This window comes from Anguilla anguilla, chromosome 16 (genome assembly GCF_013347855.1).
Source record: "Anguilla anguilla isolate fAngAng1 chromosome 16, fAngAng1.pri, whole genome shotgun sequence".
NCBI lineage: Eukaryota > Metazoa > Chordata > Actinopteri > Anguilliformes > Anguillidae > Anguilla > Anguilla anguilla.
In genome coordinates, this window is record NC_049216.1 from 30,090,145 (window position 1) to 30,212,040 (window position 121,896).

General features: G+C 43.1%; 3 protein-coding genes across 4 annotated transcripts; all 3 read left to right on the forward strand.

Annotated features, from left to right (window-relative positions):
- Window positions 1-1,951: 1,951 nt before the first annotated feature.
- Window positions 1,952-4,475, forward strand: cebpg (CCAAT enhancer binding protein gamma). Its single transcript, XM_035396408.1, has one exon. It carries the CDS (start codon window positions 2,109-2,111, stop codon window positions 2,586-2,588), a length of 480 nt encoding a protein of 159 aa, XP_035252299.1. The 5' UTR covers window positions 1,952-2,108; the 3' UTR covers window positions 2,589-4,475.
- A 38,628-nt stretch (window positions 4,476-43,103) lies between these two features.
- fhod1 (formin homology 2 domain containing 1) lies at window positions 43,104-92,368 on the forward strand. The gene is made up of 26 exons (XM_035395433.1): window positions 43,104-43,665; window positions 46,021-46,127; window positions 49,506-49,570; window positions 64,832-64,899; window positions 65,928-66,033; window positions 66,675-66,769; window positions 67,552-67,663; window positions 67,806-67,900; window positions 68,385-68,528; window positions 69,262-69,626; window positions 74,160-74,270; window positions 75,754-75,864; window positions 76,551-76,574; window positions 77,136-77,186; window positions 79,031-79,212; window positions 81,497-81,628; window positions 83,229-84,184; window positions 84,426-84,581; window positions 84,801-84,983; window positions 85,507-85,626; window positions 86,053-86,214; window positions 86,932-87,122; window positions 87,652-87,844; window positions 88,589-88,772; window positions 89,176-89,352; window positions 90,756-92,368. Exons 1-26 carry the CDS (start codon window positions 43,501-43,503, stop codon window positions 90,833-90,835), a joined length of 4,335 nt encoding a protein of 1,444 aa, XP_035251324.1. The 5' UTR covers window positions 43,104-43,500; the 3' UTR covers window positions 90,836-92,368.
- A 790-nt stretch (window positions 92,369-93,158) lies between these two features.
- Window positions 93,159-121,654, forward strand: slc9a5 (solute carrier family 9 member A5). 2 transcript variants are annotated; one of them, XM_035396285.1, is made up of 16 exons: window positions 93,159-93,655; window positions 100,791-101,093; window positions 101,713-101,876; window positions 104,608-104,686; window positions 105,015-105,192; window positions 107,873-108,093; window positions 108,455-108,657; window positions 110,306-110,395; window positions 112,680-112,750; window positions 112,998-113,124; window positions 115,315-115,406; window positions 116,146-116,272; window positions 116,729-116,887; window positions 118,192-118,264; window positions 118,462-118,593; window positions 118,832-121,654. In XM_035396285.1, the coding sequence occupies exons 1-16, from the start codon at window positions 93,325-93,327 to the stop codon at window positions 119,368-119,370; spliced, it is 2,889 nt and encodes a 962-aa protein (XP_035252176.1). In that variant the 5' UTR covers window positions 93,159-93,324; the 3' UTR covers window positions 119,371-121,654. The 2 variants fall into 2 exon arrangements, with proteins under 2 accessions (XP_035252176.1, XP_035252177.1); XM_035396286.1 differs by having other exon boundaries at window positions 93,374-93,655; window positions 100,808-101,093.
- The last annotated feature ends 242 nt before the right edge of the window (window positions 121,655-121,896 follow it).

Sequence of the window (121,896 nt, forward strand, 5' to 3'; positions counted from 1 at the left end):
CTGTTACTTGTGTGGTTGGCTAGTCTGTTAAGACCCGAACGTTAGCAAGCCACTAGTGCGAGTATTGCTCATTTATGCGTGGCTACGGAATTTCCCCATTCCCAGGACATTAGAACTTGCATGGCTCAGAACAGCAAGAAAAATACGCGATGATGCAACCACAGGCAACACTAGCTGCTGCTTGTCTCCTGTCTAACTGATCTTGCCTGGGTGGCTGCCTGGCTTGCTAGCACAGAATTCAAACGCGACGATGGTTATAACGTTACATTTCAAATCTGTAGCTTTAGACAGCTACCTTGTATAGCTGTATATTTCACAAAATTAGCTGAAGGTATTGCCACTATATAACAGGCTAGAAATTTGTGAAAGTGCACAGCAGATTAGCTGACTAAAGAGCAAAATTTGTTGTTTATTGGCATTGACTGTGATGTTTAAATTAGGAGTATTCCAGACTAACAGTCAGTTTATTTACTGCAAGTTAAACGACTACGAAACAATATATAAGTATTATTTAAATATTTACCGTAACGTGATAACTACAAATTACGATGAATTAAATATCCCTACCTCGCTTTCAAAATGAAAATTGAGTCTTTATTTTCCGACAATTGTATGATCTGTTGGCTGGAGTAAAATCATGATTACGGACTACCAGATTTAAACGCGTCAAAGCAAATCTACGCAGGACAAGCGAATAAATTGGTTACCTGTTCTGAAAAAAGTATTTTCACTCGAATCTATTGTTTTCCTCGAATCTATTCCCCTAACTCTTAAAATCATTTTAAGAAAAATGAAATCAGTATCCCATCAGTAACACTACTGACATCGCAACTATCTTTATGGCAACTGTCAGTGAATAAAATGTCAACTAATAATGGAAATGTTATGCCATTACCATCTCTGTTCTACATACAGATTCCTTTATATTTTGGCTAATTCCATGCACATGCAAACTAGTTGGTAAACCATGCACAGGCTGCAAACATAGCACACACATCTCCGCCACAGAAATCCACTGCCAAATCATTGCCTTGTCTGAAAAATAATCTTCATATTTTGGTGTTACCCGGCAGAATTTAAGATAGAAAATCTGGCGTCCTGTGAGGACGAGCTGGATAATGTGAGTTTACATTAACATTCCATTAAGTAGTAGCCTGTTGTTTTTGTGCCTGTAATAAAATGAAGCGAATATCTACTCTGGTCCACATAGGCAGTACAAAGAGCTGTTCTTAACAATTGTGTTCAGTTGGTTGTAGCTCATCCTCTGCTGTTGACAGTGAGCTGAACATTTGTGCACATGCCTGTGAGCTGGACTAAAATTAAGATTTTGAAGGCTTGGCCAAGCACATTAAAATCTTGCTCTGAAAAGTTGAAGAACAGTGCCTTGTTGCTTGGGGAACATGATCACAACTGTTGTAAATCCACAGGAAAAATCATCTTAAATGCATACGTTGTTGCTGCAATTAAGATTACACGCAAACTGCACAAGCCTTTGGAGTGATGAAAGTAGTTTGCCCATCTTCATTTTGCCAAGTGACCGGGTGGCCTTTTGGCAATGTGGTAATGTCACAATGTTTAGTGGGAGACCAGGGTATGGCTTCTATGTTCAAAGTAAGCTGATCAGCTCTTCAGAAGTGTCCACTTGTCCCTCTGTTAGCTAGGCCCTATAGACAATAAAATCCATTGTAGGAAATAGGTAAGGGTGTGAGTACTTTCTGAGAGTATGAGTGAATGAACCGCTTGATTTGATTGGATTAGAACTTTAAGGGCCAGCTCCACAGACACAGGTTAAGCCACCATTCAAAATCAAATTTAGTCTAGGACTAGGCTTAATCTGTGTTTGTTAAACTGGCCCTAACCTTTTCACAGGTGTGCACAGGTGTTCATTTGCATGTACAGTGTTTCACATGTTTACAGTGGCGCGGCTGTGACAATCTGTATCTTATCCCCCTTCTTCCCCACTGTCCTGCAGGGACCGTCTGAATAAAAAGTTGCGCACGACCCAGATCCCCACCTCCAGCCCATCGTCATCGTCGTCTCCTCTAAAATATATTCTAACTGCGAGATACCAGTAGAAGGCAGTGGAAAGTGGCAGGCACACGGTCCAAATGAGCAAGCCGTCGCAGCAGAGACCCAGCACAGATCAGAACGGCGTCAGCGTGATCCAGACCCAGGCCCACAGCAGCGGCTTGCAGCAGGTGCCCCAGCTGGTGCCCGTCAGCCCCGGTGGAGGAGGCAAGGCCATACCCCCCAGCAAGATGAAGAAGACCCTGGCGGACAAGGACACGGAGGAGTACCGGCAGCGGCGCGAGCGCAACAACCTGGCGGTGAAGAAGAGCCGCATGCGCAGCAAGCAGAAGGCCCAGGACACCCAGCAGCGGGTCAACGAGCTGAAGGAGGAGAACGAGCGCCTGGAGGCCAAGATCAAGCTGCTCAGCAAGGAGCTGAGCGTCCTGAAGGACCTGTTCCTGGAGCACGCCCACAACCTGGCCGACAACGTGCAGCCGCAGGGCGCCGACGGCTCCGCCCCCGGCCACAACAACAACAACAACAGCAACAACAACAACAACAACAGCAAGCACCCGTGAGGGTCTTGCTCGAGGGCGGGGCGGGGGGGGGGGAGTTTGGGGTACCTCCCGATTTTCGCTTGGGGTTCGGTCATTTGTTCGCTATCCGGAGTTTTCTGGAGCAGAACCGCTTTACAGGCTCTATCTAATACATTTACTCATGGTCATATGGACGGGTAGTTTTGTTCTCATGAGATCTGACGAGGCTTTTTCAGGTTGGGTATTACACTCTTACACTTTCATTTAGGAGTTGCATAAGAGATCCTTTAAATATCACGATCTACATTTTGTTAGTAGTACCATAGTTTTTTTTGTCACCGTAGGATTAGATAGGTGTACAATTATCAGCTGTAATTTATTTCCTTCAAAAAGCCATTGTTGTTTTATATGAGACATACTTCACATTTAACTAAATTACACGTGTGATAGTTACAAGCTGACATTGGCTTAAAGTCCCTGTGTAGTTATTTTTTTCTCTCCCACATAAGTGACATTGAATTGTACCCCACTGCAATATATTGACAATACAGGGGCTTAGCCCGTCCAGATTCTGGGGGCGAAGTAATCTGAACAATCTAAGGACTGTATAAACATTGAATTAGGCTGCATATTCTCATGCTTATAAAATATAATTATGCTCCTTAAATGGCGTGAGTAAAGTACATTTTGTAAATCTGCATGTGTCCAAATGAAATGTTTGCTGAACGTATGTTTTGAGCTCTTTAGGAATTTTGGAACAGGATTCATGAATAGGTTCACAGAGAAGTTCTGAGAGCGAGTCTTTGGACACGTACCAGTCTGTGTGCGCGCAAAACACAGATTGAGGGCTTTATAGAGATTTAATCGTGATCTACAAAACTTAAATCATATTTCTTTTTTGTAAGCCACCATTAAATCTCCATGAGATGTTAAATCTGTAAATATTATGCACAAACTGAAGCTTGCCTGTTTGTTTGAGAGCCAGAGGAGCACACACCCAAGGCTATTGCGCTGGACTGAGCTCCAGACCCCTTCTTTGCCATTACTTGCAGCTGTTGAATCACAGTTGAGCCTTTAAACCACACTAATTCAGAAGGAAAGTGAAATATGGCTCTATTTTCCTGTCTGGGCAGTGGAGGAGTAATTGACTTGGGTAAATTAGTCGGGCAGAGTTGGACATGCCCGGCCCAATTTCGGAAGATGCCATCAGGTGCTTCAGCAAGTGCAGACATTGTCCATGTACGGCTTCCAGACTGGTTGATCACACGGCTTTGTGGATTGCTCCTAGTTATTTTAGAATTTACCTTCATTATCAGTTGCAGTTCCATACTGAATAAAATTCACTCTTGTTGAAAACTGATTTATGGTAGAGAGAGGCTAAATATAATAGCTCTTTAATCTTGTTAAATACACTTGAGTACCTCAGGATGAATAATAGATCCTCGCCAAACAGGGCTTTTTCAGAACCCATTGAACATGTCTAGTGTGTACCGTTTCGCAAATTCTTTTCTATTTTTCGTTTTTTTTCTATGACATGAATTGAAAACGGCATGATGATAAACCAAGTTGCATGTTAAAAACTGTCCAACTACATTATTTGCACTTAATGACAAAGTGGAAAATGTTCCAGTTGATTAGACGTTCAGTTAAATATGCCTTGCAGTCTTTGTGTGCTGTTGAACTGAGAACAACTAAAGGCATTAATACACATGTATCGGATGAATACAAAATTCAAATTGGTGTAAGACGTTTTATATAGGAAACGACCTGCAGTCAATATTATCATTTGAGGATTTGATTGACATTTTGCTAAAGTACGAATGTTGCTGGGCAGCATTTGTCTGTAAGTTTTGACTTGCTTTTTTACTAGAAAATAAATGGTAAGGTGCATTGTAATTTAAACTCAAATAAAAAGTTTTTTGCTCAATATTTTGATGTTCTTTTTTGTTATACCAGTTATGACCTATGGATTTTTAGACTGTCCTTTGAATAATGACTTTTTTTATTTTTGCCATTTGCTAGACGCTTGTGCGTTTATGCCATAATACTGTAGTTGGGTGAAAATAAGGAAACAATATACTTGTTTAATACAGTCAAAGTTCAGAACAATCACAACTGCAGCGAGGTTGTATTTGGTCCTCAGACCTTCACAAGCCAACAATAAGGAAGGCACTCTGGTTGTAAGCCTCATCTTAGTTTGCAAAATTGAAAAGGACATAGTTTGCACACAATGGATTTATATTTTTTGAAGCAGGGTCCTTGTGCAAAGATGATTCCGATTAGACGTTCATACTGTCACAAGGTTAGCCAAATCCATGATCTAATTTCTTTTCTGTTTGCTCTCAGGACTGTGTAAATTAAACCAGCTCATATTAGACCTGGGCAAACAGTGCGAGGGGGAACAGGGAGCACCTATTTAGAGACGGCAAAGGGCAGTAAAATCCGGCTCTAGCCAGGAAAAGCAATGTTCCACGTTCACCCTTTAACTCCGCCCCCCCACCTCCTTCAATCCTCAACCATTCCCTGTAACTCCCCCCCCCCCCCCCCCAATCCTCAACTATTCCCTGTAACTCCCTCCCCCCCATTCAAACCTCAACCATTCCCTGTAACTCCCCCCCCCCCCCCCCCCCCCCCATTCAAACCTCAACCATTCCCTGTAACTCCCTCCCCCCCATTCAAACCTCAAACATTCCCTGCAACTCTCCACCTTAAATATGACCAGGCTAACAAAAAAGATATATCATTGTATATCCATAAAATACATTTATATACACACATTGTCTTATTTACAGCATAAGGAGATCTTGGTAATATCATTCACATGACTGTCATGACTGCGGAGTGGAGTGGAGTGGGGGTGGGGGGCCAGTGCTTACAGATAAAAAGATGTATTATTTGTTTCACCAATCAGTCGTGCCAAATAATGGTACAAATTAAGAACTGGAAATGACAAAGCAATGTGTGTCCAAAAGCAGAACAGCTGGAACTCATTGGTATAGGCCATGATTTGGTTGTATAATAGCGTTTGATATTTCTTGCAGTCAATGCTACAGAGAAGATGGATAAATCATTTATTTATGGGGCCCTGGTGAATATCGAGCCTCTCTGATGCCTGAGTTTGAAAGCCTCCAGAACGCTTGCATCCTGTCCTCGGGGACCAACGGACTTGACCCCCTTGGATTGGCAGCTCCAGGAACTAGGTGAAGCTGCGGGTAAACGAGTTGGCTTCGAAAACACACCGCCGTCGCCGTAGCTACGCGCCGAAAGCTGCAGCGTACGTCACACTGATAAGGAGTAGAAACGGAGAGAGAGAGAGGTCAGAGACGTCTTCAGATAGGGAAAGCGGGTAACTGACGGTCGAGGCGCTCCTCTGCAACGTTCCGGGGGCTTCCGCAGGTGCGCTTTCCCTGTGCGGGGCGGGCGGGGCGGGCGGACTGACGCGTGCGGGCGGGGCGGGCGGACTGACGCGTGCGCGCGCGGTGACGTCCGCCAGGCGTCTCCTGCTGTAAAAACTCCACGGTTTCCCAGCACAGCGGACGGTGCTGGAACACGGTGCACTCACCACTCAAGCCACTCCCTCCTCCTCGTTCTCACAACGTGAGGGTGTAGCAGCAGCAGCAGCGAAGCTCTCGTTTTTACAAAGTGTAGAATTAAGGGTACGTGTTGATGGGGGTACGCTGCATGTACAATGAAGTACTTACAACCAAGCAAGGTCACCGAGACAATATGAAGTAAAAACTGCTTTAACCGAACAAAATACAAGAATTCGCCATAAACACACCCAGTGGTGTGAATGAATAGATTCCTCAAGGATTTGGGCCACAGGAAGTAGACAGACAATCACTTGCACCTATGCCAGTAAAAGTATCAATTTACCACCTATGTCTATGTAAAACTATTAGTACACCACCTGTGTCTATGTAAAACTATTAGTACACCACCTATGTCTATGTAACAGTACCAGTCTACCACCTATGTCTATGTAAGAGTATCAGTCTACCACCTATGTCTGTAGAAGTACTGTATCAGATACAATGTGTCCAGCAACAGTGCTCCCCAGGCCTAAGTACTCCACCCAAGAACAGCCCTACTGCTGACGTGACTCGCAGCAGCCTCTCAAGCACGGGGGGGGGGGGGGGGGAGGGGGGGGCTGGGGGGGGTTTGGGTGGACCAGGCAGAGCAGCTAAGGGGGGGAAGCACGCCGCTCAGCCCTGACAGGCGCTGAGAACCCGGGTGCCATCCGAAGCTGCCGGGAGACCACAGAACCTGATCGCTGTTCAAACAGTGGCCAGCCAAGGCAAACAGCGCAGTACTACGGCAAACACACCACCTCCACCTTCTCACAAATCAGCCTCAGGAGGAAAAAAAAAAGAGCTGCTTATGTAACAGCCCTCTCAGACCTGAGACAACGGGACATGCGTTACTGTAACGGAGTGCACGTTTCGACACTGTACAAGTGATCAGAAGTGGAATAAATCTTTTCCAGTGCTTTTAAGTATCCCCGCATGTCTGTTCCTTTATACTTCTTCGTCTCAGTGTCCTCCAGACAGAACTTAGAAACTACAAATAAAAAGACACTGCATGTCCATTACAGGGATACTTCTTCAACAAGAACTGCAGAGTGAAAGAAAAACCGTTGAAAGTCACCACCTTCAATGAACCGAAGGAGGATAGTTAATTAGTAACAACATGCCTCTTGAATCCTCTTGGGAAGAGCCGGTAGCACATATTTATTATAAGTCACCAGGGCACTGATCCAATGAACTTATGGTCCTGTCGTTAAGCAGCAGAGCTTTGGGGCTTCAGTAAATCCATCTGTAAAATCTGGGTAACTTCCTGATTACCGTTATTAATAATAGCTCTTAGTATATTGGGGCTTGATTTACTAAGAACTTCAGTGCATGCAAAACCCTTTAGCACACACAGAACCAATAACATGACCAACGACTGGTCATGGTATTTGTTTTTCACCAATCATTGGCTGCGTTATGAGCTAAAAGTTTTTTTTCATTTGCCAAAAATCTCAGTAAATCAGGCACTTCATGTAGCAACCTTTTAACATGGATCTAAAAATAAAATCTGTTACATCATGCTTTTTTCGAAAGGAATTCTTTGACATTCCATGAATGAAAGCCTCCCTTGCTCGCATGAAGGAAAATGTTTGTTCTAGGCCTATCTGTGCTTTTACATGTTGATAAATGTCATCTTATCCAAGTTCTCTGGTACTGGTGATAAGTGAGAGTTATAGCATACAGTCAGTTCAAACTGGGTAGATAGAGCCATGCCCTTGTGCTCTGAACTCTAAACTCTAACCTGCATTATAACACCTGTGGAAGGTGAACAAACTTTACTGTACACGCTTTTATATTATACTGGTACAGATGAATAACCAATACACAAATTGAAACAATGTATGCACGCAATAGTAACAACAGTAGTTAATTTTTAAAAAAGGAACATGCGTTTCCAGCAAATATAACTGTTCACAATGAGACTTTCAGACTTTAGCACGTATGGTGAAAGAGCAAAATGTCAGATTTTCTTGGAAATAATCCAAAAATATGGGGTTCAAGTACAGAACTTTTAATAAAAAAATTCCAAGAATGCAGACACTGTTTACACAAAGAATGCTCTATGTCTAATTATTCTCCTTATTACAACGTCCCGGAGTGCAGCACATGTGATATGTCTGTCACCCCTATGTCTGTGTCTATGTACCCAGACGTAAACAGGATATCAGGAACAGTTATGGGTGCACTTTTACACCACTTGGCATTACTGTGAGCAGGTTGAAATATTTAGATGTCAGAGATTCTACACACTGGGCGTGCGGTGTTCCCAAACAGGCAGTCTCAGTTGAAAATTGTACTTTCATATAAAATAGGTGTTTAACAAAACCACCCAGGTGGGCTTAAATATTCGGGAAGGTATATGCATGTTTTGTATGTTTGTACCAGCTTTTTGAGGGGTACACGCAGCACCTCTTTTCCCAAATCAGATCTTTCAAATGTAATTTCGGGGCCTTCTGGACAGGTGAGTTCTTAAATACCGCCGCTCATCTGTTACCGTTATGGCCCCGCCCTAGCTACACAGGATTGGCAGGTGCACAGATGAATCACAGGGACAAATATATGTGCATATGCCACAGCACTTACTGCAGAACGGGCACAGAGTACGCGCAGTGACATCATGATGTACGTGTCCCGCCGCAGTTGATATTGTTCTCTTTTATCAGTAGCCATTGAGCACTGGACTTTGATCGCGGCGGGTACTCCTTTGTGAACTCGACGCGGAAGAATTTGAACACGGTTTTAATATTTTATTTACTTTCGTGTCACACTGTTCTAAGCGGCCTGTTAAAAGACGCGCACGCACGCGGTGCTCGCTCGCTCGCTCTTGGACTGCGTGTACTGTCAACAATCGACCGAACGCAGATTCATATAAAAGAGATGAAGTCAACCGCGGGGCCACGTGACATTCCTGTAAACTACGCCGTGCGCTGACGTCTGAAAACCCATCTGCGGTGCCTGTCGGAGGGAGCGCGAGAACGCTCCGGCCAAAGACCGTCTGGAATGCACGAAGCAGGAAAAAAAATAAAAAGTTGATTTGATAAAACATCTGATTCATTTCTTATTCTCGGAAACGGTATAATCCATCACTTCGAGATATCAACCCTGTAGGTAACCACATTAAAAACAGCCCTGGCTCAATGATTGTTTGTTGACGCACAGCCACATGACGTCTTTCCCAGAAAGGAAATTGTACCGCAATTTTAAATTTAATTTTTTTGAATTTGGTGAACGCTAGAACGTTTGCCACCCTGGCCAACTGGGCTGGCATAAATAAAGTGACATAAAGCGGGTCCAGGGAGGTCTGTAGAGGAACCGTCACCCTACAATGGTCCCTGTCCTCCATCGCCTGGGACAGTCAGTGCGTCCTCTCCATGTGTGCGCGCCCAAATTTAAACTGACGCCTCATGCGGGATCAAAAGGACCCCCCCCCCCCCACCACCCTTATTCAGATACCCGTTTGGCATGATCTTTCCCTATTGAAGAATGCACTTGTGCTTTTTATATGGCCCTATTTTATTATCTGGGCTCTCCCACTGACCAAGATTCTTGTTCCACTCGCACAACCATGATCACATCTAAGGCCACCAGCACAAGTAAACATGTAAATACTTCCAGGGCAATCTGAAGTCAACAGAAGACAAATTTACAGCTAGCTGCTAAATAATAAATTCCTCTGTATAGCTTGCTTTTGTGTTGCCCTAATTAGTGCAGTAAAAAATTCCGTTGTTGCACGTTTCTGTACCAGATGGGCAACACTGAAAAATAAAACATTTTATAAAAAACTTTATAAAAACATAAAAATAATGACGAATCCTTTCTGAAAGAGGCTTTTTGAGTGGTTCCAAGATACGTTCGTTTCGAGCAAACCTCCTTGAAGAATTTGGCACGCAACTCGTAACTGAGGAACATCTGGAAAACATGTCGTGTTTAAAAAAAAAAAAAATTTTATCGTGCGCCTTTTAAAACCGAAGGCCCCTAATGGTTTTTATAATTTAGCATAAAGTTAGGGATATTGGTTTCTGTAATCTCCCATTCATGTGGCCCCGCTCATAAAACACAGTTTGAGGCTGTCAGCGGTGACTGAGTATCCGAAACTCACCAGCCAAGAACATTGAGTTTCATTAAGCAGTTCAGATAAGGCAACACACACACACACACACACACACACACACACAGAGGTATCCTTTTGGAAGTCAGGATCACTGAGCCGAGAAAAAAACCTTCCTTTCCAAAACATGCTGTCATTGTTTTTATGTTTTCCAAAGGAAGCAGTTAATCTGCCAGCCTCGCTCCGGGTTTATACTTAGGTAAAGATGATATTGGGGGTCTTGGGGCCTGGGGAGGGGGGTGGGGGGCGCGGGTGTAAAAAGCAATGTGCAAACTCATAGGCAGAGTACAGATGTTTTGCTGGACGATGTCCTCGTTGTGTTGTGTGATCAGCCATAAAATCTGTAATCCTTGGCTTTGTGTCACTGGGGGACTCTGGAGAAAATTGATGACCGTTAGGAAGTGTAAACAGCTACAGTTAATCCCGAGCTGAGTGCAGCCTGATTAGTCATATGAATATTACACCAGTCGCCTTCCTTCGGCCTGCGTCTCCCTGACGACGTTATCGACATCATTCGCTTGGGTCACAGGGTGCTAACTGTTTCGTGCTATGCAACAATCCCCCCCCCCACACGGCTCAACGCAAAAAACGAAAAAAAAAAAAACTAAACAAAACATCCTCTTTCTGGGCCAAGAGAAAAAAAATCCTCCCCCAGAAACGGGGCCACAGACGCACTCCTAAGTTTGCCTTCCCTTCGTAGGACGTTCAAACCTCTCTTCCCTCTGCCTGCCAACAATTTGAAATTTGTGCTAACGCAGCAAAGGCTATCGCGAACTGCAGATAAACGGACAAATTAGGCGAAGGGAGTAACCGAAGCCCTTGCTCGGGGAGAGCGGGATAAATCTCGTAAAAAGGCCTGCGGCTGCGGCTGGACTCTCTCACACGCCGTCGCCGCCGCGCGAAAGCTCGCAAGCCGCGGACTGAGAGACTGGAAGAGGAAAACCTGTCCAACAGGGAGCACTACAGGAGAGACATCCCACATCTGTTCCACCGCTGCTTCAAGTACATGCAATCATTCCCTCCGATTCATAACGTAGCCCTGCTTTACTTACCACTAGCTTAGAATGGGAACTGTGTCCCCGTAAAAACAGTGGGATGCCATGCAGGACAACTGTGTTTTGAACACCAAGACTCGACTGTTCATGTATCGCACTGAGCTAACTGTATCACAAGCCAATGCAATTAAGAACTGAAATCTGGAGGGGCAATATAATTATCCAGAGCAAAGCAACAAAATGAACATATGTTTTTTCTCACATGTAAACGTATCGTGTGGGTGTCCGAAAGCCATTTCGCATTAATCACTAACTTAGCACTGCAATGCCAGTTCCAAAAACTCTTCCATTTTAAGCATTGTGGCATGTGAACAATCATTAATCAATCCACAGACGCGGCCTGGAAACAATTTATTTAGAACACAGCGTACCTGCCAGGAGAGAGACACACTCGAACTGTGAATGAGCAAGTAAGAAGTGTATCTCTGGACGGAAAACATAAAAATGAAGTACTGGAAGATTTGGCCTCCACTGTCCCTTGCTTACTGAATTACAGGAAGTCAGTTCCTATTGGACGTGAATAAAAACCTCTTTCTGTGTGAACTGGCTGTCGGACGCTTTCCTGTTCCACATGAGCCAGAGCTCTCAAACATGCATTTCCTAAATGAGAAAGGAAACAGAAAAATGGGAACGAATGCACAATGCTGTCAGCAAGTGGGAGAATCCCACAGGAGCCTAATAGTGCTTTTACATTTGCCACTCAAATTCAAACCTGTCACCTACTTGTGGTATCACTAGATTTCAAAGTGGAGGGGGACTGCATGCCCTTGAAACATGTGATATATCTGTTATACTACAGTTATTACCGTTCCCAAAGTGCAACCATGACGCTCCATCTCATAAGTCCTGTAACGGTGTAAGAGTACAAAAAGAGGAACTAGTCCCAACCATACACTGAACACATTTCTTTTAATGTATGAGGGCCAGTGACATGTCCTTCTAATTATGTTCGCTTTCAGGCACTGATCTGTCCTCGCTGCTCTGTTCTACATACGCCAGCTATGAGGGAGGGGGGAGGGCCAACTCACGCAACGAAACGACAGTTGGCTACATGTCACTTTGACATTTAAAAGAAAAAATAACGAGAATACAGAAGTATAGTACGTTGCCTATAGAAATAAGTAGCTATATACCGACAGGGTGAAATCTATTTGGTCGGGCGACCCAAATAAATTTACTATATGGGGAAACACTGCATTTTTAAAGCTGTGCATTTTGCTGAGTTGAGTTACAGTCTCCTCAATGTAATTAGTAATTGCAAATACAAGCATTTCATTGCAAAGCTTTATGAGCAGCAAAGAGAAGCTCATCCTCATAAACCCACTGAAATGGTTGTCAGTGGAAACCAATGTGGTCAGGTAGGCCAATGTGAATCAGTTGGAAATAGGTCACGCAGGCAGAGCCAACACCTATTTGAAGGCGGCCAGCTACTGATGTGGAAACGGGCCTAAAAGCCTCCATGCTGGTGCCATCAGATATTTGCGGAGCTTACGTGTAAGGGCAGATGTGTGATCGCCCAGGCAACGCTGCGCTCGTTCTCCAGTCAGAAAATCAACTGACACCTGAGGTTTAAAAAAAGAAAAAAGAAAAAAAGGAAAAAGATCTTTCGCTTAATTAGCCAAAGCAAGCAACGTCTGGCCTGCTGTCGCAGTGGCCAATGCTCTTAATGGGAGGTTTCTTCCAGTGGGAGGGAAAGGGGATTTACCAAGAAATATCACATTTTTTTATATTTTCACATTTTATATTGTCTCAGCAATAAAAAGGACCGGTAACTTTTAACAATTTATTTCATAATGTTAAAATGATCTGCATTTTTTTTTTTTTTTAAACATGATAATGTTTTGCCTTTTCCATTTAATAAACTCTTTAAAAAGTTACATTTTGAAGAGTCCATGACAATGTAATGCCTTACCCTTCCACTTACAACAAATCTCCTACTGGTCATGGCCCATGTCTTAAAGCGGTTAACGGACATGCGGGGCCCACAGCCCTGGCCTCTATGTGCTGCTCAGCTGTTCAGTGAGGCCTGTTTCTGGCTGCAGTCATTGGACAGGAGCTCGACCAATCACAGAGACAGATGATCCCGCCATTCCGCTTGGAATGTGGAATGGCACCATCTCAAACATCTCATTTGGATTCACACACAGTCGATAAACCACAAACGCTTTGGAGACGATTCAAACTCCCATCGTTTTGGAGATGCACGATCTGTTTTCATACATCAATACACCAGCATATGTCAACAGTCATATTTGTAGGCATGACATTCTGTGCTGGGCTAGACTGGCCAGGCCTGAGACTGATGAAGTACAAAACATTTCTGAACACGTAAATTTATACCTACATCAATCTGAAATCTTAATGGGGTCATATTTAAGGATGAACTCCATGTTTATCGGAAATATTGATTTAAAAAATTCAGAATAAGACGATTTAAATGCATTAAATAGCTTTTAAACTGGTGTTAAGACAAATTATGCTACTGACAAATTGTTACACCTCTTTCTGTGCTTGATGGATAGCTTTATTATAAATGCCATAATTAATCAAAAATAAATTTACATATCAGATCATAGATTTCTTTAATATTTCCCAAGGTAAGAATGGTAGAAGTAACAAGTACTAAATTTGCATAGCTTAACGTTGGTCTTTAGTTTGGAATATCTTGAATTTTACAATGACTGAAAACAGCTCCATTGCTTAGTGACTGTTTAATAGGTCATGCAGTAAAAATTTACAGGATGCATATTAAATGACTCTTAAATCCCTTGATACTTATGTAGATATATTTATTACCATTACTTCAAAAATTTTAGAGAAACTGTGTGCAATACCAAAATAGACCTATTTTACAAACAGCTGCAAGACAACATAGTGATTTTTTTTTCTTATCGTACTGAAAACACACAAAAGGCTCCTAAGCTTTCAGAAGGGGCTGTCGAAGGCAGTGTCCAGCTGGATGTCATCTGACACTGTCCGTGAAGAAATACTGAAACAGGGGTCACATCGTTCAGGTCAGGGCCTACTATTCTTTTCCAGTTAAAAAGTCCAAAAAGCCATTCGAGCTGCCAAGCAGCAAGGACTCGTGTGGTAAGAGGCCTGGATCTCCACAGATCTGGGGACCAATTTATTAAACGCTGAGCTGGGGGGGCGGGAATCGAGAGAGCACGCATCCTTGGACTCTGGACCCGCAGGTCCGTGCCCAGCGAAATGTGCTGATGGGCTGCCTTCTCAGCTCCCAGCCCGCCGCCAAACCAACACCAGAGGCCTGCCAGCCAATGAGCGAGCACTGCTTCAGCCAATCAACTCGGCTTGCAGGAGGCCAGCATAGTAACTGCGGTATCTTTGATCTCATTGGCTGAGGAGGAGGAGACTTTGAAGCTGGAGAGACATGCTAATCCAGAAGCAGACACGCGCTGACGCGGCTAGCCGCACTAAAAAGTTAATGACAGCGGTTCTTCGTGAGAGGTGCCAAGGTAATCACCTGAATATAAAGGAAGCCCCGACCGTTTTATTCTTCTCTAAAAGGCCCAGAGCCACAGGTATCAATTCTTCTGCGTTATCGTCACGGCACTGGCAGCATTATTTTAATGAATGCGCAGTTTAAACACACAGAGTCCATAAGGGGGGGGGGGGGGGGTGAATGATAAGGTGCATTGGTCTATAACGGGCTATCAGAAAATGATTACACTGAGCACACAGGCTTTGGACAACCCCGTAAGCAGAAGACCAGCACAATGAGCACTGCCATTGTGCTCTTTATTTCTAACGTTACTGAGACATACAGCTGTGCAGATACCGATCACCTTCCTATTTAATGTCCCACAGACACGGCACAATGGCCTTTTAATCTGAACGTGCAGTGTCATTATTGCATTAGTTCTGTCCCCATGACGAGGCTACGATTGATTTCATAATTCATGCATTAAAATTAAGGGGAAGTGTGCCATTCAACTAAAATAGACCTTCACAGTTTGTATCATCTTTGGTCATACATTTTTTTAAAAGATGCGACACAAGGTACATGCACATCATTAATCTGACCTTATTCGAAAAACTCCAGTGACCATACAGCCCTTGTAAACTCCTTATTCCGGAAAAGCAAAACTCTGCTAAAGCCCTTATTCCAAATAGGCGAATCCAAATAATATTTATAAGATATGCCTACAATAATCTGAAATAACCACATTTGCATGCACGTCATATTCCAAATTACAATCCCTAATCTGGTCAGGGACAAAGGATATGATGGTACCTGCATAGTACTATTTCCTTCCTTAGTCAGGTCAGGATTTGGTTCCTTTCTCATCACAAAAACAACCTAGCAACAATGAACTGGAAAGAATGTCCCGGTATGATCAAAACAGAAGAATTGAGAATTCTTCAGACATAAACTTCAGAGGTCTTCCTTATCCTACCAGGCCCTTTCTGAATACTGAGCTCAACAGTGCTCTCTTTCTTCTTAATGATTTTTCAAACACATTGATTTTGGTGAGCTTAAGGTTTGGTCAATGTCTCAGTTTTTTTCTTCATATTTCTCAGCCTCATAATGGCTTGCTTGACTTTCATTGGCACGACGCCGGTCCTTCTGCTGACGAATGCCAATAACAGACTACAAAGGCAATCAAAAGCCTGGAATCAAGACTGGATACTGAAAGCTTGCTTATACTTGCAAAAAAGAATCAACTGAACACATCGGACCAATCAGAAACACCTGTGAAGACATTTGTCCCAAACATTACGGTGCCCTGAAATGGGGGGGCTTTGTATAAAAAGTGCAGTTATTTCTACATGTTGAAACCAAAATCTATTAAAATACCCTTTAATAAAAGCTGAGAATCTGCACTCTAACCACATGTGCATTGTTTAATTGCAAACCTAAAACTGTGGAGTACAGAGCTAAATCAAGAAGAACTACAGACGTAGTCAGCATTAAACACTTCAGTATACACAAGTAGCAGAGGCATTTACTTAAAAACATACTTGTCAGGGGTGGATTGAAAATCTACAGGATGGTAGATCTCTGGGAACAGGTTTGGTTACCACTGGTCTTAGGGTACCTACATTACTCTTTTCGGCTGCTATAGGAGTCCGTCAGTTGTAAGAGAAGCCTTTAATGTGCACAACATTAAATAACTCCAACCTGATTTATTTCTGTAATTTGTATGATATTTGGGGTTTAATAAATGTTACAAGAAGTGAATACATGACATCACAACTCTCCAATCATCAATCATATCATTTTTTTCTCCACTCATCTTATAAAGTGATTGATGTTTATTAACAACGCTCTCAGACACAGTTCAGTTCTGAACCAGAACTTAAAAGGGTGCAGAATGTGCTGGCTCGCAAGGCCAGCAAGAGGCAGATCTAAAAACATATTTAAACTCCAGAGTAAAAAAAAAAAAAAAAAAAAAAAAAAGAAGAGAAAAACCAACTTCTCTCTTTTCTTCTTAATTCACATGTTCTTTCTGGATCACTAAATTCACGCAGGCAAGAGGGCCAAGAGGCACTTCACTCCCCTGGGTTCAGAGATAGCGAGCGGGAAAGCGCGATGCTAGCGGCCTCGCTACACCGCTTAATTACAGAGTGGTTTTAGTAGATTTGATAGCGCCGATCTTAAAAATAAATTTAAATAAAAAGTTATGTGCCCCCGGATTTTTCGGAAGTTCCCCGCTGCCTATGTGCTCTCCCTCTTCTAAAAACGGTTCTTACACTAAAATGTTCTCACACTAAAACTTCTACTAAATAAACGTGCTCAGTCAAGCGTATTAACTGATAATAGGGTGCTGAATCCCACAAACTATAAACGATAGAGAGAAACGGACAGCACTCACTAGAAGATTATAAACCACTGTTTTATTGCATCAACGTATGAAGGCACAACATGCACACTGAGCCCTCCTCGGTGTGTTGAATGTGCCAATTTATTTCGTTTTTGGCGCGTTCAACACAACGAGGAAGCCTCCGTGTGCATGTTGTGCCTTCATACATTCATGCAATAAAACAATAGTTTATGATATTGTAGTACTTGCTGTTCCTTTCTCTTTCACTTACGCTAAAACGCTGCAATGTTTTTCTCACGCTAAAAGCCCGCCAAGGATACATCACGTTGGATCCACATTTCAAACGAAGGCCACTGTTACGATTTTTCGCGCCACAAAACTTTACAACGTCTACGCGCTTTACTGCGACGTTTCGACACAAATGCTGCCAGTTTGCCTCTTCTTCCTGTGAGATCCACGTGTGACCGTGCTTCGTCAACATTCGCTCCAGGAGCAGATGAAGTCCAGGGCTTGTTTGGGCTAGTGGTCTCCTGTTTGTCTATTTTTTTTTTGTTTTTTTGTTTTCTTTTTTTAATACTCAAGGTCAGTCGGTTTTCAGCTCCGCACCACGTGCACGTGTTGAACCCGTTCCACGACCATCAAGCCGCGGAGAAAACAATGGGTCTTAGGTCATGTTGGCCGTGGCGGCCCAGCTTTAACTAGCGGGGATAATATTGACTGGGCATTTCCCTGTCGAGGGGCAACAGGTTCATCGGCTCTCTTCACCTCTGCGAATCGTATAAACACGCGGTTGAAGGGCACGCGAGAAGGCGCTCCTGGTTCCCGAGTCCTGTTTGCCGATGCACGGTGGACAGACCCACTGGAACCGCGATTCCCCGCGGTGTTTGGGAGCGCTGATGTAGGTTAAAGGTAGATTCCGCTACGGCGTATTGACTGTTCAGTAGTTTGAATTCTGACTGCGTCAGATGTTTGGAGGACACTTGGAATCTTCTATGTGGACATTTCGGGGGAAAAAAACCTCTGTGATCACATATGCAAAACCATAAATGATTTCAAACGTTTTTTTTTTTTTTTATATTAGAATTTTTTTACATTTGGGGAAAAGAAAATGTTTTAAGTACTGCCATTTTGAATGTTGGCCAATCACCCATTCTGGCAGGAACAATATGGTGAGCATGTTTGCTATCAAGATTTCATGACAAGCAATTATTGTTGAAACATGATTTTATCCCAACGGGAAACGGTCAAGAATAAATGATCCCACCAAGAAAAACAGGCGAGGAATGCCTGAACAGAACAGGATAAACTGGTTTGACATTCTACGAAAACGTAGATGAGTAAGAGTATCACAATACTCCCTCGAATGTTACCGGTTATATCAGTACGGCAGTCTTAGCCAGGAACGCTGGAAAAACTGGGTGATGCATTTGTATGAGGCTGCAATGCGCTGCCTTTCTATCATAACCTTTGCCATACAAATATGGAAAATGAGTATCTATGATTTCTGGATCTCGCTGTGGCCGTGCTGTACGTGCACTGGTGTCGCTCAGGGGCACAGGGAACGAGTGCAGAACTCAATCGACACGCTGCTGTTTGGTAATAATCACTGTTTGTGAATTTCACCTTGTACAGAGGACACCACTCCATGCTGCCATCGCTCATCTGCAACACATAAGGCCTGAAACAGTGCTGATATTTCATACATGATATTAAGCATCTATAACGCAAATATAGCTTTGCCTGCGTGACTGGTTCATCTTTTAGCCTAATTCAGCTTTCAAGAAACCCTGTGGCCTTGGCATCAACTGGAACACGTGAAACGCGTACTTTTCTGAAAAGACATAAAAGCCGTTTCACTCACACACACACACACACACACACACACACATACACACACACGCATGAAAGTGTACATCTATACTCTCTCTGTCTCGCTCTCTCACTCACATACACACTCACACACACACACACACACACACACACACACGCATGAAAGTGTACATCTATACTCTCTCTGTCTCGCTATCTCACTCACATACACACTCGCACACACAATCACTCACATACACACTCACACACACACACACACACACACAGATTCTCTCTCACAAACATTAACGCACACTCAGCCTCAGATCCACATACAATCTCTCACACATACGTATATACATGTAAGAGAGATACACTCACACACACACACACAGCACATACTTACACAACACGCCCCAGGTGAAACATTAACCCCCTTAAGTAGTGTGACGCCGGGCCAGAGACAGAGGTGTTAAAAATAGCTGACAATGATCAACGGGACGGGGCGATGGGCCTCTCAGATTGAGGCTCCTTCGACTCAGACTTTGCCCCTCTGCACACCTGACCAAGGAGCCCTTACCCCCTCCCCCCCCCCCCTCAAACATTCCGAGCAGCACACCGCCACCACCACTAGCCCCTCCCCCTAGAGCCCATACTGCCTGTTCCAGAGGCCCAGTCCCGCTCCCACACTTTCTACTATTGACACTGTACGGCGTTAGCTGCTGCACCACTGAATGCTGCTAATCCACAATGGTACAGAGGGGCTATTAGGACTTGCCCACTGCACTCACCGTCACGGGCAGCGCAGACCGTTCTGCTCACTATACACTCTGAAGGCAGGGGGATCTCTAAAAGAGTGAAGCTGAATCCTTAGCGTTCCAGATAACTCAGCTCTCCATATGGTACCCAAACATCCTGAGTGCTGTCACTGCCTTGGTTTTCTTTGGCAAGAGCCCAAATTAGCTCAATGTACGTATCATATAGCCTAATACACATTACATCACAGGCATATAGCAGACGCTCTTATCCAGAGCGACTTACACAACTTATACACAGCATTTACATTGCATCCATTTATATATGGATATATGTTGAAGCAGTGCTGGATAAGTGCCTTGCTCTGGTTAAGTACGTGACCTTTAGGTTACAGGACCAGTTCCTTACCCATTATACTACACTGCCGCTTGCACTTGTCAACAAATATGAACAGTCCGCTCGCATTTTACCACTAGTCCTATTAGTGGGGGTTTTTTTTTCTTCTCTTCTACGCAAGAGAATTTCAATCTAATGAGCAACTGAAAATGAGGCAAAAGTTCGGATTTAGGGAGGACAAATAAACTTAAGTTATAGACAGCTCAGGAATAATGTGCAAAGGGCAGACAGTGAGGCTTTGAATAGAAAGTTTTGCAATTTCCCCTTTTCTTTTTATCAGGAAAAATGGTGTTTTTGGAGTCATGCAGTGCCACCTGCTCCCACACACACAGCACAACCAGTGGAGGCATGTCCACTGCTCCAACACACTCATCCGGGAGCAAGAGACTATTTCACACCATCCTGACCATACTGAAACACAGGCAGACTGTGAGGAACCAACGTATTGTTGGGTATAATGAAATAATATATCAATTCCCCAAGGAACCCTGTCTGACTTAAACCCATTCTACCCCTGGTGACACAAGGCCACTTTTGGCCCCAAATTGTGGGCTCCTGGTAAAGTATATTTAATATTAAATCTGATGACTTAATATTAAATATATGTGACTACAGGGTGCAGCTTGGACTAGAAACCACATGAGCGCCTTTACTGACTGAGTCACCCGTGAGTTCAACATACAGTGCTTCAGATAATATTTAGGCACAAGATATGGGGTGCAAGATGACCTTCAGATATATTTCAAGAATAGAAATGGTCCATCATATAGAATGTAAATGGTACAGTATAAAGAATGGGAATGGTACAGCATAGAGAATGGGAACTGTACTTCCCTCTAGGGTTTTCAACACACTTGTTCCTGGTTATGGTTATACACTTTGTTGTACGTCGCTCTGGATAAGAGCGTCTGCCAAATGCCTGTAATGTAATGTAATGTACAGCATAAAGAATGGGAATGGTACAGCATAGAGAATGGGAATGGTACAGCATAGAGAATGGGAATGGGACAGCATAGAGAATGGGAATGCTACACCATAGAGAATGAGAATGGTACAGAATAGAGAATGGAAACGGTAAAGCACAGAGAATGGCAATGGTCCAGCATAATGGCACAAGCCAGACTTCAGATATTGGGTGCCAGGGCCTCCTGCAGGACCAGTAACTGAGATCACACTTTCTCTTTCCCTCTCTCTATCTCACTCTCCCTCTCCCTCTCTCTCCCTCTCTCTCTCTCTCTCTCTCTGTCTGCCTCCCTGAAGCATCCTGATCTAAGATAGCCCTGTGTGATGGAGGCGTGACCGTGTGGTTTGTTCCCCTCACGTGACCTCCTCGCCCCGTTCTGCGTCCCCCAGCAGCAGCAGGCCGGTCTGATCACGGACGAGGGGGAGTCAACCCAAACGGCAGAGGCGGCGATGGCCACTCTCTTAACGACGGCGGGTAAACAGAGACGACGCGTACGGCGTCCCGCGGAGGTATGTCTGAGTCCCATGCCAGCCCACCCGGCAGGGTCACGCGCGCACAGACTCTTGCAGAGGCAGTAAAAAGGGGGGGGGGGGGGGGGGGGGGGGAGAGTGTCAGACAGTCTGGCCAAACGCGGCCCCCCGACCCCCCCCCACCCCCCGGGAGACGGGCCGGCGGAACTGGCGGAGAGTTCGCGCAGCGGCGCAGCACGAGGCCGACCCGCAGCCTGCACGCTTCACGATTGCTCAACGCGTCCGCAACCCGGCGCCCCCGGCCCCGCCGCTCTCTGTTGCAACCGGCCCCGGTTTGGGCCGCGGAGGATATTTAGTCTACTGGGGTGTAATGAATGCAACGAGTCCGGCAGGCTTGCCAGCACGCTGGACGGTGTTCCAGAGTCGGATCACGGGCTGCCATACATACGGCAAACTGGACATACAGCCCATACACATGCGCGAAGACACACACACACACACACACACACACACACACACACACACACACACGCTACTAGAAGATGAGAGGTGACTCACCTATGCCATCATTTTTTGCTTGGAATGCCCCCAAAAGGCCAAAAAAGCTTAGCACATGGCATATAGCGAACATTTTAAATAATAACGAGCTGCAATTATATTCTCTCTGGGTGAATATAATTTCATTGATAAGTGACCGAATTGCTTAAACTGGCCGTTCACTTTCGTTTAATCTGATCTGGTTTGATCAGAAGCCCTGGCCGTGTGCGACCGATGGAGGCGTCTCTGTGAGGAAACCTCCTCAATGGCGAGGACCAGTTGCTCAACCGCGTCCCTCTGTGGCTCTCCTGGAGCTCAGCAGACACGGGGGCCTTCAAACGCGAGTCGGAGTGGCGCTCACACACAAACACACACACACACACACACACACACACACAGACACAGACACAGACACAGACACAGACACACACACACACACACACACACACACACACACAAAGACAGACACAGACACACGCACACACACAGACACAGACACACACACACACACAGACACACACACACACACACAGAGACACAGACACACACACACACACAGACACACACACAGACAGACACAGACACAGACACAAACACACACACACACACACACAGTCAGACACACGCACACACACAGACACAGACACAGACACACACACACACACACACACACACACACAGACAGACACCGACACAGACACAGACACAGACACACACCACTTGTCCTCACTCTCTCCTCTTCTTCTGCCCTCACGCTTTCATCAGAGCCACTGAAACTCGGACACCAAACAAAAAAGCTGCTAATGGGGCATTTTTTCACCGTTTGCGTGCGGTCAACACTGGCTCACATTAAGAGCCGAACCGTTTTTGACACAAACGGTACTTTGAATTTACACACTTGCACGATGTAAAACATGTATGAAGGGAATTTCGTCTTACTATTGTTGCTATAGGCCTACTTACTGACGTTTCACACGCAAACCAATAGAAACTAAGGAGTTCTCACACTGTGTCAAGCATCTAAACATGTCTCTGAAAATACGCTTCCAATAAATTAACATTCAGCTCTCGGTCATTCTTGCTTGAATGTGAATAAAAAATTTTAACCAAGGGTAGAATTTTAAATGTACAGCCAATTGTTCTAAAAAAAGCAACAGATTAGCCAATAGCACTCTACAATGGAAGAAAATGGCGCCCTCTGCGAGGCAGCTGCATCAAATGGAAGTCGCGGTGAACGCACTTCAGATCCCAGGCCACGCAGGAACCTTAGAAGGTGATTCTTGGACAGGAACATGTTGTGAAACGGTGGTTGTAGATCGGGGCGGGGGGGAAAAAAAAGGAATGCGCACAGTAGTGAAGAAACAGATGGAACCCAGGAGTACAATTTGATTCCCACAGAAAGTCAAGAGAATCACAGGCATAAAAAGCCGTGGATGAAAAATCGTAGCGTGATTAAAGCAGCAGGAGTCCCTACCCAGGGTGCAGTGCGGAGGCCAGGGGGGACGTGGATGCGCGCAGCCCATTCCGTTTCCGAGACTTTCGGAGCGGGCCTTTGAAGAGAGGGGCCAGCTTTGTTCTTTTCTGGCCCCCTGCTCAACATACGAGCCCTCCACACTGGTCCCAACGCAACGCCAAAAATCGCAGCCTTTGAGCTCTTCAGCTAGCAAGCAGCTACACGTTTCTGCAGAGCAGAAACAGGAGACACAATGTGTGCTTCCCAAACACAACACTGCGTAGGCCTCCCACAAGCACCAGTAACTGACCTGCTAAGGCCGTTTGACGGGGATTACAACTGAGGTTCTGGCAAAGGAACCACACCCCAACCTTCCAAACTGACGGACTGAAGTCCAGATACGCTACTATACATGTCTTTATCGTATCTCTCTTTCGTGCCTTCTCCACTATCATCGACTGCCATCAACTGTGTGCCAAGAAACGTCCTGGTCAATAAAAATATTCACGACCACTCAAACTGCAGCAGCAGACCTTTCTAGTTTCTCACCAAGTTTGCTCCGGTCTGCTGTAGCGCTCCACTGCAACATAAATGCTAAAATGCACGACTTTCACATATTTACCCTGTGAATACACCAACGATAAGCCCACTGTGACTTGACAGCAGTATGTGATTAGCTGAGTTTTTTTTTTTTTGTTATTTTTCCAGCTGAGTGTCCAATACTTAAAGGCCTGGATTTAGGAGGCCATCTCAGAAGCATGGGAATACACCATTCGTGCAGGTCTGAGCACAATTTGTGCTGGATTACAGAACACGAGAGAGAGAGAGACTGAGGGGATGTTCAGGCAGAAATAGGCTGCCGGGCAGATGAGATTCTTTAAGATAATTCCAACAAGATGCCTGAACACATGTTACGAGATGGGCCTTGCAGCTTCAAATTGAACACAGCACCACCCGGGCACTGCACCAAATCCATGCAGTTTCAGCAAAATGAAGCTCTGTCAGTACGCTACAGTACGAGGGGCCAAAGTCCTCAGCAACGCACCACAGATGATCCACTGACCCCTGACCCCCAGAGCACTACAGTTCAGTTCACGAGGCCTCTGGCAAGAAACACGCAATGTGAAAATTATTTCAAACTGAAAACCAGTTCGCAAGAAAACAATATGAACATCACAGTTGATATTAACATCATGTAATGACAATAATAATTTTATCTATTCTCTGATTCCACATCTCATATCTCTTATATGTTTCAATATTTTTATGTGTATTTTGTGTTTTAGAAAATACAGTGATCTGGAAAACACACATTGCATTTAATCTTTGAAAACTATATGTATTAGTAATTTGTCACTGGAGAAAACCATACCAATTCAACTGGCCAATTTATAGGTTAAACAAAGCAAGAGTCGATTTCCAGGGTCCGTGTTATGTTGATTATACCCAAAAGATGCATGTAAAGCACTCCTTCCTAATGATACGGACAGCTAAAGCAGTAGTCCTTGGTTCAGCAATGCGTCCACAGCCTGGTATCAAATCCTGAACGTGCCAATGCAAAGTCCGGTGGGGGCAATGTGCGATTGGCCCTGGCACAGCTGGGGGGGGGGGGGGGGGAGGGGGGGAGGTTTTCAGAAGGCAGATTAGGTTACTGCTAATTATGTGACTGTGACCGACTCAATTGCATTCTGGCATTTTTACAAAAGCTCTTATCCAACTCACACAGATGACATTTTTTTTACATGCAAACAATTTATACAGCTGGATATTTACACAAACAATTCAAGTTAAGTAACTTGGCTCAAGGGCACAACGCCAGCACCCCAGCTGGGAATCAAACTAACAACTTCTGAGCTGCGAGTCCAGTTCCCTTAGCACTACACTACACTGCACTGCTGCTTAACTCCTACAATCCAGTGGGAGGCTGAATTTATTCATCTGGTATGAAAATGCAACCATCTGGCGCATCGACTGCACAGCTCAGCGGGTAAAATGCACAGTGAGAAGATGTCGCAGCTGATTGTGCGCATTTTTAAAGTTTTCATTATTCTAGATTGACAGAGGAAATGGGGAATAGAAGTAGTTTAAAAAAAAAAGGGGGGGTGGGTGGGCGGCTGAGTGACTCATCCGAATAAGGCACTGTTCTTTGGCACATGGAGCACCACCACAGTCGAATACAGACTGTACCAGTTCTGAGTGTGGCTGGTAGGACTACAGGTCAATATGCGTTTGGCAGCTGCTTTGGGTCGCTCAGGGTCGGGAGTTTTCAGCCGTTGGCAAAGAGACCATTTTGTTGCTCTCTAGCGACCCCTGCTGGTCAGCCGGGCACCTGCAGACCGCTAGACGAAACTACATGCTAGACGAAGCTTGGCTGCGGGCTGCAGTGTGAAAAGAAGCAGCAGTGGTGACACCGCGTTTCAGAGCAGAACCATGGATGTGTACGCCCTCCCGAATTGGCAATGGGGATAACGGCGCGAATGTTGTATGGCGTAAATATTCAATTAGTACGCTGAAGGTTTTAAATTAGGGTGGGAATTGCACATGCCAAATTTTTTTTTTATTTGAAAAAGGGAAAGAAAGACAGATATTAAGCAACAGACTAAAGGGAAACAGCCAGGTAGGGAGGAGCCCACAAGTCCCTGTGGCCACAGGGGGAACTTTGCCCTGCAAGCTCTAATCACTGCCTGAGCAGAGCTCCCTCTCCAGCTCCCTACCCACTCTGTGATATGGCACTGTGGACTCAGTCTAGCACACAGCCTCACTGGCTCAATCCGTATCCCTACTGAATCTGCACCACCATCTGCAAATGTGCCCCTCACACGGCTTTCTGAAAACGGTCTGCAGCCCCCAACATACGGTCTATCATGCCTCACTTTTGGAAATTCACCGATTCACCAGTGCTCATCATTGCAAACAAAACACGAAGTCCTCCCCCATTAGTGACATGACAGGTTCCAAAGCACAATAGGTTTTAGGAATCAATTTCTAAGGTTAAAGTTAAGAAAATGCCCGGTACTAAATATTTTAAAGCTGTAAAAGGAGTAAAGAAAACAAATTTTTGCTTAATGACTAAGGAGCCCAAATATTTCGAATAATAAGGCACTAATCCACTTCTACACAGGCTGGAATACCAGCCTCTTTCCTCAATAATGTTGCAATAGACAATATCTTGATACTACGACAAAAATGGACAAATTGTAAAGTTTCCATGAGGCCACATATTCTCCAAACAATACTTTTAATTTGCTTTAATAATGTCAATCATAATTATTTTTTTTGTCTTGTGCTGAAATAACCATGTGCATAGAGTCAGAAAATAACTGCATGTTTCTTCACCCAACAAGAAAAAAAGAGTTCAGAATTTACTGCTGCTCAGCTTTCTGCGACAGCAGTGCGCGTTCAAGCCAATCTATCCCTCCCCATACAAAGACCCGTACTGCGCCTTGCCATTAAAGTTCCGCTATCATCATCATCAGTGTTTTAGTGCCGAACGGTAAACCCCGAGCTCCTGGGAGCCCCCCCCGGGGTCGTGTTTCGGAAGAGCGGGACCCGCCGCGAGGGCCCGCGGAGAAGAGACGGCGGCACTCCAGAACACCGCGGCTGGCGGCCGGTGACACGCGCGGCCCAGAATTTACCGCCGTTGGCAGGTCCGGCTCGGCGCAGATGCCTTATCGGGTTGCCAGAGTGATGAACGGGGTGAATTTAGGACAAGTGAGTTTTGCACAGAGCCAGCCCCCAGTGCAACCTGAAAGCAATCAGATTATCTCAGCCGTAAAAAAAAAAAAAAAAAACGCACAGAAGAGCTGTTCCCTCACAAGGAGAGGACGACCGAGCCAAGGTGTCAGCCCTGGGTAGAGACCTGCTCTGTCATTACAGACCAGGGCAAAGGCTACAGCGGTGTTGAATCGAATGCTAAGGATCACCGTCTCTGTGGTCAGGAACCCTGATGTGAGACATAAACGACGGAGAAACCATTTCCAGATAAAAGCTTTTTTTTTTATTTAATTTTTTTATTTTTTATTCCAGCGGTGGAATAAAATCACACTTCCCTGAAAAGGGGAGTAGATATAGATTTAGTAATTGATATCAGTCCTAAACGCTCGGTCTCCTAGTCTTATCCACAGACTGTAGACCACTACGGAAGTGAGCCAAATTGCTCCTACACTGTCACACCTACCAATCTGAAAACTGACACACTTAAATTTCACCTGCTGATTGTGTGTCACAGCCTATACCATTACAAATCAAATAAAAAGAACAAACATTTCAGCACAAATTATTTACATTTGAAAGCAGGAGTCTGTCAGTATATAGGCAGCAGAGCTGGAGTCAAGACCAGACCCCTCTTGACCATGATCCAGACCAATACCCAATATACCCCTCCCCCCCAAGGTTTTGCTGTGTTTCCCACAGGATTTTTGGGAAACTGTGGTGGAGGGACCCCAAAACCTGTCGACGGGTCGGGTGCCCCAGGGAGAAAAGTTTGTAAATTTTATCATTTAAATGCATCAATCTGGTGGATTGTAGAGGAAAATTAAGAGGCTAGAATGTTGTACTTTTGTAAACAACCCAATGCAGTTGTATCTACTTGTAATATGCTTGAGCCTACACTTGAGCTATCAAAGAAATTGTAAAGTAAAAGCTGTCACGTGTTGTACTGGTGTATTTAAAGTGTTTGTAATCGCACTATAATGTGGCAATGTACGCTACATCAGAGATCACATTCAACTAAAATATCGATGGTGAATTAGAGTTAACATATCAAGGAATACATCTGTAAAACAAAGCAAGAAAAGACTTCAACTTGAAATAGCTGAAACATTTAACCAACAGTTTTCAAGATAAGATCATCAAAAAATGAATTATTCCAACAACATGAACATCTGGTGTCAACATTCATTTTAAAACAGTACTTGAACGCGCTACCACAGCTAATTAATGGGGATATAAAATATAAAGACATCAACCAATATAATAAAATATAAAGAGAACAAACAATCGATCGACCTCATTTGCAACCGTAGAAAATGAAAACTGGCCTGGCCTAGATAGTGTAGGCTAATTCTAAAAGTGGGCTTCCAAGATTGTAACGTTAGATTGCCAACTAGTTTACATTGTGCTAATCTGAAACAACGTTTTGAAGCCCTCTAAAGAGGTTGAATTTGTGTGTGGAAAAAACTAGAGTCATAAACTGGGTAGCTATGCTTTATGATGATTGTATAACAAAAGCCCCAAGTAGCTTCTGCTGTGCCGAGCAGAGTAACGTTGTTGCCATAATCAGACATCCTCTTTTGAAAACAGATCACAGTAGTCAAGTTGAATGTTAGTGAGGAAATGTGACTGATCACATTTCTGTTGTAGTCAGGCTAATAGCTAAACTTAACTGGTTAATGAGCCCAATAACCGAGAAATATCCTTTTCAAGTAACGTTGTAAGTTCGTCAACATACCTTGTGAAAAAATTGCGTTTTTTTACCTTGACATTCGCAGAGAGATGGCTTACAAATTTTGCACGTTACCCTTCATTTCTTGTGTCCACAGTCCTCTTCAAGTTTTCGAATACGAATTTCACAGTAGCTCCAAATGTTCAATAACGAACTGAGAACAAAATCCAAATTAGGTTAAACGTAATGCTGACAGCAAGCAGCTAGCCAGACAGTAATAATATGCCGAGCAATTTTCCAGGTGGCTTGTATCAGAATCGATCTAGCAAGCCAGTTTAAAGACTTTTAATAGGATATTATGCAGTAGCCTATTTATTGCCGAGCACATAAACCACCAGAAAGAATGATTATAGAAAGAGATACAATTTGTTAATATAATAAAACACGTTTCCATTTCCCGCCTCTTTAGCTTGCTTGGGCGTTAACTTGGTTAAATTTGATGTTAGCAAACTAATGTGCTAGCTATGATATTCTAGGTATCACTATTACACAGATACTCATGGGTGATTCGTAATTGTATTCCGATACATTTTGGTTTTGTACACAGATATTAATTGAATTAGGCCTACTTGCAGTTTTGGGGGCATTAGGTGAAGTCACCGTTTCTTCTTCAAACGCCAGTTTACTAAGAAGCCACGTGGTAGAGAACGGCATACGCAATAAAAGAATTGCAGCGGAAACGTTTTAGCACAGACGAGTGATGAAGTGGAGTGTGCATGCTGGAAAAATAAAACTTCGTCATGTCCGAGACCTTGCATGGTCTTGCCCCAACTCAAGACCCAGAAGTAGACTTACGATACAGACCAAAATTCATAGCCTACTAATGCAAAGATTCAGACCAAGATCAAGAGATCAAGTCTCCATCTCTAATAGGCAGGCACTCTGTCAAACAAAATGTCCTGTTGTTGCATCATTGAAATGCTCATCTGTATAAAAAGGAGCAGCATGTTGGCGTTAGAAAGGAAGGAAGGAGCTAGTCATCCGTAAGATTTGGTGTTTAAAGGGCAACTTCTGCGCATGTTACTGTCACTGCCACACCATATATGACATGTTCCCAGTATTTATCTGCAGGACCCTTGTAGGAGCCATAGCCTAACTATGGTGGCCCTGAAGGGCGATCTTTGTTTTCTGGGAAAACTGCCTGTGCCCTGCAAACTGTGCTTGGGTTCTGTGAACACAGGCTGCACAGCTGTTCACAGCGAACATGTTGTGTCACACAGCACACAAGCAGTGTTCAAGTTAATATAACATATCTGCATATACAATGCATATACAATACAACATGCAAAGAGGAATGAGTGAAATACATATCGCTCTTTCCACAGGAAAGTAAGCTGAACTATTTAGGATGAATCATCAGCATTTTTGTGCCATCTGGAAGAAACTTGGAGATTGAAAAAAAAAACAACAAAACAAAAAAAAAACAGATGTTACACATTGTACTTCACTCACATTTTAAGCATGTTGACTAACAAGTTAAGCATGAATATATAATACTGAAAATGGGTAAAAGACCATGTGTTTTGTACTTCAAACTTCAGTTCCTCATTCCTGACTGACAACCCACTGCTGAGTCAATAATTTTAATGATGTCCATCATTAATGGACTTTCAGAACAAGCATCTGTGGCAAAACGTCCCCGTGGGCATTGAAACATCATATAAATAGATACAGCAATACCACATATGATGCATTTTCAACAATATTTAAATGAAGACACAACATTTGGAAGACGTGATATTCAATTTACATATGGATATATGAGGAGCATTTATCAGTTTAAAGTGGGATCATGATGAAACGCTTTGGGCAGTTTGGCCTATATTGCAGCAGACAGTTGTGGCATGGAAATGCAACCTTTGGTCCACTTAATTGTCGATTGGGGATGAAGGGAAGGTGATTGCTTGTGCTGGAAGGGGATCTCTGGTGAGAAGCAAATGCAGATAAATGATTTACTGTCTGCGGAGGGGGATCCTAAAGGACGGTGAATGATTGCAGGTTTTCGAAGGGGATCTGTAGAAGGACACTGATGGAAGGTTACTGTGTACAGAAGGTTGGATTACCTCTTGGGAAGGGAACTTAAAACAGAGGTAAATTATTTCATTGAAGTGGAGAAGGACCTGCGAGTTTAAAGGAGGATCTTGGAGAATGGCTGGAGATTACTATACGAGGAAAGAAGGAATGATGATGATTCTCGTTGACAGATCAGAGCAGTATTTACATAAAACTAATATTTTAATCCCCTGATAATATGTCTTATATTATTCAACCGGACATTCATTCTCATTTATTCAATTCAATTAGATTTTTTTGTCTAGTATTTCCTTACACAGACACTGTCACAATGATGCTTCATTAGATACAGGAAATATGAAAGATTTGGCCTGAATCCCCAAATAATCCAGCAGGTGACATAAAAAAATCCCCCAAAAAAACCCACTCAAATATGTTTATTCTACATGTTGATGGAAACAGAACCAAAGAAACATTTTTTTGGATCTTCTTTATGTACGTATATAATGAGAATCTGGTGGTAGAAGCAAACAGTGTGTGTACAGTAGTGATTCACTGTGGCAGGACAGTTTAGGGGATGAAAGGTGACAGTGACTGGGCATAGCTCACACTTAGCAAAAGGCGACAGCTGCCCATACGTGTGCAAGGCAAAAAGGAGACAAAGGAGAGAAACTTTTCTTTAAATCCATTCAAATGGACAGGCAAACACTGTAAATTGCGCTGTTTTGGCATCACTTGGGGCTGTTAAAAATGATCTTCAGGTCTCCAACTTTTACAGCGTTAGACGAGATCTTATCAGGCGCTTCTCTCCTTCATTGCTTCTGGGAGTGGTTCCTGAGTGGGGGCAGAGCACTCTGGGAAAAAGGCCGTTGCATCCAGTCCACCAAGCCTGGTCATGCTGCCGTAAGAAAACCTGTTTGTATCTACAGTAATTCCCTGGGTTCACTATGTGCTGTCTGTAACACTGCTATTATTATATCTTGCCAAACATTTCTGCACAACAGGTTTTTGCCATTGTAATCAGGCAATGGAAATGGACTCTACTAGACCTTTTCCAGAGTGTTAGAGAAAGGAGAAAAGTCTGAAAGTGTAGGAAAGGAAATAGAGACTGCATGTTCCTGTTTCTAACTTCTACAAGTGCAGCCACTCAGTGAAACTTTAAATTTGGGTTCTGCTCAAATGTAAGGAAGCTTCAAGTTGTGGAGAGAGTTCCCCAGGAAGCCGCCTGCTGATGTTTTGATATCTGCATATCAGCTTTTGCAGTAGCAACGTATGGGGGGAAGTCAGGAAGATTCCAAGGGTTCTAACTGATAGGGGGCCCCAAAAAGATTGTGCTGTAATTCTTCAGAGGTGGGGGTGGTGGGGCCCAATGTGAGATCTTTCCATGGGGCCCCAAAATCCCTGGCGGCACCCCAGAGCGTTGGTGTACCCACTGACCCGACTCATCAGAACACTGGAAACATTTCTATGGCAAGCTAACCTGAGCTAATGATATATTAGATAATCCCAAAAACAGTCAGGTTCTTGCATCTATTCTGTTTGAAAATAATAAGAAAATGTCTTGTTCGCTGTGAACTGTCATTGAGCTAGCACAGACTTGTTCATATAATTCGTGTGAGAACACCACCCCCCCCCCCCCCCCCCCTTTTTTTTTTTTTTTTTTGCAGAATACACAAAGCATACTTTAGTCCAGCTGAATTTGCTGGCATTATAAATGATGTTTACCATTAATTTCAGGTTGGGGTGCCTCATCCAGGCAATCCATTCTTTCTTTGCAATCATTTATTCCATCTCCCTTGTTTCCATTTTCTCTGAAAAGTGCCAAAAAGGAGTCTTTCATTTCAGCTTTCTTTTTTGATGTGTGTAGTCCGGCCTGTTTTCAAATTCAGAGACCTTCTATCAACCAATACAAAGCTTATTACAGTCTTTTACATGTTTACAGGTTTACAACTGGAAATCACTCTCTATTTTGTATTTCTGTGGAATGTATTAAATATTTATTAAATAAATATTTCATACAGGCCCGAGTTATAGATCAGTTGGGAGATGCTGTCCAAATGTTCCCAAGACGAGGCATAAATTCTCAAATTTGGCGCCACTTTGTAAGGATGAACCTGCCTAAGAGACCTGGAACCGCGCGGAATCGGTGAATCAGCAGTCACAATTCAAGCAGCATCGGTCGGCAGTGTTTCAGGAGAAATATCTGGCTGTGAAAATGGTTTACACAAGTTCAGTCCGGAGATCTGTCCACAATGCCACCATGACTGTACAGTGCTGCTGGCGGCTGCAGTGCACTGTGGTTCCCCCCCCACGAGAGATTGAAAAAAGCCGAGGTACAGTCCAACACCGCACTCCGAATCCCCACGCCGCCGGGATAGCTTGCTTCATTCTCAATTAGGCCCCAGACAGCCAACTCCCCCAAAACAAATTTCCCTGATTCCCTGTTATCACTTCGGAACTAAATATAGACATTGCGAAATCGGTCTCGATATTTTTTTTATGATACCTTTAATTTGGCCAAGGACATACGCGATTCTTCAGCGTCCGTGGCTCATTGTCGCTGATAAGATTCAAGCCGCGATCGTGAAAAGCTGGTCACGAATTTCATTTGGTGCGGAGCGGCTTGGTTAAGAGTGGGGGTGGTTCAAAGAGTTCATGTCATACTCAAACAGTCTTTCAGTGCTGATCTGGGCTGACGTCACCACCCCAAGGGACTCGGCAAACAAAGATTGGGCAAAGTCCGTCCCCTGTGGAGCAGGTGCTCCATGCTAATACTGATACTTCGTCACTCGCAGGGATCGCACTGCTAAACATAGCTTTCTAACCACTGGGCTCGCACACAGATGGCCAAGCTGATAGCGTCTGTTGATTTAATACACACATTACAAGGCATTATAGGCAAATGTAGGGGAAAGTTCGGTCCTTGTTACCAGGGAGGGGGCTCCAGTGTCAATGTGCAATACATTCTGATGGATTGGGTCCAGGCAGTGTTCCCTTGGCCCTCTCACTGTGCTCACAGTTGACCACAGATGTCCCCTTTTGGGTCATGATCCCCCCCCCCCCCCCCCCCAGACTCAGACTTTGGTATCGCAATGTTCATGAATATTTTTTGGGAAATTTCTGCAAATGTAATGTGTAGGTAGGGACACTGCTGCTATGTGCAAGCATAACTCAATTTGGTTTTTTTTAATTGACATAAAATTATATTTAAAAAATATTTGGCAAACCAAGATGGCCTTTCCATTTAATATCAGGTAGGGATAGGGGTAGGAACCAACAACCTTTAAGTCCTACTTGGTTTAAAGTTTCTCTTTTTGATTACTTTCTGGGGGACTATTGATTTCACCTGTCCCTTGAGCCCACATAAACATGTCTTTATGTGTTTAATTTTTACGTTTGCCAGCACAACATTATAGTTTTGTCGCATGGGGTTTGGAAATTTTATTAGCTGTTGACTTACCAGATGTATAGTACATTGAGCAGGATGACATGAGGGTTCTTGTGTGACACCGACTGAATGGGATATAGCAATAACAGAAATTATGGAGGCCATCACCAGCCATTCTGCTCATAATGAATAATAACTTAACAAGAAGCTACTCGATCCAGCAGTCTCGCCTAGGGCCTCTTCAGATGCCGAATTTCATCTCATCATTGCATCACAGCATCCAAATAACAGCAAATAAAAAGTTGTAGCCTTTAACAAGACCTGGAGAAGTATCCGAAAGGAGTTAGATTGGGCAGACGTCCAGCCTGTAATCAGAGGTCTTCAGAGACGTGTCAACCCGTGTGCGAACTTATCTTATCTGCACTCTGGCAGCGGCGTCTGCACCTCCATTGATAAGGTGCAATCAGAGGAGGAGCCATCATAACTCTACATCAGATCTTCTGAGTGCAAAGACCTCTGTGGGGCCGTCTGTCATATCAGTGAGGACCACAGGTCAAGCAGTCAGCTACGCAGTCCACACCAGGACAGGATACAGCTGTAACGCAAAGACATGGAAACAATGCTTTTTGCTGAAAGAAGGGGGGGGGGGGGGGGGGGGGGGGGGGGGGGGGAGGAATACGAATTTGATATTATCTACATGAACTACCAAATAACTGGGAAAAGTAGGGTTCAAGTCTGTGTTGGATTCTGGGCTGTGAGCTGGCTTTGTTTGTATCCATATGCAACAAAGGCTGTGGGCCTCAGCCCCAGAAGAGCCAAGACTCTGCTTTCCGTCAAACTCTATAAAAAAATATTTATAAAACGCTGCTCTGGGCTCCAAGATGTCCATAATCAAAACGTAAAGAAAGGACAGTGAGAGAGAAGCGTGTCAGATAGCTTCAAATTTCCCGTTGTCCAGTCTCATTTCAACCTTCTTTCGAGATCTGTAACAACTTTCTTGTAACAAAGCCAATGTTCTCCCATGTTTTTTTTAATTCATTTTTTTATTTGCATGCATAACAGTGCTCAGTATGCAAGTACTCACATATGCTTTCTTTTTTGATGGAACTGCATTCCTTACAGACAGCTTCCAGTTCTTAATCTTACTGGACATTATTAACATTAGAACACTTGGATAAAGCCCTTGCTTATAATTTACTGACTTCAGGGTGTGTAACATGCTCAAGCAGTAGTTTCATCAATGCCACAGCCACGTTCAAACGCACTAAAAATAAACGTTTAGCTATTAAAAAGAACATAGGCATCACCGACACATAACATTCAAATCAGTAACACAATGGGATCATAAGGAAATGTTCCAGCATAAATGCACACAAGCTTACAGTTACAGTAGCGTTTACTGGGAAAGGGCAAGTGCTGTGGTGAGTGTGAGTAAACTGGGCGGCAAGTCACTTCCAGTTTCTCTGGTATGCGCACTAGGGCGAAGGCTCTCCGTCGTTGTCATCCTGTTTTTTTTTTTTTTTTTTTTTCTTTTTGGTACGTCTGACTCACAGTCATATGGCTCTTCCCCTCCTCTTGAGTCTTCTTGTGATCATTCTTGTGACCCTTTTAACCATTCTTAGTAATTTGTACAATTTTATCCCTTGGGTTTTTATTAATAACTCTGACGGAGAAGTAGGTTCACGAGGATATCGGTCCGAGTCCGACTTGCAGGATCCGCAATGAAATCGAGAGCAGCAGGTAAATTTCTGAGGCCCTTGATTTTGAGCGCAGACCTTTGTGATACTGCACGATGTACAAAGGTCACCTTTCTTTACTGAGGAAACACCTGGCATTCTGTGAGCTGATGAGGAGGTCCGGTTCAGCCAAAGTCACAGGCTGTCGTGGTACTTTAGGGTAAATTTGGACTACCTAGGCAGTGTGGTGTTCATCTTGTGGTTAGTGGCTCATTCTGTAGAACACCCAAAGTTCCAGGTAGTCATTCAGGTAGAACCCAAAGTGTGTGGTGAAACCCAGCAGGAGATTTTGTGGTCGTGATATACTTTTTTTTTTTTAAACAATTTTGTTCACAGCACAACCCAGAATCAATCAGGAATTTCCAGTGAGAAATATGTCATCGCAACAGCAGTGGGTTTGAGTGCAGTAACGGATGTACTTAGTTGTCTTCCATTTTCCACACTAATTTAGAGAACTGCTCATTTGTCACACCATGTACGTATGTAACAGGCCTTCAAGTGTAAGCCTTCAAAATTGCCTTGAAACCTCTTGATTTGCTGTAAAAATAATACAAATACATGAATAAAATCAGTGCATACAAATTTAAAACGTATAGATTAGATACACAAAACGAAAAATAAGAAAGAAGGTCTTGAGCACTTTGTGCAGTGCATTGTGTGACATAGAAAAACTGCTAAACAATATCTGTATTTATATAGCTTTGCAGACATGGGTTAAAATAAAATCAACAGTGACAGCAGTATACATCTGTAGCATGCACAGGAAAATGAAGAGCTTCCCCTGATATGACCCTGGAGATTGGACTCAAACTTTGAGTAAGGATGTTACACAAAGGTGCAACTGTTTCACTTGCCTGAAAGTATATAGGAACGTGTTATCAAACCCAGAGATCACCCCTTTCACACGATGCTGTTAGTGAGCCTAAAGATATGTTATATTTATCTGAAGTGTTACGAAGCCCAAAAGAAAGGTGGAAAACTGTACTCAAGAGTTCTTCTTTTTCTCAAGTAGCCCCATGTCTTCTCCCTTCACAAAATTACTTCCAGTTAAAACCCAGATGACATCCATATGAGGTTGTTTAAAATGTAATTACCCATTCAGGACTTTGTTCTGTTAAGCTTTTCTTGTTTTTGCATTTGTAACAAAACTACATAAACATGTTCATCTTGTGCCAAAGAGAGCCATATCTGTCAGTATCTACAACATTTTTTATTTTGATTACCTCCTGGTCAGTTGATGTGACTCCCCATTTTAGCTTTATTCAGAGACAATAAAATAACAAAATCCAAACCGATTGAAAATAGCAGCCTTGGTCCAACTGTAATGTAAGACCTAAAATAATACCCTCACTGTAGTCAGTGATCGATTGTTTGTTCCAAAATACTGAGCAGATGTGGGATGTTTTTTATGAAATCACAAGTAGTTTTACTTAAGCAGAAACAGCTAAATGCAGTAAATCACAGCTGGACCGTGGTTTGCCTGATTGACCGAGGTTAAAAGCTAAATTAAAAAATTAGACATGATTCTTGGGAGCAAATTTGTACATATCTGTAATCACAATAGGGAAAGAAGAAGAGATAAATTCCAGTTTGTTGAAATGTCTCTCTCTCTCTGGTTTCAAGTGTGACAGTTCTTTGCTTTGAAAATGTTTATTCCAATGCAACAGTGCCCCCCTGTGGACTGTGGCTGTGGACATCTCTGAAGCTGCAGAAAAATGCAACTGTATTGACATTTAACATTTTACATTTACATTTAGGCATTTCGCATATTCTCTTATCCATAGTGATTTATTTTAGTGCACACATACAGGTTTAGGCAAAGAAGAGCGAAGGCAAAGATCCTGTTCAGGTTACAATCCATAGTAGGCGTTAATGCATGGCTTGCTTGGAAAGTACCCAAACCATAAACCAGCTACACAAGTTAAGTGCCATAGTAATTGCCAGATGGAGACTGAGAATGTAATGCTTCAAGGAGCAAATTTGTGTCCACTTCACACAACACTCATTATAAGACAAAATTAACAGAAGTATGAGTAGTGTGGAATTTCGAAAAGCCTCATTTTCACATCTTAATTAAAGTGATTGTAAAGTGGCTGCAAATAGTTAAAATAACCATAGATTACGTGTATCCACTACACACCCACCAAACATCTATTCAAAGTAACGCCAATAGCTGTAATAACACTCGTTTCGAATCAGGCATAAAATCCGTCCTGAAAAAACCCCGCCACCCCAATGAACTCCTCCCGAACGGTCCCACCCACAAGCAAACAAACAATCATGGCTGATGAAACACACATCAGACATACGCAAAACAGTATCTCAGATGCTCAACAGCACCAAACGCAATTTGTATTCCGATTTAAGTGTAAATTTCGTCTTTTAACCCAGATTCTGTGATTCTGTCCGCGATTTCTGCGGCCCCTACATACAGCCTACTGTAGACTTCCTCATAAAGGAAAACAATTAGCAATAGTCTTCACTCAACTTCTCAATATTGGAGAATATTTTACATGAACCTATATAAGGTGAATGTTCCACACTACTCACGTGAAGATGGCTCCCTCTTGTGGTTAACATTAGTACATAGCCTATTTTATTTAGTATATAGGCTTAGGTTACGAAAGACATTTGATAAGAACATTACAGTATGTATTTTCTTTGCTGCTAAGTTGATTAAAAGACACTTATCCTTGAGAGATATATGGCTGTATATAGTATAATTAATAAGTTCATTGTTAAATTTAATAAAATAATTACCGTTGTTTAATGCGTATTAATGTAGACAGAGCAATCAGAAGATCGTTCTTACAATCTCCCGTCCAGTGTTAAACTTTATGAATGCTCGTAACAATATGCTATTTCAGATATATTGTATATACAGATATGATGTAGATATACGAGAAAATAAACAAACAATGCATGTTTTTGTTCGTGCTGTCACTGATGCGTAAAACATACCACAGTAACCCCACACAATGTAGTCTGAAGCCATTTACTGATTTACCCTCGCAGTCACTTTAAAGGCAACACAGCAAGTGAAATATTATTGCCCAGGCAGTTTTGCAAAATGTGAACCATTACCATCATAGTTGTGCATATGCATAACAGCATAGAGTTATCTTGTTTAAATTTGATTGTGTCCAGAAGCTTAATACAGTATATAAAGTTGACAAAGTTGACTTGAGTTAACTTTAACTCTGTGTTACAGGTTCCATGAAGGATGTGTTTTAGATCTGACATAGACTTCACTCCATTTTGAAAAGGTGGACTGGGATGACCTAAATAGCGGGCTTGTCTCTCAGATATACACATTTTCGACAAGATATATGATCACTTTGATATGTGATACTTATATATACATGTATATAATATTTATATGTAAATGCAAAAAGAAATCCATCACCATCAAATAAAAAGCATTTTAAAATGCAACCACTGAACGCTTTTCATATCCAAATGTATAAACGGACAACATTTCCAATATGTATGGATAAAGGTTTGAGTGGATTCTTTCACTGACCTTACACATTTTACTTGGATTGAAGCATTGCTGCACAATGGGAAGTTTGTACTTGGACAATCAAGAGTGTGAAAACACAATTTCTCCTGACTTCAAGAAAGCCAGTGTGGCACTAGCTCATAGATCTCAGTGTCCGCTGGATTTCACAGTGTTTTTGGCACCAGTGGTCCATTTCAGTCACCGATTGGCTACAGAATACACACACCTCGTTCGCAAGGCCTTAACTGGCAGTTGATCGAAAGGAAACCATAAAAACCTCGCCGACACTGCGGCCCCGCTTGGGATTTAGTTTGGTACCCCTGCTCTAGCTGTTATCACTGTCCGTCCTTAACAGTTGTGTGAAGAACCCTGTTGTCTCTCTTGCAGCACAACCACAAATTGGTCAAATTCAACATCCACTGGATGCAGGAATATAGGAACACTCGCTGAATGTAGGTCAGATAAGAATGAAATCTGTGCAGAAGCTGAAAATACTGTAACAAACTGAAATCTTTGTGCCCGAACGGCATTAATGTGCAGCACTGTGACGTTGCTGGCCAGTTTAATTTTATCTGATGACATTATTGACTACCATCATTTAGTTTCAATTACCAGGTGCCCACACTTTCAACAGTTACCAGGTGCCCATTGATTTCAACTGTTAAAGGATAAAATTATGGGGGGGGGGGGGGGGGGGGGGGGGGGGGGGGGGGGAAACATGAGCACATGTTTTCAATAATCTTAATTTATGGGGAGTCTGAGGAAAGACTGCTGCTATGAATTATTTAAAAATAGCTTATTTGAGGAACTGTATGCACTCCCAGTTACCCAGCTAGGTGTGCTCCAGTCAAACTGGACTCTTATTCGTTGCATTTAAATCCACTAGGGGGGGCTGTATCCCAATTGTCCCATTGAATGGTTTCACTCTTACTCACTAGGGGGCATTAAAGCTTGTGAATGATCAGTTGACCAACTTCATATTGCACAGTGAATGATAGAAATTATAATGGAAGAGTTTGTTTCAAATGGTTTGTCTCTGATCAGGTACAGCAATGACCTCTTCCAGCTTAATGAGCTGAAATGGCCAATAGAATGTTGGGTAATACTTTAAATATGATGTGGTTATTAAAGCTTACAAAAACATGAATAAGTACACTCTATTTCCTTAAAAGTATATTTAGAATTGATATGAGATTAAGAAGAAAGCCAGGATGTTCAAATTGTGGAAAGTTCTACATCAAATATATTTGCAATGAATCAGCGAATATTGTAGCCTTGTGTGTTTTCTCCATCCAACCTTGTCATTAGGAAACTTAGCTAAGGCTCATGGAATGCAGGAGACTGAACTAGGGGCTTATACACAGAATGTACTGTTACATTTAAAAAGTTTTGTCAATTGAACAGGAAATCAACAAAATTTTGCTACATTCAACATTTCCCAGGAGATGTTTTGTGAACATGTCATGGAGGTGGAAACAGTGGCTCTGTTTGGTCAGTGGTAGGAAAACTACAGTGGTAGGTCAGTGGTCGTGTCAGATTCATATTAAAACAAAAGGAAATATGCAACTAACCACAGTATGAAGGCCACAAACAATCAACATATCATTTCACCTTACTTGCAATGGTCTGCATCCAATTGTCCATTTCAGTCCTGATCATACGAGGCTGCCTGGCAGCTCATCCTGCTAAGGTACTGGCTCCAGTTCATAGACGTATCCCACAGTCTGGTATGAAAACCTTACCACACCTGTACTTAAGTCTGGCAACCCCATAGTCCAGAACATTTTGGCTGTAATCTTGCCCAGGGGGAGAAGAAGTTGCATCAGGCACCAGCTGCCCATCTAGTCAATCAAGTGTCACCAGTTCACCTATGCAGGTGCACACACTCCTCTGACAGCACAATTTAGCTGCTAGCCTGAATTTAACTGGCAGTTGGAAGCACATGCTTTGTATTGTCAGCATCGCAAGCTGAATACTGTTAAATGGAAAGGATTCATAAAGACTTCTGCCATTTGTTTTTGACTGCTTAAGCCAAGGTGTTATAAACAGAGTGACAACACAAGCATCCGTGCTGTGTCCAGTTTTGCATGCAGAAATGGACACAGCACTGAGAATGCTGGTCCAACTTTTATTGGAACTCTACGAGGTTATAACACTCCGAAAAAAAAGGTTCTTTAGATTGTCTCCATCATAGAACCCATAAAAAGTGCGAAAGCTGCCAGAAGGTGTGAACCATCTTGCCCAACAAAGAAACCTTGAACTAGATAGGGTTCCTCTATGAAGACACAAATGAGTTTTTTGGAACCCCTTCTTCTTAGAGCTTATAACTCTCTCAATGAGCCGCAACGAAATGAATGAACCGCAACAAAAATGAATCACAGCGTCCCTTTGGACATGACTTATTTGGAATTGGAATGACATGGAAATTTCACAACCCTGTGTATTATTTAAATCCATACGTCATCCAAAAATAGCCAAGCCAGGTCCAGATGTTGTGTAGAGGTTTTGAGAAGAACAGCATTGATATTACCAAGGTCCTAGTAGCCTTCCATACATTTACATGTTTAAAAAATTTGGTAGGCATCACTGACCTCTCTTCTCCATATGATCAAGATCATCTAATTGGGTCCAAAAGATAAATTCACACTTTCTAGCCTGCGCAAAGTGAACACTAAAGTCACATCAGTTTTGTGTGTTTTATTTATATATTATTTTTGAACATATTCCAATTCTGTTAAGTTTTAGTTTAGTTTTGAATCCTCTGTCTGGGTTTTGTTTTCTCTCTTTTAGATCCTTTTTTCTTTATATGGTTTCGTTTAGGTTTCACATGGAGAATGTATGTTTCAGTTAAAAGGCTGTGAGAATTAAACACCCTTGCCTTAACAGAGAGTGGACCCATCAACCGCAAATAGGCTTACTGGACAATTGGATGTTATAGCATATATTCACAGTGTGTTAATTTGCTCAAATTAATAACTTGTATAATAATTTCTGGATGTAAAAAAAATAGCCTTTAAATAGACAGTAGTTTGAGGCTATTATAATATTCAGACACCAGAGGGCGCTGAGAGAGAAGCAAATGTTTAAGGACCCGGGTTTTAAAAAAACTGGACTCCTGTGTTCTTATGAGCCTCAAAACATCACAAGATGATCTATTTTTCTTTCGTTTTCATTTTTTCATTTAATTCTTAGTTGTTGTGTTTAAGTTAAAGTGATTATCACTTTCACAGGGTTAGACTGATTAAGGCCATTTATGAGAAGTATCCTAAATCAGTGACGTATAGCTCAGAAACTGACGTCCTTCTGTTCGAATAACTATGGTATATGTTCGTTTCCAACACGTAATGACCCAAATGTGTAGTGTACTGTCATATCGACATCACCACTGGATTTCTGAAACAATTCGAGTTGCGGCAATATTATTGGCCCAGTCCCCAGACACAACGAAAATAGCTTGAATTGGCGGTGACCGTTTTGCAAACCAATGTTTTAGCAGCCAACCTTCAATGACTTAATTCTGTTTCACGCAGTCGTCGTTGACAGTTCATCTAGCGAGGACAGGGCGCAGTGTTGCAACGGCGGATCATTTTACCCTGAAGAAATTAATTTCCCGCTATGCTTTCAGCATTCTGTTCCTGAATAGAGTTTGTCACTACTTTAACAGCTGACTGTATAGGACACTTTCAGTTCATGCCTGCATACTGCCAACTCTATTTAAATTCGCATGAGTCATTCGCTTCAGTTTCAGAAGTTCCAACAGGTCTACGGGCTGTTTCCTGATCACGTCACAGATCCCGGAGGGTTAAAGCTCTGAATCGTGTCGCTTTGACTCCAGTTTAGGTATACCTCTACGGAAAGGAAGTGGCACGGTCTTCGTCGCTTATTTTAATGGCTGTTCGATACACAATATATTTTTTGTTATATAGGCTAAATTGAAAAGAGTTAACTGAACTGTAGAGAATAACCATGGCGACAGTAACATGCAGAGTCCAGTATCTGGAAGATTCGGACCCTTTCGTATGCACAAACTTTCCCGAACCAAGAAGACCGCCACCGTACGATTTCCACGAGAATATTGCGTTAAGTGAGCAGATTGCTGGCGTTCATAATTTGTTGGTAGCTCCTTTGAAGGTAAGCTTTGAAAGCTTTTTAGTTGTTGCGTTTTCCAAATAAAACCAATAGAAGAAACAACGCAACACGGTTGCTTTCCAGTGTTCTGTCTAGTTTTTCAAGTGATCAGCTGAAGTGGCGCAAATGTGATCAAGGCGTTAAAACTACTATAAACTGTGTTTAAGATATAATTGTAGATGTTCATAAAACAACCAATTTGTGCAGGGGCATTGAATGAGAAGTAGGAACAACCTATACCGAATTGTTTTTGGAATTACCCCTCGTGTCAGTTAATACAGTCTAAATGACAGTATTGTCCAAACAAAGTAGGCAACGGGATCATGTTAATCGTTTTCTACAAAACGGACAGGTTCTTGCCAGAATCATTGAATAGTCATGTAATAATTGTAACTCTATCTTATTTAAAAGCGTCTGTAAAAAAATGCTTAATTTAAAGTGCACTGTGGAGGATGAAGTGTCTATTTCTTCAGTCAGTCGCACTCGATGGTGAGCGGCGGATGTGCACAACTAGCGCTTTAAAATAGAATTACATGAATGGGATAATACTTTACCAAATCTCCAATGATTTCGCTGTTGTGCGTTCCCTGTAGCGTGATATTTTCCATCCCAATAATGAAAAAAAAAAAAAAAAAAAATCAATTATTTGCGCTTGAGCCATTTTATTATTGTCAGATTAAATTATGGGCACCAGCTAGTGCTGGATGCACTGATCTTGACCTCTCTTAAAAGTGCTGCTATATGTACGGTACTTTACAAGTGTTAAACGCACGTATGTTAATTATTAAGGTCAGAGATGCCTTTCTTACCACCGGCTAATTCATCTGCGTTTAAATGTTGTAGATATGTTGAAGATAAACTAACCCCTCAAAACAATTATCATACACAAGTGACCGTGGAGACCGCATTTGCCCCTTTGTGTAAACAGAGAAATTGCTCAGAAGCCTTGGGAAATAATTTAGCAGCATTGTAGCCTTATGGTAGCTGGGATTGCTGAAAGCCAACGGCCTTACAGAATATTGTGCTTGTCTCCGTTTTCAGATTTATAAAAATAGAATTTGTTTGTTTTTATTTGGCCATAAATTCCCTCAGTTTATGGATGATAGTCCCTTGGTCCAGAAATAATATACTACAAAAAGGCCGGTGGGGCCCAATTCTCAGGGAGGGGAAATTGAGCTAATGCAACACTGTATTACTTAGGTCTGGTATTCATTCAGGGGGCGACCTGGCTACTGAATGGTGCTGTATACACCATTCTGGTGCCTTAATGGGAACAGTCCAGCTTGAAACGTGTCATTTCTGGCCTAATTGTGTTCATAACTTGAGGAAAGGGTGGGATCTGTAAACAGAAGATAAGAGTTGGGAATGCTCCTCAGTCATCTTGTTATTGGGGGATGGGAGGATCATGGCAGCATTTAGACCAATGTACTGCAATTATTATTTCCCACATGATGAAGTGAGAATGCTTATGCCTATGATTCATAACGATAGTTAACAATGGACCTGAGCTACATATTTCTACATGTTATGAATTTAATCATAGTGACATTCTTATGTATTGGCATTAGCCCTGCATGTCTATCAGACTTGGTGAACATTGAGGTTATGACATTTACGGTATAGGTTCAAGTTATAGCATTTATTTATATGGTTTTATGTTAGATTTTAATAGTTTTATGTTCCCCTTAAGATTTAAGGCAAGTTATGAATGGCGTCTGTATGTATTGGGAAGTTGTACTTTCATTCTTGGTTAGCATAGTTAACTAGCAGTAGTGCTGGTGTGTCTTTGCTTACTGGTCTGGGAATGTTGTTTACCAGGCCTAGCATTGTTGCTCATAGCAATCTGATGAACACACTTCTACGTCTCCAAATGTTTTGCCTATATTGTATGTTTCTCTGGATAGCTAAATAAATGTAATGGGATGTAATTTAAATGTTTGTTTTCTCCCCTGATTGATGGGCTACAATTGGAATGTCTATGTGATCTTCGTGTTGCAGAATTCCCTGATGTATTTGTTGGTTGATTCTGAGTAACGGAATTTTGATAACAGAATTTTGATGGAAAAAGTATGCGGGGCCACAGCGAAGCTCACATTCTGACCTCTGACTCCTCAACAGATATCATTAAAAGTTAAAACAATGTGATTCCCTAGACATTGAGTCCACATTAAATGTTAAAATATGTGACCAGTTTGCATCCAGCAGTTTTCTATGTGACCTTGCCAAGTACAGCAGATGTAAAAGTTGATTGGCGGTATATTTACATCAGTTGGGTAGTAGTTCCGTAGTTGGAATGACTTGGTGATTCAGGGGTGTTCACTGCTGACCTTGCCCCTGTTTTTTTTTTACTTTAATCAGTTGGAAGAGTGTGCCCTTCAGCTGGCGCCCAATGGAAATTACCTGGACCTGGAGTTATCCCTGGTGGAGCAGAGGGACGACTTGGAGCAGTTTTATGAGGATATTGGGTGAGTTGTCCTCCGTCTCGGCTGAATCTGCCCTCAGTCCGCTCGCTTGCATTTCACCACCCCCCCCCCCCACCCCCACCCCCCCCGGACTTTCTGAATCACCGGAAGTTTTGTCGCAACCACACACCACCAGCACCAGCAATTCGGTGCAAAAAAAAAACAAAGCAAAACAAAACAAAAAAAGGTTTTGTGAAACTGGACAGTGCGGGACAAAAGCTGCAGTTGCCAGCGGAAAATGATCAGAAGGGCAGACATATTGTCGGTCCAGCGTGACGGGCGTGGATTTTAGGTGGCATTGGTTTGTTTGTGACCCTGCGCTTTCATGCTGGTGGGGGTGGCATTTCCCTGGCAGGATGGAAAAAGTGGGAACGTGAATGGGTTGTGAATGGGATGTGAATCGGAATTTAATGGGATTTTAATGGGATGTGAATGGGATTTGAAAGCTGGGATGGGGAGACTGAAGGAGTCCTCAGAGAGGGATGGCTCGGATGAAACTGCTATAGACTCTTCCAACGTAGTGGATGGAAGGCTTTTTAAAAAAAAAAAAAATTTAATTGAACCTTCATAAATGAGGTATATTTCCATATGACGTCGTATACATACATGCTGTAATTTTCTCACGTGAAAGCCAATAGATGTTTAAATTTGAAGTTTTCATTTTTTTGGATTTACATTAATTAAAAAAAAAAAAAAAATTAATTAATGTAGTGTTATGCAGGCTGTCCATGCAGGAGAGAGGGAGGCTTTCTCTCAGACTCTCCCGGCTCTGACAGCGACTGTTCTATTTCTTTTTTTCAAACGGGGGAAAAAAAAGTCTTTCAAAAGTTTCATATGAACAACAGCCGAGATGCACAGTGGCGGTTGCTAATGCAGAGCCTATTGTTGACGACAATGGCTTCCTTTTGAGGTTACTGGATGGAATTAGCCTCTACAGGATACAAGAAAATGCTTTGTGTGAGCAGGAAATGGCCATTACTACACGCTCAGATGCCTGGTTGTTTGAAATATGGGCCTACTTTTAGCCGGCTTGTTTTCATAGTGTATATATGGCAGATTTCACGTTTCACAGTTCCTGTCAGTGCGAATGGGAGAAATGCAGTGGTGCATTGGCTGTGCTCGGTATGACCTTTTAGTGACCGAGAGTACTGAATGCAGAAAAGCTTCTCCCAATCAGTGTCACTCTGGATTGTGAGGGTTGATCACCTGTGGTCATGGCCTGTATCTGTTACACTAAATCATTCACAACGTTCGCTTAGTGACAGGAGCTTCAGCGCTATCTTACTAATGCCCGACTTCAATCATCCTAGCATTGGTGGAAGTCTAAAAGGGAACAAGTCTACGTCTAGGGTGGCAGTGTAGCATAATGGGTAAGGAGTTGGTCTTGTAACCTAAAGGTAGCAGGTTTGATTCCCCGGTAGGAACAACACTGCTGTAGTACCCTTGAGCAAGATACTTAACCTGCATTGCTTCAGTATATCTCCAGCTGTGTTATTGGATACGATGTAAATGCTATGTAAAAGTTCTGTAAGTCATTCTGGATAATATGTCTGTAATGTAATGTAGCAATAAGTGAACACAACTCAGAAACACTCTAGCAATGAGGTAAATACTGTAGATGATGTGTGGCTTTTTTGTTGAATAATTGAGTCTTTGTTGAGAGCCTTTTTTTTTGTTGTTAACACAAAATGTGTTTCATATGCTCTGCTTAGTTTATATTCAATGCATATGTATTGTTCCTGTGAAAACAGACAGGGATTGTTTAATGAAATGTGGAATCGTTGCTGTGGGACTTCATTAATATGCGGGACAATGAAAATGCTTGTAAATAAAGAATGTGATCTGAATATAATTTGCACGTTATCTGAACCACCAGGACTTTGGGCTGTTGCTTTTGTGACTAAGGACCAAGTTGTGTGCAGACTCATGGAAAATGTTAACCCGAAGGGTTCACTGTGTAAAATGTGTGCTAACAGTCCCCTTTTGTTTGAAATCTATATTTATATCCTGAAAAAGAATTGAACAAAGCAGTCCATCAGAATGCATTAACAAATGTCCATATGTAAAATATATGGAGGTTACCAGGTTTGCCTTCATGGGGTTGCCAAGCTTTCACGCTTTTGCCGGCAGTTATATTAGTCAGCGATAATGTGTTATTTTAGGTGGAAAAATGGGAGTGGCTAATCAAATTTCAGAGGTGCCCCCCCCCATCGGACAGGCCCCTGGTAACATGGTTGGATGGTCTGATTATATGTAATAATAATAATATTAATGATAATGATAATAACAATAATAATAATTTTATAATGCAGAAATTTTATCCTTAGATTATTTAATGTTATAACATCATTTGACACTCCTACTGGTTCTTGTGTTAAGGTACGTCTCAAGACAACCATTGTAATTTTATGATTGCTCAATTAATGCATCAGCCGGAGATGCAGCAGTGAGCACGCACAATGGGCTTGGTGTGTAAGTGAATGGCCCACGTGTGATGACTGCTGGAACTGAGGCAGTGGTGGTGGAGGGCGGAGCGGTTGGTCGGGAGAACACGTCATTTGAAATGCCGCTGGTGGAAAATGCGGAGATGCTGAATTTCTTTACGCGCCTCAGAACAACGTGAGCTGGAGAAGTGCTCTGTGTGCAACCGTCTGCACATCTAGTGCATACTTTCCACATCCCTGCTGTCTCCGTGCCCCATAAATTTCCATCGCATAATCCCCCTGGCTAAGACGATTTGTCAGAACACTTACCTCTCCTTTTTTTTTTTGGGAGTGGGTACAGACGGTATGATTGTACAGTATGTATGGATTTCCAGTGAGAGAGGAGGATCAAATTTTATTTCTGCTGATGTAAAAGATCTCTGAGTGTTCCGTGCGTTCTGATTGGCTGTTGGTTGAATCTGCAGCCAATGGAGGCTAGGGTGCTTGGGTAACTGGGCTGATGGGAAACATTCAAAACTCAGTTTTGATGCCTGTGGTAAAGCCATGCTTAAGCTGCAAAGTCATCTCCGCTGACAGTTCAAAACTGAGAAACGCATCTATTATTCAGCTTTTATATGGAATTTAATATGGTATTTAATTACAGGGGAAAAAATCATTGTACAGTGCTTAAAATAATATGTGAAGTCAATGACATCACTAGACAGATTTATGTATTCTCAATAATGACAAAATAAAATAAAATTTTCTCATACAGTAAATCACCTTTCCTGGAGGTGCGTTTTAAGTGTAATATCTCGCACGCAAAATCCTAGACCACCAGATACGAGCAGGTTTTCATGTGTGGTCAAGAAACAAATGGTGTCCTAGCTAGTACACCAGCTGGCTAATGAATCTGTACCATTCCTTCATGAAAGACTTCTGCTTCTGTTTTTCACAGCAAGGGGAAGAAGCCCATCCTGATCCTGAGAACCCAGCTGTCTGTTCGTGTTCATTCCATTCTAGGTAATATCCCTTTTCAAATTGGACTTCCATGTCACTAGTGCGTGTTTTGTATGCGTTTTGTATCTTTCATTGATACGACCCAACCAGCCTCATTTTCATTCTCATGAGCTGTTGAAACTGATGACATATAAGAATTACAGTGTCAAAATTGTTCCTTTACAGGCTTACACCACAAGCATTACTTTTCCAAGTGCTCTGTAAAAAAAAAAAAAAAAAAAACCACAAGCTGTTACTTTTGAGTGTTTTTTAATGCTTTAATGATTTTGTTCCTTTAGCTTTTTCTCCAAGTTTGAAACATGGGAATTGGGTCCTTCCACACGTGTAATCCGTCAGTATTTCCACCAATGGCATCAGCGGCAGCAGTTAATGTTTGCTTAAATTGAGCTCTGAACTAGAATCATTCATTGGAACTTATTGAGAACCTGCACTGGGCCATGTTTTTTTCTTTAGATTTTAATAATGAAATAAGTTACACACAGGTTTTAAAAAAAAATGTGTGACATATTGTCTCAGTGTCAAATAAAGCAAAGCTGAAATTCAAGTTTTAATCAAAAAATGCAGCAAACGATTTTCTGCTTTTATTGTTTTTCAGCTTTGAATGAATTAAAAAAAAAAAAAATTTTTTCTAGGAAATTGTTTATGTTACACACTTACAGAAAGCTCTAGATAGGTCTTCCAGCATGTAAAGAAGCTGACTTAATGATGTGCAATACAAAATACAAGCATACCTTCTGCCAAAGTTATTGGGGGGGAAAAAAGTCAGCCATTAATTTTCTGCAATGAATTAGAGCTTGAAGTTCGCGTGTTGGTTTCTCTCAAGTTTGAGCACGTCCCGTACGCACTTGGAACTTGCCTTAACGCTGGAAAAGAAAAATCATGAAATGACATGTCTTTTCAGGGACTGGACTAGAATGCAGATAATAGGTTATTATTCAAGTTATACTATGAATGGCGTCACTGAAATGAACAGATGGGCTTTACGTAATTCGAGTTGCCGCGTAACATTCCTTAGAAAGTGACTTCGTTGGGCTTGAGTGTGGGCAAGGTGTGGTTTCCTTGGGTGTGTTCCCATGCGGACCTACAATTCAATTGCAATGGGCGGTTTCCTCCCCTCTGCCAATCCTCTTGCATTGTGGGGAGAATGCGGCCATGGGCCTACGTTCTCTTTACCGTATATGTACACCTGTGGCTCCCTTGAGCGAGCCGTATCTTTTTCCTTTGTGCAAAGAGATTTTTTTTTTTTGTTCTCGAAGGGTGGGGTTGAAGCGGACGGCACAACATTTTCTAAAGTATTCAAGTTATTTGCTTTCGCTGAGTTATGTTGGCACCTTATCAGAAAGCCTGAGCGTAGACGTGCCGTGCCTCCCCAACCCCCCCGCCCCCACCTTGGGGGCATCACATGCACGTCCTTAAAAATTGAATGACGGATTATTTGCGAATGTGTGAGACTTCACACCTCGGTGCTCAGATTCCACAGGAATATGTGGATTTTTAAAATGTATTATTGAGACGTGGCTGAAACGCTGTGCCCTGAACTCCAATCGGGTACATCTGCATGCGGAGCTCATGGGTGTGTGCTGGCGTGTGCGATAATGACAGTGGGCGGGTCGGCAGGATCGACTGGTTTCGTTTTTTTTTTTTTTTGAACTATTATCAGGACACGGTGGCGGTGCGCCATTGGGTCCTGGGTGTTGTTCTCGAAAAGCCTCCCCTCGGTGCTGTGTGGAAATGTTAAAAGCCGAATTAAGCGGTTTGATTTCCCTGAGGTGTATTTTCTGATGCTTTAACACTCCGATGTGATGCACGCAATCCGCGATCGCTTCTAGGTAAAGTACTGCTCATTTCTGAGAGGGGGGGCCCGGGTGTCCTGCAACTCGTCTCATAAACACGTCAAATATTCTCGTCATTTTAGAAACATCACTTGCACCAATTCTCTTCTTTTGGGTCTCTCTTTGTTACAATTGACAGAAGTACCGTACCTATTTGTGTACTTGACAGGTTGCAGTAAATGAGCGTTTTCCACTGTGAGCCTTTAACCGCTATCTCTGAATATTGAACATTACGCAAAGTGATGTGCGTCCACGCTTGAAGTGCTGTGAAGATTGTGGAAGTGTGCATTGAATCACATTCCAAGCTGTTTATTTTTTTGTTGACGTATTTATATGTTTGTTTTTTTATTTGCCTGGGAATTCCCACACATTCCCATTTCCTCTGCCTGCTACGCTCACTCTGCTTGAGTTGTTTTCCCCGTTCACTGTTTTCCCAGTGTGATGGCAGTTATAAGCTTCCCCTTTAGAGCAGTGCAACAATGAAATATTCTCTGTTTTTAAATCATTTTCCATATGGCCCAGGCATTGATGCGTACAGTTTAATTTAAAGACAAGTGCCATAGAATGGCAGCTTAACTGTTTGTTTAGAGGACAGTGTCAATTTCTTGGCTGAGTTCTTCTCATGGGAGAAAAAAAGATTTGGATTTTGAATCAATGGTGGCACGGTGATGCAGTGGGTAGCCCTGTCACAGCAAGAAGGTCCTGGGTTCGAATCCGGTTTCCCCCCCATAGTCCAATGGCTTGGTGACCAGGGTGTATTCCTGTCTCTTGCCCAATGCATGCTGGGATAAACTCCAGCCCCCCTGCGTCCCTGACCAGGAATTAGGGGGTTGGTTAATGGATAGATGGATGGATTTTGAATCAAGTAGTTATACTGGAATGGAATAAGGGTAATTAATTTTTTGCTCAGGCAAAATATGGTGACTTCTTCAATAAGGGATTATGCCCAAATTACAGCTTGAACAGAGGTTATGTACCACAATACTGTCCCAAGTACTGTGTGTGTGTGCCTGTGTGGGTGTGTGCGTGCACGTGTGTTTGTGTGTGTGCGCGCGCCTGTGTGTGAGCACGTGTGTATGTGTGCGCGCCTGTGTGTGAGCACGTGTGTGTGTGTGTGTGTGTGTGTGTGCTTGTGCGGTGTAACCACAGTAACAGAGCTGTGGAAACCGGTCTTGGAGACATTGGCAGGGCAGGGTGAGGGAGCTGGCCTCACCGCAGGGGGTGGCTGAAATGAGCGCAGCCTCTGGGGAGGCTTCGCATCACTTCCGTGAGTCACAGCGGGCAGCACCGTCTGTACCATGAATGAAAAATTACACTATGCTAATGGTATTCTATCGTAATCGAACATGAAACGCCCCAGCCTGTTTGTAGCATTGATTTATTTTGCAAACTGCGTCCTGTGCACGGAACGGAAGTGCTTTCATTTGATGTTAAGCGTGGGACAGTTGCACGGTTTTTGGTTAGCGGGAACGTGCTGAAAGATGGGGGGGGGAGCACGGCAGTGCACTTAAGTGCCCCCTTCCCCTGGATCTGAGTCATTCTCAGTTGCTCACTTGAATGTGATTTGTTTTCCCGTTCTGGCTGACGCAGCATCCTGTTGTTCTTTCCCCCTCTTGCACATATTGTTTGTCTGGGCCAATCGTGAAGCCGTTCCGTTTTCGGATGACATCACGCGTTCAGCTCGGAGCTGCGGGGGGAGTGCAGGCCTGTACAGCGCCGGGTAAAGCGGGGCTACGTCCCAAAATGGCTGTGCACGGTCATGTCTGTTTTTTTTGTTTTTTTTCTCCTATGGAATGGAAGGCCCGCGTTAATGTCCCAGGGCTTGCTGGGGCGTTGGCTGGAGGCGGTGGCTGAGCGACGCGCGAGTGACGGCCCCGCTCCCTGGGCTGTGTGGCCACACGTCGCGTTTCCCTTTTACTCACAGGGAAGGGGGGCAGCTTCTCAGGAAGTCAGTCCGCTTTACCGTGCGGGGCTCTCTCTCTCTCTCTCTCTCTCTCTCTCTCTCTCTCTCTCTCTCTCTCTCTCTCCCTCTCTCCCTCTCTCCCTCTCTCTCTCTCTGTCTCTCTCTCGTGTCGCTACTTGAACTTGTGCGTGGTGTCCGTGTGACGGTCACGTTTACTGGATCCGGTGTTGGGTTCTAGGGCACGGTGTGGGTGGGTGCGGGCGTTTTGGGATGACGTCCTCGGCATTGTGTAACCTACTGTAGGCTTTGTGGACAATGCTTTTCAGCACAATGCTTTTCAGCAGCGTTGTGAGCATTGGCCCATTTACTGCTGTTGTGAAGAGCAGGGGTATGGTTTTTATAAATGAGAAACGGAACAGAAGCAAATCAGGGGTCAGTTTTACTGTTATCACAGAATTTGTTTTGTCATACAACCTTGACAAAAGTCCAGTACTGGTATGTATAATATTATATATGACCAGCAAGGACGAATGGGTTTATAATTTTTTTTAAAAGAAAGAAAATATATATTTTTCTGTCACATTTTGCAGACTTGTATTTGTTATAAAAATAAAAATAATAAAAATTCTTAAACGCGCGTTAGATGTCATCAGCTGATGTTATATTAGGGAAGCTTGTTTCGCTACGTTCATGAACACAGCTTGACCTCCATTGGTCGATTTACTTAAAAACCGGTTGTGAAAAATACATTGGGAAATGCATTTAAACACCGTAATGGGAAAGGACCGTCCCCTGTATCGAGATCTTGTCGGGGAAATTACCAGACCCATAAACGATGGCTTTGTTTTCACCAATGTTAGTTCAAGGAGCCAAAACGCTTAAAACTGTTTGATGAGGCTCTGTCCAACATCACGTCTTTACTGCTAAACAAACTGAAGTGGATCACTTTCACTTTCCCTCCCCAAGGTCCATATAAACATCAGGGCCAAAGTAAAGAAAGCGCACGTGTGTAATGGCTAAGCTTGAGAATGAAAAAGTACACAGCGCCTCCCCTGTAGGTGACCTTCTGACTTCCTAACCTTCACACTACAGGCAGTGAACAATTACTGAACGCTGCCTGTAGTTTACGGTAAGTGTTTGTAGTGTATGAGTACTGCGCACTACCTGTAGTGTCCAGTATGTGCCTTTAGTGTATGAGTACTGCTTCATTTGTATAGAGTAGCATTAATCTGTTTTCTTCAAGTATAAATGAAAGAAAAAAAAAAAAAAACTTTCAATATTAGTGTGTCTTTACCTGCTACTGAAACAGTGTAAAATCAAATGAAGATTAGCAATGAACTTGATTTAAACTCAGACCAGAATTTGCACTGTTTTGCTACTGGTGTATGAGCGTACACCCAAGCTGGCACTGTTTCTGGTGGGAGCAAAGACCCACGCTGGCACAGCTGGCTATGGCCTGCGTTTGCCGGTACGAAACCCCTTTAAGTTCCTGCAGCCTTGCCCTGCAGGGTCCCAGTGCCAGTCTGTTCACATAAGAGTTGGCGGTCTGCTGGGAATGCTGTGGCACGCAGGAATTCTGAAGCCTTATTCGAGGGTATTTTTATATCTGCACTTTGAGCTGGTAGATTCTTCTGATAGGCCCTGCTTGCCAGCTGCAAAGGAACCTTTGACTTGTTTTATTCATTTTAATCCCATTTTGTTTTTGTTTTTTTTTCTTTCCAAAAAGGTTGATGAGCTGGTTTCAGACCAGCACAGACAAAGTTCCTTTTTGTTCTGACCATGTCGGCAATAGAAAGCCCGCAACTTTTTGTGCGGCTGATTTTAAAGTCTGGAGCCCCTGGAGGTTCATGGTGCACCCTGCAGCTGAATTACCTCCAGGTTACCAAGCTGCCCAATATTTTTGGACTTCGCCCTTCGCCTCTGAGATGACACAGGCGTTCTCCCCCTGCTCTGTCCGTCCCTGAGTTTGTCCCATGTGTGACAATCACTTCACTGAGACTAACTAACTAAAGCCCTTTCGCTCACAGGGTAAAAATTTCGCGTTCTGCTGCTATATGTAGAGCTGGCTCACTTGGACATGTACTGCAGGCGTTGAGGTTGAACTTTCTGCACTGTTGGGAGTCTCCGGGCCTCGTAAACAGCCCAGAGAAAGCACCGGCAGTGTTGTGTTACATTTTATTCTGTGTAGTCATTGGGCTCAGGATATCTCTCGTCATTATAACTCGCTGATCTGAGTGTGCGCACACTTAATTATCCCTGGGTTATGACTTAGAACCTTTGCAATGTGGCCTTGGTGGTTTGACTCGGGTCAATGCTAGAATGTGATATCTTTTAAAATAGCTGAGGAGTTAACATCTTTGGGATGTGTTACGGGTGAAGTAGAACAAATGACCCCACACACATGAAGCCTCCTAAAACACACACACACACACACACACACACACAATTGATAAATATGAATATCTATATATACCGTGAGCTCCATAATGCTTGGGACAAAGACATGTATATATATTTTTTTCTTGCTTTGGCACTGTACTCCACAATTTCAGATGTGCAATCAGACAATTCACATGTGGTTATAGTGCACATTCTCAGCTTTTATTCAAGGGTATTTTTATACACGTTGGTTCACCATGTAGAAATTACAGAACTTTTTATACATATCCCCCCTATTTCAGGGCGCCATAATGTTTGGGACATAGCAATGTTATGTAAATGAGAGTAGTCATGTTAGTACTTTGTTGTATATTCTTTGCATGCAATGACTGCTTGAAGTCTGTGACCTGTAGACATCACCAGGTGCTGAGCATCTTCTCTGCCAGACCTATAGTGCAGCCATCTTCAGCTCCTGCTTCTTTCTGGGCCTAGTTGCTTTAAGTTTTCTCTTCAGCATATGAAATGCATGTTCAATTGGATTCAGATCGGTTAAATGACTTAGCCAGTCAATAATTTAGTTACCGCTATTCGACCCTCCGGTCTTCATCGGGTCAGGTATACACGGGTTTCCCTTCTTTTTTACAATATTCCAAATTGTGCCAGAAAATGGACCTCATTCTGTTACGGAACCACCAGACCCCTTGACCGTGACATAGACCCCCCCCCCCCCCCCGTTTATTAGCTGGATTATTTATTATACCTTCCCCCTGTAGGAACCTGTGAGCCTCAATGGCTTTATAACATGTGCTTATGATCACATTAGCAATAATATTGACTTAACTGCTTATCATGAATTAAAAGGTCGGCAATGGTGACAGAAATTTTCTCTGCTTTCGAGTTCTTGGCAGTGCGAGGAAATATAGCTATAAAACGAACTAGGCCTGCAGTTTAACAAAGAGAGGGACAGGTCTTGATGTTTGGTGAACATTAATAATTTGAATAAGACACATGTAGCATATTGTTGTTAAAATCCCTGTCTTTTAATGAAATTATTTGCTAAAATGCTTAAATAGGTTGAATAAAAATGAAATGTCAGCACTTTGCAAAGATAAAGTTTCTCAGTACATTGATGAATGTTTCAGGTAAAGGGTACAAAACTTTTTTTTTTGCTAAATTTGATTTTATTAGCCACAAAAGGCCATGGCCAAAGATGTATTGTTATTATTTATTTGTCATTTTAAGGTTATTATCCACGAAAGGCCAAGACTGATAAGGCATCTGTAATAACCACTTCAGAACTGTTTAGACCTGGGGAAAGTGCTACCAGATGACATCCAGCAATGAGGTTTTAACTGTGGTCATGAAATCGGCCACCCCACACACAGCCTATGGGAACACTATTATCCTGTGTTTCAGTGTTTTGTTTAGACATTTAGTGTCCGAATAAACTCCTTGAAATGGAAAGTTTCATTTCTGAGGAACTGTTTACATACAGCACAGCTGAGACAGGGTGGAACATGTACAGTATGTTAAAATGAGTGGGTCAAATCTAGTCAATAACAGGATATCATAACTGTGGTGTATAATAAAAATAACAATGGACTAACAAGATATTTATTTTATTAACATATTCAATATTCAAAGATTTTGTTAAAACAATAAAATATAGCCTTACAGTATAATAAAAATGAGTCAAATTTGATTGAAAAAATAGACAAAGCATTTAATAAGTTTCAGATACAAATACATTCATCTCAGTTGACATCAACACAATAATAGAAAGTCCTTAACATCAGTACGTTTTTCAGAAGTGGTTTACTTTGTATGTGTGGAGGGGTGGGGGTGGGGTGGTGGGCAGGTTTGAGGTGTTTTGGTAATATATTCTAGTCATTTGGGGCTGTGAAGCTGAAAGTATTCATTGCTTAGTGTATGTTTGGAGTTTTAAAATTCCCATTCTCTGTTGCTCAGAGCCAATAATACCCACATTTCTTTTCCATTTTCTTTGTTTTATGAAAACCAGTCCTGAAAGGTTTTGGACACATTGCACTACAAATGATTGATGAAAAATTGGATAAAACACCTCATTTAACTTTCCTCTCAGGGTGAAATCCTAAAATGCGATCTGATAGGCTGTGGTTTTCTTGCCTCGCGTTTGTCCTGTTAGGTTATAGCAACTAAATTATAACCATGGTCTTATGTTTCTTGCGTGATATGTTTAGCCGTTCTTAAAACCTCACGTGTTGACCAGCTTATTTTTCCAATCATAAAAGCTAGTTATGTTGCAGGTGCCGTGCATGGATTAAGCTGCGCGGAGTTTTTCGATGCCGAATACATGTATCCAGCAGTATGTATGCCCTCCGCCCTTCAACTAAATTTAGATAAACGGACATTCAAATTGTTTGTGAGGTATAGGATCACGTTATCTGTCCGTCAAAAGGTCATTGCTCAAATTGACCGCTCTTTGACCACTTCATATGTGTTATTTGTAATTTATTTGCAGTTTGCCAATTGGACTTTGTTATCTGTAGAGTGTACATAATCATGTCTGTTAAACTGTGATGGGATGACAATCATTTAACCAAGCTTTTTGCAGCATGTCCATTTTTTGTCTTCAGACCCTTTGATTGCCCTGAATAGCACTGGACATGTTTTTTTTTTAATGATTTGTTTCAGTTTGTTGACCAAAGCACACATTGTGATCACTGGGGAGTTTATTTATAAGTTGGATCATTACTGCAGGGCGATATCCGTGTAGTCTGTTTTGGGGGCTGGACCTCATTAGTCAAACCTTTGCTCAAGCTTTTGCAATGTTTTCTCCTCCGTCACCTTTCCAAGGGCACGGGCGAACCTGGCAAAGCAGGCCTGTTAAGCTCCATTACGTGGCAACGGCATGTTTTACCATTTCATTTTACAACATTTATTTGTTGTGCTTTGTTTCCCGCCTCCTCTGAAGCACTGCATTATGGGAAACTGGGGCCCAGCTAAGGGAAGGCATGGTCCAGGCCTGGCAGACTAAGTATAGTGCAGTGCTTGTTGTAAGCCCTGACAGCTGGACTGTGCTGTGCTTTTCCAGAATCGGGGGGAATAATTTAGATTGCACAGGGCTTGGCAGCTCACGCATGAATTTGTTCTTTAATGATCTACATCTCTTTTGTTGCAGAAGACCTTATATGGGCCTGGAGATGTATATTAAGCATATTGTGTGAACCAAACCCTCCCTTACAGACCTAAAGCAGTATAGATGTGACTTCTGGCCAGATCTCTGGTCCTGTCTTTGTTTTCTGAATCTTCTGTGCATTTTTTTCCCAGTATACCACATTACTGTAGTTTGTTGTATAGTTCCGAAATGGCAGGGTTCATGTGTAAAAGTCAATAATAGATGCAGCAATTGCCAGCAAATGAAATAACAGATATGCTTTCTTACATTATGAATGGCATAGGCAACTAGATGACTGTAGTAGATCCACATGCCAGTGGCAGGAAAAGATAGGGTTTGCAGAGTTTTACAAGTAAGTGCATTTAGGTTGCGCTACAAACGCGATGTTTATAGTGGGTGGGGAGGTACATTGACATAACAAAATAGGCTAACAAAGACATTGCATCAGTGTCTGTACCCCCCATTAGAAGTGGGTAGCACACACGGTGACCTGTACCAAATGCTATTGGTGGGTATGCTATTGTTTTCTCTGCTTCAAATGCAATATCCTGCTCCAGTCTGTATTTTTGATCTCACTTAACTGCCACGGGCTCCCTAGCCTTTTCGATTTTTGAGATGCAAGCCAACTGAGGCAATGAACGGGGCTTGTTTATCTCGGCGAAATTGCATGTTCTGACTAGTTAAACGTCCCTGCCTAATTACGGAGGAGAATGTTTCTGGTTCTTGGGAGGGAAATTATACGGAATCGCAGAGTAATCTGCCGTTTATATAAAGGACTGAAGTTCGAACGGTTCGGTGTCACCAGTAGGAGGTCTCTTGTGTTCTGTGTCACGGAGAGAGAGCAGAGCGTTGGTTTCTGCAGAAGCAGCGATCCTCGGCGCAGTTGAAGCCTTTGATGTTAAGGTCCACCGGATAGGAGCTTGATACCCCACCTGCTCACGCAAAGGCTTTGAAGTGAAGGGTTTATAATCTGCATCTTGTAGGTTGATCCAGGCCCTAATTCTGTGTTCATCGGCGCTGCCTGATAAGACCTGGCAAGTCCAGCCTGCATTTCTGCAGGGATGGGGCAGAGCTGTGTGCAGTGTGCAGGATTTTCCAACTCGCATGAGTTGAGTATCTTGGGGAATTTTTTTTTTATTTGGTGAGATGGTGCTTGATTTAAAAAATCCTGAAAGGCTGATGGAACAGAAAAATGAAGTGGACTATCCCAAGTGGTTGGGAGAGTGCAAACTGTGATTTTCATTATGCATTCTAAGGAGTAAAGTCAGTTTGTTTGTCAAGACTTTTTTTTTTTAAGGTCTTCCTCAGTTTTTCCTCCCAGTTATGAATTGGGGCCCCCCAGTGTGCGCGTAAGCACATGCATGCTGCTGGCTATTCCTTGTTTTATTATTGCAGCCCACCAGCTGAGTTGTGCTGTTATTGCACTGGGGGCCTGTGCTGCTCGTGTAGGTGGAGCACTGGCAGTCCAAAGGTGCTGATTGATTGAGGAGCCCCTGTTGCTCTGTGAGACGGTGAATACCCCATTGACCACTGTCCCTTGTACTGCATGGTCCTCCTCGATTGGTGGTAGTTGGGGGTCGACCTTTAAGTGTTTAATCTCTCAGATGTACACACAATCTCATTTTAAACTATTTTTGATCATCTGAGTGTAAATCCGAAAAGCCTACAGTTCAGCCTGGGATTTGTTTATTGTTTGTCTGTTTGTCTGACATTTTTTGGACGTCCTGTTTTTCTTCTGTTATGAATCATAACTGCTACTCTTCCTTTCTCTCTTTGAACTATTTTCTCCTCTTTCTTTTTTTCTCCTCTCCTTCCCTGCATTCCCCCGTGCTTTTCCTTCCTCCCCAATAATCTCTGCCTGTTCTCGGCTGTTTCCCAGAACCCGTGAGCTTTTGGACTGACTCACTTGCCTCGCTCCAACATCCTGTGCCAAGACATGTCTTACCTAATCACGACCAGTTGTGTACTACTAACTGTACCTTTTTAATTCTTTTAATCTTTATTCTTCCCACCAAAGGAATAGCCATTATGCTTATATCTTTATTTTATTTTTTTCTCAGGAAAAACCATGTTTAAACACCCAATTATTTTTTCATCCCTTTTTTTCATTTGACAGTTGTGTGTAACTGGGAGCGCCCGCCTCACGGAGTCAGGGTAACGGATTTGTACCTTTGAGTCGTAGTTCACTAAAATGTTTCAGATGTCGTTAATTTACGGTGGCATGATCCGAGTCGAACGGCCTCAACTTGTGTTCTTTCTGGTCTTAGACACGGCACGAAACGGGCCGCAGACCCATAACCTCAGGTGGAATGTGGGATAGAGGCATCTTCACTAAATCCACTTAAACGTAATGTCTCACGCAACGGTTAGAGAGTCGTTTAATCATCCCACTTCAGAAAGTCTTCATCTTTTGTTAATAAATCCAAACAAGCGTTGTGTTTATGGTACTCGCAGAGCTCAGCTCGCTGTTTAAATACCCAGAAAAGTAATGCTTTTCAAGTCAAAGTTTGAATACAAACAGTAAAGCAGAACAGTTGAGTAGCCCATAACTTTTTTTTAAAATGAGAAACTTGGAAGACTTTAGTAGGGGAAAGAACACACACACACACAAACAAATACAAAGCAGGAGAAACAGGGTCCAAACAGCCAGACCCAAAAAAAGCTGACAAAAAACCAACTGTTCAAACTTAAACAAATCTCCCTAGGCAACCATCAACCTCTCTATAGCTAAAATGTTTATAAATAATGACCTCTTCTTTAAAAACGATTCTTTGGTATAAGAAGTTGAACAAGACGCTGTATACAATTGTAAAATTTGTAAACTGGTCATCTAAATTCCTAACGGATGAAGAAATATTTTCCAAAATGTCCCAATCTAACTTTTTTAACTTTGAAAACATTGTGCCCTGTCCCATACAACAGTTACACTGAGAGGGGTGAGTTTTCATGTACGGATATAAGAAAAAGCAAAAATTTAAACAAGACCCTGAGTGGTGATCTAAAGAGTAACTTGCCAGCCGTTCTCATTCATGGCTAGTGTGTTTTGTTTTCAAGCTTTTCAAGATTGGGGGGGTTGGGGGGGGAGTTATTGTATGATGTCAGAACCTTCAGTATGAGCCACTGGAAGTTGTTGCTTCTAGTTTCCATGAAGGAATGTGTAGGAACAATGTGCAGAATCATGAAACCTGTGAGTGGGACCTCAGTTCTCGTCTATTACAGGCTGCATTTTGATTGGATATGTGAGACTGGATGGGCCAGCAGCTAGTTATATTGATCATGCCATTTTTAGTAAGCCAAGATGCGTTGAATTATGTGTTCAGTGAATGACTTTTGAATAAGTGGGTAACCAACTACTTGCTAACATATTTTTAAATGGTCAAAACTAAACCGTGAACTAAGGATTATCTACATTTCTGGCTCATTTTTAGTCTGACCTATTTTACTCCGACACGTTAGTCCTGTCTCTCCAAACTTCTGTCCACCTTTATTCTTGGAATCCTTTGGTTTTCATATCCACACATTTGAACATTTGTCTCTCATTTTTGGAGTTAGTGCTTATGGGTAAAGACCCCCCCCCCCCCTTGAATTTCCTTATTTGCTGTCATTTTTAACGCAATTCTTTTTCCTTCGGCTGTTAGGGTGATGTGATGTGGCCTCGGTTGTGGGATTTCACACGTCGCGAATGTCTGGATGAAGTCAGTGTTTTGAATCAGATTGTGAAAATCGATGCCAGTTTCTGTTTGTTGTCCTCCCTCTCCATCATATCTGAGATATGTGTTGTCATAGATACCAGCAGAGCACATTTTTAATGCTGTTCATATCTGCTCCTGGTCTCCTGCCCCCTGTGTTGTTGGCATTTTTTTTTCTTCCTCCTTCCTGCATGGAACTTTGTTTACTGATTAATTTCACATGGTGTCATGGTGATATCTTATACTGGACATGACAAAACTCATACTTGTACCCGCTAAGAAAATAAAGAGGTCAAAGGACTAGGACTGCTCTGGATTCTGTCCCATGTTTTGGCCATATATTTATAAACGGAGGCTTGGGAACAGCTTTCAGTCAGACAGTGTGTTATGCACTGTACAATTATGGGAGGAATATAGCCATGATACTTCTGCATTCTGGTCACTCAAATATGAAAGCCATCGTTTCGCTTTATGTGTCGTGCTGAATATCAGCAGTCAGCATATCCCTTATAATGTAGAAGCCACTCTTTCGTCTGTCCTGCTGTCCTTCTGCGTTTGAGGCGTTTATAGTTAGAACTGTCCCAGCTGTTAACCCCTGATAAATAAATAAAAAAGACACTGCTTCTCTGCACATGTGTGTGTGTGTACGTTCAGTTATACACTCTGAAACGGGTGTAGTGCGGGCCGGCACATTGTGTCCGTTATCAGCGTGAGGCAGCCTCTTCAGTCTGGAGCCATTGTCAGCACAGAACAGTGTATCGCTGTGAATCCCCACCGCGACTTCCTGCTCAGAGTGACGCGTCGTTACTCCAGAAATATGGACGCAGGCCGGTATGTGCAGGGGGTGTTCCTACCCCCCCCCCCCCCCCCCACACACACACACCCCCCCCCCTCTTTTTTTTTTAGTATCCAGCCGGGTCCTTGCGGCTGGTTGTTCTGTTGTTCCGAATATGACGTTTTTTTTTAGCGACTTAGTTAGCACGGTCAGCTGGGCACATGACTTCAGCAGGGACGGGCCTCCAGCTGTAAACGCAGTAAGAATACAGGCTATATTAATTTTTTAAGTTTTTTTTTTTTTTTTTGACCAGAACAACGCAGGCTCGTATCTTGCTTGGAACACTGCCGTGGCGTCCTTGTAAAGGCTGCACTATACAGAGCTGAATGAGAGTTTGGTCATTTGTCAATCCTCAGATTTAACTTACTTGCACAGTGTTATACGCCACATTGGAATTTCAGTGGCTCTTTATGCTGCCATTTCTGGCTTTTTCCAACCTTTGTTTGTAGTCGTGCGCCAGCTGGGTCTGATCAGGATGAAGCTAGTTTCACGTGATTGGGCATTTTCTGCCTCGATATAACGACAGGAAGAAAAACTGTTTACATGGAAGTCCATTGCAGGCAGTGGCGCTCGTATGTTTTGATAGAGGAATTTACTTTTGGGGAGAAAACATGCCATTTGGGACAGTGATATTTTTGGCTTTTTTTTTCTTGTTTGGAGGAAGCACCCCCTTGTGGTCCCTGTGTCGAACAGCTAAAAATGGAAATGCACAAAGTAACCGGAGACCTGGAAATAGAGCGGGTTGGACGCTGTGTTCCATGCATGCGTGGACAGTCGCGAAAAGATGCTGACGTTGTCCTTCTGAGCGAGGAATCTTACTCCTCCCACACGAGTGCCAAACCTCTCCCAGTGCGGTCTCTCCGTTTCCTGCCCTGTTAATTTGATGGGCTGGGATTCCCTGTCTGGTTATAGCTCTGAGTTATGACCCGTGACTCACTATTTTACGCCACAGAAACTGCAGAGTATGGCGAGACGTTGAGTTCAGGTGGAACTCATAGGAAGTATTTACATTTGCTGCAAAACAGAACGGAGTTTTTGTTTAGAGCCCGTAGCCCTTCTGTTTAATTAATCTTCCCTACCAGATGTGCTTTATCTTCGTGATTATCTTTTGGGTGTTCCTTTTCAGCATACCTCCGAAGGGAATGCTCTGGAAATCTGCAGCAGCGCTCTGTGAATAAAAGAGAGGCTTTGAATGCTGCTAGAATTGAGGGAAAATACCATAATCGCTTCAGTATTTAACGTGCCAAACATTATTGAGATACTGTACGTCTGCACCTTCTCCTGTGTATGCTATCAGCATTGCCGTTTTGCATTTGTGTTTTGGTAGGTAAAGGCCTTGTCAGAAATGAGTGTATTTGCATTTTTGTAGTTATGTTAATAGATTCGGATGTGCGTCTTGCTTGCGCTGTATTGCTGTTTTGTGTGTATGCGTGCAGTACAGTTAATGCAGTCCTTTGATCCTGTTTCAGAAAAGCTGTACAACTCCCAAGGACCAGAACTCAGAAGATCCCTGTTTTCTTTGAAGCAGCTTTTTCAGGTACAACAAAAAAGTTCTGGCTTAAACATTCATTTTTAAATTGAGATACAGAAAACTGTAGAGGAAATAATTCTGTCCTTTGACCTTTTGGCCCTGAAACTTGGTTTCCCGAATATGAAATGAAGGAAATGCATACCACGCATTCCACACATAGAAATCGAGCATTGGACAGGCACACAGTTATAATGGTTTGAAAGATAAAGAGGATATGAAGATTACTGTTACGAAACTGAGGCCATTACCCTGTCTGTGTACTGTGCTTGTTCTGCAGTGTGATTACATGCATCCTCTTGAGCTGCGTTCAGCTCAGGGGGTCAATGGTCACAGTCCTCGTCTTGCTGCTTTCAATAAAATCCCCCATCTCATAAAGTGCAGCGCTGCGTGCTCTTAAATCCTGGCTTGTTGTTTGTATGTCAGATGTTGTCACTGCCTTGCTGGGGGGGGGTAAGTGGATGAACAAGAAAGGGAACACTATTTGATGTGCATGACAGCAGCCGGGTCTGTTCTTAATTTGCTGCACAAATGTTCCAGGAGATGATTTACGCTGTTTGGACTGTTTTCCTGTGTCACTCTGGCTTACACAGATGCTCTGTCTCTCTTTCTCTTATTTATTTCTCTCTCTCTCTCTCTCTCTCTCTCTCTCTCTCTCTCACACACACACACACACACACACACACACACACACACACACTGAGAGCCACTTTTACGACTTAAGTTTTCTTTGCTTCAAAACTATTGCAACATGATGAAAGAGAATTACACGATATGGCAGTGATCTGCCCGTTAGTGATTTAAACTCTTTAGTACGTTTAGCTTTAGACTACGAGCTCTTGAACCAGTTTGTATTGCTGTCTTTGTGTGTCCATGTGTGCGTGTGCACGTGCGTGTGTGGGTGTGTGTGTGAGAGAGAGAGAGAGAGAGCGAGCGAGAGTGTGTGTCTGTGTGTGAGGTCACTTTATGGCTGTTATCTGTAGTTTCAGTGTTAAAGCGAATTGATAGGTTTTTATTGTGTTTACGGATTCCTGCAGGATGACAAAGACCTGGTGCCGGAGTTTGTAAATTCCGAAGGGCTCACCTGCTTCATCAAAGTGGGCTCGGAAGCCGACCACAACTACCAGAATTACATCCTGAGAGGTACAGCTCCAGTGGGGTCCTCCAGCCCGGGACTGAGGTCGTGTGTAGGAAGCGATCGATGGTTGGGGAACAGGATATATTTTTGGATTCTGTTGTTATCCATGGCAAAGCAGAAGGCACTGGTAGGCCGGGGTTGTGAACGTGCTTTTATTTATTTTATTTTTTTTGAGCCGTCCTCTGGAAAATTGTCAGTGGCTTACTTTAACACATCATTTTTTATGTATGTAATACGGCAGTGTGAAATTCATGCTTTTTTTTTTTTTTTTAGTTTGGGAAAATGTATTTGAAAATTAACCGTAAATGGTTTAGTTGGACATGACTAGCGTGCGTAAAATGCATCGCCCGAATGAGGAATATTTATGAGTGCCCCTCCTAAACACCTTGCCTGGGCATAATTGTTTTTTGTTTTTTTTGTGTGCGTAACTGGTGCTGCCTTTTTAAACTCTGGGTCGAAACTCTGCGGAAGGTGTGGCTGGTTCCGCAGCGACCCTGAGCTGCAGAGCGTGACTCACGAAAAGGCCGCTGACTCCACTAGAATTTCCCCAAAAAAAATTCTATGAAATCGAAACGGTGGCGGTCATGCGGTCAGTGCCTGCCCTTTTATGGTTTTTAAACGCCACGCCCTGTTTTGCGTCCGCCAGCTCTCAGCCAGATCATGCTGTTTGTGGACGGGATGAACGGGGTGATCAACCACAATGAGACTGTGCAGTGGCTCTACACGCTGAGCGGCAGCTTGGTGAGTCTGTCGAGAAATCCACCACAACCAGCCCCCCCCCCCCCCCAACCCGACGCCATTACGGCTCCCCCTGCTTCCAAATCACGCCACTCTGAAACGGGGAACAGAAACGCGCAGGTGCGAAATATGGCACCGATATGAAACGGAATGAATGAGAGCGCTGAAGAGCTGAAAGAAATGAGAAGCCCCTGGAGAAGCACTTTGGTTGGATGAGAGATTAAATATGGGCTTCGGAGGAATTCACTGAAACGTGAAGTGTAAAAACAAGAAAAGAAAAAAAGGAAAAAAAAGAAAAAAGCAGTTGCATTTTTCCAGTCTTAATAAACCAGTTGTTTCAGTTCCTTTTTCTGGGAAATATGTCATTCACTCATTTTACTACGAAGTGACATTGACCTTAATATAACTTTAAAAATATTTGAATGATTACACGTGTACATAATATTGTCGAGGTAAATAGTAATTTCTTTGAGTGTTATAAATATACTTAACATGGATTTTTTATGGCAGTGTGTCTGTTATGTGCTCAGAAAAGTGACCACACATTGTTAATCCGGGTAGTTGGCAGAAATAAGAACATGCAATGTTGCCAACTGCATTTATACACTCACGGATAACTCTCTTGCTAGTTTTGTGGTACCATTTTTTGTTACTTTTTGTGCAGTAGTGCTTAAACGCTTCACCTGCTCAATTTAATGAGGTGTTGCAGCACCATCTTGTGGAGAAGAGCTGTAACTGCGTTCTTAAACCCTCTTGTTCGCTCTGTGCCCCTGGCGATTTTAAAGTCGCGGCTTGTGGTGAAGACGGCGCTCAAGCTGCTGATCGTGTTCGTGGAGTACACGGAGACCAACGGCCTGCTGCTCATCCAGGCCATCAATGCCGTCGACGGCCGGAGGGGTGAGCGTCTGATATTAGAAACGCGCCCACCCAAAAAGCCAACATCAGCTGTACTGGTTCCTGTGATCTGGAATACGTTTGTGTGAGTGTCCGTGTATGTGCTCCCCCCCCCCCCCCCCCCCCCCCCACCCCAACCCCCCAGGGGTGAAGCCTTGGGCCTACCTGACGGACATCTTGGAGGAGAAGAATGGGTCAGACAGTGAGCTGCTGGTGTATACCATGATGCTCATCAACAAGGTACGCCACTGTATGGTACCTTCTACCTACCCAGTGACCTAACACACACTTATTTAAGTAAAAACATACAACTAGAATGGGGACAAACCCTCCCCCTCCCCACACTGATGTTAGATCGCTTTCTGCCCTGTATGTTTTCTCTGACTGTTTAAGTAGTTTGAGTAGTCAATGTGTGGAATAGCTTACCAGGTCATGTAGTAGAGGAAGACACTCTGGGGATTTTCAAGACTAGGCTTGATACGGTATTAGATACTACCTAGTATGTAGGTAATCAGGTACAATTTAGTCAGGAAAATGGCAAGCATTTTTGGGCTGAAGGGCCTGTTCTTGTCATGTTGTTTTATGTGTGTGTGTGTGTGTGCGCACGTGCGTGCCTGTGTGTGCGCGTATGCATATGTGTGTGTGTGTGCGTGCCTGTATGTGCACGTGTGCATGTGCGTGTGCGTGAGAAATTTGTAACCCCCTTGCCTGTTCTTGGACTCAGACTCTGGCAGCGCTTCCAGACCAAGATTCCTTCTATGACGCCACTGACTGTCTGGAGCAGCAGGGCATGGAGGGCATCATGCAGAAGCACATGAGCAACAAAGGGACTGAACCAGACCTGAAGCATCAGTTCACCATATATGAGGTAGGCGCTGTCCAAAGTCAAAAGCGTGAAATGAGAAGAAGCAGGTTTGTGGCATAAATTACCATGGTCGAAAGTCTGTACCACTTTTCTTTTCTTTGTGCTAGGTAGCATGATCTGGTTCGTGTCATCTGTTTTTCTTCGAAAAGAAAGAAAAATAATTCATAAATAGAAATGTGAAATAAATAGATAAATATTTCGGTGCTGTATCGCAGACCTGTTTATAAGGTAGTAAAAGGAAGCCCTTAGACCTTGGTTACTGCTGGTTTTTCCACCCTCTCTTTATCTGGGAATCATGTGAAAACAGTCTGTTCAATCATTAGCACAAATCGTTCAGTAAAGTACCTGGCAGAAAAGAAAACCAGGGCCGAATTTAGATTTGAGGTCCAGATTTGTGTATGCATGCCTCAGGCTACGGTTTATTGCATACAAGGAATTGTTCTGTAGTAGCATTTCTGTGTTTGAAATAAGAATACAAATATACAACAATGTAGCTAGATTTGCATCTCTCTACATCTCAATCTGTCAGTCACAGAAGGGGTAAATGAATACAAAGCATGTGTCTTTCACCCAAAATTTTATAAATATGTGGACGGTATATTTATTTTTGTCTTTCTTTCTTAATTGATTGACTTTAGGGCCGTTTCCACAGATTTGCCCCACAGTTTTGTTTTAGAAGATAAAATGCCATTAGCCGATTCAGCCGTGAACGCTTGCCCGTCTCCCTTATGTCCAGAATGCTCTGAAGTACGAGGATGGAGAACTGGATGTGGCGTCGCCCTACATCCGGAGAGAGCGCAGGAAGGTCGCGTCAGTCCAGGAGGAGGTGAGGAAGAGCAGGAGGTCGTCCGGGCAAAGCCTCCCCGACGTGTCGCTGCCGGCCAGCTCCCCCTCGTCGGAGAGCCCCACTTTGGGAAAGAGGAGCCCCGGACTGGCCCGGACCTCCTCCCCTCAGGTGTTCGAGCCCCCGTCCCCGGATCCGGCCACGCCCACTTCCAGCTACTCCGACTCTGGGTCTCAGAGAGCCTCCCCCGTCCTGTCGCCGGTGCCCGGCAACGGCGCCACGGCAACCGACCAGGAGCAGAACCTCTCCTCGAGCACGTGAGTGACTGTGCTCGCGTTCTCTGCCTCACGGGACAAACTGCTGCTCCCTTGAGTGTGTGTGTGCTTGTGTGCGTGTTCGCATGCGCGTTCATGTGCGTGCGTGCGTGTGTGTGCACGTGCATGTGCATGTGTGTGCGTGTGTGTTCGCACGTGCGTTCGTGTGTGTGTGTGTGTGCGCACACGCTGCCCACGCATGACTACCACTGTGCCCACAAGCTTAAGCTCACTGCCTTAGGGTCTGATCAACTCAGGGGAGGAGATGCACTGAAATGTGAGAATCAGTTTTAGCTGAATCTGTATGCGGAGAAAGGCCAGCAGGGAAGCTGATAGAGAAAGAGAGGGAAGTGAAGTGTATTTCATGGGATAGCATTTTGTCCTCCTTTCTAGGAGACTCTGGATTTAAATAGTGTCTTTCAAGGTTGTGCGTGATATTGTAATTTATCATTGTACCCAACCGGGCAAAAGAAGTTCCCATGCGGAAAAGATAAAGTATTTTCAAAGTCACAGATGGGGCAAAATGAACAGTTAACAAATTAAAGAAAAAGACAGACACCTTACAGGCACCTCCTCTTCATTTTGTAGCTTTAGTGTATGTCCTGCATATTTTCATCACTGTGGCCAGTAAACGGAAAGGCCAGACATAAAAGTTTGGGATATTTGAAATAGCGTTATGTTAACTGTGTATTAGGATAGTTGGAGGGTTTATGTTTTGTGTATGGAATTGCGGCTTATTATATCATATATTTTTACTTTTGGATTACTATATTGGGTAGCCACCAGAGGTTGAACATAAACATACTTGTGTTTTAAAATGGTTGCACTTTTTCCTCAGGATTCCAGTGTGTCAGAAACCAAATAAAGCTTATTTATATAGTCTCTCTGCCTCTTCAACTGCCACACAATTTTAATGTGGTAGGGGAAGCTGACAGATGTTGGGCTGAAGTTATTTAGTTCTTGTTTACACAGCGGGCCCTCCAAAACATAATTGTGAGCGCAACGTTTCTGCATGACTGGTAAAGCTATTGGGGTTAGCCGTTTCTGCTATTAACCCGGTGGCCATACGTACTGAAAGAACCCAGTAATGTTTTCAGTGTCTGTAAATACAAAACTCCTATCTCTGCTGAAGTCTTTATACTGGAAATTACTGGAAGCATTTTTTTTTCTTTTTCTTTTTTTTTTTTTTTCCTTCTTCGTATCAGCACGGTCAACTGTCCAACAACGATGCCATTTTATTCATTGGCTCTACTGCTAGAACAGCCTCTACTTTTGGTTATTTAAAAAGCGAGACTTGAAACGGTCTGACCAGTGTAATGTTCTGTGAAAACCGTGATCTGGGGGACGAACACCGCGCCTAATAATCCTGAAATTATTCGATCGTTCAGTACGTTGCACTGTGCATTAAAGGAAATTTAGTCAAGTCATCACCGTATGGAGGATGACGTTCGTGGATGACGCTCATCTCATTGACGGTTTTAATAAAGGACTATCATCTGTAAAAAAATCGTCTGACCCTCACAATGGCACGGTTACTTCATTACTTCCTGCTTTGTCATGCAATTTTGGAAAATACTAGTTCATGACTCATTGATATTTGGAACAACACATATATGCATCATCTTGTTTTTAACTTTTTCTTATTGTCTGGTAATATCGGGAGTTGGTTGAGCCGTCCTATCTTTGTTTAGTCATTTACACGTGGGGTATAAATCACTTTTTTTTTTGAGTCATTTCCAGATCACTTGGAGTGCTTGGAGTTTTTGTCTGAGTCACCGTGTTATCATTGTGGTCATGTCAACAGCTGATCTTAATGTGAGAATTTTATTTCATTAAAGTGAAAAATTCTTATAATGTCATTTCAAAACATCTCAAGACTGAACACGGATAATAAGAAATGTACATAACTGATAAAAGTGTTACAGTTTGTATTCTTTTTAATAAATCGCCATGGCATGTCAGCATGGGGTTGAGATGAAAGGACAGGTGGCAGATATTCATGCGTCTTATTTATTCATGAAGCAGATGCTTCCTGAGATTCTCAGCCTTAGTTGTAAATGTTTTTCCGTCCGACAGAGAGACTGTGTTTTCAGAAATTTGAATAATGTTGCGATGACCTCGCCCACAGTGTTATATGAATGTTATGCGGTAGTTGGGTGTGCTCCAGCAACAATTCTCTAGCTCTTGAAGGACCAGTTTTGGGACTTTACAGATTACCTCCTTTGTCTCTCTGCAGTGTACAAGGGCTTCTGTGAGCTTTTGAGCAGAGGCTGTAACTCAAACTACTAGAGAGGAACAGCTTGTATATGCTTCCTGGTCAGTAGATACTCGGCACACCCAAGTTAGCTGGCTGTATGGGTTAAACATAGATGGGGGAAAGGTGCTTATACGTATGTCTTGTTTTTGGAATCATATCCATTGTGTCTTTAGGCACCATTGAGATGTCATGAATAATGTGCAGTGTGGAAAGTCCTGAGGTTGCTGTCTATTGATGACAGTACAGGAAATGATTGTATTCCTTTTATAGACAAAATGCACATAAGGAGCTGAGCGGTTATTCATTCCCAGGGTTTTTAATATGTAATTTCCCAAAAAAATGATATTGCAGTACCTGTGTGATGTCGTAATTTAAGTAAGCAATGCTTGTAAGCGTTATTAGAATGTGTATTTTCCACGTCTCCCCGTGTGTTCCATGTGGTCTCTGTGAGTCATGAGTTTTCCGACATTGTCCCGGAGGAGGCCGTGAGACATTCCCGGCCTGGAGGAGGGATTCGGGAGCGTAAATCTCTCGGAGAACAGAAACGCCACAGTGTTCTTTTAGCGCTCTACAGGCCGGGCGAAGGGCTAGCCATCTAAGGAAAAACGTGCCATTTGTAGGATCCGAGTAGCTATCTTTCATGTAAGTTGTAAGTCGTAACTTGAGTTCTATTTTGTAATTCATGTTGTAAGTGTCTCGGTGGGAAATTAATTTAGTTTTGTTCTTGTCATTGTGTTAATTGGGTTTCAATGGACGTAAACTTATGAATTCCATTGCTGTGGATTTTGTTTGTGAAGATGGTTGTGTTTGAAATATCCAAGTGCGTCTCTAGTCATGTCAGGAGGTTTTATGTTTGCATAATTTACTGGGAAACGTACTGATCTCAGATACCAATTTTTTTTAAGTTCATTTTTTTGAATAGAAACTAAAGTGTATATGGGCTGTTGGAAGAAGTATCGCACCATTGCATTTAACTGAAGTGAAGCAGGTATACTCGGTGAGTACAGGATGAAGAGGATGAGGAAGACGAGGCTTAGCTCCTGAATTGAAGGAGAGAGCGGAGCAGAGCAGGAGTCTACAGGCAGGACATAATGTTTACACCAGAAACCATATGCAGTGAATGAGGTGAACAGGTAAAGGAGATGAAGGAAAAGGTAAAGAAAAGGGGGGTGAGGTGGCGTGGGGGGGGGGGGGGGGGTTGGTGCTGGGTCTAGGGGAACCAAACTGAAGGTCAGGGTCTCATCTCCATCCGGGTGATTCAGTGAGAGAGAACAGCGCTGATCTTGGATGAAGGTCCAGAGTTGGAATGGTGCTCTGAGTCATGTGCATGCCTGAGGTCTACGCTGTGATTTAGTTTGGAATGCGCATGTTATGCCGCGGGTGACTTAGTCCGATGTTGGATGTTGTAGATCGTCAGGTATGTGACGTCCACTGGCATTCCATTCTGAAAATACTGCAATTGCCACATGCCTTTCTAAGTATAGCCCTGTAAAATAATAACAAAAAAAATGCATGTTATTCATTTGACAAACCCAACATATAAGTGGGAAGCAAATATTGTGCTTGGAACCTGTTTCTCTTGAGTAGATCAGCAAGAATCCTGTCCCTGAATTGTGTCAGAAACGGAAGAGTTTGTGCTTGTGCCTATTTGTTTCTGAGCAGTTACTAGTTTAGTTGACTGTCAGCTACTGCAAAAGAAAGCCTGGCATTTGACCAGTTATTGGAAAAAATGGTGTATAATCCACTTTGTGAATTATTTATCTTATATGCTTTTGCGTTGACATCATGAGTCACTTTGTTAAATTTGTCTTATTTCTGTTGCTAAGCCTAATGTTTATTTTATATTTGTCTTCAGCTGTAGAGAGTAGACTTCCACTTATCTGCTGTGTCGGCAATGCTCAATTCAGCTGCTTTGGCTTGATGAAGTTTTATGGAAATTATGTTTTCGCGCTTTTGAAAGTTATCTTTATACGGAACAACTACATATTTATACTCGAGTGGGGAAACGAATTCCACACATTTCAAGACAAAAATCTGTTCTGCTGTATTTTAAACTAAGGTTTGTGGTCATTGTCTGCACAGCTTTGTCACGGGTGATCTGTTTTCTCTTTCTTTTCTTCTCCCTCTTCTTCTTTAAGCATGCCCATCTCTGGACTGCAGTGAAATCACTTTTAGAATGCTTGCATTGCATTGTGGGTCCTGTTCTTAACCTAACCTTCTCTCCTCACGTAACCATTCATCAAACACTTTTTCTCTCACTGTCCTGGTCCTTCCATTAGGGGGCGCTCTTTCATCAGTCATTATATGTCTCCTTCGGGAATTTCTAGAAGGTCAAGGTTGTTTAAGAAGGCGGGGTCAATAGCCGAAGATCCTTCGCCAACCTCCAGCAGGTCTGTAAATCATTCTATTGCTTTTTGTTCATACTGCACCTTTAACCCTTTTGCAGTCTAATCTCAATACATCATTTTTAATTCTTGCTCAAGTTCCTTCTTCAATTCATAAAACATTTTAAAATATTACAGGTGTGTGGTGATCAAGTTTTGTAAATTATCTGAATAATAATCTGGCGATATTAGATTATGGCCTGTCATACAATAATAGTTCATGGTCACACAAAACACTTTAGACCCTTGTACCTTGTTGGGACATGAATGTTTTAGTTGTTTCTAGGAGGGCAGATTAGCATTTCCTTCCCTGATGTGGCTTTTAAGAGCTCTCTCCCTTTCACAGTTGAAAGGCTTTCGTGAAAAAAGAAAAAAAAACAGTCCATCAGTTCTTACCCTGATATTGTCATCTTGGCAGAATGTCTCTACTTTAGCACAAAGTGCCAACTTTAAACATCTCTGTGATTTTTGCTGAGCTTGGAGTACCTCCAGATCTCACCCTGTTAAATCATTAAATCAAAAGCCTATTGATACAGAAATGTGAACATTTCATGATTCTAAGAAGACATTCAAATTCTTCTTTATTGAACAAAATGGATCAAAGGAAGCTGTTAAGTCTCCTGGCAAACAAAATAAGAAAAAAACAAAAAAACAAACAGTTGAACAAATTTAAGCAGCATTTGCCAACTGAAATCAAAATGGTATGAATTTAAAAAAGTAGTAGTACTGTCTTAAAGTGTTAATAAACACTTTGAACCAGATGGAATTGGTGCCTATTTAAAAAAAAAAATAAAATAAAATAAATGAGGTATTAGCCTGCATTTTTACTGACTATAATTTTTATAGCTGTTTCAGTCACTCATTTCAATCCAGTCACACAGCTGATTTTATCTTGTATTATAAATACAAATGGATATAAATTAGCTTGCCTCTCTAGTCCCTCTGGGCTGGTTGTATATCTAATATTCCTAATATTCCAGTGGTAGATGCCTGTTTGTATCATCATAGAGACATTTCATCACAGTGATATTATTTCTGTCGTAGCCTGAGCGTATGTAGCCCTTTTTCTTAATGTTGAAGTGCAGCAAAGCTGTAAGATTATCCTTGGAATAAGCAGTCCAGTACAAAACATTCCAGCTGTCTAGTACAATGTCAGTCACACGCACATGCACTCACACGGACGCACAGTCATGAGCACGCGCACACACACACGGACACACACAAACGCGGACACACCCGGGCACACATGCAGAAACACAAGCTCGCAGTGACACACTCGGCTAAGGGCCCATTGTATGCAGGAGGGCCATTTGATTGACAGGGCTGACAGGAAACACTGTTGTCTGGAGACACGGAGCTGCAGCCGCTGCCCCGTCTCTGCCTTGGCTGTGTCTCACTCTCTCTCTCTCTCTTTCTGTTTGTGTGTGTGTGCGCGCATCTGTGTGTGTGTGTGTGTGTGTGTGTGTGTGTTTTCGCCTCTTGTTCACAGCTCGTCTCCCACAGACTTCGCTCCCCCAGAGAACCAGTCCCGACCGCTCTCCCAGCAGCAGCAGGAGCAGCAGCAGGAGCAGGAGAAGTCTGAGGAGAAGAGTGTCTTCAAGTGAGTACCCTCTACCAGGGGGCTTGTGGGGCTAGTTTGGGCTACTGTGAAGAGTACTGATTGGGCGTGTAGCAATTAACTACGAAAATAAGGAGGTTAGACCAGCGTGACCACGTTTTGGTCCCCCAAATGGCTGGAGAGCGATTACATTTTAAGCTGTTGAGTTTACCTGGAGGGCAGTGGTCCGTTCTCCTGAAGCAGACTGGCAGTCAGCACCTAATCCTGATTGTGAGTTAACGCAGCGCTGATAACATTACTTGTCATCTTGTTCTGTCCGTTGGGCGGGACTGCAAAGCTTGGAGCACTTCAAAAGTCACCATGTCTTGAAAACTGCTCATCATTTCCTGTAGACTACCCTAATCAATAGATAAAATTACTTCTTTCTATTTCTTTAAAAAAAAATTCGTTTTACCTAATGTTAACTGAGCTTTTAAATATTACTTTAAATTTACATTTTAGCTCCTCTCTTTTATATATTGGTCTATTCTGTTTTTTTTTCTTCTGCTGCCTGTTAACAGCTTGTTACCTTTAAAAAAACAAGCTGGATTTCAGCCTTTCTGTTTCACTGATAGCTGTTTCCTTCTCTCTTCTGTTCCCTCATAACGTTTGGCTGGAATCCTAATCTCTTTCCTTGCTGTTCTGCCTTCCAACATTCCTGTCTGCTTCAAAACTCTTGCCTTTTACAGACTGCACCAAACCGACGCCGTTTGGTAAGTAACAACAGCCAAGAAATGTGGCTTTTGGAGGTGCTACAGTGTTAAATCATCATGAAAGCTAGTCATTTTGGGTGTGAGTGAAAGACGAGCGATTCAAACACCAAACCACTCGCACGGTAATCACTGTGATAACAAGGAATAGATCACTTCAACCTGTTCAGCTGCGCACAGCTCACAGGGGTGATTGCAATTAATCAGCTCTGTTCGATTTAGTTTAGTCTGGAATCAGTAGAAAATCTGAAAATGTGGAACCTAAACTCCACAGTTAATTAAGTGCAGTTTTCTCTCTCTGATCTCAATCTTTTCTGTACACTGCTGTTCACATACACTGTGCTCTTACCCGCCCTACCTTCTATTCCATTGCTTATTTCTCTTTCCTATCTGACATAAGAAGAGTGTTGGGAAGTTTGCTTTCATTCATGTACAAAAACAGGTGGTTGCCCACAGCTGGTTTTAACCGCTCGCCTTTAGGGCTGATGGTACACAATGGATGTTTAGCACTGGCATCCCGTGAAAATGATTTCCTCTGTGTAAAAACAAATTGTCTGTCTGCAGCCCAGAGATGTGTAATGTAAATATGGACAAGCCGGTTCTGAGGAAGTTTGAGTAAGTATGGAGCAGCGGCTCGTACACGGGTGCGAATTCCCTGCATGGCGTCGAGGAAACTGGGGCTATCGTTGCTTCTGGGGCTGGGAGCCTTGTGCCTTGTGGTGTCTGACTGGTGGATGGACTTAATTTGAGATTTGCACGTTGTCGTTACCCGAGTGGGATCGGATGCACATGCGCAACACCCCGTGTCTGTTTGATCTGTCCTTGAGAAGTAACGAGCCAATGCATGGGTTGCGTTTCAAAGAACCCACTGTACATTGTGAGTTCCAGACCCTGAGACTGAAGTGAATTTGGAAATGAAATGTATTTTTTTCTTCTTTTTTTTTTTTTTTTTGCATAGCATTGAACGTTTATGGAGAAAGAATACATGTTAAGGATAAACTGAGGGAAGGAAACTCTACAGCAAATACTAGGTGTACATATATCTTAGACTAAAATGACATTCATAACTTTAATTTTATCTGCAGTACCCTTGTATTTATTTCATTTATAAAATGGCACGGTTTGTACTTGGCGTGCCAGACTGCATGTACTACTAGATTTATTCAATCAAGGATAACCGTTAGGATCATCATGTTTATCAGGCTACATTATAATGGAGGTTTTTTTTAAGGAGAATAGGATAAATTATATTTTATTATTTTACATTTATCCAATATATCTTTGTAACACTAGTTTTGAACAGTGCAGCCTGACCTTCAAGCTGCCGTCAGTCTAGCATACATAATCTACTTGGTATCACTCATTAAAGAAATCATTAAACTGTTAAAAAAAAGTGCATGGCAGGAAATATAATCAGTAATTATTTAGAATGTACCTTAAAAAAATCCCCAAAAAATCAAAAACCTTTTAATAGAGTTATCCATATTTTTGCAGTGCTCGGAATGAGGCAGCAAAGAAGATGCATGTGTATTCTAACCTGTTACTGTCAAACGTGCTCTTTTTGAGAACAACCATCACTGTTAAAAAGTGTGTGTGTGTGTGTTATTTATTAATCGCCATTTCAACAGATGCAGACCAGTTCATACTCCCATCATCACACTGCAATGTTTTATGTCTGGCTTTTTTGAGATGCTGGGGCTTTTCTTTTGTCCAATCACAATTGTTTCCAACGATGAAATTAAATCGGCTGGTTTTGGGTGAGTGCTATGGAGATGGGCTTGGCTTCTTTGCTGGTGAGAGCTCGACGTGGGGAAAACTTGCTTTTGTGGTGGGGCTGCGATGTGTGTTATGCTGTGGGGCAGTGGGTGATTGTGAACGTGAGCTTCATGGCTGTATACTGTGTTACCACAAATGTACACTACCCTCAAATGGATGGTCTACACTTAAAGAGGGTTTTCTGAGGTAAAGTCTGTGGTGATTATTCACAGGAATATGGTAATGAATAATGGTCTGTTTAATGGGAAAGGCATCATCTTTGAGTGTATTTCCCTTAGGATTGTAAGTATGCAATCAATCACTGTCATGAAAACAAAAATCAGCTTCACTGTCACATACAGCAAATGAATGCTTTGAAGAGTGGGTTTTTTGGAATATTTTTTCAAAATTCTAAGTCAGTGTTCTAGAACGTCATTGTTCTCAGTAACCAGTAGCGGTCGTTCCGTCAGCATTAGAATGTTCACTGAAGAACATTCTAATCACGTATTTGTGATCTTGTGATCTTGACCTTTTAGAGGGTTAAATTCTGCAAGCGGGGGCTTTGACGATTCCTTCTTGGGGCTGTCGGGCTTGGGTTAAGGTTTTCGACGGCGTTTTTGTCGTCGCGCTGAAGGTGGGGGTGTGTGTGGCGTAGCGTCCGCTCGCGTCTCACCCCGCGCCTGTGCCACCTTCCCTTCCCGCAGAGGCACCTTCCTGCGCAACCTGGCCGCCACCCAGTGGGAGAACAGGAAGAGGCGGTCCTACCACAGAGCCCAGTCCGAGGACCGACCGGCCGAGGAGGAGGGTGTCCCCTCAGAACCTAAAGCGCGCTCCCCCACGGAGACTGGTGCTGGCGACGACCCTGAGGAGCAGCCCGCCCCCCGGTGTGAGTTAGACTCTCCCGTACAGTACATTTACACTGACCCTGCCGTACATTTACACTGACCCTGCTGTACAGTTACACTGACACTGCTGTACATTTACACTGACCCTGCTGTACATTTACACTGACCCTGCCGTACATTTACACTGACCCTGCCGTACAGTTACACTGACCCTGCCGTACAGTTACACTGACCCTGCCGTACAGTTACACTGACCCTGCCGTACATTTACACTGACCCTGCCGTACAGTTACACTGACCCTGCCGTACAGTTACACTGACCCTGCCGTACAGTTACACTGACCCTGCTGTACATTTACACTGACCCTGCTGTACATTTACACTGACCCTGCCGTACATTTACACTGACCCTGCCGTACATTTACACTGACTCTGCTGTACATTTACACTGACCCTGCTAAACATTTACACTGACCCTGCCGTGCATTTACACTGACCCTGCCCTACAGTTACACTGACACTGCTCTACATTTACACTGACACTGCTCTACATTTACACTGACCCTGCTGTACATTTACACTGACCCTGCTGTACAGTACATTTACATACTGACCCTGCTCTACATTTACACTGACCCTGCCGTACATTTACACTGACTCTGCTGTACATTTACACTGACCCTGCCCTACAGTTAAACTGACACTGCTGTACATTTACACTGACCCTGCCGTACAGTTACACTGACACTGCTGTACAGTTACACTGACCCTGCTGTACATTTACACTGACCCTGCCGTACATTTACACTGACCCTGCTGTACATTTATACTGACCCTGCTCTACATTTACACTGACCCTGCCGTACATTTACACTGACTCTGCTGTACATTTACACTGACCCTGCCCTACAGTTAAACTGACACTGCTGTACATTTACACTGACCCTGCCGTACAGTTACACTGACACTGCTGTACAGTTACACTGACACTGCTGTACATTTACACTGACCCTGCCGTACATTTACACTGACCCTGCCGTACATTTACACTGACCCTGCCCTACAGTTACACTGACACTGCTGTACATTTACACTGACCCTGCCGTACATTTACACTGACCCTGCCGTACATATACACTGACTCTGCTAAACATTTACACTGACCCTGCCGTTCATTTACACTGACCCTGCCGTACATTTACACTGACTCTGCTGTACATTTACACTGACCCTGCCCTACAGTTACACTGACACTGCTGTACATTTACACTGACCCTGCCGTACAGTACATTTACATACTGACCCTGCTGTACTGAGTACTGAAAAGCACTGTTATCCATCATGGCAAACCAGCCAAACTGGCAGGTTAGTTGGTAAATTCTGTGATTTATTCCCGTTTGACCTCTTTTAAAAAACAGCCACTCCCTCAAATCTCACCCACGGTACAACCAAAGTCCTCAGCATAATTTGCAGCTACAGCATGCTGTAATAAAGCGATGGAGTGATTTTTTTGTTTCACAATTACAGTACGTCTCTTCTTACTGACAAACTTACTGTTTTGTATCTACAGAATGGTATGTTGCCCACTTCCTGTCCGATTTTGTGTATAGCATTGAGGAAGTGGCACAGAGACAGTCGGGTTGTGATTTAGATTGAAGATTAGATTTCCCATGATGCTTCCTGGCCTCCTTGTGGCTCAGGAAGCTGGGCTGTGATCTGCAGAGAATACATTTCAGTTGCAGCCACAGAGATGTAAACGAATGATAAAGGCTGGAAACTGTGGCACAAAGGCCCATGAAAAAAGTCTTTTTGGCAAAGGAGGGGAGAGTAGGGACAAGAACATTTGCATAGTTATGAAAGAATGTTTTTTTTTTTTGGAGGGGGCGGCGGTGCGTGGTGGTGGGGCAGAACTCTTGCCCATATTCAGTTCAGGTCCATTTAGAATGATTGCCGGTTATTTAAAAAACCAACAAATCACGTTGCTTGACTCGAGAGCCTTGTGGAAATTGCATTATCAGTGCAGTGGTTGATGTTGCATTAACTCAAAAAGTGCCAAATATTCTTCCATATAATGTCTCTCTCTCTCTCTCTCTCTCTCTCTCTCTCTGTCTCTAAAACACACAATCTGACAAAGTAGTTACGGTTTTATTAGTTTTCTGAATGTTTGATTATTGCTGGTTTAAATACGAGTTAGCCTGCAGCTAGCTGCGTCTGACGCAGTTTCTCGCCGACGGCAGCAGCGCTGTGTGGCCCAGCGCTGGGCGAGCTCCGTGGGGCTGTGGACGTGATCGCCATTCTCTGTGTTTTTCGGTGTTTCTGTCGCAGGGAGCCGGTTGTCTGGGAAACGGGAGCCCCTCGTTCAGGAAGCAAACCGCGAAGACCCCAGCCCCTCCCCCAGCCCCTCCCCCAGCACCCTGGAGCCGACGGAAGACGGACAGGCGGCTCAAAATGAAGCAGGCAAGAGACTGGACCCCGACTATTTTCTTCTCTTTCTCCTTCTCCATCTCTCGTTCTCTCTCCTTTTTCAGTTTTCCCTGGATCAGGACTATACAAATGTGTTGTCATTACAGATCCTTGGTTGAATAATGCCTGACGTTGAATTGAGGTGCTACGCCGGGTGCTTTTAAGTGAAACTCAAGACATTTAGCTGAGGTCAAATGCAAACTATTTGACATTATAAATTGGTATATGCTAGGAATGTAAAATTCAAGCTATAAATATGAGAAATTATTTCATGGTCACATTTCAACACTGACCATGCAACAGAGCAGCAGAATATACTAACATTTGTCATGACAGCAAATAATGACAGAATGAATAGAAGTGAATAATAAATAATAATAAAAAGGCCGATCTGCATGCATCACATACTGGTTTTATTGAATGGGGAAAAATCGAATGGAAGGAAAATTTAAATCAAAACTCCGCCGCCACCGTTTTCATCCTGTAGTTATGATCCGCGGGATAAGATCTCGCTCCGGTGGCCGACCGCCAAATGACTCCGCCCTAAACGAGGCCGTTTGCCCAGGGGGGGGACTGCAGATTTGTTTAAATTGAGCAAATAACTGACGTGTTTAGAGAAGGAGATGTGGGTGCTTTCCTTCTCCTGTTTTGATCTGCCCAACAATTAAGTCAGTCTGCAGCGGTTGGTTCGCTCCTGTAGGCAGCCGCTCCGCGCTGCTCGCTAGGCTTTCAGGATGGTTCTTTGCGGAAACACAGAGGTTTGCTCCAATGCTGCGCATTTCAAAGGTAACGTCCGTTCGTTCGCTCTGATAGTTATTATTATTTTCGTTCTGTGTGCGTATGCCTGCTTTTCGATTGCCAGCCTGGTTTCAGACTTATGGCGTCGTTTCCTTGGTTTTATGGGAACTTGTTGTTTTAATGTAGATACCGAGAGAGCATATTTTTGAATGCTACTCACTGTGAATGTGGATGTGTTTTTGGAAATCTTTGCATGCTCAGACTCGATACGTTATGCATGTCACAGAGGCACTAAAGAAAATACTGTATTACAGAGCAGACTGAAATGTTTTATTTGGAGTGGAAATATTTTATTTATGTATTCAAGTGATGCTGCGTCAGAGTTGGTGGAATGTAGACATCAGGTGGTGGCAGAATGTGTTTCACCAGGAGACACCCATCATAAGTTAAAATGGGTTTTATTTTGAAAGATTTCATGCTCAGCTCAATAGTATGTGAACTTGGGTGCCGGTCTTGCATTAAATATGCAAAAATGAGATATGGACCGCTCTTTCATAAAATATTTTTATATTGTATATCTTTTATCTGGACCAACGTTTTGGGCAAAATGCCCTTTTTCAATGTGTCAAAAGTAGCACATACTACTATTTTTACACGCTGAAGAAGGGCATTTGGCCTGAAACGTTTGTGCAAGTAAAAGATATGTAATAATATATAATGGAAGTACGGTCCTTATTTCATTTTTCCAAGTCTATATATAGTCATTGCATATTGAGTCTGGCCAGGTAGACCCCGGGGGTCCACGCACACACACCTGTTGAAATCCCAGGTGTTTCAGGGTCCTCTCCTTCGGCAGGTGGAGGACTGCAGAGGCGTGGCAGCGCGACGGAGCAGCACAGGACTCTGTCCAACGACAGGAAGTTCATGATGGACATGCTGTACTCCAAGAACTCGCCGGAGGTCCTTCAGGGCCCGGGGCCGGAGGAGGGCCCGGGGGACGACGGGGCGGAGAGCCCGGGGGACGCCGCGCCCTGGGAGGGGCCGGGCGTGGCGGACCGCCTCTCCAGCCTGCGGGCGCGGCCGGCGGCGCCGCCCGGCGAGGACGGGGCCCTGCGGGCGGAGCTGGAGGGCCTGGGGGGCACGGCGCAGGCAGCCCGCCAGCGGCTGGCCGAGGAGCAGCAGGTTAGCAGGCTGCGCCCGCAGTACAGCATCGACGCGGAGACCCACTCCCGCAGCCTGGAGAAGACCATGATGACGCCGCTGTCCAAGGTCAGCAGCCAGACCTCCTGGGACCGGCTGCCGCCCAGCTCCAGCTCCCTCAAGATCAAGGACCTGGACTTCTCCGACCTGCTGGAGGAAGAGGACATCGACGTCCTGGACATGGACTCCTTTGGCTCGGGCATGCACAACGGGGGCGCTATATCCCCTCCTCCGCCCATAGCAGGCCTTGGAGCCTCTCCCCCACCCCCTCCTCCTCTTCCTCCTCCTCCTCCAGGAGGTCCTGGACTGGGTCCTCCTGCTCCTCCTCCTCCTCCTCCCCCTCCCCTACCATGTGGAGTTCCTCCACCCCCTCCACCTCCACCAGGAATGGGAATCCCTCCACCCCCACCCTCCCAGTCCCCTGATCCAGCTTTCACCAAAAAGAGGAAGACGGTCAAACTGTTCTGGAAGGAGCTCAAGCAGCCTGACAGCCCCAGGAAATGCAAGTTTGGCCGCGGCACGGTTTGGGCAACTCTGGACAAAGTAACCGTGGACACAGCCAAACTGGAGCACCTGTTTGAGTCAAAGGCCAAAGAGCTTCCTGCTGCCAAGGTAACTCATTTTTGTCTACCAAAAATGTCCATAACCAATTCATTATATGAGTGAGGTTCTTTCTGTGGTTTGTTCCAGAGCATTACATTGTGCCGAAACAATGTTTCTGGACAGCATGGTAACTGTAAAGCTGAAAATTAGAATTACCTAGCCTATGTTTTGGGGAGAACTGGAGCTGGAGAAGTATGTCTGTATTTGTTTATGTCAGCAGTGTTGAGTGGTGCTGTACTGTCCCCTACAGAAAGGACCAGAAGTGAAGAAGTCTGAGATTCATGTCCTGGATTCCAAGAGGAGCAATGCGATTAACATCGGGATGACTGTGCTACCTGCGGTCCACGTCATTAAAGCTGCCATCCTCAATTTCGATGAATTTGCCATTAGCAAAGAAGGCATTGAGGTAGGAATAATGCTCTCAGGTTATAGGGAGCAAGACTCCCAGTCTCTTTGTACAAGCTGTATTGCATTATCTATCGTGGAAAATAAACATGTCACAGCAAAAGGTTACTAAAAAAAATCCTCCCTCCATTTTTCTGTGAATAAATTGGCCGAGTGTACGTGATGTCACAGGACAGTCGACACAGTGACAGCATTGTGTACCCGTCTCCCTCTGGGACAGAAAATCCTGACCATGACGCCCACTGAGGAGGAGAAGCAGAAGATCCAGGAGGCGCAGTTGGCCAATCCGGACGTGCCCCTGGGGACGGCAGAGCAGTTCCTCCTGACCCTGGCCTCCATTAGCGGCCTGACCGCCAGGCTGCAGCTCTGGGCCTTCAAACTCAACTACGAAACCACGGAGAAGGTCAGCGACTCACAATCAGACCGAACCATCAGGCAGTGCAGCAAAGGGGAGATTTGCCGTTTCCTGGAAAATATTATTGTGAATACCACCATTAGTGCTTGAATACACAATTTATCACCCACTATGCCATGTTTGATGAACTAGGCTTGCTCCATTTTAAGTGATATTTGTAATTGATTTTCTCTGTCTGGATGCAACAAAAATAAATCATGAAATTCTTTATTTAATTGAGTATTTCTGAACATCTAATTGTGTACTGCTGAGAATATTTATAAACATAATTTAATATACATTTCTACATAATAATAATTATTTGTATTATTTATTTATTCGGATAGGACTGATAAAGTAATAGGGGAATGTACCAAAGTAACCAAATCTGACTTCTATATTTGAGGATAGTTGCAATGTCAAACTGCTCCAGTAGAGGCAACCTTGAGCGACGCAGCCAACGACGGTTCAGCATGTGAGCTACTCATTGACCCCCAATATCTCTGTGTTTGCTCTTGTCTTTATTTTTTAGGAGATTGCTGAGCCTCTGTTTGATTTGAAGCTGGGAATGGAACAACTTGCCAAGAACAAGACGTTCAGGCGCGTCCTCGCAACTCTCTTGGCCATCGGAAACTTCTTGAACGGCACCAATGTGAGCAGCTCTCCTGGTGTATTATTATTATTGGCATGTTCATTCTGTTCAGCATTCTGGTACAAAGTTAAGTCTTTATGTCATTCTCTATCAAATAACAGAACAGTTCTTCTTAGAAAGCATCCACGGAACGTCAATAAATTTAGATTTTTAACCGAATTTAGTGGCAAAAAATTGGCCCTGCATTTTCATCCAAAAACACGCTATGCGTAGTAAACTGTCAGTAGCATGCTACAGTTGAATGACTATATCGACTCTGACCAAAAAAAAATGCACTAACATCATCGAAAGCTACTGACCTATTTGTTCTCGTGCTGGTGAGTCATGAAATATTGGAAAATATTGGCGTTCTGTATATTCTGTTTAGGTTGAACGAGTCCAGTGTTTGAATCATGGTGACACTTTCACCGATTGTCTATCCGACAGGCGAAGGGCTTTGAGCTGAGTTACCTGGAGAAGGTGATTGAGGTGAAGGACACAGTGCACAGGCAGTCTCTTCTGCATCACGCCTGCAACTTCGTGGTGGATAAGTACCCGGACACGTCCGACATCTACTCTGAGATCCCGGCCATCACCCGCTCCGCTAAGGTGAGCCCTTGTGTCGTGAGTTATCCCTGAGTTAATGGATGCCATCGTTGATATGATTCTGCACTTGATATCGTTCGTAAAGTTATTTATTTCTCTAAGTATGGGACGTAAATTAGAACATGAGACAAGGACATGTTTATAAATGTACTTGCTCCCAGCCAATCACATTCTCCCTGAGAAATTGACTTCCTCGTTGCAGACACGAATATTGGGGCTGGTGAATATTGAAAAGAACTACCAGGCCTTGATATGTGATGCAATGAATAAATATTATAAGTGCATATGATGTTTACAGTACATAGTATGTAATTAAAATCAGCACAGGATACTGTATCAGTTAGTTGCTTTCTGTTTTGGTTCCAACAGTCATCTATAACTGATATAGGGTACTGGTCTATGTTTCTAAAACATACGTTAAAAAAGGATTGGAAAAGTCAAATGCTGTTCCAGTTGTGTTTGGCTCCCAATTACCCAAGCTATGGCACAGCAGTATTCTCTGTACACCAAACAATTGACACCCACACCAGTGTTTTTTATTACTGGAAACCATAATTCCCATGAATAAATAAAATACATTATAATATAACAGATGTTTATTTTATATTTGTGTTAATGTGAGACTTGTGTGAATCCTGTACTTAATCTCTAATTCTGCCTGGGAATTCTTCATAACAGTTCATTTATTTAAAAAGTCCTCGCTGTGTTTTTTCGCTTCAGGTGGAGTTTGAACAGCTGTCAGACAACCTGGTGCAGCTGGAGAGGAGGTGCAAAGCATCGTGGGATAGCCTGAAGGTGATGGCCAAACATGAGACGAAGGTGCTTCTGAAGAACAAGATGACGGAGTTTCTGAAGGACTGCACGGAGAGGATCATCATTCTCAAAGTGGTGCACAGGCGCATTATCAACAGGTGACCTCTTGCGCTGACCTCTCTCCCCTCCTCGTGAAATGTCTTCCGCTGTTGAGTCTCCTTATCTCTTCGCTTCCTGCGTTTCCTGCGTTTACCTCGGCAGTCTCAGTTGTCAGTTTGTAATTAGAGGTAATGGCCAGTCGAGTTCTTTGAAGGGAGGAGTGTTTCAAAGGGATAATTCACTTTCCGGAGTTGTTTTTCAAATAGTGCTTTGGTGTATTTAGTGTATGTGTTTGACTGACCAAGACCAAGTTTTTATGTGCAATGTGAAGATGCTTTCTGACAACCCTGTTGGCTTTCCATGGGGATGGCATCTTGAATTACATCAATTCAGGAAGCTGTGTGTATCAGCCTGAGAATCTGTGAAGAAAATGCATGAACATAAAGAACTGCATATACAAGTAATACGACTGCCATCACCGTGACCTGAATCACCGTTCCTTATAGTGACTCTTGGGCTATGTTCAGGTGGAGTGCTGTGACCTCACAGGAACGTTTGTTTTTTTTTTTTTGTTTTTTTTTTTGACAGGTTCCACTCCTTCCTGCTGTTCCTCGGCCAGCCCTCCTACTCCGTGCGGGACACGAAGATCACCCAGTTTTGCAAGATCATCAGCGAGTTCGCTCTGGAGTACCGCACCGCGAGGGAGAGGGTCCTGACGCAGAAGCGCAAACGGGCGGCGCACCGCGAGCGGACCAAGACGCGCGGGAAGCTGATCACTGAGGTGAGAGCGAGAGAGAGAGAGCTAACCAGCGGCTCTGTGTATGTGTGTGCGTGCGTGTGCATCAGTGTGTGTGTGTGTGTCTGTGTGTGTGTCTGTGTGTCTGTGTGTGTGTGTGCGCGTGTCTGTGTCTGTGTGTGTGTGTGTGCGCATGTCTGTGTCTGTGTCTGTGTCTGTGTGTGTGTGTGTGTGTGTGTGTGTGTGTGTGTGTGTGTGTGTGTGTGTGTGTGTGTGTGTGTGTGTGTGTGTGTGTGTGTGTGTGTCTGTGTCTGTGTCTGTGTCTGTGTCTGTGTCTGTGTCTGTGTCTGTGTCTGTGTCTGTGTCTGTGTCTGTGTCTGTGTCTGTGTGTGTGTGTGTGTGTGTGTGTGCCGGGTGCTGTACTGAACCACCACTCACTACAGGGCCGTGTCCCCTCTAAATGAGCCTTTTTACTTTGAGGAACATGTACTGTGTACTTACATTACATTACAGTACATTTATTTAGTAGACGCTTTTATTCAAAGTGACGTACAAAAGTGCATATCATCATCATTGAACAACTACAAAACACAGTCGATAAGGTACAATACTTATTTCGTACAGCTATTTATAGCCAAGAAGTACTATTACATTGCAGTCATAAATCCACGGTTTATAAAGAACAGTGAATTTCGCCCCTTTCTGAAGATCTCATGAAGGCTATATATGGGTAGATATCAGTCTGTGTGGAAGCTGAGTTCCCCCCCCCTTTTTTTGTCGATTTCTCAGACGGAGAAGTTCTCTGGTGCCGTGCCACCGCAGCCCCAGGAGAGCACGTCGCCCGTCTCCACGGTAACGGAGCCCGAACCCTCCCAGGAGGAGCACGAGAACATGAAGAACATGCTGACCGCCAACACGGACGGCAGCGGCAGCGGCGGTGGCGGCGGTATCCGGCGCTGCCGGGCTGTCAGAAGTAAGGGTCCCGCTGGCCAAAACCCGGGCCGCTTCCCGGCTCGCCCCTCAGGCAGCGTGCGTTTGGCTCCTCGCTCTTTCTGACAGTCGCCAGATCGTTCTGACCCGCGGAGAAATGTGGCTCGGCTGCGGACCCCCTGCTGCCGACGCAGTGTTCTGGAGCTGCTGTCGACAGTGTTGTTTTATATTTTTTTTAAAACTATCTGGATTAATTGAGGGGAAGGTTTTACTGCATTTAGCGTAAGAGCTGTACTTTGCTTGGTGAAACTGTTTTTTGTGTGATGCTGTTTGAGGTCAGTTGTTCTGTTTGTTTTGTTTTTTTTTTGGTTTTTTGGGGCAGTGCTGTGTTCAGACAGCATGTACGTGATTTCTTTTTTAATATGCCGCTCTTCATATTTTGCCAGGTTTAGGCCAAGTCAGCCCATCCAGTATGACGCTAGCCAAGGAGGAGAGCCAAAACTCACAGGACGACGCCACGGATGAAATCTTAGCCCACTTGGTGAAGTGTGTCGCGCAGAACCCCACCGAGAGACAGTCCAGTCCAAAAACACGCAAACGCTCGCGCCTGAATAGGAAGTCCTGTAAGTACTGTGACAAAAAGGTCTGCACACTACCGCCCCCCTCTGCCCAAAGTTCACCACCACCCTTCCAGACATTTTCACCTAAGAATTCATCTCCATTGACTTGATTGGATTTGATTCCAATGGAATACCAGACACATACTGTATCTATTAATGTATTTCTGTTTGATCAGATAAGCCAGTTTTAAAATGGAAGTGGTTCTACATGAAGCAGGCATAGGCCTTTGCATTGAATGACCTGTTGGCTAGGAACACTGGCAGCTGGGGACTTAAGATTTATGCTTCCGTCATCATGTTTCTAGCACTGGCTTGGTCAATCTTTATTGTTATCATGCAGTTATTCATATATTTCTTCTTGGATATGGTCTGTTTCAACCATTATCGGATCACACATTCTGCTGAAGTTACAAACATTAGAACATGCTGAAGATAAGCTTTTTACAAAAAAAAAAAAAAAACAACAACTGAAAACTTCGAAAGCAAGTCCAGTAACAATTTCCCAACATTATTCTTCTTTCAGCTACGCACAGTGCTTTAGATTACATTATCGCAACCAGGCAGCATATCTCCCCGCAGTTTCTCCCGTTATTGTCGGTAATAGTGGGGGTGGTTTCCTTCCTGTCTACCGGGAGCAGTAGATCTGGATCGGACGGGAGAAAGGTGTTGGTGGTGAATGCCAGCCGGCTATGCGGCTCTTCACCAGACATTAATAACCCAGCTCTGTGCACTGACTGCCGTTTCCTTTTCGAATGCCACCCAGACAATAACATTTTCTTTGTGAATTTCGGGTTCCTGACCATCAGATAGCTCAAAGTAATTTCTTACACTGGGCTTCGGTGGGGAAACTGCCATACGTGTTTGCTCAAGTCTCCCAACCCCAGGCATCACTTTATCCCTGTGTCATAAGGCTTAGTGACTTTTATATCAGTGACGCTGGCCGTCTCTCTGGTCTGTTGAAGTAGTTGGTGATTGTCCCCCACAGTGTCCTTTTCTCTCTCTCGCTCTCTGTCTCTCTCTCTCTTTGTCTTTCACTTGCTCTCTCAAACATGCGCACGCATGCATGCATACACACAGACAACACAGACTTTTGATTTTAGTGAGCTTTAGACTACAAGCTCATGAACCTGTGCTTGCATTGTTGTGATTTTTGTTGTTGTAGTTTATGTATATGTGGTGGTGTGTGTGTTACATTTCAGTGCGGATTGTGGTTATGTAGGTTATGTATATGTGGTGATGTGTGTGTGTGTGTGTGTGTGTGTGTGTGTTATGTTCCAGTGCAGATTGTGGTTATGTAGGTTATGTATATCTGGTGATGTGTGTGTGTGTTATGTTCCAGTACAGATTGTGGCGATGTAGGTCATGTATATGTGGTGATGTGTGTGTGTGTGTGTGTTATGTTCCAGTGCGGAGGACCCTGAAGAGTGGGCTGAGCTCGGACATGGTGCAGGCCCTGGGACTGAGCAAAGACAGTGAGCAGCTGTGAGCAGAGGCCCATTTGCACTGAGAATAGAGGAGTGATCAGCTGGGGAGAGTCCTCTGGAAAACGGCACCACAGGAACACAGGGAGGAGGAGGAGGAGGGTAATTGTGTGACAATTTTGCTTAGGGAATGGGTACTGAGAAACGCTTCAAGAAGGGCCGAAAATAACTCTCCAGGTGGACAGCGGACGAACCACAAGTGCTTCAGTCTGACAAAAGGTGCTGGAAGGCAACTGTAAGCAAAAGTGAGCTTCCTCTGGCCCAAGATGGGGACAGAAGAAGCTGAATATCTGAAAGTATGTTTTGAGTGGCGCAAGCTAGACACATATTTTCAGTTCCAAAGTGTATAGATGAGTTGATGTTACATACTTTTAAGCTATGATGTTGAAAGTTTTAAGTGGGAAAATGTTGTACAGATGTAAGTATTTTTGATTATATTGACTTGATAATATTATGTTTTAAGCATTCTGGGTTAACTTATGTTGACAATTCTTGAAACAGACTGTAGAGAGGAGTCCCCACCACAGTCCATGTTGGATTTTGTTCGAATCGGCACTGGATTAACTGTTGCTGCATTACGAATTTGGTTGTTACTTTTGGGGTTTTGTTCCTCACCGGAGTTTTATATGGCTTCAATCATCCTCAAAACATTTAAACTGTTTAGCTGCAATGTCAGTTAGCGGCACTGTGTAAGCACATTTAAGAACAAACTGAAAAAGGGGTATGTCAGAACCTTAACTCACAGTGTTCGGCCATTTTACGTTGTCCCATTAAGTTTTGAAGCAAAATTCAAACGAAACTAATCCGATCGAGGTCACCGTGACCTCCATCACGCAGTTTATTTCTAAGAAACCTAACTCTGACGGTGCCTTATTTTATTTTATTTCACCTTTATTTCACCAGGCAAGAATTAAGAACAAATTCTTATTTACAATGGCGGCCTGGCAAGCGACAAAAGCCACTTAAGGGAAGGGGAGGTGGGCTCACAGTATGTGCCATGTGGACTGTTTAAATTTAAACCTGAAAACACAACAATTAGTCCCTAAAATGACAATGTTGAATTTGTGTATTGTGAAGGAAATTATACATCTGTGGTGTGGATGTTGCTTTTTTGCACTGGGGGGAGTGTTAGGTGTGGTAATATTTGTTTATTGATAATTACTTGTATGTCACATCAAATGTACTCCCTTCTTTAAATTAGTATTCTTTATGTGCGAGATCACTAAAGGTTTGTTTTGCTCTGAATATTGTGTTTACATGATGAATGTATCAGTGTAGATATGTTCCATTGTTAGAAACTCCTCTCTACCACGGTCTTATGAGGCACATTAACAGAAGTACTATTTGTCTGCTGAATGCTATTTTACCTTGCTGTATTTGTTTTAATCCATGAGATGCTGAAGTTTTGCTGTTCATGTGGAAACTAATGTAAAATGTATACATGCAAGACCCATATGCCTTCAATGACTGATGTATCAGTAAGTAATAAAAAAAATGCAATGTCTTTCAAAATAAACATTTTCACAGATTTGAATAAGCTTTGTGAGAGTTCATGATTTTTATTTTGAATCTAATCCATTGATACTAAACTGAGGGAAGTAAGGCGACTGAACTTGACTATACATTCAAACTTATTTTTTCGGTCATTTATTTTTAATGGTACTGCAGTAATGATCCTGATGGTTTGTTTACAAAAGTCAGAATAATTCTGTTGTGATATTGTGATACGAATAGCCTACATTTATATTTCCGTTTTGTCCACAAGGTGGTGTGCGCGTATATTTAGTTCATGGTACACCAGTACAGAGGGAACGTGTTCGGCTAGTTAGTTACAGCACGAACCTGCAAATGTCCAGTCTTCGATTCAAGTCTTACATAGTAAACGGTACTCGAGTCCAGATCTTATGTAGCCTGTAGTTCCATGTGACTGTCCCGTCATCTGGTGGTTGAAGAGCATCTCAGATATCATCAGGGTTGTAAAAATCCAGAATTACGAGTGAATCCCACTGTGTTAGATGTCTAATAACCCCTATAAACGTATATGTTTGTCATTTCTATTTCTATCCAGTTAACCTGAAAGAATGAGTGTTGAATACAAGCCGGTTTCCCACAAAGACAAGTTTAACCTAATCCGTGAACACACCAAACCATTTTTACTTGGTTAGCTGGTTTACAGTACCTCACCAAAAATAACACGTATTTATAGGAAACTATCCCTTTAAATCAGTGAAGTAAGTAAAGCGTGTTTTAAATCCAAGCCTCAATCTATGCGAGGGCTGATGTCACGGAAATGTAGTAGCTCTTTAATAAAAAATCTTTGTTCTCCCTTGGGAGCCGTCACGTGTTGAGATACGCCACAGCGATACCTCCGCTCTCGTCCAGGCAGAGGTGTTTGTACTACGCGCCGGTGACTGGTCACCCGCTGTCCTTACGCTCCTCCGTCAGATGTATAAAGGAGAAGGCAACATGACAGTCCGTTGATTGTGCCAAGAAGATGCTCGTCACTCTGTTGCTGGCGTTGTCTACAGCCAGCGGAGCTGTAGCTGACCTTTACGTGACTGAGACATCACCTCGCACAGAACGCGCCGTAGCCGTTGCGCCGGTGCCATCCCCCACAGCGTCTCATCATCTTCCCGAAGAGCGCAGTGATGCTGGGATAGCCTTAGCTCGATCCGCGGACTCATATGAGTCAGCTGCGACCACTGATCGCGGCGAATCGTCTCACCACGGTGGAGGATACAAAATTGTTCAGTGGGAATGGAGCTACGTACAGACACCTTATATTATCGCCATATGGATCCTGGTGGCCAGTGTCGCGAAAATACGTAAGTGGTAAAATTCCATTTTGTATTTTAGAACAAACTTGTGGACATGGTGGGAAACGCATCAGGTTGTTGTCTAATCCTTTTATCCACGAGTTGGAGTTGCAATATTACTGCACACATGTTTATCCCACACAAGTGTTATCACTTACTCCTGTATTACTGCTGAAAGGTGATTTTTTTATACTATCAAAATGGCTATACAATGAAAATATATATTTTTTTCACTGAAAGAGTTAACCATGGTGATCACTGAATATCGCTGAGCAGCTTTGAACGAACACGGAGTAATTAGTCAAAACCTGTGCGTTTCTTGTGTTTATTATTTCAGAACGACTGTCACTGCATTAACGATGAACACTGCGTAAAAACTGTCATAATTGGTTAAATTTAGATGCCTAAAGTTCAACAAAGACCGAAATACTGTAAGATTTCAGGAATCCCCTCCACCAGAAATAATGCTGGTTTTATTGCATTGTTTACATTCTGTAAGTACTTCTACCATCGGTGTTTAAAATAGACGAGGATTATGATCTATAGAAAGACGTTTAGCGTTTTGTAATATTTTTTAAACAATATTTTTTTGGTGCTGGCTTGTGATGTAAAAGCCACATGACATAAACATTGGTCCAAAGTCTCTTCTGACACCTGAAGCCTCGGATTAGCTTCTGCCATCTATCAATGTGACCACTTACACTTTAGCATCAAGTCCTGGTCCACCATGTTACATGACCTTGGAACAGACGTGTCTTTTATGTTCGTGTTGATTCACATGAGGTTGGGCTTCAAACAGCAAACTCTAAACGTGCTAATGGAACATTTTTTAAATAATGGATCGCTTGTTATAACCATGTTTGCAAATGACGAAACAGTCTAGCTATTTCCTGAGCTTGATTTGTTGCAGGAACAAGCTCACACAAAAATGCACCATTGCGGTCAGTATTCAGGAAGCCAAAGCTTGTATCCTTCATGGCAGCTTTCTTACAATCAGATATTTACAGTAGACATGGAATCAATTCAAATTCAAACTGATCATCTGTTTCAGGGATACCTTATTCCCTTCCTGAATTATCTTGTGATTGTATAATTTTGTGAGACTGTGTTCTCTCCTCTTTGCCTGATCTCCGTATGCTCTGTGTGAGTCTCAGTGTGCTCTGTGCCTGAGTCTCTGTGTGCTCTGTGTCTGAGTCTGTTTGCTCTGTGTCTGAGTCTCTATTCTGTCTGAGTCTATGTGTCTGAGTCTCAGTGTGCTCTGTGTCTGAGTCTTGGGATTCTTTGTGTCTGAGTCTCAGTGTGCTCTGTGTCTGAGTCTTGGGATGCTTTGTGTCTGAGTCTCTGTGTCTGAGTCTCAGTGTGCTCTGTGTCTGAGTCTTGGGATTCTTTGTGTCTGAGTCTCAGTGTGCTTTGTGTCTGAGTCTCTATTCTGTCAGAGTCTTGGCATTCTTTGTGTCTGAGTCTCCATGTTCTCTCCTTTGCCAGTGAGTCTCAGTGATGTCTGTTCTGTGTTTGACCGCCAATATTCAGTCACTGTTAAATGTCACCGTTGTTTCCTCTGTGCCTGAGTATCAGCTTAAATATCTCAGTTTAAATATGGCCTGTGTCTCAGTGTTGTCTCCTATCCTAGTTCACATTGTCAGTGTTCTTCCCTCACCCCCAAACTGAGATTCAGTGAATTTCTGTGGCCCTCAAGTGGAGGTCCCAAGGTAGACTAACACGAGGTCTGAGAACCAATAGCAGTCTCACAGTATTCTCTGTTTGCACACGGCCACACAGGGCGCTTCACTGTTTCCACACACACCTCCCATTTCACAGTGTGCTACAGAGTGTGTTTGATTCCAGTACACAAACAACCAAAGCAGTGTGGGCCTCATTTCACAGTTGATATGGTTATGAACTATTTAGTCTGGCAGCCAAGTTTGAAACCCCTCCCCCACTTCACAGTAGTTATGGCAACTGTACCATGGGGTTACTTTATATAAAGAAGTGTACTGTCCAACATCTATAATATTAATAACCTACAGTGGAATCAGAACTGATTACTTTTCGAAATAGTTTGTACTTGATGTTAACATAATGCTTGCCTTTGAGATCATTGAGAACTAACATCTTCACAGGTATGTTCACTTAAAGGGAAACACTGAATGCCCTTTGACCAATTTTGTGTTTGAGGAACTGACCCTTTTAGTGCACAAAATGTTTTTCTCCACTAATTGTCTAAAAAATACAACGAGGGAGATTTTAGTTTGGTCAATATCGATCTTTCTTTAAACAGAAAAGAACCTCTACAGTGTTTTATCCTTGCTTAATTTAATAAATTAAGTAAATATCTTGTTGCCAGGATTCAGCTAATACCATAAGAAATGTCTTCCTCCGAGACCAGCACAGCCTCCATCTGTTGTCTTACAAATTAAGCAAGCCACCATTCAAGCATCTTGGATAGATTCACCATGGTAGTCATATCATTTTATCTCCTTGGTACTGGCTTCATTTTGTAACAGTTGTTGTTTTTAATTCTAGAAGGAACATCCTGTTTTCTTTTGAAATAATTATTGCTGTAAATGACAGAGGCTTCTCCACTGGATGGTCTCTGTGTGGACATTTAAGGCAGCACAGGACAGTGCAGATGCTATTATTTGTTGTTGACATTTTGCTAATGGAAATGTTCAGCCAAACATGGGCATTATTAAACATCAGTGGTCTGTTATTGTGAAATCAATGAAACAATATTTTGTAAGCAATGGAATAAAATAATGTTCCTAAATTTGTTATTTAAAAGTGTAGCTACACACGTATTCTTGTCATTATTTAAAAAAATGAAAATACATGTTTTTTTCAGACACCAACATCCAGAGTAATTTACAGAACAATTAATTTATTGGATAGTAAAGTACAACAGAAGCGGTAGTAGCTACCTGAAGGCAACATGGAGCCATCTTAACCACTTAAAATGAAACTAAATGAGTTCAACCCCAGGTTAAATCCGAAGTCAGTGCTTGTAAAAAAAAAAAAGGCAGCCAGAGATGCTTCTGGTCTTACACTTAAAGATTAAAGGTGGTTGGGGTTGGATAAACCCAGTTTTCAGAGGTGAGACTCAGAGAAGTGGTGGAAGGTGGAGAGCGGCTGCTCTCCTGGTTGGAGCAGATGAATCACTCCACCACTGGGGTGCCAAGGCTGAGGGTTTATGGGCATCGTCATGGCGACGCGGTACAGCGTTGTGGACAGATCAGGGAATATTTGAGGATAATCACAGGGCACAAGCCTGCAAGGACTGATGAAAAAAGAATGAGTGGGGGAAGATTGTATGAGGCTCCATGCAAAATCTGAATGTTGGTTTCAACTGGAAACTGATGAATGTGAGGAGAAGCATGGAGTGAGGGTGAGTGGGAATAGACAAAATCTCTCATAACTACATTACAGGCATTTAGCAGATGCTCTTATCCAGAATTTACATTGCATCCATTTTATACAGCTGGATATATACTGAAGCAATGCAGGTTGAGTACCTTGCTCAGGGGTGCAACAGCAGTGTCCTACCCAGGAATCTAACCCATGGCCTTTCAGTCACAAGCCCAGTTTCTTACCCACTCCCCCACACTGCCACTTACCTCTGAACATGCATGGTCATAAAAGCAAGGCATCCCAATAGTGAGCAAAGAGCATCACACATGCATGGTTTTAAATAGTATTTATTTATAACCATGCATGTGTGATGCTCTTTGCTCAGTTTTAAAATCATAAGTAAATACAGGATTGTGGGTATGCGTGAGCATCAGAGTAGAATGTTAGAAGAAACCAAGTTTTCAAACTGTGCCGCAGTTGATGTCTCACCATGTGTGCTCATTTTGAACATAATGCCATTTGCTGTAATGGTACCGGAGGACAATTGATGGGTGTACCTGTGTACTTTACAAGCTATGCAGGAATGTGTTGCGTTTCTGAGATTCATGGTCAGAGGGAGAACATTTCTGTGATTTGAAAGGGAATGGTTGTTTGTTAAATTGCTGTCATAGCTTGGATTTTTTGCATTTTTCAATTTCATAGATATTGCTGATTGTTATTTACTGTTGTAACGTCTGAATTGAATTTAAAAATGGGAAATAGTTCAAGGATTTTTTCAGTGTTCAGATATTTTCAAGCCTCTGTGCTTTTTCTCTGAATGTTGATTTTTACTGTAAGGCAGCAAAGCATTTCAGGAAATGACTTTGCATTTAGCAAGAGGAATGGCGATAAGGCGAGTGAAAGAAAATGTCACAATATCAAATTGCAGAGAATGCTTCCTCTTGCACTACTGTGGCTACGTACCATGAAGCGCTGAATTATTTTTTGGCTAGGCATTGCACCTTGCACAATGACTAGCTTTTCATACATTCTAAAAAATATCTCACTATAGAAAAATTACTGCAGGTAAAGTCATCATATTGCACATGTACATATAATCCAGGTTGTCTTGTTCACCCTTGCCTTGCCATAAACATCATGAATACAATGGCAGGTTTACTTTGGTGTGATTCAATATGTAATTATTCTTACAGTTCATTGTGAGGTGAACTTGTCTTATCAATGATCCAAGCTGTAGATATTTATTTTCTCTCAGGATATGTCACTCTAGTGTACGTTTTAAAAAGACTATGTGGGCAAAGATTTAAAAACTTGTTTTTTATGTGACTAGCCTTTAAAGTGGTGTGAAGAGACATGTTTTTATGTTGGTCTTACTGTAGCTGCGATTGTTTGTTTATTATGTTTGTATGTACCTGTACTATATGTTGTGTGTGTGTGTGCATTTGTATGTGCATGTGTGCGTGTGTGTGGGCATGCGTGTGTGCGTGCGTGTGTGTACGTGTGTGTGTGTGTGTGTGTGTGTGTGTGTGTGGGCATGTGTGCGTGCGTGTGTGTGTGTGTGTGTGCATGTGTGTGTGTGTGGGCGCTTGTGTGTGTGTGTGTGTGTCTGTGTGTTTGTGCGTGCGTGTGTGTGCGTGTGTGTACGTGTGTGTGTGTCTTTGTGTTTGTGTGTGTGTGTGAGCATATGAGTGTTATTGGCTCTCTGGTGATTCACAGCATTCTGATTAGCACACCTCAGGCAGAGACAAAGAGCTTTTATTTTGCTCAGACCCGTAGCCCTACCTCAGCGTTTAGTCAGAATGGCCGGGAAAATGAATTAGCTAATCATTGTAACTTTATCTCTCATTAGTGACTGTACTCACTGCGCTGATTGGACAGGGCATCCCCAAAGCAAACAAACAATTTTTATTGATCATAAATTAACAGGTCAAGTGCTGATGTATTGTGTATTACAGTACCATCAACCTTTCTTAAATGATTTTCTAAAATGATTTGTCTAAAATTTCCAATGTAATGTGTCCTCTGTGCATGTTATATTCTCACTCAGAAGGCTCTCTGTGGCATGTACTGTGCAGAAGAGGTTCCAGTAGGACACTGCATGTATATGTTTAAACAGCTAACTGATGTGTGTGTACATGCTAACAACTGAGCAAGTTCTTAACGTAATATAAAATTCTTTGCATTCCATTGCTGCAATCAGTATGAGTGCACAACTTATACAAATCTACGAAACTGGTCTCAGCAACTGTAGCAGACAGAGCTCTGACTGACAGTTAAGAAACACCTTTGTTAGTACATCTGTGGGAGTGTTAATATACTGTATAGCAGGGCCACCGTATAGTCTAATGTGTCTTTCTACAACATGGTTCAGTATAATTGTCTCAAAAAATGTTGGTAAAAAATCAGGTAAAGCCATGGTGGTAGGTTCCTGTGAACTGGTGCGTGTCTGTTTGCATGGGACTTAGAAGTGCTAGGCAAATAGTGCATTGTTAGTAACGGTGTTCATCCTCATAGAGACTGTGTGCACTTGAATGAAATAGCTGTGTATGGTAACCGGTGGTAACCAGTGGAGGAGGATGAGGAGGGGCCTGTTGTGTGTACTTTGGCGATTTACAGATAAGGTGCACTTTGAATGATCTGGAGAGTCCTGATTGTATTATGTATATAATGTATGTATGTGCTGTATGTATTGTAGGTACCTGTCTTAAATGTATGTATAATGAGCAATATGCAATTGTGCTGTCCTATTGTGTGTTATTATGTATACTGTCTTCGTACAGCAAGCACCAGATGTGTCTAAAACAAATTTCCTTTGGGACAATAAAGTCTTATGACCCATGCAGGGAAATCAATAAGAAAAAAAGTTGCTGTAGTCCAGTCTGAACAGCATACGGACCCAGAGACTGCAGACACCATTATGTTATTAAATCAGGGTAATGGAAAGTTTCTTCAGGAGGGAGGATGTCGCTGATAGGTAGAATAACTCAGTTTTGGCAGCATTGAATTTGAGATGCCGATTCGATAGTCGAGACTGAAATGTCATTGAGGCAAATTTACAGTGGAAAAGAGAGAAACGCTGCATATGACCAGCATAGCAGTGAATGGAGAAGGTATGGGAGGATATAATTGAGCCAAGGGAACAAATACAAGAGGGCCAAGAATGGATCCCTGGGGGACTATGCTAAGGCTGTGGGACTGTGAGATGTCATGTGATAAGAGTAACTAGAAAAGTAACATGAGAAACATTAGTGGGTATTGCCTAAGATACCAACAATATTATATGTTCATGAAAATAGTGTGTATTCATTTGTTGGACTCTCTTTTCGAGAGCGATTTGTTTGTAATTGTACATAACGTAAGTCTGCTATACTGAGGTGGATACTGTATTAGCCATATTATGTATGTGGGTTCATATCTTTCACAGGCTTGCCAACGCACGCATTTGGCTTCACAGTAATGCTATCAGCCTTAATTTCACATTCTCGCACTCCCTCACATGCTATTTACAGGTTTGAAAAAAATAAATCTGTTCACAGATGCTTTAGATCTCTTGGCAGACCGCTTTGACTTCCCAGCTACAAGAAGACACATCATATCAAAGTCATATATTTATCTCTGCTCTACTTTATTATTTTCAATGATTTGAATAACCTACACGATGTCAACACAAGAGTTGACTGTTCATTCACTGAAAACCTTTGGCAAATTTATTGTCTATAAATTTTTGCAGTCTCAAATGGAAAGTCTTGCTCCAGTCAGCTGACCGAAGTTGGCCAACCCCGTGTCGTCTTCCACTCAGTGTTCCACTTCTCCCAGCGTGTCACCACCGTGGTTCCCGAGAGCTGCCTGCTCATCCTGCTGGGCCTGGTCCTGGGTGGCATCGTCCTCGTCGCCAACAAGAAGCAGCTGTACCAGCTGGAGCCCGGCCTCTTCTTCCTCTTCCTGCTGCCCACCATCGTCGGGGATGCCGGCTACTTCATGCCCAGCAGGCTGTTCTTCGACAACCTGGGCGCCATCCTCATGTACGCCGTGGTGGGCACCCTGTGGAACGCCTTCTGCACAGGCTTCTGTCTGTATGGGGCGAAGCTGGCAGGAATAATCGGTGAGTTTGTGCAGAGAGGCTACCGGATACATGGGTTGGAGGGTATTCTCCAGACATGGGTGAAATATGTTTTTTGTTTTGGATACAAATACTTTTCTGTGCTCTGTTGATCTTGCCTGGTGTAGTTGAGCCTGCCTGTATGATCAGAAGGCGGAGTTTGCACTTTTTGAGAGTATTTCATTGGTTCCAATACACCAGACAAGATCAGTAAAGCGTAGAAAAATATTTGAATCCAAAACAAATACGTATTTGACCCAGGTCTGGTATTTTCACTGTAGAAGGTGATTCTGGCTGGTGTTGCTAGCACAGAGAGAAGCACTGTAGCCTGGATGAGGCCCGATTTGGGCCTGTCCGTGTGGAGGTCTATTTATAAGAAGGATGGCTCTCACAGGATCAGGCTCTCCTTAGGGCAGTCTTATCAGAGCGGTTTAGAGCACAGCTTAAATCACATCTTCTGGACAGTTAGCTTTTATAAACAGAGCGACAGAGTTCAGCATGGAACGGTGTACTCGGGCTGCCTCAGAGCCGCTCTGACAGTGTGATGTGGAGGGAAGCCTTGGATGAATCTTCAGCGGCAGGCAGCTCCCTAACCCAACCTCCTGTCTCCCGGAGGATGCAGATGAAAAGGTGGAAGGGGGGATGATGGAGTTCTTGCTGTTCGGGGCACTGATCTCGGCGGTGGACCCCGTGGCGGTGCTGGCCGTGTTCGAGGAGGTTCACGTCAACGAGACGCTCTTCATCATCGTCTTCGGCGAGTCACTGCTCAACGATGCTGTCACGGTGGTGAGTCATTGGCCGTCAGGCCGCAGACCTCCGTCTGAAAGTAATCCAGGGGGGGAGTTGGGCTATGTGTGTGTGTGATGACTATCACAAATGACAACATGACTAAAATAATCTTAGAGACACAGTCTAGGCTGTGACCCGTTGTTGGCTGAGGCAAAGCAAGATAGAGACCCCCTCAGTGAAGGCCATGTATGGGTCCACAGTGATATTCAGATTGTACCTGTTACCCCCCCACCTCCACACTGGTGTCTCTGCACTACTTGCAGACTGTATTCGGCTCAGAGGCTAGCTCACTGTCAGGACGCATAAATAAGGAATTCGACTTGGGGTCAGAGCAGGGCTTCTGAACCCCAGCTTCTGATTATCTTTAACCGCTGAGCCTTTTCACATTTCCTGCCCTTAAAAACATGTCCCGAGAGCGGGAACCTGGGCTAATCAGTTTACCTGAATGTCCTAAGTGAGCAAAAGTCCAGAGTCTAGATGTCTAAAGGGATAGAGATCTAGGCTGCGACACATTTAGGCATAAACGCTACTGGGTTAACCCCGATATAGCTTAGGTTTTTATCTTGATATAGCCTGGATATGCGCCAGTCGGTTTGAAAACTTTCACTTTTTGACCAGATGTAGCCGGGTTTTCATCCTGACCGCCGAGAGGCCGCTTCACTGACTTTTCACCGACTTTTCACCACAAGAATGTTCCCTGGGTCCGTGCTAGTTTGTAGCACAGGCTATGCTGAGGGGGCTACGCGTCTCGGATTTGAGTCTGTGCTCGTCTGGAATTCCCTCTGGAGCCTCACGGCAGATTCTGGCTGCGTGGCCACTATTTATACCGTCTTTACAGGAATGCTTCAATCACCTCAACAAGGTCCTTTTGTTAGCATGACCCGTTAAACTCTGGACTTAATCTGCTCGGCTGATCTCTCTGCTCAGATGACCACTGGCTGGCTCTCTGAAAAGCACGATTCGCTGAAACACAGCCTATCGGTCATCATCATCGACATTCTTGGGATTTGTCCACCTGCTAGACCAAACATTTCGGTTACTGTAGGGTCCCGTTCCACCTCACTGTGCTTTAAGTTATCTAAAAGTTCAAAGCAATCGTTTTCCAGGGCCCTCTGATTCATGGTGTCAGGCTTGTAATTTTCTCTCTATTTTTGTAATGGCTAAAGCTGTAAAAGCAAAAGCAAGGGGTGCCTCATTGTTGAGTCATTCCAACTCCACCTCTGATCCAGTGTCAGTTCCGTTCACTGCCCAGTAATAATTTGATCTCAGGGGTTTGGTATTATATAGACTTCATATTAGTTTGATCCCAAAAGTTTTTTTTCAATGCAGATTGTGTTTTACGCAGCAACTGCAGTGCAATCTGATACAGACTTATTGCAGATTAGTTGCATGCTGTAAATAGGTTGCTTGTACATTTCTCCGGGTTACTTAGAAGTCATTTACTGGCTCAGAGAATGAGAGCCATGATCTACTTTGCTGAAACAGCTGTTTGAAGCTTTAGCTGGAGTTAAGATGATCAACATGTACTAAAAACAGTATGTAATGAGATCCATTAATCCCCTGTACAATGTTCTCTGCATTTGCAAATTAACTGTTATGTAACTGCTGTGTTATGGTACAAGGTGTTGCTGTATTGTAGTGATTAGTCCACAAAGGCCTCCTAAGCCATACTGGTTATTGTAAAAATCAACACATTAAATAAATCAAAAAGGTTTGAATCTGTGTATCTGCCATATATTGTTTTTTTTTTAGGTTTTGACAGACTGGGTATTTATGACAGTTTCACCTGGTACTTACCCTATTATGTGTATCCCCTCGTGAATGAGGTGCATTTCATTAGCAAGATCAAAGACCATCTCAGTATAAATGGTGAATGGTGGATGAAGTCTTGCCTTTCACTGACATGCAACATTTATCCAGCAAATGTTTAGGAGTAAACTCTTCACATTTTTCATTGAAGAAGCTTGTTGTGCTGCAGAATGGACTGGGCTATTATTATTAATAATAATAATAATAATAATAATAATAATAATAATAATAATAATAATAACAATAATAATAATAATAATAATAATATAAATGTGAAAGAATTATTATTTGCTTTGGTTAATACACTTAGTTTTGTTCTTTTTGCAAGACAGATGCAATCATGCAGTATTTTCAGGGTCTTTATTTTATATTTTGGACAGTTTTCAGTGAAATAAATCACATTTAAACCACTAAAATTACAACGTGAAAATACCTGTCTGAAATTTGCATTGAGGACCATTTTTGCACACATGACAAATCCTTTGTAAAATTCTAATTAAATTTGATTGACTGATTTTCAAAAGGTGAAAGCACAATCTCAGGGTTATTCCAAGATTAGCGTTAGATCATTAGGTCACTAGCACAGGGTAATCAGATCATAATCGTGAATAGCTTAAGAAAGAGGTGGCCCTCACTGTGAAATCTCTAAATGAAGTTTTGTATTTTTCAGTTACACATAGACATTTGTGTTGGATGTACAACAGAAATAGTCTACAATACATAATGTACATAAAGTATGTGTGAGCAACATGTATGTAGCTGTGTATATTTGGATATGTAGCTATAGGTCCTAACATACTGAGAGATGATATTTGGTAAAGGTGGTGCACACTGAGAAAGAGCTTAGTATGCATTTGTAATGGATGAAAATGAAAATATGGAAATAAACTGATGATTTATATACTTTCCTCCCCCCTAGGTCTTATATAAAGTTTACATCTCATTCGTGGAGGTGGGGCCAGGGAACATTCACACGGCAGATTATTTCAAAGGAATTGGTAAGAAAGATCACACATTGTTTTTTGTGGCAATCTTTCCTTTACATAATGACAAGTTGGCTTTTTCTCATGACTGAGATCTGGGGGGATTGCTTGTATTTTCTGGCATGATATTGGTATATGGGAACGGGCTCCTTTTGAATGGGTGTCATAAAGATTCTCTGATGGAAATGTGGGTCACTACTGAAAAACTGTAGTAGTGCTGGTAGGAGAGTGTGTTCTGGGTGGGGGGGGGGAGATGGAGAGGGCTTAATTTTTGACTCCATGTCTCCTTCTGCATCACTGTGTGTGCCTCCCTCTGGCGGCCTGCCCTCTGCCCTTCCTCCAGCCTCCTTCCTCATCGTCAGCGTTGGGGGGACGATAGTAGGCCTGATCTTCGCCTTCATCCTGGCCTTCGCCACGCGCTTCACCAAAAAGGTGCGCATCATCGAGCCGCTCTTCGTGTTCCTGCTGGTCTACCTGGCCTACCTGACGGCCGAGCTGCTCTCTCTGTCGGCGATCCTCTCGTGAGTAGCTCCTGCACGCGGACACTAACGTCGTGTTTGAAAAAAAAAAACAAACAAAAAAAAAAAAACGTTGGGCAGCTGGTCTGGCCTTGCAGCCAGCAAAAAAAAAAATAAATAAATAAAAAATTGGTCTAATTGGTCATGAGTGGACACAGTCATACCAAAGCATGTGGTGGTGCAGAGCATGAGTCAGCCCCTTCTACAGGAGGAGCAAGGATGGGTTCAGCAGGTCCGGAACATTCTATAGAGAAGAGGAATGTTCCATTTACAAGGGTGACACTCTCTGACGGGTAAAGGTGCGGGAAATCGACGCCCCCCCCCCTTTGTCTGAGTGGCCAGAATAGTGTGTGGGGTGTCGAGCCCGGAGGAGTAGTACAGGCCTTCACAGTGAACGAGGAAGCCGAGGTCACGTGGTGCAGAGGAGGGAGTGTGCTTGCGTTGCGATGGGGCCTGAGAATAGAAGGCTGTGGTTTACACAGACGGAAGTGGGTGTTTGCATCCTGCCTCCCCTGTTACTGCAGAGGAGATGCGGCTCTGACGGAACACCTCAATCAGTATTCCGACCAGCAACAAAATTTAACCAGATGGCGCAAATTACTTCTTGTCAGTGGCTGGGGCGGGGGGGGGGGGAGGGGGGGGGGGATTGCAGGGCTCCGCCATGTGTGCCACCAGTAGCAGTGCTGTTATTGATGAAGATGTGAGGTCTTTTGCACTTTTTTATCTTTTGTCTTTTTTATCACCACGATTTTTTGGACTTGTTGCATAAGAATGCTACATTTCCTTAGGTATTTTGGCAGGGTTGTACAAGGGTACCTTTCTTTCCAAAATCTCCCACACTCAAGGCAACACACGAGAGCAGAGAGAATATATCAGTCTCATGACAGTTATGTAATGATTGTTACTATAATGCATATCTTCAGTAATCCATACACCCCTTCCCCCCCACACACGCACACAAGCCTGTTTGATGTATATATCCGCATCTGTATGAGCCTACGTCCAATTTAAATTGTGATGAGGTGACAAATTACAACTCTGCGTTGTATGACCAGGATTAAGATTACTTGCACAAAGAAAGCAGCCAGTGTGAATTTCAATGTGTGGGTCATGATTGGCTTACTTTGATCCGAGGGGAGCTTATTCTCTAAATGAAGACATGGCATGTTGTGACCTTTTTACAATTAAAATAAAGTGTGTCACTGTTTTATATAGTGCTCTTCATTATGCACCCCGTGGTGTACCACATACATTTATGAAACATTTTGTATATTTATATGAAAATCCACACGTGCAGACAGTTGCAAAGGGGCATGCATAACGTGTGCGCTATTGTGCAATTAAAAACTAGTGCAAATAATTCACATTGGGAAATGCTGTTTACTGTTATGCACTCTTCCCCGGTGTATTGTGTTCGGTCTATTCTGAGGGACGTCTTCGTTTTGTTTGTTTCAGTGGATGGAAAATTTCACGGGAGCGCGTTCGGTTTGGAGCGTTTCAAAAGTGTGTCAGGAAATATTTTCAGCGGCTTCTGCTCAAGACTGCTCAAGAGTGCCGTTTAAGCTGTGGCCATTCATCATGTTTTATAACCTATATGTGCTGGCAATTGCCGCAAACGGTGACTCATATATTAAACCATAGCGCCCTCATCTGACCAATAAATTGTTCATCTCTGCCAGAGACACTCGAGCTGAAGCACCCTTTCCATTTTACAATAGATGGAAAGGTTATTGGCGAAACTGCGTTTAATTTGATACTCTTCATACTGACATTTTTAAGTTTTACTCTTTCAAAAATACGGCGTGGCCTTTATTTTACCATTCAGTTTATTTTCTCATCAACATTGATGTTATTTTCTACAAATTCGGTATCGAACGCATCTCTCCCGCTCCGACTCTTCTCTTTCTTTAATGAGTCATTACTAAAAGCTTTGTTTTTCTTTATGACTGCAAACAGTTATCTGCGTAATGTGGGTGAAGTATAAACTGTTGTGAACAGACATCATCATCTGTGTTTTAACAGAAGTTAATTTAAGGAGCTATATTCCCATGCACTGTGGCTTCAGCACAGTACAGCTGTTGCTGTGTATGAATGCCTGAATGCACTGTGTGTAATATCTGTTTTATGCCCATGTTAATACGGCGACTTGTGAGAAAATTAGCAGATAACTGATCCGGAGCAACTTGCACAGCTTCCGTTTTGCATAATGATCAATTCATACAGCTGAAGCAATTCAGGGGAAGTACCTTGCTCAAGGGTACAATTGTTGCACCACACTTGGGGATTTAACCTACAAAATTGGAGTATCAAAATGATACACTATTGAAGTACTTGCCTACAGTTCTGAATTCAATTTTGGGGCTATAAATTTCATTTAACAAATTCATTGCTCTCGGGAGTAGTGTTGCTTGTGTTGTAGCTCGTTGTCATGGCTCCTAGTTTGACTTACCATAACTTTCTGACCTCGCTTTTTCTTACTGTGTGAACTGGACTTAATGTGCTAATGGATAATTAATAATTATTACATAATGAGTATTATCGGTCCTGTGTTTTGTAGTTGTTCCAATTACCTTTGGTATGCACTTATTGTATGTCGCTTTGGATATTGTACGTCTGCCAAATAAATGTAAATGTAATGAGTAAATACCTGTTTTTTTAACATCAGCCTTTTCCCAACTGGCAGCATGACCTTCTGTGGCATCGGCTGCAATAAGTACGTGGAGGCAAACATCTCCCAGAAGTCCCGTACCACTGTCAAGTACACCATGAAGACTTTGGCCAGCATCGCGGAGACCATCATCTTCATCTTCCTGGGGATCTCCGCCGTGGATAAGACTAAGTGGGCCTGGGACACAGGCCTGGTCGTCTGTACGCTCATCTTCATCTTGTTCTTCAGAGCCGTGGGTGAGTTTGAGAGCTCTGCACTGCAATCAGGCCGTTCCACAGGCATCAGACTTCTCGTCCAGTTTGCTTTGAAAATCACCGTTTTTGTGGATTGAAAATTACTGGGTACTCCGAATGAGATCTTTATTCTTAATTATGTGAATAAGTAACATTTAATCAAATTATTCTAATATATCAACTGACATAATTTATAGAGAGAGGGAGAGAGAGATCTGACTCCAGATAATGCCACATCGCCAATTGTATTAATTTGCATTATGTGAGAACTGCTAAGCAGTTTTATCTGCTAATTATATTTTAGATGCGTTTGCCTGCCAGTTGCTCATGTCTGTGACTCTGTGTCTGTTCATTGTGTTGGAAGGTGTTGTCATGCAGACCTGGGTGTTGAATTGGTTCAGACTTGTTCCTCTCGACAAGATTGACCAGGTGGTGATGTCGTATGGGGGCCTGAGAGGAGCAGTTGCATTTGCCTTGGTTATATTGCTTAAAGTTGAGCACGTGAAAGCAAAGGATTACTTTGTGGCTACCACGATCATCGTCGTGTTCTTCACGGTCATGTTTCAGGTAGGTGCTTTCAGTCGTAAAAAAAAAATGTTACGTGAAGCTGTGGTGATTGCTGAATGGCTTCCTGTCGCAGTTCATGCCTCACTAATTTTACGTCAAACCGTGTCGCACCCTATTTCCCCCATCTCCAAAAGGGATAACTAAAAGGCTAAATGAAACCGATACAGACAATTGGAGTGGTATCTTATTACTTTTCAGCGTATTTCGCTGAAATTCCATCCAGTCTGTCCGACGGCTTGGTGAAATGAATATAGCGCGCTGCTGATAAAACGCAGTTGCTGATTAGCGGTTGCGTAATTACCACCGTAGCTCTAGCTCTGGCTGGGCTAACGTCTCTTTCTCTCTCTGGGTCTCTCCGTGCCCCATTGTCTCCGTTCAGCCGTCTCTCCGATAAAAAAAAAAGAAGGTAATTGCTGGCAGAGCTGGCATTTTCGGGAGAGAGGAGGTTAAACTGCAGAGATGACTAATCCTGCTCTGAGGCACAGCCAGTGATTATGACGAATGGGGCGGGTGGGGAGTCTTTGTGCCCCCCCCCCCCCCCCCCAATTACAGCACTGGGAGCACAGGCTTCTGGGAGTGGGGCAGGTGGCGGTGCCACCATGGGTCGGGTCTGCACCGGGGTACATCGCGAGAATGGCCTATTTTTCGGCAGGAAGATGACTGGATATTAAAAAATCATCAAGCCTGCTTAACGGAAAACATGGTGTAACCTGAGCAGCGTAACAGGGCCCTTGGGCAAACAGTGGATGTTTTTCCACAGGCAGCTCCCATGTTGGCTGAATCATGAATAATGAATAACCAATTACATGATTGAAAGAACAATTTTAGAATTGAAGCAATCTGTCGAGACAGGCGGTGGCCAGGGTTTGCCTCCTGCCCATTCTGAATCACCTCCAACCTAGATCTGTAGCCTGAAAGTTATTTCTGTTTAAATAATGCACAGGGTCATATTGTATGACTAAATCAGAAGGCCTTGAGAAAGAGGGACACATGGGCAAAATGAAGAAATTCCCTGAAAATCAGTGGTCAGTGGATTTATTCAAAGATAGTCACGTAACGTGATATCCCAGCTTTATGATATGCTACAACCTGTGAGTGGCTACATGCTAGCTATCAAAGTTAGCAAATCCATCACAGTAGAGTATCTACGTGCTCTTTGTCCAGTCCCGCCGTCCTCTCTGTCTTAAATGCTCGCTTCAATGGGACTTTGTTCACTTATGCTCTCAGAAAGGTTGTTCCAGGAACTGGCAGGTGTGATGAAAAATAAATAAATGCGGTCAAACTTTAGTCAAACATATCTTTGCGTTTATTCTTAGCATTGTTATTCTAAGTGTGACCAGAACTTATCTACTATGTATATGCTGTACCTGCGGACAACTCTACTGAATGTCAGTGATATTTTTTTCCTTAAGTAATCATGAACATTTTTTGAATTCACAGTATTTACTCAACGATTTAAATGTATTGTGGATTTAGTGATTTCCTCAACACACATATCGACAGCAAGCCCGCGGACATCCCAAAGGAATTTCTGACGAGCTCAGTGACTGTGTCACGACCTTTGACCTTTGAGTGGTCAGCGGGAGCTGGTTTTCCAGGGCGCGTTTTTGTGGTGAGTGATTTCAGCTCTGTGCTTGGGAATGTGCAGGGCCTGACCATCAAGCCGCTGGTGAAGTGGCTGAAGGTGCCGCGCAGCACCAATCGGAAGCCCACCATCAACGAGGAGATCCACGAGAGGGTGAGTGTCGTACGGCAAGCCTACGCTTTCGTAAAACATTCGGGAGCGCACAGCCTCGACGGCAATCTCCACACGTGGGTAAAGTCGGCACTTCGCACAAGCGCTTCCGTTTTCATTTTCGTTCTGTTTATTTGCTTTGATCCGAAGCCAGTTTCACATTTATTTATTATTTGTTACATGCAATCCTTGTATACCGCTGGACATTTGCTTCAAAAATTCAGTTCAAGTACCTTTAAGGGTTACAGTGGTACTGCAGCACACCCGTCCTTCACAGCTCTACCGTGCCGGGAGCTCAACCACTGCATTTACATTTCATTTGCATTTCGGCAGATAACCGAGGCTCTTAACCAGTTATTGTCTGAACAAATCTATGCTAGCAAGTTTTAAAACGCTAAAGCTTCAAATATGTTGAACTTTTTCAATAAACGTAAATTTTACAACAAACATAGCAGTTACATACGGCATAAAGAACTAGACAAATGGGCAGATATCAGATCCTTGCTAAACCCTTTCATAGTGCATGGTGTAATCTGCATTTAACCGAATCTGCAGTAATTTGATTAAACAGCCATTAGACTGAATTCTGATTTTCGGTGTGACTTATTTTTCACGAGCTAGAGCTGTAGCTTCGAAAATGATGACCTTGCAAGCCGTTTCTGTGCTGATGCGTCGGGGTATTTTTAAACTCTGCAGCTGGCTCATCCAGTGAGCAGGAGTGGCGTCATTTTTGCTCCAGTAAAAAAAAGTTAATCATCAAAGGCCTTTATCTGCTCAGAAGCAGAGGCATTTTCATTAGGTAGCTGGGCTCTGATAATGGTAGCAGAATAACTGGAGGCATTCTGTGTCTCCTCTCCCCTGAAAGGACTCTTCAAACGGGATGTTTAAGTGTGATCCCAGCTGACGCAGTCCTGCTGGCTTGCCCAGTGATAGTGAACCCTCTGTCCCCTCACTGTCTGTGTTAAGGACCATGCGAACTGTGCCTGTCAGTCCCAATTACCATCCATCAATCCATCAACTATACCGGCTTATTCCTGGGCAGGGTCGCGCGAGGTGCTGGAGCCTATTCAGTCCCAATGAATTTTCAAGTATACAGGCTGAGTTACCAGCCTAAAAACAGAGAAATTATATTTTTAATGTTCAGACATGGGGTTTTCACATACCCATAGAGGCCAAGAAAAACAAGTTAAAAAATCCACTGTCTTATTCTTCAGAGAAAAAAAAAATCCTTTAGGGATCCTGACGGTGCTATGCTCAATCATTCTGGATCATACACAGAGTGCCTGTGGTCCCTAAGTCTTGAAAACACAGCCTCCCACGTTTTGAGTGCAGTGATTTTCCCTGTGCTCCGTGTCCAGTCACACTGGAAATTTAGTGGTGTTTAGAAGGTTTGGCCAAATGTTGCCCTGGGGGCTGGGGCGGGGGTGGTATGCAGTAATTATGATGTCCCACACCTTTTCACTTGTGATTGATTGGGCACTTGCAATCTTCGTGTGACAACTGCATCAATAGCAAAGTCCTGCAGTATAGGAACTGTGGCAGCTCAGCTGGAGCACAGTGAAATGAGGCAGAAGCTGACCATGTGTTTTGGACGACATGCGTGTCAGTGTGAACCCTCCAAAAACTGACAGAGTATGTTCCAGCAATGAGATCGGTAGGCTTCAGAAAGGTCATGCATAACAAGGTGATTTTTTTTCTTTTACAGTGAGCAGAAATTTCTTTCTGGTGACCTCATGATCTTCATGTCATTTCCTATTTTGTCTAGTGATTTCAGAATGCTGCTAGTGCTGTTAGATGCTATGCTTGAGTCAAAGCCCTGCCTAATGCAGGGTTTTCTAAATTCTGGACCCCTTTTGTTTGCTAGTTTTCATTGCTAGTATTTATTCTCTCAGTATAACACGCTGTAAATAGATCGCTAGGTAGAATTAGCCCTTTACAAAGATCAGTGGTTGCAATCTCTGGCAAATAATTGCATTTATGATTTGCAATGCACTCTGTGTCTCTTTCTTTTTAAAAAGGGATTGTATTAAGCACCCTGATTGAGGGGTTGAAAGTGCACTAACTTAAACTACTTTAAACCCCTACCTGTGGAAAGATAATAGCTCAGAAATAAAGACAACCGCAATGAACCATGCCTGTATTGTGTCTATGTTAAATGGAGAAAAATGTTTTATATTCTCTTGATTAAGAGATTTGTTTGAACAGTGATTAGCGAGGAGGCCAGGCCCAAACTGGGGAGACCCTGGCTCAAAATATTAGGGTCCCTTCACATCTCTGAATTTTACAGGCGTTTGACCACATCCTGACTGCAGTGGAGGACATCGCTGGGCTGAATGGCTACCACCACTGGAGAGACAAGTCAGTGTCCCCATCCCCTGATGCCTCAGATCTGTAGTTTCTCTGGACTAAAACACATTATTTTAACCTTATAACCGCACAAGCATTATGATGTTTATAGAGATTTATATCTAATATTTATTATTATTATTGTTATTATTATTATTATTGAGCAAATCCTTATGTGTATAAGGCATACTCCTCATGCAGCACCACATAATGGCATCCTCTTGTTCACCCCCCCATTCCCCCTCTCTCATGAATGTAGGTGGGAGCAGTTTGACAAGAACTACCTGAGTAAACTTCTGATGCGGAAGTCTGTGTACCACAAAGGGGAGCTCTGGGAGGTGTACCAGAAGATGAACATCAGGGATGCCATCAGTCTCATTGATCAGGTAAGGCCTGCTGTTAGTCTGACTTACAATGGGAAGTGATTCAGTGATTCAACATCGCTACTGAATTCTCTGACAGATTGCTACAGGCGCTCTGTTTGAGTGCACAGACCTTAGCATGTGCGGTACTTGATTGGACTGCTTTCAGACTCTTATCCTCCCGTGTGCTTGTTCCAGTTCCGTTGGCAGCAGTAAACATTGGCAGAAAGGCAAAGGTTAATTTATACATTCTGCTGATACATACGAGTCTCCGTATGAAGGTTCAAAGTCAGTGTATACTGAAGTCAGTCCCACAGTCTGTGAAATCCTCATTACCATGGCTGTCCTCTGAAAACCTGACTCCCATATCCTATCAAAGCAATATTGACTTCCTAATTAAAGGATGAATAATTGGAATAAAAAGCTTGCTTACTACAGTCGAACCTCTTTGCAAAATACTGATGCAAACGCCAGACTACATTTCTTCTCCTCATTTTTCTGTTCACTGTGGCAAATTGCAGCTTGTGAATGTGCAAGTATGCTCTTCAAACACTAATAGCTGACTTTATGTATGCTTAGCTGAAAAGTGAGATGGATTACAAGTAATATTGCTATATTTCAGGGCAGCTAAGTGGGTCCTTTGAAAGCTTGTATGGATATTAAAATAATATTTGAGATATTTCGAGAGGAGGAAAGTAGTGCAGTCATTTCAGTATGTGATATTTTAAATGTAGAAGTGTCCACAGATTCTTCATTATTAAAATATAGGCTTTTGAAGGTTTAGTGTACACAGTAACACATTTTAGGGTGGTCACTTTGTGAAGCATAACAATTTAACCCAGTTGCTTGTATCAGCATTAGGACAAAGATTAAAACCACAAGGTGAACACTTTCTCGAGTATTACCCCTGTATAATGGTTTCCCCAATATGACCAGCAGATGGGGCCATTTTCCAACACATAGCCTAAACACATGCGTGTGCATAACACTGAGTTGGCCATAGACAAATTCATTCTGCCAGATATGCACTTATTTAATCAATTTGATGTGCCTTGTACAGGCCTTGGTGTAAGGTAAAATTAGTGGCCAAACTATATACATTGATGTTCAAGTGTAGTTCTTCTAAAAGCAACAAAATAACATCTAATTCTAAAAGAAAACAGCCGTATGGCCTGTGATCTCCGTAAATGCTCTTTATAAGTACAGCAGTGTCTGAAAGCTGTGTCTTACCCTGCTCCATCCTGGGGAAGACAGGAAAATGTCCCTCTGCTAACACTGTCAGCCATATTCTACGCATGCACACGGGCACACACACAAAATCATGACAAAGTGATGATATGACTGAGCCCCTGTTCTGTCATAAGCAGGGGACGTCTTCATGACTCCAAACAACTGATGTTACGTGAACCACAGAAACACAGATGGTGGTCCTCAACAGTGCAGTGGAGAGACTGACAATATTTATCTTTTATAAATTACTCAATGCCGTTTTTTTGATGATTCGGATTCCCAGAAAAGTATCATTTCCTCTATCCTTGAGTTTTAGGCCACACAGCTTCCTGTGCTGCGTCGAGCTGCTAATATTAGCACAAACAAAGTCCTTTAAAAACTGTTCTCTGCCAAAAGTAGACCACCCAGTCGTCGACAAGGAGGAAAGAACAAGGTGAAGCATTGCCTAAGGACAGACGCGGGAAGTGAAGTTATGAATAAAAGAGGATTAAGTGAAAGTTATTTAAACGTCCACAAAGATTGAGTGGATTTAGATTAGATCCCTTTGAAATGGTGAAGAGGAGAAAGCATGTGTAACATAAGGATAAGTCTGCTAATGGCTCAACCTTTCAAATAAGCTCAATTGGTCTTTGTTACTCAGGTTATGTAAGGAGGCGTTGAATTCTCTTATTTCTGACTGATTTTGACAAGCTTACTTTGTCCACATCTTGAGAACAATTTTTCTTCTGCATCGCCATAACATTCCAAAGCAATCTGAAGACATTATGTTGGTTTCAGCCAAAAAATGTGATGCACAGATAATAACAAATCTATTATTTTCAAATGCCCATTATTTTTCGTCTGTTATTTCTTGACGTGCAAAATTCTTCTAGCTAGAAAGAGTGCATTGTGGTGGCACCGGGTCCGGTTGAGGGGGCCATAGGGGTTTGCGGGGGATGATGGGAAGGTTTCCACCCTGCAGTGCGTTCCTCTGTGTCTCTCCAGGGGGGCAATGTGCTGTCCTCTGCCAGGCTGTCGCTGCCGTCCATGGCCAGCAGGACGTCATTTTCAGACGTCACCAACGTCTCCAACTACCTGTGAGTGCAGAAATGGCCTCCCCTGTGTTTGTGTGTCCATGTGTATGCGTGTGAGTGTGTTTGTGAGTGCATGTGTACGCGTGAGTGCGTGCGTTTGTACATGTGTGCACGTGTGTTTGTGTGTGTATGCGTCTGAGTAAGTGTGTTTGTGTGTGCTTGTGTATGCGTGTGAGTGTTTGTGAGTGCACGTGTGTGTGTGAGTCCATTGTGTGTGCGTGTGCGCATATGAGTGTGCTTGTTGCCATCTGACCTTTTTTATGACTATAACATTTTTAAAGAAGTTTTATTCATATTTTTGACTTAATGGCACAACTTGTGTTTTCTATATGTTTAATTCCTGTCCACTGTGAAACATTTGAGGTTGCTGATTTTCTTGTTGAGACACCATTCACAACCAATTATTGAAATATTTGTTTTATTTATTTCTAATGCATTATGAGTAAATGTAAGCCTTTAACAGGCTTCTGCAGTCACTCACTCCCACACCCTCCAGGCTGTGTCTACCAGAAATATACATCTTATAGATTGTTTGCGTTCTGATTAGCATCTGCTTACTTCCTATTGAAATCACAAATCCTTATAATTACTACAGTCAATTATACCATAAATGGTTAATTTCAGTAAAGTGTGGACGTGTCAGATTATTGTATGAACGTAAATAAATGTCGTGATTAGAGCATAGTGCTCATGCGTTGCGTTCGGCGCGTGACGCGTGTGTCCGGCTTCTTGCCCCTGGCAGACGGGGGAATGAGAGCGGAGTGTGCCTGGACCTGCAGGTCATCGACATGGTGCCAAGTGGGAAGGTGCAGGAGGAGACAGAGACACACCATCTCCTGACCGGGAACCTGTACAAGCCTCGGCGACGGGTAAGGCCCAAGTCCTCCCAGCTGGTCTCTGTCACTCAGTCTCTGTCTCTCAGGCTCTGTCGCTCAGCCTCTGTTCCTCAATCTCTATCACTCAGTCTCTGTCGCTCAGTCTCTGTCACTCAATCTCTTTCGCTCAGTCTCTGTCGCTCAGTCTCTGTCTCTCAGTCTCTGTCTCTCAGTCTCTGTCTCTCAGTCTCTGTCTCTCAGTCTCTGTCGTTCAGCCTCTTCAGTCATTCGGTCTGTCTGTCAACCATCTAACCAGTCTGTCTTCTTCCATCCTCCAAAACAATTGGTCCAACTGACTACCCTTCGACCTGCATCTCCCCCTGAAACATCCCATAATGTTTCTGTCACACTCAATGTCCCCTTGACCCTCTCTGTCTCTCATCTGTGCCTGTTCTGTGCCATTTAATCCCTTGTGTCCCACGTATTTTTGCTTCACTTCCTGTGCTGCAGTACCAGGCGCACTACAGCCGTCACTTCATGATGGTGGGGGACCGGGAGAGGCAGGACCGGGAGGTGTTCCAGAGGAACATGCGCAGCCGCCTCGAGTCCTTCAAGTCCACCCGCCACAAGGGCAAAGGGCGCCACAAGAAGGACCGCAGCCAGAAAAAGGCAGGACCCCGTCGCCGATGCCAACCTTCTATCATGTCTCCCGGAGAGAGAGTCGTTATGGCTGCGTTTTGGTTCCCCGCACCCTGAAAAACAATGAGGCGTGACAGAGGTTTCACAGAGCCCGAGCTGAAGAGGGATGAGCAGAGAGGCTTGTGGTCCTGCGTTTGTGTCGCCTCGGTGTGACCTGAGGGTTCATTAGACGAGCTGTTGAAAGTCACACTGACGGCAGCAGAACCTGAGAAGAAGCAGCCTCTAATAGGGCATGACTGATTGTGTGTGGGGGAAGACATTCAGAACCCAGCTAGAAGATGCTGGTACTCTTCGCCCTGATTAATGACTATGCTGAAATGGTGATAAGTATACTCTATTCAGTGGCCTGAGGGATGAGGGATGTGTGTGCTCTCAGTAGACTCCTTTCAGTTCAAGCCGTACTTGTGCTTGGCATTCTTCATTAATATCTGTTTCCTTATCGGATCCTTATCCAGGACGGCTTAAATAGCTTATGTTTTTTGGCCTGGGTATTTAATGGAGGTTGATTCATGTGAAAGACTATCTGAAGGCCCAGCAGCAGCACCCCATCCAAGATTCAAACTGAGGAAAAATAATTAAAACCTCAAATCTTTTCAGGTTTCAAGCCAAGTACTTAGGGTGACGGTTCTGTGTAACCTCTGTGACATATGTACATTTTCATGATGAACGTCACATTAAGTGACTTTGGTCTGAACCCAAAAAAAATCACATATGGATCATATTTGTCCTGATCTGGACCAGCTATGGAGTTAGTTAGATTCGGCTGGCATTGGATGTGAGTGTAATTGCCCCTGCGTGCATCATTTTGTTTTACCAATGTTCTACTGACACATAGCATCCCGTGATAGGTGTGGTGATTAATACAAGGTTAGTATATGCTTGCCAAATAGGAGAAATCTGTCCTTGGTCTAAATGAATATACTTGGTCTATAATGAATTGAATATACAGCCCATATGGGTTGTGTCTGACCTGCTGACCATGTGTGCAGAAAACTGATTTTTCAGCTGTGTTGAATTTGAGTGTAACAAGGACAGGAGTTCTGCTCCATTCTAAGATTCCTGCAATGGGTACTTTCAACATACTGTACCCATTTCCTTCAATAAAAACATTTTAGACTGAAAGAAGATAGTGTTTCTCAGATATCCATAATAGAGTATGAGTATATGAATAGCTGTAGTGTGAGGCTGCTGTTTAGTTTTCTTGTGACATATCTGATACAGCTATCAGTATAATGGACATAAGAGCCAACATTTCATGCGGGTTTATTTTTCAGCGCAAGGGTTCAGATGCCAAGGAGCAAGACGTCAACGGCAAACCAAGAAGAAATGTCAGCTGGCAAGACAGCGGTAGGGATTCGACGCAGCAGAAATAGAAATTTAAGTTTCACTTTTGCTTTAGTGCTGACTTAACGATAATGTTAATTTATGCCTCTACTTTGTATATTTGTATTTCTCATCAGACATACATATTCAGCATGGTATGTGTCAATCAGTGAAACCTAGTAAGCAGTAGAGAATAACGGAGAATTTTTGTCTGGCGGCAGTTCCGGTGGTCCCAACCGCAGAATCAGAGGAAGATAAAAGTGAAAACTCTGACCCTGAGAGAGAAGAGGATGTGGGCATCACCTTTGTGGCTCGCAAAGCAGAAGAAATCTCAAAGGAGGAAGCGAAACCAGGTGAGCGAGGCCTGCTAGGCTTGCTTTCCAGTTAAATGCTGATTTAAATGTATTTCAGCACACAAGACTTCTCTATTGATTAATTAAATGTGTTTCAGCACACAAGGCTTTTTATATCTTGCAGAATGCAGAGATAGCAAATTCAGACAGTACCTTATAGCCGGCCAGTGTTGTGTTCAGAGCATTGCTTGCTTCGTGCTCTGTGCTAAAGCTTTGTTTCGCCGTTGTCTCTCTTAAGCCTCACCTGCGCTGGAGGTGTGTCAGAGTCCCTCCGTCGCGCCCCCGTCTCCCACCTGCGCAGAAAAGCACCTCCCCTGGAAGGGGGGTGGGGGCACTCTCCCCGTCTGCGTCTCCATGGAGACCACCAAGATCATTCCCATCGACCTTCAGCAGGCCTGGAACCAGAGCATCTCGTCCCTGGAGAGCCTGGCGTCCCCCCCCGCGCCCGCCGAGCCGCAGCACCCGCGGGTGGCGGCCATATTCAGGCAGGAGGGGGTGTGGGCGGGGGGAGGCGCGCCCGTGCTCAGCGCCCGCTTCCAGTTCCCGGGCGAGGAGGAGGAGGAGGACGGCCAGTCTCTGCAGCAGCAGGAGGCGCAGCCTCTCATGAGCTCCGGAAGACCTCCACCGCATCCTCCTGCTCCTCCTCCTCCCGCCTCTCAGGGTGCGGGGAGGAGACCCCCCGCGTTTAACAGGAACCCCCGCGGGTATCTGAGGGGCCTGGTGACAGCGCCCCCTCCTGGCAGTGAGCTGCGCAGCAGAGGACCCACACAGCTGTAGTTTACTGAAGCTGCAGAGCGCACGAAGGCCCTGTCTGCATCACACTCACACCTGTGTCTGCCTGGCTCATTCTTATTCCTCCAAAAGGTGGCACGTGTCTACAACAGTCATGGCCTAACATACCATCATATTATGCGACAGAGGACCTTTTTTCTGGCATATTTTAAACTATTTCGATTTGAGTAAGTTGGCCTAATGTTGTGCATACTTCTGATTATTATTACTTCTACTTCTGAACACCTTTTTGTAGGGTAGGCCAGAATCTGGTGTGCCATTTCACTAAGATTCAAGGTGGATGTGCTGGGAAAAAAAGGTGGAAATTGAAAAGTGGTGCGGGTAGTGTGGCAGGGACAGGGCAACTACTTGCAGGAAAAGCTGCTTATATATGAAATGATGTCACAATGTCAAATGATGTCAGTTACCGTACGTGTTTTCCGTTTTGCTATTTCACACGCTCATGCCTACAGTAGTGTTTTTAGCATATATTTTGAGAAGTCTGCATGTTCTTTTCACATTACCACAGATTTTTTAAAAAACTGGACAGACTCTACTTGAGTAAATGCAGAAGCCCTGTTTGATTGCATTCTCTAAACTGAAGTGTGGCAATGAGAGATTCAGCCTGGCGTCAATGTCAATGTTTTTCCCTTCTGTGGAGTAGAATAGGACATAGCTTGACTCTTTCCTCTCATTCAAATAACTCAAGATATTAGAGAAATGTAACATAAACTAGAGCAATAAGATTTACTCCCTCCCACTTATGATACACCTCATTTTTGTGAATCAACAAGAGAAATGCAACATTACTGACAAGAATATCTCAGTATCAGTGAAAGTTGCATGGTGTACAGAAAATCCTGAAAATGATCAGGTATATATTTATTATTACTTTCACAGGTGAGCCATTTACGCTCATCACATACAGTTTTGGCATTTGATTTGTTCCCATAAGGTGACTGAAAAGCAACAATTAAATTATCCTGTGTCTAACAGTACTCTTATTTATTTGTGAATTATGAATGCAGCCTTATTTATGAGTGTCATGTTTTCTTTATATAAAATCTTTTTCATAAATATTGATGGACACACCTTTTTGTAAAGCTGAAATAACTGAAAACAACAAAGAATTAACTACCAAAGTGAACAACAATGAATGTGTCTTGTGTATTGTCAATCATTACTGCATTCTATCATATTTTATATTTGAAATTGTTGTTGTCTTTGATGTAACTGATGGAGAATTGATGTGCTAAAATGGTATATAGAGGCTTAAACAGTGCCATTATATAGTGCCTAATCTAAGTTATTTGACAAGAAAGCTTAATGATATATTTCAATACTTCCATTCCTTTTCTGAGTAATAAGCATACAAGTACATGCTTATGTGTTCAGTTCAAATAGACATAAATAGACATAAACATGAATACCAGCTAAATACCTGTTATTGAGGTACATATTATCAAATGTGTGGCAAGATAGAAAATAGAGAGAGCATACAGATTAACTTTTGACAGTACCTAATTATCCACAGCATCTCATGGTATAGCCTACCAAATTTACAGACAGTAGAAGGCAAACATTTGCATGTTAGCTATAGGCTACTCGATTTGAAATCAATTTACAATGTTTTTTACCTGAGAAGCCAAACACTGTTCACCACCATATAGATATAAATGCAACACTGAACACACATTCACATACAAATAAATGTGAACATGTTAGACAGCCATGACATATGTCTCTGTTATGGTAAGTGACACGATTAAAGTAGGCTAACACTAGTTTTAGACAGCAGAGTAGAACATGGGAGGGATTTTGAATCTCAAATGGGCCTTACTGCTGTGGTCTTGTGATGTCCTATAACTAGTCTGTTCTTTTTTTAGTAAAAAAAGTGTTACTTTGTTCTTGAATCCCAATGTTTTATTAAGCAAAATCCCCCGAATTGATGTATGACGACGTATGCACTCGTATGGGATGTGCCTTCAAAAAAGTGTAGACGCATAGAAGCGGGGCCTTGAAGACATTCGCAGTGCCTGGCGTTGAGCGTGCGGCCGTTTGTCACCTTAACTGTCTGTTACTGTAATTTTAACTACATTTACCGCCAATCAAATATGCAAAGAATGTTGTACTGGCCTATTTTAACGAGATAACTAAAAGTGTCTTTTTTTTCTTCTTACAACGGTATGTCTGTTATGTAGAAAATCAATGTAAAAACATCTCTGTGCCAAATGTTAACTATTTCAAATGTTCACATGGGTCCAATAATAAAGGTTAAAATAAATTCAAACATGGTTCTATCAATAAATTCATCACTTTCCCTCTTGTGCGGTCTCATCGGAAGCAGATTGACGTAAATTAGGTTAGTCTAGCACGTGTAATGCAGCTGTTGGTCAACTCCACCAAATTAACGAGCAAATCCAGACCATGGCAAAGGAGAGAGATAGAAATCGATCACATCATAAACGAACCCAGTGAAAACTATTTTCCCCCCACATCATTTACATGTTTGATGTTTTATTCTCATTGTCT

Bases quoted from the DNA above. Each gene is read 5' to 3' on its own strand.
- cebpg (XM_035396408.1), top strand. From the start codon at position 2,109: ATGAGCAAGCCGTCGCAGCAGAGACCCAGCACAGATCAGAACGGCGTC.
- fhod1 (XM_035395433.1), top strand. From the start codon at position 43,501: ATGGCGACAGTAACATGCAGAGTCCAGTATCTGGAAGATTCGGACCCT. The intron at 69,627-74,159 runs GTGAGTGACTGT...TCCTTCCATTAG, and splicing joins CAGAACCTCTCCTCGAGCAC to GGGGCGCTCTTTCATCAGTC. The intron at 84,582-84,800 runs GTAGGAATAATG...CCTCTGGGACAG, and splicing joins TTAGCAAAGAAGGCATTGAG to AAAATCCTGACCATGACGCC.
- slc9a5 (XM_035396285.1), top strand. From the start codon at position 93,325: ATGCTCGTCACTCTGTTGCTGGCGTTGTCTACAGCCAGCGGAGCTGTA. The intron at 105,193-107,872 runs GTGAGTAGCTCC...CCCAACTGGCAG, and splicing joins TCTCTGTCGGCGATCCTCTC to CATGACCTTCTGTGGCATCG. The intron at 108,658-110,305 runs GTAGGTGCTTTC...GGGAATGTGCAG, and splicing joins TCTTCACGGTCATGTTTCAG to GGCCTGACCATCAAGCCGCT.